Genomic DNA, 142,597 nt, shown 5'->3' with positions numbered 1-142,597 from the left:
CACACACACACTTAAATAAATAACAGTCTCCCACAAGCTGGCCGTGTATTCCTCTCTGCCACTGGAGAGAAAACACAGAGTGCATATTCTCCAGCATGGAAGAGCTACGAAAGACGTCAGCTAGAGCTTAGTAAAGCTGGGCACCAGCACCCATTTTATATGTTCTCAGGATAAGCCCAGTACTTCTGAGCATGTGTAGATTTCACTTCCTCTGGATGCCTTCAGCTATCGGGATTGTCCCCTTGCCACATGACTTTACCTGAACATTGAGGCTACTAGGGAAGACTCTTATACACCTTCCTCTGAACCTCCTTGTCAGCCTGGATTATGGATCTCACTTAAGAATGCCCTTCAAGGTTGTTCCGAAGCACCCCTAAAAAGATCCAGGTTTTGCTATGACAGCCTGCTGCACCTCAGAAGGAAGCATTTATTGTGGCCTAGAGGCATCTCAAGAGAGACTCCGTTATAGGAAGCCAGGTTTGCAGGTTCCAAGCCAGCTGAATTGCAACACACACACACACACACACAAACACACACACCACTAATGGGTGATCTCTTTCCATTGTCAATCTCTCCCATCCCTTCCTTATCATTCCCGCATCAGACTCCTGGAGATTTTTCAATAGCCCTAAGGCTCTGGCGAGCAAAGCCCCAAAGAAATGCTAATCTCTTTTCCCCATCTTATCTCACAGCAGAACAAGTTTTTTTTTCAGAAGCCATTTCCCCCAACACTTTTTAAAGAAAATTCATTCCAGTAGCACCATAGATTAAGATAAAGTCTTCCAGATTGGTGCCATTTAAGAACTGATAACACCCACCCACTATCTAGTCTTTGTTTCGATGTTAAACCACAGAGCCTAGGGCTTGCTGATCAGAATGTCAGCGGTTCGAATCCCTGTGATGGGGTGAGCTCCCATTGCTCGGTCCCAGCTCCTGCCAACCTAGCAGTTCGAAAGCACGTCAAAATGCAAGTAGATAAATAGGAACCGCTACAGCGGGAAGGTAAACGGCGTTTCCGTGTGCTGCTCTGGTTCGCCAGAAGTGGCTTTCTCATGCTGGCCATATGACCTGGAAGCTATACGCCAGCTCCCTCGGCCAATAATGCGAGATGAGCGCGCAACCCCAGAGTCGGTCACGACTGTACCTAATGGTCAGGGGTCCCGTTGTTGTTGTTGTTTAGTCGTTTAGTCGTGTCCGACTCTTCGTGACCCCATGGACCATAGCACGCAAGGCACTCCTGTCTTGCACTGCCTCCCGCAGTGTGATCAAACTCATGTTCGTAGCTTCGAGAACACTGTCCAACCATCTCATCCTCTGTCATCCCCTTCTCCTAGTACCCTCAATCTTTCCCAACATCAGGGTCTTTTCCAGGGAGTCTTCTCTTCTCATGAGGTGGCCAAAGTATTGGAGCCTCAGCTTCACAATCTGTCCTTCCAGTGAGCACTCAGGGCTGATTTCCTTCAGAATGGATAGGTTTGATCTTCTTGCAGTCCATGGGACTCTCAAGAGTCTCCTCCAGCACCATAATTCAAAAGCATGAATTCTTTAGCGATCAGCCTTCTTTATGGTCCAGCTCTCACTTCCATACATCACTACTGGGAAAACCATAGCTTTAACTATACGGACCTTTGTAGGCAAGGTGATGTCTCTGCTTTTTAAGATGTTGTCTAGGTTTGTCATTGCTTTTCTCCCAAGAAGCAGGCATCTTTTAATTTCATGACTGCTGTCATCATCTGCAGTGATCAAGGAACCCAAGAAAGTAAATCTCTCACTGCCTCCATTTCTTCCCCTTCTATTTGCCAGGAGGTGATGGGACCAGTGGCCATGATCTTGGTTTTTTTTTATGTTGAGCTTCAGACCATATTTTGTGCTCTCCTCTTTCACCCTCATTGAAAGGTTATTTAATTCCTCCTCACTTTCTGCCATCAAGGTTGTGTCATCTGCATATCTAAGGTTGTTGATATTTCTTCCGGCAATCTTAATTCCGTCTTGGGATTCACCTAGTCCAGCCTTTCGCATGATGAATTCTGCATATAAATTGAATAAGCAGGGAGACAATATACAACCTTGTCGTACTCCTTTCCCAATTTTGAACCAATCAGTTGTTCCATATCCAGTAGCTTCTTGTCCCACATAGAGATTTATCAGGAGATAGATGAGGTGTTCAGGCACTCCCATTTCTTTAAGAACTTGCCATAGTTTGCTGTGGTCAACACAGTCAAAGGCTTTTGCATAGTCAATGAAGCAGAAGTAGACGTTTTTCTGGAACTCTCTAGCTTTCTCCATAATCCAGCGCATGTTTGCTATTTGGTCTCTGGTTCCTCTGCCCCTTTGAAATCCAGCTTGCACTTCTGGGAGTTCTTGGTCCACATACTGCCTAAGCCTACCTTGTAGAATTTTGAGCATAACCTTGCTAGCGTGTGAAATGAGCGCAATTGTGCGGTAGTTGGAGCATTCTTTGGCACTGCCCTTCTTTGGAATTGGGATGTAGACTGATCTTCTCTAATCCTCTGGCCATTGCTGAGTTTTCCAAACTTGCTGGCATATTGGGTGTAGCACCTTAACAGCATCATCTTTTAAAATTTTAAATAGTTCAGCTGGAATATCATCACTTCCACTGGCCTTGTTATTAGCAGTGCTTTCTAAGGCCCATTTGACTTCACTCTCCAAGATGTCTGGCTCAAGGTCAGCAACCACACTACCTGGGGTGTACGAGACCTCCATATCTTTCTGGTATAATTCCTCTGTGTATTCTTGCCACCTCTTCTTGATGTTTTCTGCTTCTGTTAGGTCCTTACCACTTTTGTCCTTGATTATGGTAATCTTTGTATGAAATGTTCCTTTCATATCTCCAATTTTCTTGAACAGATCTCTGGTTTTCCCCATTCTATTGTTTCCCTCTATTTCTTTGCATTGCTCATTTAAGAAGACCCTCTTGTCTCTTCTTGCTGTATTTTGGAAATCTGCATTCAGTTTCCTGTATCTTTCCCTATCTCCCTTGCATTTTGCTTGCCTCCTCTCCTCCGCTATTTGTAAGGCCTCGTTGGACAGCCATTTTGCTTTCTTGCATTTCCTTTTCCTTGGGATGGTTTTCGTTGCTGCCTCCTGTATAATGTTACGAGCCTCCATCCATAGTTCTTCAGGCATTCTGTCCACCAAATCTAAATCCTTAAACCTGTTCCTCACTTCCACTGTGTATTCATAAGGGATTTGATTTAGATTGTATCTTACTGGCCCAGTGGTTTTTCCTACTTTCTTCAGTTTAAGCTGGAATTTTGCTATAAGAAGCTGATGATCTGAGTTACAGTCAGCTCCAGGTCTTGTTTTTGCTGACTGTATAGAGCTTCTCCATCTTTGGCTGCAGAGAATATAATCAATCTGATTTCGATGCTGCCCATTTGGTGATATCCATGGGTAGAGTCATCTCTTGTGTTGTTGGAAAAGAGTGTTTGTGATGACCAGCTTGTTCTCTTGACAGAACTCTATTAGCCTTTGCCCTGCTTCATTTTGAACTCCAAGGCCAAACTTGCCAGTTGTTCCTTTTATCTCTTGATTCCCTACTTTAGCATTCCAATCCCCTGTAATGAGAAGAACATCCTTCTTTGGTGTCATTTCTAGAAGGTGTTGTAAGTCTTCATAGAATCGGTCAATTTCACTTTCTTCAGCACCGGTAGTTGGGCTCATCTCTGATAAGGAGGGTGAAACTGAGTATAGAGATGAGGTGGAGCAGCTGACAGAGTGGTGCAGAGTCAACAACTTGCTCATAAATACAAAGAAAACTAAGGAGCTTGTGGTGGACTTTAGGAGACAGAAGAACGAGGTCCAGCCACTTTTGATTGACGGAATTTGTGTGGAGAGGGTAACAACGTTTAGATTTCTAGGCATTGAGTTACAGGAGGATCTGTCCTGGAGTGTTAATACAAGGGGGTTTGTGAAGAAGGCGCAGCAGAGACTGTATTTTTTGAGAATTTTAAGGAAAAACCATCTTCCACAAAAGCTGCTGCTTGCCTTCTATCACTGTGCCATACAGAGCGTGCTCATGTACGGTTTATGTGTGTGGTACGGAAGCTGTACTTCCCAGGACAGAGCAGGGCTGTGTAGAATTATTAAAACAGCAGAGAGCATTATTGGCTGCTCATTCACCACCTTAGAACAAATTTACACCACCAGGTGCCATAGAAAAGCACTAGATATATCAAGAGATCCAACGCACCCTGGTCACCATTTCTTTCAGCTCCTGCCATCGGGACGGAGATATAGAACAATGCAGGCAAGAACGAGCCGTCTCAGGAACAGCTTCTTCTCTAGAGCGATTTTGGCCTTAAATGGAAAGCCTGGACTTTGAAGTCATCTTATTTTACTTGTTATTTTGTATTATATTTACTGTTTTTAATTAGGTTTTTGTAATTTTGGATTATGCGGAATGCTTTATCGGAGTGGATGTAGCAACCGAGTAATTTCGTTGTTCCCGCAAGGGGACAATGACAATAAAGATATCTTATCTTATCTTATCTTATCTTATCTTATCTTATCTTATCAACTTGGATTACTGTGATGTTAAAAGGTCTGCCTTGGATTCGTATTGAGATCATTCTGTCATTTTTGAGATTGCATCCCATTACAGCTTTTGCCACTCTTTTGTTGACTATGAGGGCCACTCAATTTCTTCTACGGGATTCTTGCCCACAGTAGTAGATATGATAGTCATCCGAACTTAATTCGCCCATTCCCTTCCATTTTAGTTCACTGATGCCCAAGATGTCAATATTTATTCTTGCCATCTCATTTTTGACCACATCCAGCTTACCATTATCCATGGTTCTTACATTCCAGGTTCCTATGCAATATTTTTCTTTACAGCATCGGACTTTCCTTTCGTTTCCAGGCATATCCGCAACTGAGTGACCTTTCGGCTTTGGCCCAGCCGCTTCATCAGCTCTGAATCTACTTGTACTTGTCCTCCGCTCTTCTTCAGTAGCATGTTGGACGCCTTCCGACCTGAGGGGCTCATCTTCCAGCGTCATAACTTTTATACGCCTGTTGTCTTTGTCCATGGAGTTTTCTTGGCAGGGATACTGGAGTGGCTTGCCAGTTCCTTCTCCAGGTGGATCACGTTTAGTCAAAACTCTCCACTATGACCTGTCCATCTTAGGTGGCCCTGCAAAGCATAGCTCATAGCTTCTCTGAGTTATTCAAGCCCCTTCACCACGACAAGGCATTGATCCATGAAGGGGTCCCTCTACCTTTACCTTTTACCTAACACCCACCCACTGTCTAGTCTTTGTTTCTATGTTAATTTTCAAGCCCAAGTTACAGGTAGGTAGCTGTGTTGGTCTGACGTAGTCGAAACAAAATAAAAAAAAAATCCTTCCAGTAGCACCTTAGAGACCAACTAAGTTTGTCATTGGTATGAGCTTTCATGTGCACGCACACTTCTTCAGATACACTTTTCCCTTGTGGGTTACCCAAGCACCCATATAGAGTCCTTATGTAGGTTCTCTATTGGTAGGAGGAAAATAACAGAGGCCAACCAGAGAATATTGAGAAGCAAAGAACCTAATACGGCTGATCCTTATTAAACTGTTGCGACAGGGTGCTCACACACCCCACGCAGAAGGGAGGAGGAACCCAGAACATTGGTGTACAAGCTCTTATATAGACTTTTGAAATTGCCACCCTATAGCTCAAGACCACCCCCAAAACATCATACACACATCACTGAATGGGTAGTCTACAGCAGAAAACCTGCCTGCCAGGATACCTGGGCATCCTGGCTATGCTTTTGTCATGGTAAATACTCAGTTCCTGAATCCAGTTCAGAAAGGTAAAGGTACCCCTGACCGTTAGGTCCGGTTACAGACGACTCTGGGGTTGCGGCACTCATCTCGCTCTATAGGCCGAGGGAGCCGGCGTTTGTCCGCTGACCAGCATGACTGAGCCGCTTCTGGCAAACCAGAGCAGCGCACAGAAACACCGTTTACCTTCCCGTCAGAGCGGTACCTATTTCCTTGCACTTTGACGTGCTTTTGAACTGCTACCGTAGGTGGACAGGAGGAGCTGCGACCGAACAACGGGAGCTCACTCTGTTGCAGGGATTTGTGAGCAAAGAAACAATGGGGAGGTTTTCCCATTTCCTTCCTCCTTGCAGAGAAATATTTGAGGTCAATTTGGGAGAGTCAAAATGGCTTCAGGATTGTTCTCCTGTACTATTTCAGACACGTGGTTTATATACTTATGTACTGTATGTGTTTGCCTTGTACATTTATGAACATTTATCCTATATAATAATGTCCATGTTGTCCCTGCGTCCAGATGTCCCGTGTGTCCCTGGGGTACTGCGCATGTCCCCCAGAGACACAGGGATTGGACGGAGGGACAACCAGGGACACAGGGATTGGACCCGTGCTCTCGGGACACAGGGAACAGCCAACTGCCGCTCCGCCAACCGCCGCTCCGAAGCCCAGTCTCATGCTGGAGGTGCGCGGTGAGGCGGCGGGGGAGAGAAGCGCTCCCCCCCCCGGCAGCCTTGCCGCACACCTCCGGCATGGGACGGCGCTTCCTCGGGGAACCCGAGGAAGCCGAAGCGGCAGCGGGCGCGGAGGGAGGCCCGCTTTGGCTTGGCAGCGGCGGGAAGAAGGGGAGGAATTCCTCCCCTTTTTCCCGCCGCCGCCAAGCCAGTCCCGGAGCCGAATTGCGGCGCGGCGGGGTTTTTCGCCGTTTGCCTCCTCCTCGAGGGAAGGCAAACGGCGAAAAGCCCCCGCTGCGGACTGGCTTGGCGGTGGCGGGAAGACCCGCCACCGCCAAGCCAGTCCCGGAGCCGAATTGCGGCGCGGCGGGGTTTTTCGCCGTTTGCCTCCCCCAGGGGAAGGCAAACGGCGAAAAGCCCCCGCTGCGGACTGGCTTGGCGGTGGCGGGAACATCCCGCCACCGCCAAGCCAGTCCCGGAGCCGAATTGCGGCGCGGCGGGGTTTTTCGCCGTTTGCCTCCCCCAGGGGAAGGCAAACGGCGAAAAGCCCCCGCTGCGGACTGGCTTGGCGGTGGCGGGAAGACCCGCCACCGCCAAGCCAGTCCCGGAGCCGAATTGCGGCGCGGCGAGGTTTTTCGCCGTTTGCCTCCCCCAGGGGAAGGCAAACGGCGAAAAGCCCCCGCTGCGGACTGGCTTGGCGGTGGCGGGAAGACCCGCCACCGCCAAGCCAGTCCCGGAGCCGAATTGCGGCGCGGCGGGGTTTTTCGCCGTTTGCCTCCCCCTCAGGGGAAGGCAAACGGCGAAAAGCCCCCGCTGCGAACTGGCTTGGTGGTGGCGGGAAGACCCGCCACCGCCAAGCCAGTCCCGGCAGGCCGCTTCCTCTAGCGCCCGTTTTTAAACGGGCTAAAATCCACTAGTTATATATAAAAGACCTCAGAATTCCTATAACAATCTGAAGAAGACTGTGATCTGCTACATTGCTGCCATTACTTACTTATCAGGCACACACACACAGCTCCTCTCTCTTGTTGAGGAGGCCGTTGGGCAAGCAGACGGGGCAAGCGGCACGTGCCACTTAAAGGCATCGCATGGTTTCATGTCATATTAACCAGAGGCCTGCTGTCAAGGCTGGGAGAGTGGCACGGGCCTCTATTGTAACCACACAAAGATTAAACCGATAATGGTTCTCCAGGGGGAGAGGAACAGCTGTCCCTGAACAAGCATTAATGAGCGCTTAGCTTGCAGGAAGGGGGGGGGAGAAGATCCAGATTTTAGCTCGTTCTTCCATTCACTAAAACGAGACCTGCCAGGCGGTCCAACTCCAAAGGGAAGCCTGGGTTCTGCAAAATGAAAAAAGAAACCGTTATCCTTCTGATTTGCTGCTATATTATGACGCACAGTTAAACAGACGGGTGGGGATTCTCGTTGCCCCTAAACAAAGCAATTTTCCCTTTTAGAAAATTCAAAAAACAGCCTGATGCTATCTACGCCTGCTAATATTATATCCAATTGTCATCTCAGACAGTTCTACAAGCTTGCATGGGACTTAGTCAAGACCCCGTTGTTTGGCAGTTTGAACTCTGCTTCATCTACAGGTTTTGGCACCCTAAAATGTTGGATTTTGGTATGCAGTGTGGCTTGTGAATTTGGCTAGAGAGTAGAAGTTACCAAAGAGATGTTGGTAGTAGAAGAAAAATATATAGTTGTGTATTATAAGAAGTACTGTGTACCCAACTTGGATAGAAAAGGCTTCGAGTTCTAAGCTAGCTAACAAAATCATGCTTGCTCATTTGTTCTCAGAGGATAAATCGAAGGTGAGGTCTGGAGGTCTGAGAGAGAAGTGTAAAGAGGAAGTTGTAAACAGGATGCAACTTAAGATGTATCAGTCTAAACATCAAAGAGATTGTGGGGTCAGCACAGAGGTCAAAGGTACAGGGATCGACTCGCTTGCTCCAACTGTTTTAACCACGTGAAGCCTTTTTCTGAAAGCTGAGTTGCACCAAAACTTCCAACACAGAGGGAAATGGGATTCAGGAATTGCCATGCAAAAATGACCCAGAAGCCTTTGCAATATCACAGAGCAGAGGCAGGGAGCCTCAGGCTTGGGGAATGAATGTGGCCTTCCAGGGGTCTCTACATAGCCTTCATGATGACTCTGCCTAGGGCATGCCCCACAACCAGGCTATGCCTTTCAACAGCCCTACTGAGGGTCCTCTTTCTCTGCCTGGAATGTGTCCTGGGGCTGGAACTGAGATAATGCCTCTCACATGGAACTGTAGAGTCGGAAGGTACCCCAAGAGTCATCTAGCCCACCCCCTGTTTCTCTCCTTCAACAGCCATTTGACCAGCAGCAGTAGCTCGTTGGTGCATTATAGTCCAGGCTGAGGTGAACTCCACTTGATAGTTTCTGCATAACAAACCTTTGTTAAAGGCACAAGCACAGTTACTCTGGAGTTTTTCCGTTGTCATTTGGCAACCAGGAGAATTCTGGGCTGTGGGGATAACCTCTTGGCTCAAATGACCTTTCTACTTACAGGTAGGTAGCCGTGTTGGTCTGGATCGAAGTAAAATAAAAAAAATTCCTTCAGTAGCACCTTAAAGACCAACTAAGTTTTTATTTTGGTATGAGCTTTCGTGTGCATGCACACTTCTTCAGATATCTGAAGAAGTGTGCATGCACACGAAAGCTCATACCAAAATAAAAACTTAGTTGGTCTTTAAGGTGCTACTGAAGGAATTTTTTTTATTTGACCTTTCTACTCTCACTCTTCCAACCTGGTCCAGCTCCAAAAATTGCCCTCTGCTCTCAGCACTCTTTTCATGGCTCTGCTTAAAATCTGATTAAAATTCCAGTGTGAAAATCCTTGGAACACAAAGATTTTGAACACTGCTGACCTTAGCAACCAGTTCCAGTTTCAGACCCTTCCAGGTAGGAAGAGACCGCTGCCTGCAACTCTGGAAAGCTGCTGCCAACCAGTGTAGACCAACATAGCTGCCAAGTTATCCCTTTTTTTAAGGGATTTCCCCTTATGCTGAATAGGCTTCCTCGCGAGAAAAGGGAAAACTTGGCAGCTATGTAGACCAATGGTCTGACTTGTCACAATGCAGCTTTCTGTGTTTCGAGTGAAGACAGTAACCAGTAGAAAAAACCCAACACCCAAACTGAAGAAACGTGTGTCCCTCCCATTCCGCTGAAGCCCCTCAGGCCGGCTGGCTTCCTGCAGAGTCGGCACGCGTCCTCCACGCGCCCTCGACGGGGAGCCCAGGCGGCTCAGCCATACGCATCAGAAGCCGCCTGGCGCCTGCCGACCCCCGGACTTGCAAGAATGGCGGGGGATGGGGAGCGCCACAGCCTCTCTCCGTGGCTCCTGGGGTTGTGTTTTTTTTCCTCCGCCTGCCAACGGAATAGAGCTGGGATGGGAAAGGGCCTCCCGTCGGAAGTTGCCGGGGAGAAAGGGCACTTGAGCCAAATGATACGTCTCCTCTCTGCCTTGGCCTTTGTGAGCGCCCCCCCCCCCGTGCGCCTCTTCCCGCGTGGTGTCTGGATGTGAGAAGGATTGCTGGTTTAGGGTGTCAGGTGTGTGTCTTGGGTGTGAGAGAATGAATCCCCCCCAAAGGCAGGAATATGCAAACTTCAGTTGTTTGTTTCTTTGTTGCGTTTATAGCCCACGTGTTTCTTCAAGGACCGTACATGGTTCTCGCCGCTCCTCATTTAATGCCCCCACACACACCCTCCCAAGTTTTCTTAGTGGAATGAGGAACTGGGAACTGCCCGTTTTGTTCGTAAGAGAAGGTGGGGCTGGTAGCTCGGTGGTAGATATTCTGCTTTGCATGTAGTAAACCCCGGGCTCAATCCGCAGCATCTCCAGACAGAGACCCCTAGCGAGGTGACCTGGCTCGGTGTAAGGCAGTTTTCTATGTTCAATAGAAACGCCCATAGCTCAGGAGCAGAGCACACGCTTTGCGTGGGGGAAACAAAAAAGGCCTCAGGCTCCAACAGCATCTTCCAGGGATAGAGCCCGTGCTTGAAACCCCGTGAGCCGCTGCCGGTCAGTGCGGACAATATGGAGCTAGATGGATCCTTGGTCTGCCCGTCTAAGAGATAGGTTGCAGCTGAACGGGAACACTCCTGTTGAATCTAGAAAGGCTTTGTGTGGGGGGGATAACTCACCCCCACCTGAATCATCATCAGCCTGTTACTGAAGCCCCCTCAGCTTGAGAAGCGGATGAAATGAGGGGATAATCTCTGCCCCCTCCTGCTGCAACGGTTCGGAAGGAGGGTTGCAATGGGGGGCTCTGGGCTGTTCTCTTGAGGGGCGGGTCCTAAATGTAACCGGGGACAAAGAGCTTGGATCCAAACACGGGAGAGGGGGCATGGTCCGCTCGGATCCCAGATGGGTCGGGGACGCGACGAGTCTGTTTGAATGGCCCAATCTGTTTGAATGGATCCAAACACGGGGGGCAGGGGGGGGACATGGTCCGCTCGGATCCCAGATGGGTCGGGGACGCGATTTTTGAATGGCCCAATCGCATCCAGCAACTGCCCTGGTGGGGCAAGGGGGAGACGCCAACCCCAGCCCCACAGCTCTCTAATCCACTCCCGAGGGGGGACGTGGGGCGTGAGGGAGGCTTGGCGCGAGCTGGGTCTAGAGTTCAGCACCTCGGAGAGCGCTCACATTACCACCCCCTGAGCACAAAATATATATACCGTAAGATCTCTCACGCACCACACCCTCCCCCACTCTTCCTGGGGCGGGCGAAGCGCGCGGCTTTAGGCTTTGGGGTTGGCCTGCTTGGGGTGAAAAAATGCCGTTGTATGTGGGGGTGGGGAAAATCCGAGCAATGCATGAAATGAGACGGAGGGAGGTGGTGGTGGGGATTAATAGGTGGACCCATTGCTTAGGGGACTTTTGAAAGGAATCAGCCAGCCTCATGAAGGAGGAGAGCTCCATCAACGGCTTTCCGCCCCGCCACCATTAAATGGAGCCTCCAGGTGCAGGCGCAGTCTACAGCGGAACAACACCGGCTGCTGGGGACAAGCAACAAGCGAGAGTTATGAGCTTGTAGAGGGACTGTCATCTGCCTGACCACTGTAGAAATGGGATGCCGACCCAGATGAGCCCTTCTCGGTCCGGCCCAGCAGCGGTTCCCCTCTGCTGAAAGACACGGAGTCTCCCCCCCCCCCCCAAGGATGGAGACAGGCTTTTAACCAGAAATCTGATTTCGTGCCCGGGCGAAGAACATCAGAATAGACCTGCTGGAGCGGGTCAATGGCCCATCTAGTCCAACACCCTCGCGGCTAGTAGCCATAGCTTTATCCATGAATACTGGCCCAATCCTCTTTTGAAAAGCCATCCAAGCTGGTGGCCGCAGCTGCCTCCTGCGGGAGTTTAGCTCTGAGCTTCGGAGGACCGACTTCCTTCCATCTGTCCTGCTCTTTCGCTTTCTCTAAGCTTAACCTACATCACAGGGTTGTCGTGAGGATGAAATCGGGGATGGGGAGAAGAGAACCATACACACAGCTGGCGACAGACTGAATAAAAATGCGATGAATACATAAATGACACAAAAGGAAGCCCCTGTCGCTCTCACCCACTCACTTTCTCTTGTGTAAAAAGCACGTTCCGCTTCTTAGCCTGGGGCAGGATCATTTATCATTTATTTTATGGCATTCCTATCCTACATTTTCCCCCAGACAAGTAGGTTAGGCTGAGAGGCAGTGACTGGCCCAAGGTCACCCAGTGAGCTTCATGGCTGAGTAGGGATTTGAACTCAGGTCTCTCCCAGGTCCCAGTAGTCCAGCACTCTGAGCAGTACACAACACTGTCTCCCTCCCAACTCCGGCCTTTTAAAATAGGCTCTCCTTCCCTTATTTCCAAGGCAACGTATTTCAAGCTTTTGCAACATTCGCTCAAATTCTGAGATTTTTTTAAAAACCACTTTTTGTGAGGAAAGCACTGGTCAATGCAGCTCAGCCCATATCGCCCAGCATATTCCGAAAATAAAACGGGTTGTGGGGTTGTGAAGGCGTTCTGCCCTTGGCAAACGGAATCCGGATTATTTTCTCTAGCCAGAGAGCGGAAATTCCCACGCCTCCTGGCAGGCGCCTAGGTCCGGAGCGCGGGCTGGGTCTTAGCCTCCGGGGAAGCCGCCTGGCGCGTGCCGCTTCCCAGCGCCTCCTGCCCAGGACATGCTCTCCCTCCCTCCCGCCTTCCCTTTCCCCCCGGATTTGGACGCGTGCAAAGGGATTCCTCCACCCGGCGGCGCCTCCCGCTCGGCTTTGTTGTATTGCAGAGCAAAAAGGCTGCTCTCCCAGGCATAGAAGCTCCCGGGGCACACGGACATTTGCACGGACGTCCGCAGAATATCCTTTTTTGCGGGGTGGGGTGGGGTCAACACAAAGTAAAATACTGAAAAGGAAGTGCAGGCTGGTTTCTCAACCCCCAAAAGCTGAGAAGAGCAGAAGACTAGTGGCTCTTATCTGTCACCAGCTAGATACTTGCTTTTTTAGTAATAATAATAATAAGAAGAAGAAACTTGGGAATTTGGGAGTTAGGGTTCATCTACCGTATGTATAGAGATTTGTGGATAAGAAAGCCGTCTATAAATGATCCAAATAAGTCATTACAGAATTAAAAACGAATGGGAGTAGCTAGGATTTTCTTCGCTTTTCCTACCGGTATTTCGTTGGCGGAGCATGATGCAATGCTTAGCATGTTAGGTGAGTCCTGAGTTCAAATCCTGAAGATCACAAAGATCAGATTCTCAGCCTAACCCACCCCTCGGGATAAAACTGCCCCGAGCCTCCATCAACGCGGAGGGTGCTTTAGGGATGCCCTGCCACGAGAAGCTTCCAGTCTGAAATGAGACGGCACCTATGAGGGTAAACGGGTGAGGGGGAGGACGGAGGGATTACTCTGATGGCTTCAAGGTGGGCTTTGAAAAAGAGACCCTTGTCCCAGATGGGTTAATACTCACATTACGGGAAAGCGGAGTGGGTTGTTCTCAGCAGCCTCGATGTCCGCGGCTCCACTGCAAGATCACCTCAGAGGTCTGCAGAGAAAGCTTTGCTCCCTCGATGCCACGCCGGGTCTTGGTGTGCCTGTCCTCTTCTCTCCCCCTCCCCCCACGAAAATCTACCCTAGTACAGAGAAGGATGTTTTTTGGACTCTATAAGGACATAGGAGAGCCTGCTGGATCAGGCCAATGGCCCATCTAGTCCGGCATCCTGTTCAGATGCCCCAAAGGGAAATCCGCAAACAGGATTCGAGCACAAGAGCGCTCTCCCCTCTTGTGGCTTCCCGAAACTGGTACTCAGAAACATTACTGCCTCTGGCCATCAAAGCAGAGCAGAGCTGTCACGGTTTTCAGCCATCGTTAGCGCTCTCCTCCGTGAATTCCTCCAGTCCTCTTTTAAAGCCATCCAAGTTGGTGGCCTTCACTGCCTCCTGTGGGAGGGAGTTCCATAGTTCAACTCCGGGCTACTCAAAGAAGTGCTTTTATTTATCTGTCCTACAGCACTCATCTTCATTGGATGTCCCCGAGATCTAGCCTTATGAGAGAGGGAGACAATTTTTTGTGTCTATTCACTCTCTCCGTGCCATGCGCCCTTTATAAATTTCTCTGACTCCCTTCAGCACCACCAGTCGTCAGGACTGATGGGAGCGGCAGACGTCGAGCAAAATCTGGAGGGTCGTCCTCCCCATCCCTGACTTAGGCTATCCTTTCTCCTCCAATTTCCTTCTCTTTCTGCCAAGGCACCCCATTAATGACTCCTTCTTGAAAGTGCCTTTGGCTGAGGCCAGAGGTGGAAAAAGCCAGCTGCCTGCCACCCTCCAAAGACTCAGATCCTCGACGGGGAGGGAAAAGAGAGCCCCCTCCCCTCTTTTGCAGTTAAAAACGCATAGCCCTCCTGCTCCCAGTTAAACAAAGAACCGAACCTCCCCACCCCCACCCCCAATGCACACCAATAAACCAATCAAAGGGATAGGGGTGTTTGGAGGGGGGAACCTGTATGTGGGAGGTGGGGTGATGGGACATTGTTAGAGTTAAGCCCCCATGCATCCCCCACACACACTCGGCTTGGGAAGCAGCTAGGGGTCTCAGGGGCAGATAATCGCCCACGCACCCCCCAAGCCCTATGGATTTGGAGGAAAACAAAGGGGGCGCATATCCTAATTCTTTACATGGGGGGCGGGGAGTCTAAGTAACGTCGGAAATAAATAGGAGATCTGAAGTCAAGCGGATAATGGGGGTGGGGCTCAGATAGAGGGGGGGTCCGATTCAATCCCCCCCATGGATCAAGGACGCTTCGAGAGTTTTAAAAGCTTAATCCCATGAGGGGAGGGCACGCAGCCCCACCTCCTCCTGTAGGTGAAAAGGGGTAGTGGTGTTGGTGGGGGCGCCGTTGCAGCGGTTGCCAGTTCAGCACTCTGGAGAGCGGCCAGATGCGAGACAGGCGCGTGTCTGGAGCGGAAGAGGCAGCCCATTAACGCCCAAACACCGCGGAGAGCCAGCGAGACTGGAAGTTTCTGGATTTCCAAATTTAAACAGATGTCCTGAGACCCGTTGGCTTGGGGTGGGGGTGGGGGTGGAATGCCAAGCATGAAGAGCACCCCACACCCACCCCAAGCCGAGTGATACCAACGTAAATCTCCTTTGTCATATGGTTTCCTGTTGTCCATAACCACATAAAGCCATATCCTCACAGGGTGGGGGCAGTGGTCCTATGTCCTCGAGAACAAGACCTATTGTACTTAGCCTGACATCTGGGTAAAGATGAACCGGATTAGGCTACACTTTCAATCAGCACCAGTGGAGCAAGTTCGTTGTGACTAACATAACTCTGGTGGGGTTACTTTTGAGATTGCACAACCATAACCCTATGTACACTTGCCTGAGAGTAGGACCCATTGTACTCAGTGAGGCTTGCTATCGAGTAAAGATGCACAGGATCAGGCACACTTCCCAATGACACCAGTGAAAAAGGTTCTTTGTGACTAACGTAACTCCTGTTGCTTTCACTGGGCTGCAGTTGTGGCTAACTTTTGTTGCAAGGTAATTCCTTTTTAATAAAATAAAATAAAATAAAATAAAATAATGGAATATACATTGCAGCAACAAAGAAAAGTGCAAAACCAAATTATATCTGGTGAAAGGTGGAGGAAAAAACAAACAAATAATTAAGAAATGGTGGGCCACAGGCTCAAGTGAGGGTCAGATGCATAGCTGCCAAGTTTTCCCTTTTCTCGCGAGGAAGCCTATTCAGCATAAGGGAAAATCCCTTAAAAAAAGGGATAACTTGGCAGCTATGGTCAGATGCCTTGTCAATCCCAGGTATATAACAGGCAGACCGTCCTGGCCAGGCCAATAATAGATTTGTGGGTTGTTGTTTTTTTAAAAAATTAAAACAGCTCTTTTGTACAGAAATGCTTTCACACAAAAGAGAAGTATTATAAACAAAAGGTTTCCCTTGCAGGTACTAGGCTACTGTTCCATCTAGGCCAGTGTTGTGTTGTAATTGTTGTAATCTGCCCTGGGACCTTAGGATGAAGGGCTGATTATTAATTAGGTGAATGGTATGATTCTATGATTCTTAGCTTATTGTTCTTTGGTCAAGCAGACTGAGCACACACTCATACTAAAACACACATCACTAAGCAAAGGTAAGCAGTAGAAAAAGCACATACAGAAAACTTTTTTTGTTAATAATAACAAAGAAACCCTGTAAAAACAGAGCAAAACATTATTTTAACCCATGTGATCTTCAGATGCTTCTCCACAGCCTGTTTAACAAATTTTGTGGTTCTATAGTTGTGCAATAATAATCAGTACGGACCTTAGAACATATTATGAAGCATCCTGCCTGGTTTGGCTTAAAGAATGGATAACCTTGAGGGACACAGAATTCATAGCTGCCAAGTTTTCCCTTTTCTCGCGAGGAAGCCTATTCAGCATAAGGGAAAATCCCTTTAAAAAAGGGATAACTTGGCAGCTATGACACAGATTTGTTAGACCTTGAAGGATTCAATAATTTTTACGGGTGGCACTCAAGCCTGTGGTATAACAAAGTAAAAGTCCACAAGAAAATAATAATAGTTGTTGTTACTGTTATTGTGATTATCATTATTATTATTATTAGATCCATAGTTAATAATATCAATATCTACACTGCCTGGCAGTGGCTTTCCAGGAATTCAGGTCTGAATAGCTCTCAGCTGTATGACTGGCCACGATAAAACTCTCCAAGCTACCCCGTGAGAGGTCTGAACTGAGCACAGATGCTCAGCTGCAGAGGTGCTTCCCCGAGGAGCTCTCCCAAATGGCCAGGAGGCATCTGGCGGGATTTTGAGTGCAAAAGGGAGTGGCAGATTAAGCGGCTTCCCCGGAGCAGATGGGCTGGGACTCAGCGCGGGGCTGGGGCGTCCCCCGGCGACGCCGTGGCCCAAGGCGGAGCGACGGGGCGGGGCAGGCCGGCTGCAATAAAAGCGGCTCTGGCGGGCGGGGAGTGCTGAGTCTGCCTCCTCCTAGCTCCGCAGTCGCTCGCTGCGCTCTCTCTCTCTCGGCGTCCGCTCCTACAGCCACCTAGCTCCATGCCGCCGCTCAGCTCCGACGCGCCGTCGAGGACTTACGGCCCCAAGATGGGCCCCCCGAAGAGAACTGGGGAGGCCACCCAGCTGAGAAAGGTGAGGGCCTCAAAGGCAGTCCCCGCTCCCCAGCCCAGCCTCCTTCCCCGGGGAGGGATATCCCCTTCTCCTCCTCCTTCCCCATGTGCTCCCGTCCCGTCGGACTGACTGGCTTCTCCTCCCGCAGAGCCTCAAGCCGCTGATGGAGAAGCGCCGCCGAGCGCGCATCAACGACAGCCTTAACCAGCTCAAGACCCTCATCCTGCCTCTCATCGGGAAAGACGTAAGTGGCGCTCAGTCCTGCCTCTCCCTGCAGTGCGGGAAGAACACACACACACACACACACACACACACACACACAGAGAGAGAGAGAGAGAGAGAGAGAGAGAGAGAGAGAGAGAGAGAGAGAGAGAGAGAGAGAGAGAGAGAGAGACTCTGAGCCTCTGCAGAGCGCATTTTGTAGCCCGCCCTTCCAGTCGCGTCCCCGTCTTTCCCCACTTCCGCAACTTATGCCAGGACTAGAAAGCTTCTATAATAAGAGCTTTGCTGGATTGGACCAAAGAGGGCAGGAGTTGCCAACGGGTGCCCTCTAGAAGGTCTCCTGCTTTTTTTTGGACTACAACTCCCATCATCCCTAGCTAGCAGGTCAAGGATGATGAGAACTGTAGTCAAAAAACAGCTGCAGACCCAATTTTGCGAAGCCTTGCTTAGATGCCGTTAGACTTAGGCTGCCATCCTTCATGACCCAGTGGGCATGCCAGGGATCTTCAGGGAGGGAGCTGAAAATAAAACTGCCAATATCCTCATGAAAATCAGTGGTGCAACTGCTTTTCTGCAATGTTCTGCCCCCTTTAGATCACCCCTCCTCAGAAAAAAGGTATTGTGGAGTTGGAGAAGGTTTGGAAAGGGGCAATCAAAATGATCAAGGGGATGGAGCAATTCCCTTATGTGGAAAGGTTGCAGGTTTGGGGACTTCATAGTTTAAGGAACAGGCGAGTGAGAGGCAACAGAATAGAAGTTTTTAGCTTTGTTTTCAATCTGTTTTAGTGTTTAGACTTCTGTATGTTTTAAAGCACAGTTGTAAATTTCTCTTGATTTTGTTTTAACTTTTTGTAAACTGTTTTGAGGGTTTTTGGTTTGTTTGTTTTTACAATATGCAAGGTAGAAATTGTATTACATAGATATAAAATTCTGCATGGCATAGAGTAAGTGGGTAGAGATAAGATTTCTCTCTCTTGTAACTCAAACTCCTGGACATTCAATGAAGCTGAGTGCTGCAAGATTCAGGACAGATGAAAGCAAGTCCTTCTTCCACACAGCACAAAGTTAAACTATGGAACTCAGTCCCACTGGAGGCAGTGAGGGCCAACGACTTTAGCAGAGGATTAGACAGATTCATGGAGGAGGAGGAATGCTATCCATAGCTACTAGCCTGAAATGCTAGTTTCACTGCTGGGAGTCAGTAATGCTTCTGAACACCAGTTGCTGGCAGTGGAAACTGCAGGAGGGGGGGGGGGGAGAGCTCAAATCCTGCTATAGGTTTCTTAGAGGCATCAGGTTGGCCCATGTGAGAATAGGATGCTGGACTAGAGGGGCCTCGGGCCTGATCCAGCAAGCTCTTACTGTGTTCTAGCCATTGCCCATCCTGAGTTCAACAGCATTTAGAGCGCTCCATATTCCACACTGGTGGGCTAGCCAGAGCTCTCACCTGGATTCAGAGGCATATTCCCTCAATAAGTGGAGACCACATTTATTTCCATATCATGTGGCTATCCTTGTATTTAGTTTTGGGGGGGGGGCTGGAAACCTGCAAAACACACACACACACACCATGTTATTGGACTCCCATCAGCTTTAGCCAGCTCAGCCAGTAGTCAGGGATGAAAGGAGTTTGGCATCTAGCAACCTTTGGGGGGTGGAGCACAGGTTCCCATTCTGGTATTTAAGGATTGCACAGAAAAGTACTTCTGTCTGAACCTGCAATCTTTTCATTCTCTCTGTGGCTCCATCCCACCTAATGTCTACCTGTTCCCTCTGCCCCTAGCCTCCATTAGATGGGTGCCCACTCTTTCCTGTCCACATCCAAAGCCCTCTTCTTTGCCCTTTTCTTATCTCTTCACTACTTGGTATCTCTGTGTCCCTTTGCAACATCCTCTGTGCCTTTTCTTGCTTTTGAGACTCCTGACTCAACCCTCTCTTTCCCCTTCCTTTCCAGAGCTCTCGCTATTCCAAACTGGAGAAGGCCGATATCTTAGAGATGACTGTCCAGTTCCTCAGGGAGCTTCCAACCCCTTGCACTTCCATCTCTGGTGAGTGACGTGACATTCACACATGCTGTGAGATATGGCATCACTTGATTTCTTACAACTGAATTACCCAACACAGGGGAGCTGACCGATGAATGTGGGAATAGATCCCAGGTTTTTTTTTTTTAAGTGTTAGAAGAGGCAAGAGATCTAGGAGCCCAGTGCAAGAAACTGGTGCTTAGCATGCCTGGGCCAGTCCCTCACAACACCCCTGTGTGTAAACACTTGAGCAAGGACTGAGCTTGTCTGTACCAGTGAAGGGTGGTTGGCAGAGAAGAGGGGTTGAATGGATCTCCCACACCATACAATTAAAACACACTGATGCCAATTTGAAGAGTCATGGCTTCCCCTAAAGACTCCTGGGAGCTGCAGTTTCTTAAAGGCACTAAGAGCAACAATTCCTAGAATTGCCTTTGAAGAGGAATTGAATGTTAGACCACTCTGAGAGTGGCAGCTATGTGAGGAGGAATAGCAACTCTTAGCACCCTGAACAAACTACAGCTCATAGAATCAAAGAACTGTAAAGTTGGAAGGGCCCCCAAGGGTCATCTAGCCCAATCCCCTGTTGCTGACCTCCGAGTGGGTGCTGTAAGTTCAAGAAAGAATAATGCATGTTGTATTACTTTCTGTGGCTGGCACTGGTACCCAGCTCACAGACACAGAATTGTAGAGCTGGAAGGGACCCTGAGGGCCATTTATAGTCCAACCCCTTGCAAGGCAGGAATGGCAACTAAGGAATCCCTGACAGATGGCATGACAGATTTCTCTCTTTCCCCACCACAGGCTCTGCAGACAGTTTCTGTGATGGCTACCACACCTGCCTGTCCCGCCTTGCCACCCTCCTTCCTAAATACAACCTCCTGAACCGTGAGGCCTGCAGCAACCTCCTTGGGCATCTCCAGCAGGCTTGTGTGCAGCAGGGCTGGCTTCGGGACTGTTCCAGCCCAGCAGACTTGTCCAAAGCGCCAGGCTTGGAGAGTCCCCCGTGCCCACCTAGAAGGGCCCAGGAAGCCCCTTCGCCACAAACAGCACTCTGGAGACCTTGGTAGAGCCACAAAACTTCTCGACTTAAAACGGAGAGCCCTGCGTGCTCCTGTTTCCTCTGTACGGCAGCAGTTCCCAGAAGCGGAGTGGCTGGAGCAGAGCCCTGCGCTGTGAAAGGATTGCCGATGTGCTAAGGAGAGAGATCCGCCCGCAGAAAAGGCTGCTTGCTGTGTCTCAGAATGATGTGCTGCTCTAGCTTTCCAGCCAGCCTCAGCTGGGTATAAATAACACTTGCCTGGTAATTTGGGTGAGATTGGATCGTCCCAAGTCGCTCCTGACCCAGTTGAATGATCTGCTCTCAGATGAAGCTGCCTGCTGTGCCTCTGCATGGCTGCTCCCTGTGTTCTGTTTAGGGAAGGATCACTCGGTGATAGAGCATGTGCTCTGCATGCAGAAGGTTCTAGCTGCTGCCAGTCTTTATAGATGATCCTGAGCTAGGTCCAACTGTGGTTGGATCACACTGGTTGGAACACTTGGCATATGTTCCTATTAGACAATATGGGACCACCTCCTTCCAGTCGGGAGGAGCACCCATGACATGGACTCATGCAGAGACACGTCAGAGGGACTCCTGAGGGCAGATGATTTCTTACTCTGAACAAACTCTGAATGTGTGTGCATGCAACAGAGCAATGGTCTTCCTTTTCGTTCAGAGTCAGGTATCAGTTGCCTGATAACTATAGTTCTCTTTCTGAGGACCATCAAGGGTCTGAGGATACTTCCTGCTCCCTCCCTCCCTCCCTCCCTCCCTCCCTCCCTCCCTCCCTCCCTCTCTCTCTCTCTTTCCAGACATTCTCCTTTCTCCCTCACATAGCCACAATAGGAGGGGGGGATGGAAGGCCAGTAAACCCCCGCGGGTTGTTAAACTGTCTTTTTCTTTCCCCTGGTCTGTGCCTTGCACAAATCTGGCATGGCTTGAGCCAAGGGCCAGACAGCACTTTAAACCTGTATATAATGATGGATTTGATACACAATTAAAAATAAAGAAAGATTCATGTTTGTTTGTTTTTTAAATGCATGTATTGTTCTATCATAAGAATGTAAGGAGAGCCTGCTGGATCAGGCCAGTGGCCCATCTAGTCCAGTATCCTGTTTTTGAAGTGGCCAACAAGGTGCCTGTGGGGAAGGTAGCAAGCAAGATCTCCCCTCCTGCTGTTTCCAGCAACTGGTATTCAGAAACATGGCTGCCTCTGACTCTGGAGGCAGAGCATAGGCAAGTAGCCATTGATATATCCATCCATGAATTTTCGCAATCCACTTTCTCCATGCCACACATAATTTGATAAACGTCTATCATGTCATCTCTCTAGACTAAAAACTCCCAACACTGCAAGGTTTCCTCATATCAATTTGTCAAACGTAGATTCATAATTGTGGGATACATTCATTCATTGACTGCATTTATATCCCACTTTTTTCTCCAAAGAACTCTAGATGACATTCATGGTTCACCCCCCCCCACTCATTATTTAATCCTAACAACAACCCTGGAAGGTAGGTTAGCCCAGGATCACCCATTGAACTTCCTGGCTGAGTGAGGATTTGAACCCAGGTCCTAGTCCAACACTCTAACCAAGTGGATCTCAGACTTTCCCCCCTTGGCCACACTTTCAGAATAAAAATTTGCTTGAGCCACACCAAAAATGTTTATTGATGAGAAATATATTGTGGGGGGCAACTCCTAGCAGTGCTTGGTTTATAACACAGAACAGAACTACTTTATAATATGATCATGGGACATCCAGAAAGTATAAAACAATGCAGCTACATAAAAACATTAATCATTCCCAAAATATAATTATAAATGAACCTCTTACATATGTACCTTAAGTAATAATGTATGTATACCAACTCAATGAGGTGTGAACTTGCTTGTGCCAAGCAATCTCATTTATATTGGGTCTAATTTGAGACAAACTCATCAACGTAAAGAAGCCTTTCCCTTTTCTGATCTTCCATATTTGTCAGAGTTGGAAATCCCTGTTCACAACAATATATTGTGGAGAACTGGAGAATAACAGCCATTGTTCTGCCTCTCGTTTTGAGAATACATCTAGCCCTATTTTGCAAATAAAAAATATTGTATTTAAACTATGCTACGCTACACTGACATGGTTAGGCGTTTCTTTGATTGTCCTTGAATCTTCCTGCCACACTCGCCGTCCTCTCCTGACACACCAGTGTGGCACGCTACACCCTTCAAGAACCACTGCTGTAACCACTACACCAAACTGGCTCTATCTACAACAGGGATAAACTTTGAATGGGGATAAACTTTCAAACCATTGCTGGACAGGTTGCTTAAACACCTGGCTACACCATCTCCCCCTGTATCTGCAAGGGAAGGTTTTTCCCAGAAAGACCAGTCCCTCCTAGTACATTGGATCCACTCCAAAATGGGGAAGGACTGGTGGTAGAGGGGGAGAGAGAATGTGCCCACCCCGCTTTGTGATCAATGTCAGTTTCTGCACTTGGCAGCCACCCCCCTCAACCCAGAGCTTTGCTCTGGTTGCCCAAACATGTCCCAGACACGGCGCCGGTTATCGCCTGGGTTCCTCTGCTCCTGGGGTTTTGCCTGGTCTTGTCCCCAACCTGCAAGCCTGAGGTGCTGTGAAGTGTGTTGCCAGCCACATCTCTACAGTATTTGAGGGTGTGACAGAGGAGACTTGCAAGGGGCTCATTCCCTAGCACCCAATTTCCCAAGCAAGAGACCTGCAATGGCTTCCTCAGTGAGAGTGTCCCTTTGCCCTTATTACAGTCCACCACCTCCTGGGAGAAGTGGCGCTACAGCTTTGTGCCATTTCATTCGAGACATTAAAACAACACAGATTCTTGGAACATAATAACAGACTGCTGGATCAGGCCAGTGGTCCATCTTACTCCAGTATCCTTTTATCCCTGTGGCCATCCAGGTGTCCTGCTGGGAAACCAGCAAGGAGGACTCAAGCACAAGAGCATTCTGCTCACCTGCAGTTCCCTGGCAACTGGTATTCAGAAGCATTTAAATCGCAAGATATTGAAAAAGTGGCAGGCCAAAGGACAGGAGGAAAGCAGTTGTCGTTTTAGAGGAAGGAATGAGCTGAAATAATGGGCTGTGGCGCTGTGCGGCAGTGCAAGGACAGGGAGTTGGGGTAGATGAGTCTTTTGCATCTCTTCCAGTGCTACAATTCTAGGAAAAGTTCTGCATGCAGAAGGCCTCAGGTTCAATCCTCAGCAGAATCTCCGGGTAGGGCTGGGAATATCACGAAAACCTGGAGACCTGCTGCACACAGACCTTGAGACATCTTGGTAGATTCTGTCTCAAGAGCACACAAATTCCTTATCCTGCTGGCACCTCAAAAGTGCTGGATCAGCAGGCAAGTCATGAGATGCGGAAGCAGCTGCCTGGTGACTGACAAGTCTCTGCCCTCGTGGGAGCTCCCTCTCATCAAGACCGCTGTGCCCTGGGGATTGGCCAAAACCAACCACCACCAAAACTCCAGCAGAGGCAGAGAAATGGCAGTCAATTTCCAAGCTGTGAAACAGCAGCCCAAGAACAATGACACTGTGAGGTAGGACCAATTCATGAGGGACAGATCTATTGGCTACTATTAGTATTATTAATTTACCTGCCCTTCCTCCTAAGGTCCTTGGGTGGGTTACAGCATCAAGACACAATATTAAAAACAGTTTTAAACAACCTGCAGCCACAGAAATCAGGTCCTAAAAATATACATCTCAAGTGTCAAAGGCAAGGGTAAAGAGTTGTGTCTGCAACATTTGCTGGAAACTTGTAGTGTAAAGTGCCAGGCAGCTCCGCCACCCCCAGGTACAGTATAATTACTACCAGCCTCAGTTTGCACTGCTGTGATGGCTGGGGCTGATGGGAGTCGTACTCCAAAATGTCTGGAGGGTGCCAGGCTCAGGAACGCTGTTCAAATGTATCTCCACTGCACGAGGGCTAGAAACTTGATTGTTAAGAAATGGAGAAATTAACACAGATGGCCGACGGCATGTAGGGAAGGAACTGAGTCAGACAAATTTCAGAATACATGGTATACCTTCATTACAGATATCCACAAAGAAGCTTCTTCTAGCCATCCTTGGTCAGCTGTGACTAAGTATTCTGGGCTGATATCTACAATGAAAATGCACATCAGTTAAAGAATTCCATATACAACTTTAAACCTGATAGTATTCTACATAATGATATTCTCTTTCCATTCTTATTGTGACAGTTATCCTTTTTTTAAAAAAAAATAACCAACACACACACACACACACACACACACACACACACACCTGGTATAGCAAAAGTGAGAAACTTATAGCTCACCAAATCTTGCTAGATACCAACTACCATTTTTGCTGACCACTCAGCTTGCTGATGGCAGCTGAAGACTGACATCCTCTACAGGACCACTTTGGGATTTCCAGTCAAAATGCAAGATTGCCAGACAGGCATATGAGGGGCTGACACTCATGGAGTTTCTGAATCACTATAGAAGGGACTGTATGAGTTCACTTCTTTAATGTTTTGGTGGGAACTACTAACAAAGGAGATAATCTTATGTACTTTCTTCCTGAACTCCCTCTCTTCTTTCAAACCAGTGATGTGAGCAGATGCACATGCCTGGGTTCTGCTTAGGGCCCAGACTCCATGTTGCAAACTAGTTTTATATTTTGAAACTAAGAAGTATCTTTTACCTTCATACTACTTTGATGTATTTGCTGCCTGCATTGAAATGTAAGTAAACCTTTTGTTTATCTTACTAAAATCTGCAGCTCATTCTTAGCAACGGGGACAAAGAGGTCAGCAGACCACAAATAAACAGGGATAAACAGTGTAATTGCCCGACTCCTCGCTTCCAGTAAGCTGCAAAAGCACATAGGTGTTTTTACTCTGTTAAAGGGGCTTCACAGCCTGGTTACTCTTATATTTCTCTTCCCCCCCCCCCACAGGATAGGAGCTTTAAATTTTAATTTACAGATTCAATCCTGAATTCACCTCCATCAACCACAAGTTCTTTACTCCTGCACCAGATTCTAGAGATGCAGGTTAATGATAAGCCACAAATGGCTTACCATCCGATTGCAGAACATTAACAATGCAATCTTATGCATACCTACTGAGAAGCAAGTCCAGTGGAGTTCAGTGGGATTTAAACCACCTCCCTGAGAGTAAGCCCCACTGAACTCCATGGGATTTACTTCTCAGGGGATATGTATAGAACTATGCTGTAAAAGTCAAGTTTAGCAGGACCTACCAATGCCCAAAGGTGAAAAGTAAAGTTGAAACACCAGTGCAGATCTTATCTTTCTGCTGGGGTGACCCAGTGCTTAGCTCATGAAGTGGAGCAGGGAGCACTTGGTTCAATTGCTTAATTACCAGTTGCTCACATCTTCTAACTTCTACCCTTTCCTGAAAACCTGGGGCTATTGCAAAACTATTTTCCAACCACAGAGAGGGAAGGAACACAAGAACTCATGGATATCCAGTGAAGCTGAATGCTCAAACACTCAGAGAAATAAAAATTCTTCTTCCTGCAGTACATAGTTAAACCACGGAACTCCCTGTTAAACTACAGAACTCCCTCCCACAGGAGGCAGTGATGGCCACCGACTTGGGTGGCTTTTAATGAGGATTAGACAAATTCATGGAGGAGAGAGCTATCAATGACTACTAATCCTGATGGCCATTTTCTACCTCCCCAGATAGGAGCAGTAATGCTTCTGAATGCTGGTTGTCAGAAACCACAGGAGGGTGAAATGCTCTTGTGCTGGGGTCCAGCTTGCAAGCTTCCTACAAGCATCTGGTTAATGTAGCTACTGTGGAAACAGGATGCTGGCTAGATGGACCATTGACCAGATCTAACACTTGCCTTATCTTCCTATGTAAGCAGGAAGGGATGAGTCCTTTGGAAGATGCTCTGCAGAAATACTCATGGTGTGGAGAAAGTGATGGTTTCCTCTCTTTCTTGGAATGCTAGAACTTGGGGTCACTGAATGAAGTTGACTAGCAGGAGGTATTCAGAACAGACAGTAAAAAGTTTGGTCTTCATTCATCATGTGATGCACTGGTGGGATTCACTACCAGACTGGACAGATACATGGAGATGAGGTCTCCATTAGGGAACATCTACTGTATAGCCTTTCAGATGTTCTTGGATGGACTCCAAACCCACTTAGCCAATAGTGAGGGTAAATAGCACCACTATAATTTTGCCAAGTGCAAGACAGGATTATAGAGCTGGTGAACCTTTAAAAGCTGTATAGACTCCAAAAGCCAGTGTAGCGTAGTGGTTAGAGTGTCAGACTAGGACCTGGGAGACCAGGGTTCAAATACCCACTCAGCCATGAAGCCCACTGGGTGACCTTCGCTAGTCACTCACCATAACCTCCAACATCTCTCCAATGAAAATAGGAATGTTCTATTCCATATCCCCCAACATTTCTCCGATGAAAATAGGAATGTTCTATTCCATATCTCCCAACATTTCTCTGATGAAAATAGGGACATCCTAATGAAAAGCGGGATGTTCCGGGATCAAATCAGAAACCGGGATGGCTTCTGTAAATCCGGGACTGTCTCTGGAAAATAGGGACACTTGGCAGGTCTGATGCCCTCTCAGCCTAACCTACTTCATAGAATAGTTGGGAGGATGAACGGGGAGGAGGAGAGCTACACTACTTTGAGCTCCGTGGAGGAAAGATGGGATATAGAACCACAGAACTGTAGAGTTGGAAGGGACCCCAAGGGTCATCTAGGCCAACTCCCTGCAATACAAGAATTACAGCTGAAGGCTCCCTGGCAGATGGCCACCCAACCTCTGCTTAGAAACCTCCAAGGAAGGAAAGGTTTTAAAGCAGGGGTTGGATGGCCATCTCTCCTATAAATGTTATGAGGACGCCATCTCCAACTCCTCGAAAGATTCCATCAGCGGTGTCTCTGAAAATTTTTACGCATCACTTGGGAAGACAGGCGAACTAATATCTGTGTACTGGAAGAAGCAAAGATCACCAGTGTTGAAGCAATGATTCTTCAACATCAACTTCGTTGGACTGGTCATGTTTTGCGGATGCCTGATGATCGTCTTCCAAAGCAACTACTCTATTCCGAACTTAAAAATGGAAAGCGTAATGCTGGTGGTCAACAATAGAGGTTTAAAGACTGTCTCAAGGCAAATCTAAAAAAATGTAGTATAAACACTGACAACTGGGAAACACTGGCCTGCGAGCGCTCCAGTTGGAGAACAGCCTTTACCAAAGGTGTCATGGGCTTTAAAGACACTCGATCTCAGGGTGCAAGGGAGAAGCGTGCCAAGAGGAAGGCACACTTGGCAAATCCACACCGTGATCAACTCCCGCCCGGAAACCAATGTCCCCACTGTGGAAGGATGTGCGGATCCAGAATTGGCTTCCACAGTCACTTACAGACCCATTGTTAAAACCGTGTTTATGGAAGACAATCTTACTCGAATACGAGTGATCGCCAAAGAAGAAGAAGAAGAAGAAAATGTAATGAATGAGTAAATCAAATAAACTCCCATCAGCCCCTGCAGCAGACATGGCCAGGATGTTGGGAGGTTCAGGATGTTGGGAGCTGGGCTACACAGCAACAACTGGCGGGCACCTGCTTGAGGAAGGCCATCCCTGAGGATGCATGCAGCTGCCTCCCTGAGTGCTTTCCTTGATGGGAGAGATTTGCTGGAGGTGTCTGCGGCGCTCAGGCAGAGCTGCCCGGGCATGTTCTGGGGAGACAGGCCACTCAGCCAGCCACCCACAGGGCTCGCAGGGAGCGCGTGTGACTCAGCAGTTTCGCTCGGCAGTTCCAAGGAACCAGGCGAGGCCTCCAGGCCCCCAAGGGATCGGCATCCGACTGGCAAGCCCTGGACTGATTTGAGCACCGTGGGAAAGCAGGAAAGCCTTGCCCCTGCTCGACCCACGTGGCTGGCTGTGCATGCCTGTTTGCCTTGCAGCCCCGGGCAGCCACTGCGCTCTGGGCTGCTTGGGCCAAGGTGTGCCAGAGAAAGCAGCACACTTTAGCCAATCCAGAAGAGATTTGATATTCGGTTGGGAAAGTATCTAAGACCATTAGGAAAGCCAAATTTCACATTGCACTGTGGAGAGGGAGTCCTATGTGTCTGTTACGTATAAGATAAAATCCAGTCAAGCAGCGCAGAATTTCTCAGGGGTCCTCCAAGCCTTTGGCAACATGCACTTTAGGAGTTTTTTTCTTCAGCTGATGCTAAACTCCACATATTTTTACACCAAAGTGGAAGTCACAAGTTCTGTAAAGTTTTGGATTTTGGAGCAACTGAACTTCTGGCAGCCGCCAGTGTCCATGTCTAGAGTTCCTGAGCACTGAAACCCTTCCGCTGATTATCCCACAAATTTAGTAAACAAAGCTGTGGTGAAGCAGGAATGTGATGTTTGGGTGTTTTGGTCATTCTTGACAAACCACTATCCATAATTTGAAAAACAAAACAAAAAACTGTGAGCACACAGTGGAAAACGGTGCCTCTTTTCCCACAGCCCCTCCAACAGTTCTGAGAAGATTGTGATGTCATATAGGCAATTGTGTGGTGCCATCTTTGAAAGATTTTCATAGAACACTCTCTCACTTCTATTGAGAGTGGTCTATATGGTTTAGAATGATGACCACAGCACATACCATTTTAAATCCTTTATTTGTGTGTGCAGGTCCTTCTCCCGTTTAGGTCTAAGGCCCAGCTCCTCATGAGCCAGTTCATGTCGAAGGGTCTCGGCCAACAATCCAGCCAGAGGGCACGATCCAGATCTCCTGCCCTTTCTACTTTTTATTTATTTAATATTTGTAACTTTGCTGACGTGGCAGCTTTCCCTCTGAAAGTTATTGTGGGGGCACACCCACTCCCAGTTCCTTATTTGTTTTTGTCACATGGGGCCATTGCATATGTGCCTGAGCACTCTGCAAACACAACAGCTTTGTTACAGAGTGTGTGTACGTTATGCATCTCAAAGGAGACAGTCCCCTCCTCCATCGCTTGTTCCAAGGTTTAGGAACATATGATATCAATTCTTTTTAAGAATGAAAGAAGAACCTACTGGATCAGCCCAATGACCCATCTAGTCCAACACCCTAAATGCCTCAAAAGGGAAGCCCACAAGCAGGATCTGAGTGCAAGAGCACTCTCCCGACCAGCGATTCCTAGTAACTGGCGTTCAAAAACATTTATTGCGTATGACTGTGGAGTCGTCATGACTAGTAGCAATGGATAGCCTTCTCCTCCTCCATGAACTTGTCTAATACTCTTTTAAAGCCACCCAGTTTGGTGGTCATCCCTGCTTCCAGTGGGAGGGAGTTCCACAGTTTAACTATTATGTACTGCATGAAGAAGTCCTTTCTTTTATCTTCCCTGAATCTTGCAACATTCATCTTCATTCATGGGCATAGTCAGGGGGGTGGGGCGGGGGGGGATACCTTCCCCCCAGATCAAGTGAAACAATAGAGATACTTAACTAACTGACCAATCAGATTGGTTCTGCCCCCAAAGTCCTGACCCCCTAACAAATACGGTACCCTGACTATGTTCGTGTGTGCCACGAGCTCCCTCTGAGAGAGGGAGGAAAAGGTTTCTCTCTCCACTTTTCAGAGCTTTCCGAATGAGCTGTGTGTCTAAGTTCCATACAAACAAGGAACTGGGAACGAGTAAATCGACTGCGCCTTTGTCTCCGCCATGACCTTTCCCCACATCCTCGGTCTTGTCACCTGATGTGCCCGAGGGTAGGAAGGATGTGCCAACCCATGGAAACCTCCACCCATAATAACTGGCATCAGTCGGAGGTGGATCTACCTGGAGGCAGCAGGTCTGACCCCTGGAGCCCGAGAACAGCCTCCTAGGCCTGCAGGCACAGGCAGGCAGTCTCCTAGTTTCGCTCCGGCTGCTGCCTGGAAGCATCGCTATGAATCACCAGGAAGGAGCTGGTGGATGGAGGAGTTTTCTGTAGGAGCTCAAACCGCAACAAGCTAGAGCACATGTCAGCATCTCTCCCCCCCCCCCCCGCCTCCCTCCCTCCCTCCCTCCCGGCACTCAAGAGCTATGCAATCATGCTTCCGAAGAGAAGACGTGGGAAAATTGCAAGGAGCGCCAGGTTTGAGCTGCCTTGGAGCAACAGGTTCCCAGGCCTGGGGAGAGAACAGAGACTATGGTGGTGGCAAGAAAGTCTGGCATGGCTTTTGCTCTCAAGACTCAAGCCAAGATGATAAGCCGCTGCTGTCTGTGGGGTCACAGCGGGACTACGCTCTGGTGCAAAGGCAACGTCAGATGCCAAAGGGGATAGCTGCATTCTTAAGCCTTTAAGAGGTGCACAGAAGAGGGATTTTAGGAGTTCATCCATGACTATTGGCTGTGTTGGCTGAGATTGATAGGAGTCCAACAATATTTGGAGGATGACAGATTACCCAGCCTGACTTGAAGGGTCCTGCTTCTTTTCATGATGCACAAAAGTGTTTCAATTCATAAAATGGCCTTTCTGGCCTGTTCTCTGCTATTTTGGCTTTGATATTCTACCCAGGCCAGAAGCCACCCTTCCCTCTGCCATGCAACCTATAGATGCAAGGAGAGTCTGCTTGCATCAGGCTCACCTAGTCCAGGATCCTACCCTGGATGTAGCAATGGGAAACCCTCAAGCAGCACCTGAGCCCCAAAACACTCCCCCTCCTGTGTTTTCCAGCAACTGGCTTTCATTCAGAAGAATTCCAGATCCCCATTCTCTTAGGTCTGCTTTCTTTCCTAGGTCTCCTTGACTCAAACTCCTTCCCTGGGCAATGGATTGCTGTTGCTCCCTTTAAGAACTCCTTCCCCCAATATATTTTGTCTGTGCAATTAAGCACCTCCTCCGCAGAGTGTTCAGCATCCTGCCTTGGTTTCTGGACCCCATCTGCCTGCTCAGACTAACCTCACCTAGATGTATAAACTATGCGGCGGAATTTGGTTCCCAATTTCCAGTTCCTTATTTGCTTTGTTTTCAAGGCTACTACTCTCAAGCACACTGCCAGCCCCATGGGAAAATTATTTAGGGCATTTTAATCCCATGCTTCAATTAGAAAAGGTTTCCAGGGTACCTTACAAAAATCAGTAATAAGACAATCCTTGCCCTGAGGCTTTCAACCTCAAATACCCAACACACACACACAAAAAGGGAGGAGGAGGAGGAGGGAGTAGAAGGAGTCAAAAAGCAAACCAATGCACAAATTCTCAGTGACAAAGTTATTTCAGGGCCACAGATCGAAATCTCGCCCAATAATTTTATCTTCCTTAGGTGTCTCTGATAGGACGGTATCCAGCTGAGAGTAAAAAATTTTCTTTAATGCATTCAATGAAGACATGAACGTAGTCAGTATATTTGTCAGGGGGTCAGGACTTTGTATGTTTTCAAAAGCAAATCCCATGTGAAGGTAACAAAATGATTGTGTGAATGCAAACAAAAAGAAGAAAGAAAGGATATGTTTTAGGCTGAAATGGATTGTAATGGATTGCTTTGAAGTCATTTCAACACCAGGTTGAGGGGGAAAATTCTGTCCTGTCCTGTATTTTGCAAAAGCAAAGGTGGCAACCCTAGTTGTATCTTGTAGTGTGGTTTCGCTTTTCATGCTGTCATAGTATCTCATGAAATAAAGATTGGGTTATTTGTGGGGCATAGGAATTTGTTCATTTTTTCCCTTCAAAATATAGTCTGGCCCCCCACATGGTTTGAGGGATGGTGGACTGGTCCATGGCTGAAAAAGGTTGCTGACCCCTGCAATAAACTGAAGCTCAATTCAGACAAGACGAAGGCACTGTTAGTGGGCCATTCACTAGACCTGATGGATGGGAGGTTGCCTGCTCTTGATGGGGTTACACTCAGTGGCGGAGGAAGCCACTCGGGCACCCAGAGCAGCAAACATGACATGCACCTGGGGGCGGGGCGTCACTACATAGCGCGCATGTGCGGCGTTGCTATGTATGATGCATGCGCCATATGTAGCAACGCCGCACATGTGTGCTACGTAGCAGTTTGCTGGCGCCACCACTCCAGCGCCGTACGGACAGTGCCGGGATCCTCCACATGTGGCTGCCGCGGCGTGATAACTGCTTGTGCCGCTGCAGTGGGGCGCCGCCTTGTCACCCCTGGAGACGTGGCACCGGGAGCGCCCCCCTTGTGACGCCACTGGTTACACTCCCTCTGAATAAGTGGGTATGTAGGTATTTCTGGAGCCATAATAATAATAATAATAATTTATTTATACCCCACCCATCTGGCTGGGTTTCCCCAGCCACTCTGGATGGCTTCCAACAGAAAAATAAAATACAGTAATCTATTAAACATTAAAAGCCTCCTTGAACAGGGCTGCCTTCAGATGTCTTCTAAAAGTCTGGTAGCTGTTTTTCTCTTTGACATCTGATGGGAGGGCGTTCCACAGGGCGGGTGCCACTACCGAGAAGGCCCTCTGCCTGGTTCCCTGCAACTTGGCTTCTCGCAACGAGGGAACTGCCAGAAGGCCCTCGGTGCTGGACCTCAGTGTCTGGGCATAACGATGGGGGTGGAGACACTGCTTCAGGTATACTGGACAGAGGCCATTTAGGGCTTTAAAGGTCAGCACCAACACTTTGAATTGTGCTTGGAAACGTACTTTCTCCACCACTTTCTCTTGAGGCTCAAGTGGCCTCAGTGGCATGAAGTGACTTCCATCAGTTTCAGCTGGTGGCCCAGCTAAGCCCTATCAGAACAGAGACAGCCTAATTTCTATTGCCTGTGCTCTGATAACCTTTAGGTTATATTACTGCAATGCATGATACGTGGGGCTGCCTTTGAAGGCGGTTTGGAAATCGTAGCCGGCACAGAATTCAGCTGCCAAGTTGTTCCCTAGGGCATGTCAATCTTAGCCCATACATAGCACTAGTCTTGCCTGACTTCTTTGGCTGCCAATAAGTTTCCAGGCCCAATTCAATGTGGTTTTGACCCCTATACTCTTAGGACCTTGATACGGTACCTCAAGGACCAGCTCTCCCCAACCCAAATCCTGCAATTGTCATCTGAAGTCTTCCTTTGGAGGTCCAAGGAGTGGCAGCATTCGTACAGGGACTTTTTAGTGGTGGCTCCCTACTCCTGAAATGCTCTCCCTTGGGAGGCTCATCTGGCACCATCATTACATAGCTTTAGGTGCTACGGAGAAAAAATTTTCTCCCATGCCTTTGGCTTTTAATTAATGACTCAAATAAATACAATATAAATAATTGAGAAACATGAATAATTCGTAATCTTATAAATTATGGTTTATAACCGAACACTCAATATAGCGTTTGAAAAGACAATAAATAATAAAAACACAAAATAATTGTAATGGTGATGATGCCATATGTTATATTAAGCACAGGGCATTAGCCGCCTAATAACGCCCGAGTTTCTTTCATGGGGCACTCTACCCCTGCGTACCTCTATGGCGCCTCCGTCGCTTGGCAACGCTTCTCCTCGCGTGTTCCGTTCGGAGCCGGAAGAAGCTACCGTCGACTTCCCTAGAGACCGCGACCTCTCCCACTTCCCCCTCCTTTCGCTCTTTTGTTGCCGTCACGTGGGTCAGGGAGGTGGTCGTTCGGCGGTTTGAAATGAGGAGAGAGCCTGGCCAATGAGGAGGGAGTGGGGGGCGGGCGGGCGGTGGGCAGGGAAGAGGTGCCGGAGCGGAGAGCCAATGGCGGTGTGGGAAGGCGTGGCCTACTTCGGGAGGCACCGCCCCTTCGTTGCCTTCCCTCTGTCCGCCTGTCAGTCATTGAGTCGGCCGGCCGGTTTTTCTTGCTGCGGTTCCCGTTGTCTCTCCCGCCATCCTTGCTTCCCTCATGCAGCTCGCCAGGGGCCCCGCCAGCGGGGAAGCCGCCGTCGCCTCGCTAATCTCCGGCCCGGCCGCCATCCAGATCAGCAGGTACCGCCGCCAAGAGCCATTGGGCTCGTCCTGTCAGGAAAACGCCGCCTCCCCCCCCGGGGGGGGGCCGGGCTTTGCTGTGGAAGGTGTAGAGAGAATAAAAGGGCGGGTGGGGGAGAGGGCGCCTCTGGGCATGTGCAGAGGGCCTGGGGAAAGGAGGGCTCAATACCACCATTAGACCCCCCCCCACCATTTCTGCCAGATGACACACCATAGATACCTTCTAGTGAGATGCGATATTGGACTGCACCCATCTAAGCCTTAGAGTAGAAGTTTATGAGCCTAAACTGAGCAGGGGGTGCTTAGTACATCTGTTTCTAAACTTCACACACCCCCACCCTTTTTAGTCAATTGACACCACAAATAGGCTTAGTGATATGTTATTTTGGGTCGTATCCAGCTAAGCGTTACTCAGAGTAGAACCGTGGATGTTTATGGGCCTCAATTGGCCCTGTCCCCATTAATTTCAGTGAGCGCACCCCGAGTTGGGCTTATTTTGGATTTGCCCCGTTAAAATGATGTAATACCCTAAAATACCAAAGGAGCTGAAATAGAGCAACACCTCTGCTTGAAAGAGAAGAAATCAGCAGGACCAAAATCAACAGGAACAAGTTGCTTAAGGCCAAGAGCAGGTTCGGGGTTGTGTCCGATGCTAATCCTACTTGGAGCAGACTCATTGACGTTAATGGACATGACTAACTTAGAGTCATTAAATTCAATGGATCTATGCAAAGTGGAACTTTGTTGGCTGCAACCCTCAGTATCACTTCAGCCAGTGAGGCCTTGCAGAGCAGATATGTTGGCGACCAGCTTGAAGAGCATTAAAGGAGAAGGCTATCCATGATGACTAGACATGATTGTTGGGTTTTACCTCCACTGTCTGAAGCAACGTGACTAAATAGCAGCTGCTGGGAATCACAAACTGGGAAAGTATTGCTGTGCAGTCAAGTACTGTTTGTGGGCTTCCTGCTGGCGCAATAGAGTGGCCACTCTGCGAATAGAATATAAGAAGAGCCCGCTGGATCAGGCCAGAGGTGGCCACTTAGTCCACTGTCCTGTTCTCACAGTGGCCAACCAGATGGCTGTGGGAAACTCACAAGCAGGACCCAAGCACAAGAGCACTCTCCCCTCCTTTGGTTTCTAGCAACTGGTATTCAGAAACATTGCTCTGCCTAGACAATCTGGTGATCTGATCCAGTAGGCTCTTCTTAGGTTCTTGTGAGTCTACTACATATGGTGGCTAGATTAAATCATCTGGGCTTGAAGGCAGTGTAGCTCTGAATGCCAACTGCTGGGGATTGTGTGGGGAGGCTGCTGTTAGACTCAAGCTTGTGGGCTTCCCTTTCGAGCATCTGGTTGGCCACTGTGAGACCAGAATACTGGACTCAATGGGCTCTGTTTGGCCTAACCCACATTTCCAACTTATTCTTATGTTTTTATTTCCACCTGACATTACAGCACTACAAGGAAGTTTGGGGAGTCTCTCTGGGAAGGGCACTCCATGGCAGTGGTACTATGCCAGTCAAAGTTCTGCTGCTTTGAGAGTGAACCCACTTAGATTGCTGTTGATATATGTAGTGAGGGGAAGTGGCATTCATATGCTCAAAGGTTGTCTTGTCTTCAAGATGTGGCTGTTCAGAGGGTACGTCCTTATTCATCCACCTTCTCTTGCTATCTATCAGTGTTGGAAGAGGAAAGGATTCATGGAGATCAAATTGAAGTAAATGGAGCAGAAGACTGGTGGCGGGATATAGGGGTTAAGTTGTTGGCATGGTAAAGTCAGTTGTCACTATGAGTGCTGACAATCCCAGATTATTTTTGTGAACATTCAGAAATAGAAAAATATTTTGCCATTACATATATTTAGCATTAGTATGCAATGAATGCTAACGCTTTGCATGGGACTTCCAAGATGCTAGCATATGCCACATTTCAGAATTCACTCTAAAGTGCCAACATTAAAAAATCAGTTCAAAAAGGTTACTATTGTGTAAATTAGGTAAACATCTGAGCCTGATGGGGATTGGCAGGAGAAGAACAGAAAGACAGTGTGGTGTAGTAGTTAGAGTATTGGACTACTAGGACCTGGGAGACCAGGGTTCAGATCCCCACTGAGCCATGATGAAGCTCACTGTAACCTTGGGCCAGTCATATCCTCTCAGCATAACCAGTTGTTGGAAACCACAGGAGGAGAGAATGCCCTTGTGCTTGGGTCCTGCTTGCGGGTTTCCTACATGCGTATGGTTGACCACTGTGAGGAAAGGATGCTGGACTAGATGGACCACTGGCCTGATCTAGCAGGCTTTTTGTAAACTCTAAAGTAGGCATCCCCAAATTTCGGCCCTCCAGATGTTTTGGACTACAATTCCCATCTTCCCTGACCACTTGGTCCTGTTAGCTAGGGATCATGGGAGTTGTAGGCCAAAACATCTGGAGGGCTGCAGTTTGGGGATGCCTGCTCTAAAGAGCCCATGTCTCAGTGCAAGGAGTCTGGCTTGATGTAATGTAGCTTTTGTTCTCCAAATGTGCTGGATGGGAGTTAAGCTAAGACCAAGGTATTGTTTGTGGAGTCTAGGGGAGAGATCTGTTGCCCAATTTATTTCTGGGATTGTTCACACACCAACAGATCAGATGTTTAGGAGCTGCTGTTAGATCCAGCCCTCAGTGGTGGATGCTCAGGTAACTTGTATGGCTTGCAGCCCCTTCTTATTTATTTCAGCTGGTGTGTCAACTGCAGGGAAGGAACTTATCCACAGTCATCCACCTTTTGATAACCTGCAGATCACATTACCGTAATCCACTACCTCTGAAGGCTATCTGGAAGCTTCAGTTGGTTCATAATGCAACAGCAAGGCTGTTGCCTAGTGCTGGTACTGAGACTCACATCTCCTTCGAGAATTGCGCAGTGGATGCTCAAACCGTTTATAGGTCAAATTCAAAAGTGTTGGTTTTATCCTAAAAATCTTTAAATTAAAGAGGCTCCGGGAAGTGGAGGCTTGGTGGACCACCTGCCTAATTACTGGCTCACCATCAGGTGTAGTGGGGGCCAAAAGGACGTGTGTGCGGGGGGAGCTTATGGAGGTTCCTCTCTACAACTCCCTCACCTTATTCGGTTGCCAGGGCCTTTGCTGATGGTTTTCAGCTTACCGGGAAAGATTTTGCTCTTCTTATTTGCTTTTAATGGTTGTGTGTTTTAATGCTGTTTCTGTATTCCCTGTTTTATTTGTGTTAACTTGCGGTTCGGTACCTTTGCTGGAGAATCTTTCATTGAGTGGGGAGGGTTGTTATAGACAATCTAATTAAACAGATAATATAATTATTATTTTATTTGTCTTCCACCCCCACCATCCCCCTGAGCCTCACTTCATATTGGCCACATTCACACCATACGTTTAAAGCACTATGATGCCACTTTAAATAGTTATGCCCCCCCCCAAAAAAAGTTCTGGGAGCTGTAGTTCATTAAGGGTGATGAAAGTTGTTAGGAGCCCCTATTCTCCTCAAAGACCTATGGTTCTCAGTGTGGTTTCACAATCACTCCCTCTTCTCAGGGAACTCACGGAACTATATCTCTCGGAGGGGAATAGGTGTCAGGAAAGGGAGCTCACTATAGGGGAGCTCACTATAGGGTCCTCCTACCGTAACAATTCTCAACATCTTAAAAAAATTCAGGTCTCAGAACTCTTTGGGGGAAGCTATGACTTATTAAAGTGGTATCATAGTGCATGGTGTGAATATAGCCTGGGCATTGCTGCTTGAACAGTGCTTATTGTTGTCACTTAGATGGTAAATATTTTACTCAGTATTTTATGACCTGGAGGCATAAATTGTGTTTGCTCTGGGTGGGGGCTAACCTGTTTCTTCAGGGTTGGGTTAAAGAAACACACACGTTCCTGAGTGTTAATCTACAAATTGATGCTGTGCAGGTTTGTGATGTACTGTAATTTAGTTTCTCTCTACTACCATCCTGAGCTCTCCTGAAAATGGAGAAAGTCAGGCCTGCTGAATTTTCAGTGTGACCGTCAGCTTTTATTGAGCTGCTGTGCCATTAGCAAGATGTGGCGGCTGCAAAGTTACATTTCTCCTACTGGATTCAAACTATGGTCAATTTTTTTGGGGGGGGGGCACTTTATGTATCCTCTCAATGTAATATTTGTGCTCTGATCAATGGAACCTACGGGAAATCACTTAAATGGATCCAGTTTTCGCCTTCCCTTGGTGTCATATTAGCAGTAGGCATATGAGAATAATTACGCTAACCAGGCTGCTGCCACCTGTGAGGTTTTCTAATCTCCTTACTCTCTGGGGTGGAGTTTACACCAAAGGCACTTAAGAGATCTAGGAGAGAAGTTTGCTGCTCTCTCTATATCTTCTCTTCTCAGTTGTGCTGACTTGCTGGGTTTTCACTCAGCTTTGTACATTTGTAGACTAAGTTTAAAATAAGTGCATTGGGAATTGCATTCATAAACACCTCCCTTGGGCTGTTGGCGTTTTAATTTACAGTGGTACCTCAGGTTACAGATGCTTCAGGTTACAGATGCTTCAGGTTACAGACTCTGCTAACCCAGAAATAGTACCTCGGATTAAGAGCTTTGCTTCAGGATGAGAACAGAAATCGCGTGGTGGCAGCGGGAGGCCTCATTAGCTAAAGTGGTACCTCGGGTTAAGAACAGTTTCAGGTTAAGAATGGACATCCAGAACAAACTAAGTTCTTAACCCGAGATACCACTGTATATAGCCTCTGGAAGCTTTATTTCTTTTATTTCTTTATTTTTACTATGGTTTTTTGGTTTTAAATGTACCATTTCCTGACCAAGCCCAGTCCTCTCTACCTCTGGTAAAGGTAAAGGTACCCCTGACCATTAGGTCCAGTTGCGGACAACTCTGGTGTTGTGGCGCTCATCTCACTCTATAGGCCGAGGGAGCCGGCGTTTGTCTGCAGACAGCTTCTGGGTCATGTGTCCAGCATAACTAAGCTGCTTCTGGCAAACCAGAGCAGTGCCGTTTACCTTCCCGCCGGAGTGGTACCTATTTATCTACTTGCACTTTGACGTGCTTTCGAACTGCTAGGTGGGCAGGAGCTGGGACTGAATAATGGGAGCTCACCCCGTTGCGGGGATTCGAACCGCTGACCTTCTGATCGGCAAGTCCTAGGTTCTGTGGTTTAGACCACAGCGCCACCCACGTCCCAAGGGTATCCCTTTACAAATCACTATATTTGCAGTTAAATTCAGCTGTTGGTTTGATGGTAAAATCTGCTTTGACACTGTGGTATTCCAATAAACAGAAACAGAGTGGACAGCTGGGTTTGCACAATCTGGCTTTAAATCCTGACTTTCTCAAGGGCATTGCAGTTACATAGCTTTGTCAAAGCCACTGGCCCAGTTCATAGCCTGACCACTGCAGTACATGTGTTGGTTACCTTGAGGTTGAAATACTGCAATGCATTCTCTGTGGGGCTGCAGAAGTGGCCAGATTGCTGATGGGGGCATCTGGCTGAGAACATGGGACACCATTGTTGAAGCATCAGGCCTGCCTGCCCATCTACTACAGAGCCAGGTTCAAGATCCTTGTTTTAATTGACAAAGCCCTGAACATACTAGGTCCAGGGTACCTCGGGGAGTGCCTGAACCCTTATATCATCTGCAGGAGCATTCTTGGTTGTTCCCCGAGTTGGCAAGGCTTATTTGACAAAAACAAGTAACATTGGTGTCATTGGCCCAGTCTTGTGGCACACTCTGCCCATAGAGATTCAGCAGGCACCTTTAGTTTTAATCTATAAATGTCTTCTGAAAAAATGAGAAAGTGTGAATGCAACGAAGACATATAGAACAGGTATGCATATCAGAGAGAGAGCCAAGATTAGCTGCAGATCCTTGATGACTATAAAGAAAATTCACATTTGCTCCTATGTAATGTGTGGACACTCAGTTATCCATCAGTAAAATGCAAATGATTGTGCCTTTAAAAAATCAAGGTGCTGTGGTCTTTTGACTTTTTGTCTTATCTCTGCACTGGATAGTCCTAAATGCTTGTTGCTTAGGGCACTTCCCAACAATTCTTGTTGTTTTGTCGTGTCTGACTCTTTGTGACCCCATGGACCAGAGCACGCCAGGCACTCCTGTCTTCCACTGCCTCCTGCAGTTTGATCAGACTCATGTTGGTGGCTTCGAGAACACTGTCCAACCATCTCATCCTCTGTCGTCCCCTTCTCCTTGTGCTTTCAATCTTTCCCAACACCAGGATCTTTTCCAGGGAGTCTTCTCTTCTCATTGGAGCCTCAGCTTCAGGATCTGTTCTTCCAGTGAGCACTCAGGGCTGATTTCCTTCAGAATGGATATGCAGTGGTACCTCGCTAGACGAATGCCTCGCGCAGTGAAAAAATCGGAAGACAAAAACGTTTTGCGATTTTTTTTTGCAGGCTCGCAAGAAGACCTTTTCTAGGGCTGTGCCATAGCAAACTTTGCAAGACGAAGCAGGGCAGGGGCACCGCAAGGAGGACCCGCAGGGACATGGCAATTGGCGCCGCCGCACCGAAACGGCAGCTGGCTGCCGAGCAGCAGCAGAACCCCGAGGGAGTGGAGCTCCTTCTTGGCTGGGTGCACGGGAGAGCTGCGCGTGAATGGGAGAAGCCAACCAGACAGCCTGCCTGCGCGCAAACGGGGTGTCTGTCTGGTTGGGCGCGAGGGTCCGGCTGCTGGGGAAGGAGGGAGGGAGCCTCTCGCTGGCCCTCCTCCTGCTTCCCCCTCCCCAGAGCCTTAAAAACCTCCGGAGCAGCCGTGGCGGGTGAGTCGGCGCCTATTTTGTGCTTTTTTTGCCCATAGGAATGCATTAATTAAATTTCAATGCATTCCTATGGGAAACCGCGCTTCGCAAGATGAAATTATCGCAACATGAAACGACTCGTGTTTGATCTTCTTGCAGTCCATGGGACTCTCAAGAGTCTCCTCCAACAATACGTAATGCAATTTAACATTTGCTAACAATAGAAGTTTAGTTTCAGCTGAACACAGGACGCAGAGTGAAAACATCTTAAAGCTGACACAGATTAAATGCCTAGGGCGGGGACGATATGTTTATTCTAATAAAGAGCCAGTGTGGTGTAGTGGTTAGTATGCTGGACTAGGACATGGGAGACCAGGGTTGAAATCCCCACTCAGCCATGAAGCTCGCTGGGTGACCTTGGCCAGTCACTGCCTCTCAGCCTAACCTACCTCATAGGGTTGCTGTGGGAATTAAATTAGGAGGGAGAGAACCATGTAAGCCACCTTGACTGGTGAGTTGATCAAATTCCTTTTTGACTGTTCAAAAACAGATTGGGTGAGTGCAGAAATAGTATTACTCTGCATCCTTCAGTAGGACAAAAAATTGTTGGCTTGGATTTCTTTTTTGTAAAGCAGGGTCTGACCAAGTTGGTTGCGCCGAAGATGTATGTGGGGAAACTGCCTTCATAAAGGTTCAGGTGTGGAATAAGTAGCCAAAAACGAAAACAAACAAACAGGTTGACTCTTCTAATCCTGTGAGCTGTTGTAATTTGTTCTGGAGTCTGCAGAGAAGGTCACCCTGGACAAAGTCCCTCTTGCAGTGTTGTCTGGCAGAAGGTGAGCAGGCTCTGCCCTCTACAGGACATTTTTGGGAAATGTTCAAGAGGTGGAGGCAGGTTGCTGCTTCTTTTTTAAAGGAAGCTGCCTTATGCAGCATGACCATGTCTTGCGTGGGGGTTATGTTTTGGCAATGGAACGTATACAAGAAATGTGTTGACCTGAACTGCCCCTGCACAGCCATCCTTACCTTCCAAGCAAGACTGACTTGCTTACCAGCTGTGGGATGCTCTCATGAGATCTCACAGGACTGCTCAAGTTCCTGCAAGATTTTGTGAGCTCTGTAAGCAAGTCTGAGAGCTTATCAGCTCTTTCTGCACCAGGAAAGCCCTGCTCTAAGGGAGGTTTTAAGTTCTCTACCTTGTCCTTGTGTGCAGTTAAATGGTAGAATTTCAACTGCGCAAGTTTGCAATTTTGCAAGTCAATTGCATGCACGAATGGATCGTCAAACCTTTGGCTCTGCCACTAAACTGCTACAACCGCTTCCCATTTATTTGTTTGCCACAGGGTGCTTGGATTGGTTTTCTGAGCCACTTTTCCATAAAATGTTCTGTCTTCTAGGCAAGTGAGGATTAGTTAATTGTCAAGCTAGGCTGTCTATTCGTTTGTTTCACATTTTTATTTTGGATATGGCCTTTTCAAACAGAAAAAAGTACTGGTTGTGGTGGAACTCATTCAAGTGAACGAGCTCTCGGTCTTCCTCTGCTTTTGCATCTTTACTGTCTTGCTGAATGCTAGGAGCAGATTTCTATATGGTTGGATGTCAGGGTTCTAGAAAGCACAATGCTTGTATTATATTGACAGCTGTTTACGTAGCTTCATGGATTCTTCTCTTCCACTTCTTGCTTTCCCTCCTGTTTCCCAATGGTGGCTTGAAACTCTTTAAAATAGCATTTTAAAAGCAGGATTTATTCCTCATCTCAGATTCTGGATCCTTTCAGGTTTGGGGATGGGTGGATTGGCAAAACCCTTCCTTCTCTGGAAGCTCCCAGACAGAGAGGCTTTGTGGGGAGGCTTTTTTTATTGGGACAAGGGGAAATGGGAAATTTTCCTATATTGCAGGCCAAGGTGGCTCCTGGCAGCCTGATCATGCACACATCAATCTGGAAATTAAGCCGTCCATTTAGTTCAGTGCCACTTGCGCCTTCATCAGTGTGCCTAGGATTGTGGCCTGAGAGAGAATGTTTAGACTTTCATTTAACAGTTTAATGAGCCTGCTTAACTTGAATGTCTCCTTCTCAGACACCTCCCTCCTGCGCCTCCCACATTTCATGACCTAATGCTGATGGTGAACCCAGCAATGAGGTGAAACCCGTGTCCTAGGTGATGACTGATGCATGTGGGTATTTGAAGCCACATAATGAACCCAATAACAACTAATTAATGGTACCAAGCGTCCTTCATTAGATAGATACTTCATTCCTCTGATTTTGTTTGTTCACGGCTCAGCAGTTCTCCCTATTTCTACATTTTTCACTCCACCTCCCCTACTGTAACTTATCACTGGCCAGCCTACATTTCCCCTTAATTCCACCTTCTTCCATATTTTTGGACCCCTTTCTCCATTGTCCCACATTCCGTAACGCTCCTTATAGGAATAGGCACTGTACTTATTACCTGCTACCTAGCAGCATTCCACTTTTCTCTTCAACCTACGTTTTAGTATGTCTTCTTTGGCTCACAGAAGGAGTTGAACTTTACGTCACCATTTTAGAATGCAAGAGCCCTGTAGCGGAATCAGGCAAAAGACCCATCTAGCCCAGCATCCTGTTCTCACAGAGGCCAAACAGATGCCTCATTGAGAAGCTCTCTTTCCACGTGAGATTCCCAGCGGCTAGTGCAGGCTTCCTCAAACTCAGCTCTCCAGATGTTTTGAGACTACAGTTCCCATCATCCCTGACCACTGGTCCTGCTAGCTAGAGATCATGGGAGTTGTAGGCCAAAAACATCTGGTGGGGTGGGCCGGTTTGAGGAAGCCTGGGCTAGTGTTCAGAGGCATACTGCTTCTGGATTGGAGAGAGAACATAGCAGTATTAGAAACTCAGATATATACTGTAATCTAATCACGAAATGGCACATTAAACCCAGGTTACAGTCACCACAATGAAATGTCTAGGCACCATTCCCCTTCAGCGGAATAATAATAATAATAATAATAATAATAATTTTCATTTCTATACTGCTTTACAGTAGCGGTTTACATCACATTAAAACATCACATAAAACAATCCAGAATAAAACTAATTCAAGCTTCCAGGAAAATATTTCAGATGTTTCTGTAAGTGACATTTTGCTTTTCCCAGTCACCAACCTGGCATCCAGAGATCTCCATGTTGTCACAATTGACCCGCGTTAGTCAAAAAAACACACACGCCAGGCACATGGCTAATTTATGACACTGGAACTTAGCCATAGTGGCTAGTAGCCATTGATAGCCTTATCCTCCATGAAGTGAATTCCATTGTATGCTGTGTGAAGATGCACTTTCTTTTGTCTGTCCTGAATCTTCCAACATTCAGCTTCGTTGGATGGCCCTGAGTTCTAGTATTGTGAGAGAGGGAGAAAAACGTTTCTCTTATTCACTTTTTCCACAAGTTTTGTAATTTTATGCACCTCCATCATGTTCTCCTCTTTCTTGGCTTTTATCCAAACTGGAAAGCTCCAAGTGCTGCGACCTTTGATCCATCCTTGTGATCATTCTGGTTGCCCTTTTCCAAACCTTTCCCAGCTCTGCAGCATCCTTTTTGAGGAGAGGTGATTCCACCTCCCATTTTTGTCATTCTATTGTAAGTTACTTGAAAACCTGCTTTAGCAACTGAAGCAATAGGCTAAGTCATCAATGAGAGAGCTGCTGAATGGATCTGATAATAGTACTTTAATTGGTAGTTGGTTTCCAAATAAAGGGAGGTACATTATCCTTCCTCTTGCTAAATAGTTTGCTGTCAAAGATTTATTTCTCCAGAGCTTCTGGTTAGATGTTAGAGCAGCTCCCTGAACCAGGGAGACCAGCCATATGAATTGTCAACCATCTCCTGTTTCCTAGGGGGAGATCAAGTCTCTTTGATGGTTGTGTTTAGAGTCTGTTGTTGTCTGGATTCAGAGGAATTCTTTTTTCATGTATGTTCTTCTGTCAATAGAAGAAGACCAGTTTGTTCTCTAAATTGATGGCTTGTGGCACTGACGGTGTTTGTGTAGGGCATTTCCAAATTTCCAGACAACTATATAAAGAGCAATATAGTTGTGTGTGCAAAAGGAACCGAGACATCACCTGGGCACCACTTCCTGTACCTGAGCGGTCACAACTTTTAGAGCAGCCATGCTGAAGATGTGGCAGGGGGTGGGAGCAAAGCTCTTCCAGCTGAATGCGAATCTCAGGAGGTAAGTGATCAGGTGTGGGTATCCTGCAATTTAAGCTGCCCCAGTATGGGAGTGAGGCTGGGTGCTGTCTTGGGTAGTGGGTTGGCCTTGGGCTGGCCAGTTAGAACTTGCATCTTAGATACACATTCATCAGGTGGCCTTTAGGGAAATATTCACATCTTTTTTGGAATCTGGTATCTAGCCTTGGGAGACCAAGGAACTGAATGGCACTGCCTGCCCTCAGCTTTGTGGGTTGGTGGGTTATAGATCTTGTAGTGTCAGATTTACATATGTAAAATGGAAGAGCCCATCCCACCATGGGGGAGTCTTATATGCAAGTCAGAGGTAGAGATTCCCCTTCTCTCAAAGTCTGAGGCTGGGGAAGTATTCTAGCCTCAAGCTGCCACAAAGAAAAGAGAACTGTAGTTTTTTTAAAGGATGTTGGGAACCGCGGCTCTGTGATGGGTAAACTCTAGTTCCCAGGATTATTTGTGGAAATGATGTCCAGAAAAAAGATGCTGTCAATTGATTGGTCAAATGTTTTTGAATAATAACACAGCTGTATTTGAATCATTACAATTATTAGAACAAGAAAGGCAAAATTTAATCGGTACTTAAGCTAAGTAGGCTTCATTGTTTTACAACTTTTGAAAAAGTAGACCTATTGAAATTAATGGACATGACTAACTTAGATCTATTAATTTATGTGGAACTACTCCTTGTAAAGCTTAGTTGAATACAGTTTGGCAGGATACATTTTTTAATTAAAAAATATTGAACAATGTTGTACACCCAGAGAAACAATAATAATGAAATAATGTGAGTTCAGCGTAAGGAGCGCTTGATAATAAAGTCAAAAGAAAAAAATCAGGAGTGAATGAAATGGACACAAATAAAATTATAAATGGGGTATAAAACACAACTTATACTGTACAATGATGAGGAAAAAAGTCTTGCCTGTTTATAGATATGGTCAAATAAAATCGTATTCTGAAGGAGTTTGCCACCTGTGTGACTGCATTGTCATATATAAATTTAATAAAATAAAGATATATTGATTAAAAATAACCCGCAAGCAGAGGTGAAATCAGAAGAATCAGTGTCTCCCCTAGCCACAGGAAGATTAAATCTCAATATCTCTGAAATAGTGATGAACACAACCTTCTTGAAAAAGCTATCTAGGGTGCAGCAGGAAGCATCTTCCCAGCCCTGAGTGATGACTTATCAAGCTGCTACCAGAAGATATACAGTTTACTGTTTACATATAGGATATGCATTACCTTTATCAAAAATAGGGAAAATACATGGTTTAGGGTCCAGGATCACATTTTTACCTAAAAGTGTACTGAATAATACTTGTTTACAAAATTTATGAAGAAGTCCATCACATGTGCCAGACAGTAAAATCCCATCTCCCCACAGCCCTGCTAGCACAAGGAATGTGAGCCAAACATACTAGGGTAAAATCCTACTGATGGAAGACTTTTTAAAAATCCCCTGACCCCGCCCCCAGTGCTGGTAGAGATGATCTAAAAGGGTGGGTAGACCAGACCTTCATCCATTGAGATACCTCAAATTGTTCCTTAAGATCTGGCTCCCATAACAACTTTACATAGGGTGAAAATTGTAATACAGTGGAACCTCGGTTTATGAACACCTTGGTTTACGAATTTTCGGTTTACGAACGCCGCAGACCCATCTGGAACGGATTAATTCACTTTCCATTACTTTCAATGGGAAAGTTCGCTTCAGTTTATGAACGCTTCAGTTTATAAACAGACTTCCGGAACCAATTACACCCATGCTTCGGGTTAAGTACGCTTCAGATTGAGTACTCTGCGGACCCGTCTGGAACAGATTAATCCACTTTCCATTACTTTCAATGGGAAAGTTCGCTTCAGTTTAGGAACGCTTCAGTTTATGAACAGACTTCCGGAACCAATTGTGTTCATAAACCGAGGTACCACTGTAGTAAAAGTAGGGTGTGATACCATTCCCCCTTGGATGGCCTGCATAAGAAGGAGCTCAAAAGGTGTGTTGTTTTATGAATTGTCCAGTCTGTTGAACCCTTAACCTGTTCAAGCCACTTTCCCAATTGCAAGAGGCATTTTTATGGCATGGGTACCTTTGACCTAGAGAGCAAGTTCTCCAATAAGAAGGGAAGAACTGCACCACTTCTTGATGGCCCTCTTTCAGGCCTCCTCCCTTGCTCCCACTCCTTTTTCATTTGATGGCTGATGGCATGCCAGTTTGGATCATGAAGGGAGGAAAACTCTCTGTCCTTCATTTCTCAGTCTTCCCAGTGGGAGAGCAATCAGCCCCCCACAAACATCTCCTCCTTTTCTTCTTTCTGCTGTACCTGCTCCTAATCATAGAATCTCAAAATTGTAGAGCTGGTGCAGCAATGGTTTCTATTTTTAAGAATATTTTAGTCTCCCCTTCCTCGCCAAGCAATCTGAAGAATGTAGATACTTTAGAATTTAAGGTGAGGGAAGTTCAAGCTTTTACTTACTTGTGGGTGGGAAGTTCTCTTTGTCCTCTTGCTAAAAGTATGCGGACAATTTGTCCCTGCAGAGGACCAAAGTAGGACTTCTGCTAGCTTGATGAAGGCAAAGGTCTGCTTACCTCCCTGCGGCATTTTTCCATGGGTTCATCTCTCAGCACTGTTGCAGTGTTTTAGAAAAACCACCTCTACAGCAGCCTTTTCAAAGCTGGTGCCCTCCGGATGTTTTAGACTACAAACACTTTTCTGGGCGGGGCTGGTGGGAGTTGAAGTCCAAAACATCTGGAGGGGGATACCAACTTGAGTTAAGGCTGCTGTACATGAACACTGTCAGTCATGTACTGACGTCCTTACCTTAGGACTAGTCGCTGGGCTTCTTCCTTCCCCTTTTGTATGAGACCACAGGGTGTCTAGGGTGACTCATTCTGCAACTATGTTGGGGACCAAGGCAGGAAATCCTCTGAAGGGGAGGCAGGGTGTGTGTGTGATAATGCCATGAAAATACCAGTTCAGAGTGCTTTCTAACAGAGATGAGGACTCTCTCTGTCTCCTCCTCGTGATGCAAGGTCGACTTATCTGGTATGACAACCTTCATACTTTTTTTGGTAGATGCTGTGTGGTTGAAATCTGTGGATTGACCCTCTTTTGTGATCAGTTGCTTCTCTGGGTCCCAGGCAGGCAGGCAGGCACAGTGCCAGACAGTAGATATAGGAGAAAGTGGAGCAGTTAGTTGGCTTGCAAGAGTGGCTGGGACTTCAAAAGGAGGAATATGAATCAAGGATTATGCAATGATTGAAAAGGATTTGACTTGAAACCTGTATGTACAAGAAGACAGGTAGTTGGAAAGGGTGAATTGGGGGCTCTAAATACAATTAGGCTGCAATTGCAGCAGGTGGAATGGGGAGTGGGGAATGGCTTTGGGAGCAAATACTTTTGCAAGGGTTTTCCTCTCCCATGGTTGGGGCTGAGGGAGGAGGAAGAGCTACAGAATAGAAGGTGACTGGCCAGACGACAGAGGTGGGAAAATATTTCATATTCCTAGGAGTTGTTGACACCTTTTCAAGCTCCTTGGCAACCTGTTACCTGGATTTTTTCCTGGTTCAGAGACTTCTTCCTGGGAAGAAAATGGTGTGCTTCATCTTGGCTCATTTTGAACATCACTTTAGTGATCTTCCAGACTGTGTGGCTGATTTGCTTGTACATTTCCAGTTTGGCCTGACCATTATTTTCCATGATGTCTGAATCAGAAGAATTATGTTTAGCATGAGCAATTAATTTGCTTCCAAACTATGGCTTGGTAACTGACTTCACATCATGGTTTTGTGGCAAAAATGGTTTACATTTCAATCATGAGATTTAATTTTACAGTTTGCAGCAGCCCCCACCCTTGGCCATTGAGAATATTAGACTGCTATCCTTGAAAGCAGACAGTTGTTGTTAAAAGTGTCCTGCCCCCAAATGCCTTGCTCCATAATTCAGCCCAACATCAGACATGAGAGAGGTTCTGACCTGAGGAGAGACCCAAGGGCCATCATGATAGGCTGCCCTGTAAGAGATGGATTCTGCCCTACAGTTCCCTACAGCCGCTGCTGTATCTTTTGTTCCTGGTTCAGAACCTGTCCTTATCTCATATTTCAAGATGCAGCTTCAACCATTCAGTTTTCTGTTACTTCTTCCTGTTACTCTTGAGAATTTCAGTAATTCAAGGACTACCAGAGCACCTCTGGGGAAACATACCTATGCCTTCTCTTTTTCCATAGCTCAACTGGTGACCCAAATTGGGGAGCAGCAGCTGCTTGGTCCAGTTCTTCCCTGACCTAATCCCTTCCCGCTCCTAAATCTGGCAGGAAGTTAATCCACAATTAGATATTATAGGATTATAGGGTGTCACTCTTGAGGGTGGTCAGTAGTCCAGGTTAGAAATGAGAGGAAGATTGTGTTCGAAACTGGAGTACTAAGTACTGGCAATGACTCCTGCAGCTTGCTGATCCCTGCAGCAGATGCCCTCTGCTGGTCTTTGCACCTGTGAACCTGTCTACACACTTGGGTTACATGTGGAGGTTGACTCTGTTTTGTCCTCCATTGGAATAACAGCCTATTCCTACCTCTTTTTCTTAATGGTGACACAGATCAATCATTAATAACATTATATTCTTCACGACTGTGAGCAGGGCAGTGGGGTGGGGTAAGTGAAGACAAGCTGCAACAATTAATTATAATGTTTTTCACTGCTCCTGCTCAAGCTGCACAGACAAAACATTTTGGTTCCTGAAATTCATTCTGATTGTGCAGATAAAATATAACTGATAGTATTGTACAGGATGTGGTATTAGTGTGTGAAAACAGTCAAGCTCCAATGATACCCAGGCATGCACACCAGATGGTGGAGATGTCAGGCGCCATTCTGGTGCCCAAGCTTCTTCACTTGGTTGCAAGTGGCTGATAGCCAGGTGCAAACTGCACCTGTCCCCTGGCTAATTTCGAACACTGCAATCCAATATCATCTGTAAGGTGCCATGTTGTTGACACATGTTCTGTCTCTTCAGCCTGAGCTAGAGCTGACTGTCTCTTTATCTGCCTCTTTATCCTCTTTTCTCTCTGTAGGATTATGCGTCCTGATGATGCCAACATTGCTGGGAACGTCCATGGAGGGACCATATTAAAAATGATTGAGGAGGCAGGTGCCATAATCAGCACTCGGCACTGCAACTCTCAGTCTGGGGTAAGTACATGTTCAAACAGTGCACATGTTCAAAGAGTGAAGCTGTTTGCTGCCATGATATGCGGAGGAGGCTCTTCTCTCTCTCTCTCTCTCTTTTTAAAATGATATTTATTCATTTTTTCCCATCACCAAACCTGAACATTGTTCTTCATGCTTGTATACATATACTCTTCTCAGTGATGCCTTCAGTGTTAGTAGCAGGCAATTGTGGGATGGGGCAAAAAGCTGCAGGAGCAAAGCCTTGTTGCCTCCCTGCACCTCTGTTGTAGATTCAAGTGCCTGCTCTGCGTGTTGAGGTTCATAATCCTCCTGTCTTCTTTTGTTTTATTTTTCAAACTGTCATATAACAGTTTCCAACTTAATAACGAAGGAAGAGTAAAAAAGATAAGTAAACTAAAACATACATGACATGGGAATACAAATTCCAACTTTAGCAAAAAAAATGGAATAGAAAAGAGACATTTGTCCGCTACCTAACCCAGTGGTTTTCCATGGCACCCTGCGGCACCTTGAATGATGATCATGAGTGCCGTGGTTGGGGGAAGTGCTGTGCAACCATTGCTATGCATCAGGTGAAAGAAAGCAGGCATAAGAAAAAGTCTGGACCCTGCGCTCCTAGGCAGGATTAGGTCCCATGTCACCTGTACGGATTTATTTCCGAGCTAAGCAAGCCTGGGGCAGGGCTGCCAAACATTTTGGCCTTGTTCAAACAGGAGGGACTCAGGAACGAGGCAGCAGGCTTGGAATGTCCCAGAGGAAATGTGGGCTTCAGCTTTCACCGTAGATGCTCTCCCGCCCCCCAAACTTTTGGATCCACACTGGCTGTGCATGCGTGCTGGTGCTGCTTACACACCTGCTGCCAGAGCCCAGTGAAGGTGCAGGGGGGGGGAGGGTCAACAAAAGCAGTGTCCGCGCCCCTTCTTCTTCTTCACCTTTAGTGGGGGAGGGGTGTGGTTGTGAGATAAAGCTGAGGGGGAAAGACATCTGCCTCCCCCACCCACCATCTGACCAAACCTGGGCCCTAATCCATAATAAAAAGGTCTGGTCTTTATTTATGCAAGGGCAGAAACAACAAATCCAGGTTCTGAAATAGACACTGACCTCCTGCTGCCATGACTGGAGAAAAGCCCAAGGGTGGGGTGGGGGGTTGCCTTTCCTCTCTTTCCAAATCTGTCCGTTAAAACTGCTTGGATGACCAGAATTTGTGGATAGTCACCCTATTTTATCAATTTCTTCCTTTTTTAAAAACAAAAACCAAACCCCAAATGTAATCTATGACTGGCCAGTAGGTGGCAGTGATAGATAATTAGAGGGGAATAAAGAGTGGGGGGACTCCACCAAAGTTGGAGATGGGATGCCATTCTACCAAAGAGCACACAGTTGAAAGCATTCTGTGATGCTAATGGTCCCAGACCTCTGACTCCCTCGCCCCTTGCAAAGTGGGTAGCAGGTCTGTAGACTTCAAGAGCAGCCTCATGTTTTTTCCACCCATCTTCCATTTTGGGCTCTTTTCCTCCTTTGCTCCCAGTGGTGTGTGTTGTTTTCCTCCTACCCCACCTGCCTGTGATGTTTTGCTCACTCACTTTGCTTTGCCTGCCCCTCTCAGGAGCGATGCATTGCCGCCCTGGCCCGCGTGGAGCGCACAGACTTCCTTTCCCCCATGTGCATCGGAGATGTAGCTCACGTCAGCGCTGTGATCACCTACACATCCAAGCACTCTGTCGAAGTCCAAGTGCATGTGGAGTCAGAAAACATTCTCACAGGTAAGCAAAACTCCAGCGCCTTTTGGGGTCCCCTGATGAACAAGGGCTAAACCATGTGATGGCGCTTAACTTCTTCGCTTTCTTAAATCTTTCATTTACCAAGATTTTTCTTAAGGGGAAAGGGCAACTGGTGTGTCTATCATTCTTTATAATGAAAGAAATTTCTCTCAAAGTGCATGTTTAACCATGCACAGCTGGCAGTTATACTCCACCCTCAAAACTGGATTTGAACTTAAAGAATTAATTTCTTACCTGTTAGCCGCAGCAGGAATGTGAAAAAGTGGAGATAACCTCCTATCCCATCCGTTAAAAAGTGGCATGATAAAGTACAGGGATTCATTGCGGTGGCTAAGTTAACTAATTACCCGAGAAGTAAGGAAGGCAAATGAAGCCCATGTTATTTTAGGAATTGATGGATGCATTTTGCTTTGCAGTAGGAGGAGGTTGGTCTCGATGGGTTCACAATATTTTGATATATCCAGGGCTGAAGCTTTTTATTCTGATTTGTGAAGCGATTATGATGTATAATAACAACACAGAATAAAGCAATCCACCAGGATACAAGAGACAGAATGCACTGAATTTGATACATTAAGTTGTATATGAGATGAAGAACTTCCATTTGTCTGTATAGACCAGTGTTTCCCAACCTTTTTCTAACCGTGCCCCCCTTCTGACCTTGTTTCCTTCCTGTGGCTCCCCCATGGGCTTAGCCAAGGGAGGGCAGGGGGGCAGCTACCCCCCCTAAGTAAAAGTCAAAACAAATCTGAGGTTCCCCTCCCCTATCAAAAGCCTGCCCCTTAACAAAAATCCTGGCTATGCCCATGCCCTGCCCCCATCCTACTTGTAGAAAGGTAGCTATTTTAATGTTTTGTTTGTAATTAGAACATGTTTTATTTATAATTTATACAAAATACAATTACATAAAATGATAGGAATGAAATATTGTTGAAGCAGAAAAACATGGAGCTGGAAGGGACTCCAAGGGTCATCTTTCTAGTAAAAGGTAAAGGACCCCTGGACGGTTAAGTCCAGTCAAAAGCAACTATGGGGTTGCGACACTCATCTCAGCTTTCCAGGTCATGTGGCCAGCTTGACTAAACCGCTTCTGGTGCAATGGAACACTGTGATGGAAACCAGAACGCATGGAAACACCGTTTACCTTCCTGCTGCAGCAGTACCTATTTATCTACTTGCACTGGTATGCTTTCGAACTGCTAGGTTGACAGGAGCTGAGACAGAGCAACAGGAGCTCACCATCTTTCTAATGCAACCCCCCTGCAATGTAGGAAACTTAGCTAAAGCATCCATAACAGATAACCATTCAACCTCTGCTTAGAAAGCTTCAAGGAAGGAGAGCCCAGAACCTCCTGAGGAAGATCCATCTTCCATGTATTATAAAAATTAAACAACACTTATTTGACCCCAGTTATTTGACACAGATGGGGAAAACCTACAGATAAGAGTCCAAAAGGCGCACAGGGAGTTCTGTATATATGGGAGAATTTTAAAAAGCAAGTGGTCCTCACTGACCTGTTGCAAAAATATCTTGTCATCTGGAGGAGCCCTGGCTGCCTAGATAAAACATTATAGCTCCCCACACCTTTACCTGGGAGTAAAGCCCCCTGAAATCAGTGTGGCTTTCTTCTGTGTAGACACTTCTTTACTAGGTGCAAGTCAGCACTTTCACTTCTCACTTCCCTCTGTGATCTCCTAGCCTTGTGTTGTGGTCCCTCATTTATGCAGTTTTCACCTGTGGCCCCCTTGGAATATCCTTGGGGGCGGCCACGGGGCCATATGGCCCCTGGTTGGGAAACACTGGTATAGACTATATTACTGTGGTTGTATCCTACTAATTTGTATTTGGAATAGACCCTTCTGTCATCTTGCCAAATTTTCTAGCCCCCCCCCCCAATAATATCTCAAAGCCGATCTCATGCAAAGTGAATAAAAATACCCAGTGTTGGGCTAGGACCTGGGAGACCAGGGTTCAAATCCCCTCACTCAGCCATGAAACTTGGTAGGTGCTCTTGGGCAAATCACTGCCTCTCAGCCTAAACTCCCTCCGGGGTTGTTGTGGCTATTAAATGAAGAGGGAAGAACCATGTGTACTACCTTGAGCTCTTTGGAGGAAAAAAGAAGCAATGTAATGCTCATCCTGCCTCTTGCTTGACGCCTCACTCCTTGGCTCACAAATCCAACTTCTTTGGAAGTGGCTGCTTCCCAGCTGCTGCATTCCAAAACTTTCCTTCCCTCCAGGCCTGGCCGAAGTGAAATTGCCGGCGGATGTGCAGTCGAACGCATACTTCATTGCTCACGAGATGGAAACTCTCTGCAGCAAATCTGCAAATTTCCAGCTTTCTTTGCCCTATAAATCTATTTATTTATTCGATTTCTCGCCCACCCTTCACTACAAGCACAATAAAACAAGAAAAGTTTTTAAAACGTGAAAAAAAGTTCCTAAATATTAAAGGAGGTTTTAAACTAAATGCATATTTTAAACCCTTCTCATGGTTTATTCCTGCTTTATTGAACCGAGGATCCCACCCCCACCCCCCATGATTCTCACATACAGTAGGTGTTTTATGCTTATATCATCATGGCATGACCTTTGGCTACTTACAGTAAGACTCGACATTGCAGCACAAATGTTTGAAGAAACGTGTGCCAGGATTCAAAAGTCTGGGGTCTACTTAGGAAACAGGAATGATGACCAAAATGGCCCTCAGCATTTCAGCTCCTTCCCCAGATACCCAGTCTGGCACGAGGTTCCCCATGTGTGGCATTACAAAAGATAGCTCTCTTGGCAACCCTCTTCTCTTCTCATCTCATCTCCTCTCATCCCTTCCTCCCAATATTTGGCCCTGCCTCAAGCTTCTCTTGGAACATCTTCCTGCCAAGAGAATATGGTTTTGACCAACTGGGATGTTGAGACTTTGTCAGTGCAAACGCTGGGTTTTGTAAAAACAAAGCAGGTGCAGAGAAACCAGATGTCTATCCCCATGCTCTTGGCCGGTGTGTGGGAAGATGAAAATGTGTTTCCATGGTTACCGTGCCTTGAAAGAGAATATGCAGATCAAACAGGGAGCCAAAAGTTCATCCCACTCAGTGATAGACACCACTGATCAACTGCGGGCGACTGCGAGGAGTGGCACCAAGCGAGTCCCTGCCTGTGACTTCCTTTTTATAATCTCCCCAAATCCTTGAGGCTGCTTCTAAAGATTAATCTGCATATATCACTGGATGGAGGAGAACTAGGGAGGAGAACTAGGGAGAACCTTCTCTTCCCACAGACGATCACAGTTCAGAGGCCCTGCATGACTGTGGCCAATTGGGCAGCTTTGATGGGAGAGGCCTTTAATAAAATTGGACTCGTGGAATGAAACGCTTGGGCTGCCTTTCATCTCCTCCAAATTGCAATTAAGATTTAAACCAACCCTTTCACCGGTTCCACTGCACAAGGAGATTTTTTTGCAGTGAGGTTTGTGGAAAAAAAACGCTATCTAGAGGAACAAGGGAGCCATCAGGCCTGGGAGTGTGCTGACTTTGATACTTCCCAGAACAGGGACAGAGTTACCGGTAGGAGCCTGCTTGCACCAACGTCTTCCCAAGGATCAGCTTAGCAAACAGCAGCTCCCAGCATTCTTGGGGAAAGCCATGACTGTTTCAAGTGGCATCAAAATGCTTTGAATGTACGGTGCGAATGGGGCTGCAATGGTTGCATGAGATGCCTCATTGCAGTGCATTGCACCTTGAAAATGGATAGGTGGGTCAAAGTGGCACTTGAATTCCAAACGTGTGTTTATGTGACCCTAGTCAGTGCTCTTGTTTTATAGGAAAGATTGTCAAATTGGGGCTCAGCCAAGGGGTGGAAAATGAGCAGCTCTCCAGATACTGGTGGACATCAGCCAGCATGGTCAATGCTCAGGGATTATGGAGTCCTGCAAAAGCTGGAGAGTGGCATGTTCCCTGCCCCTATTTTTTGAAGGGTTAGGGAGGTCGTGCCAAGGACCCTTTTGCTTGTCCTTTGTTTCCCCATTTCAAGTTGGCAGTTAGCAACAGCCGGCGGTGTCTGAAGTGCCCCGGTCCCCTTGCTGGTTCCCAGCAGGCATGGCCCATCCAGCTCAACCAAGCTAAACTGCCAGTGCTGCTCATTTGCCTTATCCCCAATGTCTGGATGCTAATTTCTGTTAGATGCAATTAGGATGGAACAGCTCTGGTACAGGCGGACTGCAGCCGCAGAAGCTTCTGAAAGCAGCAGCCTTGGGAATTGCTGCTCTTTTGATCAGCCCCAGGAAAATGTGCAGATAGCCATCCTGTGTTGTTTGGGGAGGAGTGTGGGAGCCTTGGGTGGGGTGGGGGGGGCATAGGGTTGCTGCTGTGGAATCCAGTCTGTCAGGTTGTTTTGTTGTTGTTGGGTTTAAGCAGTAAATCTTATTCCCAAGAGGAGGTTGTCACATCACAGTGAAAAGCTGTGCACAGAGCCGAAGTATTGCAAATTAGCCCTACTTTCTGCACAAATTCTGTTTTCCTTTTGTAACAGGGAGGGGGAGATGCTGCAGTGAAACACCACCTCCAGAGTACTGGGAGCATTGCCCCTCTGATCTTCGGATGAAAAGAGGCGTGACTTTTTTTCAAGCAGTCGGGCCAGTTTTGAAAGCAATGTACTTGTTTGTACCAGATCAAAATCTGAGTGGACTTTCCCCCCTACAAATTTAGGCCCATAGCCAGAAATCGGGGGCGGGGGGGGCAGGGGAGGGTGTGTGTGGCAGGAACTGAACAGCCATAACATATAGCTCCATAGGGTCAAACAGGTAATGGTCCCTTTTTTTTGAAGCATACTGCCGACACACTTTTCTGAGAGGGTCAGCTCCCCCCTCCTTTTAGAGCGTAAGACAAGCCTGCTGGATTAGGCCAGTGGGCCAACTGCCCCAGCATCCTCTTCTCACAGTGGCCAATCAGATGCCCCAACCAGAAACCCTCAAGTAGGACCTGAGCACAACAGCACTCTCCCTCCTGCAGTTTTCAGTAACTGGTATTCTGGAAGCATGACTGCCTCTGTTAGTGTAGGTAGAGCATAGCCATAATGGCTAGTGGCCTTCTCCTCCTTCTCCTCCATTAGTTTGTCCAATCCACCACCCATGTTGGTGACCATCACTGCCTCCACCTCATCCAGTGCACCAATTGCAAAAAGCCTTATAGGTGTAGCACCATAGAGGCTAACGTGTGTTATGACATAAGTGGGGGCATGGGGTCAGGAATGTAGGTAGTGCTGTCAAATAACACTGAAATGCAGAAAATAACTGTTGGGAGAACTCAATTATGAACGTATGTCAGATATGTACAGTGATAACTCACAACAGCAATAGCCGATGCAATGGAATCATACTCACATTGCAAGTTAATTAACAATGGCACTGATCAGACATGGGACAAAGATAGTTGCCAGAGTTTGAGTGCCATGACAGAAAAGGTCCCCTTGCCAGTAGTTACACTGGATAAAGGCCTCCTGGGCTGATATCACTTGCTTTGTTTTGCTTTCTCATTTCTTCAGGCCAGATGCTTTGATGACTCAGTTATTATTCCATATTTTGCAGTTTTCTGTGGTCTGTTCATTTACAGATATTTTTCCCTCCCTAAAAAGGTGCCAAGCGGGTGACCAACAAGGCAACTCTGTGGTATGTGCCCCTCTCTCTCAACAACGTGAACAAAGTATTGGAAGTGCCTCCTATTCAGGTAAGGGGATGTTCCAAGGGTGATGGTAGAGCTCTATATGAGTCAGGCCTTAGTCCATATTCTGCAAAGAAAATAAACATTGCCCATTTCCATGTTTACATCCACTTGCTTAATCATGTACTGTATTGTACTGTATAATCTGGTTTTGTTGTCTTGATTCACACTGTAGCTGAGGCTCTCCTAGAAAGATGTCCTCTTCTCCCCCCAGACTTCCTTTCAATAAACTTTTTCTAATTCCCTTCTTTGCTCCAACATATTGTGACATACCAGATTTAACACTTGGTCCATGTTGCTCCTGTCCACTCCCATTACCTTAGGGAATTCCTTTCTTGCCATGTCTTCAAAGGGGCAGTGTGTGTCCTCTTAAACAGCTGTATAGAAAAACTCTCTGGCAACTTCCTTTCTCCACTGGTGGCCCAAGGGGACATTTTCTTGCCTCCAGTGGCACTTCATAGCAACATGAAGCAGTGGTGGTGATGTAGCCAGTGGGGCAGAAGTCCTTGTCCCTTCCCCTCTGACTTGGGATGACCAGGTGGCCCTTCTGTTTCTTCTCAGTTTGCAGAGAAGGCGCAGGAGGAGGAAGGGAGAAGGCGCTACGAAGAGCAGAAGCTGGAACGTTTGGAAACAAAGGAGAGGAACGGGGACGTCATCATGCCAGTGATCAACCCAGGTAAGACGGGCAGTCTGAGTTAACGCCGGCTCCAAAGGACATGGTGAGGCTTAGCAGAATCCTTTGCATCTTTACATGCAACTAACTTCGGGGCAGGTATTTTTGTGAGTGAGCAACTGCAACCCATCCCCAAACTACTAACTGATTTCTAAAATGTTATACCTTTCCATGAATCATGCCCAGGTGCAATCTCTAAGGGGAGTGACAAGAAGGCATTCCGTGGGGGGCTTGCCCCACCGCCCCCGGGCGTGGTGGCACGAGCCGCCGCCATCGCACTGCCGCCGCCATGTGCAGCGGATCCTGCGTTCGTGGTTGCAGTGGCGGAGGAGAGATCCCATCTGTGTCTGTACGGCGCTCGAGCGGCTCCTACGGATACCTCGGCTGCAGCCACGAGCAGAGGATCCCGCCGCTGTCTGTATGGTGCTCGAGCAGCTCCCTCGGCAAGCTGCCCCGCGGCGCATGCGCGGTGCCGCTATGTACGGCGCATGCGTGTGCGCCGTACGTACAGCGCAAGCGCAGAACATAGCAGCACCAAACCAGGTGCTGGTTAGCCTTCCTTCGCCCCTGCCCACACCTGAAACATGGGTGGCATCTTTGCTACAGAGGTGGGATATCTGGGATTGTAGTTCAGTGGGTGCTTCCTGAGAGTCAGTTGATTGTGATTTGACAACTTCTTAGCTAGTCACCATGAAAGCTGGATCCGTGTTGCATTTCCTGCTGCAGAGCCTTTCTGATGACAGTGCCAGTTTGTGTGTGAACCTGGATGGGACCTGGCTCAGTCTCTCAATTTGGCTCGCAGAAGCTCGCAGGGACCCAGGCTGAGAATCCCAGGTTGGAGGTCTAGAACTTCCATGCATTGGGACTTTCCCCAGAGGCATGTGCTCCTCTTTACCTACCCCACCATAAAAGACAGACTTCCTTCCTCCTGCTCCAATGAAAGCCCAAAGCCTGTCTTTTGGGGAGTGAAGAGCCCCAACCGGTGCAATGTGCCTGGAGCAAGATGCTTTCGTCTTCCTTCCACCACGAAAACAGTTGGGTTCAAAGCCGGCTATTTTAGTGCTCAGACTGTCTGCACTCGGGTATTTATAGATGACCATGCAGCGGTGTGCATGCAGCCCAGGAACGTGTCATTCTCCCTCTCCCCATCGACTGGAGGAGACTGTTCAGTGGATTTCTTCCCAGACCCGTGAGCGGCAACAGTCATGCCTTCTCTAAAGCTCATGTGATCGAGTGAACTTGCAGAGGTAGGAGCTCCGAAGAGGTGACCTGCAGGACTATTTTTGTCTCTGTGAACAGAGCCCTCCCCACTTCCACACTAGCTTAATTTTAGGTGTCTTTTAGTGCAGGAAGAGCACAGGGGATTTGTGCTGCAGTTGCCTAGCAACCCACCACAAAGGGCTGGGGGGGGGGGAGAGAGCTCCGATCTCTTTTGTCATGTCCAGGAGGCTTTTAAGACGAAAATTTCTACAGAATGGCAGCAAGCTTCCTTTGTTTGGAAGCTTTAGGATGGGGCACAGCTGTCTGTTTCCACAGTGAATAGACTGTATGTTCTACTTAAAGGTCGTTGTCTGCGTTAAGGACATTTGAAGCTTGATGTGCCCCAGACTAAAGGTGTGTTGGGAACTCCCTGCCAAGTGAGGTATCTTTGGACTTGTGCTGGGAGAGAGCCTCATGCAGACACAGCAGAGAGGAATGCAGGTTCTGCCCCTGCAGGTGGGTGGCAGACTGGCACCTCTGGCTATAAACACCAGCAGTGCAAGGCTATCAACCTGCTGCACTTTAGGGTCCAGCTCAAGTCCTGCCTCCATCCATGGATGACAGAGATCCTGGGTTGTTATTATTCATTAAACCTATTAGTAGGTTTGTTTTTTACAACAGTAACAAAGTGACTGAACAACAGTAACAAATGCATTAAAACAAGCACAAAACAAGACAGAGAAAAATCTAAAACTCATTCAAGTTTAAACAGAAGGTACCTGCTGAATCTCTATTGGCAGAGCATTGCACAATACTGTGCCGATGACACTAAGACTGTATTTCTTGTTATCGAGTGAGCCTCACCAACTCGGGGAATGGCCAACGATGCTCCTGCAGATGATATCAGAGCTTGGATATAAAGGTTCAGGCAGCTCCCCAATCCCAGATCCACTACTATCTGTGTTTAGACCAGGCTTTGTAACTGAATCACTCTTAGTCACGCTGATTTATTGTGAGAGGGACAGGGGGAATGCAACTGTGTTACTTCTGCTCAATCTCTCAGGGGCTTTTGCTGCCCTTGGTTGTGAAATCAGCCTGGACCAGCTCAGTGCGATGGGTATTGGAGGCACCGTATTATGATGCTTCTGTTTGTATCTTCAGGGCTGCTGCACTTGTGTGCAAGGGCTGAACAGGCTTTAATAGAAGGTAGCTTTGAGGATGGCTGGACATTGATAGAACCTACATGGTGGGAGGGTGGGGAGCATATGGAAATTGTGCAGAGCTAGTACGGGCGAGGTTTGGAATGGCAGGGGCTTGAAATGATTATTGCTGGGTCTGTGTAATAATTCAAAGTGTTGATATTGTCTTATAAAGCATTAAGCAGCTCTGGATCCCAATACCTCAAGAACTGCCTCTGCCATAGGAACCAACATGGCCCGTGCGATTGTCACCTGAGGCCCTTCTTCATGTGCCCATTGCCAACCCTCCATGGGAGGTTCAGAGGATGGCAACATGAGAGCAGGCCTTTTCGGTGGTGGCTCCCCATTTGTGGAATGCTGTTTCTGGGGAGGTGTGCCTGGTGTCATCATTATATATCTTTAGGTGCCAGGCAAAAGCCTTCATCTATATTTGGCCTTTTAATGAATTTTTTAAAATGAATTTTAAAAATTGATTTTAATGTGTTTGTGTGGGTTTTTGTTTGTTTGTAAGTCTCTGAGCTGCCTTGGGCAAGAAAAAGCAACTCACCAATTCAATGAATGAATGAATGAATGAATAAGGAATAAATAATGGATTAAAACTCCCATGTGCTATTTGTGTGTGTGTGTTTGTGGGCACTCTGGGATCATTTTCAGAGGTGTTGGAATCCCATCCTCCTGGAGGAGACCCCATGCAAGGCAGCATCTGAACTCTACAGTAGCCTTCTGGTGAACTGCTGCCACAGACACTGCTTCTTTCTCTCAGTTTATTTGCCTGGTGGGCAAGGAAGGGCTAGCAAGCAGCAACATACCCCCATATGCAGTGATTCACTCACCAAGCATTTTGTATTCAAATGCCATTGGCTACATGATGTCCAAAAAGAATGAAGTCATTGTGACTTTTTAATTCCCATATGAAATCCGTACTCCTTTTCTGAAAATGTAACCCAGATTCCCTTTAGGTTCAGACACTTAATGTTAGATCGTTTACTGAGCAGGTCATTCTCTGAAGTCTGTCTTGTGGTGGGATGGGGGTTGTTGTGTTTGCTCTTCTCTTCATCTCCTGGCATGCTACTTAATCTGGGTGATCAGGTTAATCTCTGGGAGAGTGAAAGTCTTGGCATGGTTGATTGGTGTGAGATATTGACTGAAGGTTGGGGGTGAGGCTACATGACCTTCATATCCCATTGCGCCTTGTAATCCTGCAGTGAATGCTCACAGCTTACCTTTCTATCTCTCTTGCTCTCCTTGCTTCACAGATAGACAAAGAAAAGGTAAGATTGTTCTGACTAATTAACACTGTTAAGATAGGGAGGCTTCTAAGTGTTGGCTCTCTTATTCTTGGCTGTAAGATTTGTCAAAGGAAATAACTCTCTGCTTGGCACTATGGGGGCAGATCCTCTTAGTGTTTTAAAGTTCATTACAATTTGCTTAAAGCAAATTATATTCTTTAAAAGAAAAAAAATCTTGCCACACAGACCTCTCTGAGGCAAGTTTGCTTGAATGGATTTGGTTTAGAGGAGGCATATAATTAAAAAAAGTTAAGGTTTGCTTGATTTCTTAAACTTTTTAGCATTGAAGGACTGGGCAGGTACTGTGCTAGCCAAGGTGGATCAGATCCGTCCCCCCCTAGGCAGTTGCTGCAAGAGGGGAAAGGATCTGACAGCCAGAGCTCAGCTGAAGGGAGTCCCTTTCCTCTGCTAGTTGGAGAAGAGCAATGGTGCTAAATATTCTGGATGAGAAATGTTTGTTCCTTTGCTTAAAAGCTATATAGCTGGATGAGTAGATGATTTTTAAAAATCCATAAGGTTTCACTGGTCGCAAATAGTGGCTATACATTTGATTTCACCTGTCAGCCGTGTTGGTAAATACACATATTTCAAAACTGCTGCCTCTTCAGGTGGGCTTTCGTAGTCTGTTCTGACCCCTTTAAGGCAGGGGGTCAAACATTGCTGCTTCAAGGCGTCTTCCATTGATATGTGGTGTACACTGGGCATCACACTGCGACCTGTTTCCCAGCATTTCCTTGGAACTGAATTGCAGGGGAAGATTGATCAGAGAGACGCAAGCTGTTTTTCAGGGAAGCTCCTCTGCCATTATTATTCTTACTGCGGATCCTGACACAGTTGCAAAAACTGGTAGCACAACATTCCCCAAGTCTGAATGCACCCTTAATCTGATCCAGCAGATCTCTTCCTCTGTCCTTACACTTCTGTGAACTCTAAAACATTCTTTCTGTGGGGCTGAATTAATTTGGTCTTCTCATGGTCTGTGCTCTTCCTTCCCGTTACAGAGCCATATACCGTTGGCTACAGCCAGTCCAGCTTGATCCACCTGGTGGGACCATCTGACTGCACCATGCATGGATTTGTGCACGGAGGTAAGTTCCCAGTCTGTGTCCAGCATGGCTTTGATGTGCTCTTTTGGTGCCACACTGTGGCTCTGCCAGACGTCCCGTCATTTCCTAGAAAGTCCTGGGTGAACCCTTTGAGGAGGTGCCTGTTGATGCTGGTTTCATTCATTTACTTATATACTGCTTCCTGTTTCAGCAGAAATCTCTAAGCAGTTCCTTGGCATCAACTGCCATGTAACCTTTTCCTTAACTGCACCCAGGCCTATCCATCAAGTTCTGCCTACTCTTCCACACACCCCTTTGTTCTGTTGGACTTCCATTGGAGGCTTTCTAGACAGGAGTTGTATGTTTGTAATGCATGAGGGCCGCAGAGGTCTCCTACACCTGTTTTGGAACTAGTTAGGGGCTTGGGAGGCTTGAATCAGGAACCTCAGGATTCACGGCTAGGGTCTTCTCTGGTAAGCTGGCTAGAACCATACGAATTCAGGCGTCTAGACACACAATTTCAGGTTGTGTAAACATTGGTGCCTGCAATTGCCAGTCTGTGTTACAAAGCCTCTGGGTGAGAGGATGGAATGGTATGTCTTGCTTGCTGTGCTTCAGGTATCTCCTTTTTCAGTTACCAGCTCAGGCAACTGACTTCAGGGATCCTGAATGGGAGAGGGTTCCCCCCCCAATTGGCGGAGGAAGAGGAGTGTGGGGGGAGCGCAGCACAATCCCGGTGGGGTGTCATCGCGGCTACCCTCCTACCCACGCTGGGTGCCACGCCCCTACAGGCAACACGCCACACCCCTGTGGGTGGCGCGCCACGCCCCGGGACACTTGCCAGCCCTGTCCCCACCTGTTCTCCGCCCCCCCCGGAGCCGGAGCATGAAGTTCTGCCACTGCCTCCCCCCCAAGCCCCCAAGTCTGGATTTAGGTTGCTGTCCAGTCCCAAGGAGCCAAAGGAAGATCTCTTTAATAACATTGTATGTCTTGTTTCTTCTCGATGTAGAGTTCTAGTGGCTTCGGTTTTTGGCCTTCTTCCAGTTGCATTGACTGGATGGATCCATTACATTAAGCTGACCGTTCAGTCAAAAACAAAACAAAAAAACCCCAACCATTCTAGGAAATGTGTTGAGAGACTGAATTGCTTCAAATTTCCCAGCAAAATGCAACATCTGTCGGTTTATGCAAAACGCCTCAGTTGGCACAGGCTCGCTTTTCTAGCTGCAGCTCAGCATCTTACTGGTGGCTACATCAGCTCTGCGCAGTTTATTCTACGTGTGCTGACAAATCCTCAACCAACCTCCCCCAACCTGGCATCCTCCAGATGTTTTGAACTACAGTTCCTATCAGCCGTGTGTGTGTGTGTGTGTGTGTGTGTGTGTGTGTGTGTGTGTGTAGAAAGGAGGAAAAAACAGTGCAGCTCAAAGAGAATGGAATGATGTCTTTTTCTCCTTTACTTCTAAAGAGATCAATGGAGGGGTGGATGGCAAAATGGTTTGCTCTTAATAGAGGTTGTAAAACCATAACTGCTGGTATTTTTGATGCTTTGCAACAGCTGCCTCTTTCCTAAAATGCTGCACCTGCAACTTGACTGTTTAGCAAAATTGATTTTCTCTTGAATAAAATGTTGGCAGGCGTGTGCGGGTCTGTTTTGCAGGAACAGTTTTAAGCATATTATGGTAAGGTTGGTTTTTGGCCAAATTAGGCCTAGTTGGAACTTTCTCCTTTAAAAAATTCAAAATTGCCTTGTGCCATTTTCTGTGAAAAACATGGAATTGCTCAAGGCTAGGAAGAGTTTGGGGAATAGAAGGGTGAAATATTGTGGAGCTGTCCCTCCCCCCTGGGCCTGCATGCTGTTCTATTAGCAGGGCTGGGACAAAATAAAAATAAAAAGACCTAACCATGTTGGTCTGTGAGCTATCAGATAGATCTAATAATCCAGATTTGCAGCACTTTAGAGGGCAGATGAGAATATAATGCTGGTTTCAGGCACTGGATAAAAAGATCATCCCCCCCTCCCCTGCCGTCAGCTTCTCTGAAACTGATGCTTCAGTAGTCGTTCTCACTGGGATGCAGTCTGGCTAGCAGTGCACTCTGCATATCTGCTCAGGAGTAAATCCTATTGAGTTCAAGTAGGTACAGTATAGGATTGCAGGCTTCACGCTGCACAGTTCATTGGCTTCCAGCCAGCCATTGTGTGACTTGTGCCTTTCCCAGGCATCCAGATGGAGCAGTTGGGAAGAAAGTAATAATGGGAGCTTTGTCAAGCTCACTGCTTGGTGTTTGGAGTGTTGTTTGCAGTGCCTGTCATTTCAGCGTAGCAGCTTTGGACGTGCAAGATCAAACTTTGAGTATCAGCAGAAATCGCAGCATAATTGGCAGCCAGGAGGGCCTGACTGGCAAAAGACAACAGATGTAGCACAGAGCGTAGCCCTGCCTTGGTGTTCTATTTTTAAAAGGCAATGGAAGTCACGAGATCTAGGAAAGAGCCCACCAAAGCCCCAGGGTGAGAACCTTGTCCTAAAATCCACCGTTGACTCTTAATAGATTCTCGCAAGCAACCGAGGGGGCTGTCTCTGTTAGGGTGGGCTTGGTGTTCATAATAAAGCACCAGGATCCATCCTCAGCCCGAGGAAAGGCCTCAGCCTGTGTCACAGAAGAGCTGTGTCTGAGATTTCTCTGCTGATCAGACTGGTTTCAGTCAACCTTGGTGACCTCCAAATATTTTTGGACTGCTGCTGCACTCATCAGCTCCAACCGCCAAGGGGGCTGTATAGAAATAAGTCAGTAGGGCAGGATCAGTTATGTGTGCAGGTCCGGTCTCCTCATCTGAAAATATATATACAGTATTGTAGATCTGCAGATGGTACAGACACAGGCAGCCGAAGTGATCCTCACAAGATCAGACCCAAGTCTTTGTGACTTCTTAGTTTAGAAGGGGGGGTGACTGGGGGGGGACATGGGGAGATTATATGATATATGGCTGTAGAATTACGCATGATGAGGAACAAGTGTGTTTCATAATACTGGCATTTGGGTGGTGATCCAATGAGGAAGATTGGGGGTAGCTTCAGGTCTGGCCGAAGAAAGCACTTCTCCACACAGCACATGGTGGGTTTTTATTTATTTCCCCCCACCAGTTGTGGTGGTTCTCACTGGCTTTTTGGGTGGGGGAGGGTTAAATTTGTGGATGTAGATGTTTGACACCAGTTAATTCATCGTTTGACAGATTGTGAGCCACTTTGGGCACAGCCTTGTGGAAAAGCAGCTTGCGAATGAATGCTGTCTGAATAAAGCCTCTATGGTCAGAGGTAGTGTACTTCTGTTTCCAGTTGCTTGGAAGAGGGCTGTTTTGCTTGAGTTCCACAGAGGCATTTCATTGTAGAAACCAGGATGGAGGACTAGAGGGTGCCTTTGCTTGGATCCAGCTATGGGGCTCTTCATATGTTCTGACAAAGCTGCAGGAGGAAGACAAAATGGGCAGGTGCTGGCATGGGCTGCAGAAGCAATATGTGGACTGTGCTCTGTTGTTCAGAGGCTGCAGTGCAGGCAGTGCAGGTAGGAAGAGGCTGTGATAGGCTGAACTGTGTCTGGCTTGGGGTCTTCCAGCTGCCCAAGATCCCGCATGTCAGAGGAGGGCTAGCCAAAGTGCTCCCTACAGGTGGTGCTGGACTACAGCTCCCATCATTCCTGACTATTTGCCATTCTGGCTGGGAGGGCACTAGGCTGGCAAAAGGCTGAAGCAGAGTAACCTAGATAGATGTGATGGTAATGCCATTCGTTGGGAGTTTTCTTTTAATCAAAATTTAAATCTCCTGCTTGAATGCAGATGAGGTGGTGCTTCTAGTGGTGCCAGCAAAGAGAAGTGGTTGCTATAGAAACTCTTCATTATGAAGACTCTCATTGGTAATCTAGACCTGTGTAATTAAAACACACTTTGGAGAAGGAGGGGGCTCTCAACTTTAAAATCAGGTCTTGCAAATTAAGTGGAAGCCTTTTGACGGGAGGATTGTGCCGGAGATGGAACTGACTTGCTAAAAAACCCTGTCTCTTGCCTCTAAAAAGAAAGAAAACTATATGTGTGACTTAGAGTAGAATCCTGGTAACACCTTCTCCCATCAAGCTGGCTCAGGAGTAGAATGGCTGATGGATGCTAAGCCCTGGTGACCTCACTGCCCATTCTGTACTTGGGAACCAAAAAGTGGCTGTGAAGACATTTGACACAGAGAACGAGCAATCATGATGCAGGGTTGTCTTTTGTCTTGAGCATATATGAATTCAAGTATCTAAAAAGCACCTTCCCTCTTCCCCAAGGCATTGACTCCCAGTGACCTAATAAACTTTAGAAAAAGACTCTCTGTCCTCCCCACTCTTTCCACCTGTTTACAAACACACACAGAGAGACTTTTTATCCACAAAAGACTCTAGTACGTGTGGTTAGGAAATTCTGACCAAGTGATGCTTCTGAATACCAGATGCTGGTTGCCATCACTGTCTCCTATTTTATGTGCTGCATGAAGAAGTCCTTTCTTTTATCTGGCCTGAATCGCCTGGGCTGGGGTGCAGCATATATGATGGGTGGGCCCTGGCCTCGAAAGCAGGGTTTTTTGCACATACTTTGGAATCACTGCTTGTTGTTTGCAGCCACAAGGCACTAAACCTCTTGATGTGGATGGGCGTGTGCTGCTTTCCACTCTCCCTTTTGCTCTTCTTCCACAGCCCTTCCGCCTCCCCCCCCCACTTAACTCAGCTTAAAATGCACTGATTACAGCTGCTTCCATTCTTCCAGGTTGCTCCCCCAGCATGGCACCCTGGGTGCATTGCAGCACTGATCCACACTGCACGTGCTCCTCTCCTTTTTTTTGCCTCTCACAGTACACCACAGGCTCTCCCCCAGCAGGGGGTAATGGCTTAACTGCTCGCCCTGGCAGTGTTCATCTTATTGTTTTCCCCACAAGGGGTGGTGTGTGTGTGTGCTGTTACTAGCCAAGGCCTTGCTGCCCTCGTGATGCATGCAGGGCCAGCCAGTCCCCAGGGTGGCTTGATTAATTGGCCATCACCGCCTGGTTGGGGGCAGCGGCAGGGCAGGGGAGATGGATGCTTTGTTTCAAGGCCTCCTCTGCAAATCAGGGTTAATGCGATTTCATCTGTCTCTGGCAGGCTAACACTAATAGGGCAGCAAGCAGGCAAGAGGAGAGCTGTGCTCGGGAGACATTGCTTTCCAAGCGACTCAGGAGCAAATCATTCCCTTACATTTTTACCCAGCTTCTTGCAAGCGCAGGCCCAACTCTCGGGTTGGCAAAAGATCTGTTCTAATAAGGGGTCAAGGAGTGGCTCTTCTCTCTGAGTTGAGCTTGGTCGTCCTTCATGGGGTCATGGGCTTCATTTTGCAGCATCTTCAGTTTAAAGGTTGTGAGGTAGCAGAGCTGGGTTCCTGCTGGAGACTTTGGGGAACCAGTCAGAATGAACCAGAATACTGCTTCCATCAGCTGTGCAGTGACAGCTGAGATGGCTGGGGCTGGTGGGAGTTGTCACCCAAAATGGCTTGGTGGGGGCACCAGGTTGGTGAATACTGCCTGGAATAGGCAATGTTAGGCTAGGTGGACTAATGGCCTGGCACAGTATTTGCCAGCTTGCTATGCCTGAAGAGTATCTCAGTCCCAAGAAAGTAGCAGCTGGTTAACCTGTTTAACCTCATGATGCATCTCTTGGGGATGCTGCAGATTAAATCCTGTGGTCCCATCCAGGCAGTGCATGCTCTCTACTACTGAGCTGTAACTCCCTGCCAATTTTTGGACTTTTATCCCACTTCAGGCACCGTGGCTATGTTCTCCATTCTTTGGCATGGAGAAACAAGAGTTGAATTAACTTGGAAAGTGGGCAATATCTGTTGTTTTCCATCCCCATCCTTGCTAGGTACATTTTAGCAGAGAATCGCTTAGTGGTATATTGGTGTGCTGTAGTGTGTGCTGCAACTTTCCCTACTCTATTGGTATATACTTCTCTGTTTCAAAGCAGAAACAAAAAAACTCTGGGCTACTGTCCTATGTGTGTGCCCATGCCCATTTGCATCTTGTATTTAAAAAGAAAACATCCCCAAACCTGGAGTGAGTTGCCTGTCAAATAGACACCCTGTAATTTGGCTGCCATCTATGAAATGACAAATCTCCTCTTCTCCCACCAAACATAAAATTACTGAGAAATGCCTGTGTAATTATTCTTGTTCTCTTTAGGTGATAGCTTGAATGAAGTGGCTGTAAATGTTGGGGAAACGTGGATGCTGATAGAAAGGAAGGGCAAGGTTAAAAACCTTAACATATCCTGCTAAATGAACTTCTTTATAAAATGGGTGAAGGTCTCTGGACAGTTTTGGGTCTGTGGGATGGAAACAGTTTTATGTGATGTTCATTGCTATCCACAGGCAATAAATCTCTGCTCCATTGTTGAAGGGTAAATCCTAAGACACATTTTTGAGAAACTGAAAAATGTGTGGCCTGTACGCTCCATGTTGCAGGTCAAAGCTTGCTATGCACCCCTTGCCTTATTTTTAAATTTTATTTCATCAACTCTGTCCCATGTGGAGTCCCCCTCCCCATCCTAGGTCATAAGAAGAGCCCACCAGATCAGGTCAGTAACCCATCTAATCCAGCATCCTGTTCTCATAGTGGCCAACCAGATGCCTCTGGGAATCCAACTCTCCTCTTCTGCAGTTTACAGCAATTGGTATTCAGAAGCATTGCTTCCTCCAATTGTGGAGGCAGCAATGCTTCTGAATACCAATAGCCATCAACAGCCATGAATTTGTCTAATCCTCCTTTAAAGCCAGGTTTGAGTCCTACTCAAAGCTAGTCTGATAAAAAAATAAATAAATGGTAAAAGCCTAAAGCAGCAGAATGGAGGAAGATGGAACAAAAGTTAATCTACTCCAAAATTATGGTGAAGCAAATGAGCTTATAATATACCAAACATTAATAAAGCTGGAAGCTTGGAAGCTGATCAGAAACCAGCGGAGATCTAATAATATTGAAGTCGGTGTTCCAAAGGGGACAACCCTACCCGTTGCAGACAAAATTGGCCATTTTGTGCCTGCTGACATTACCAAAGGCAGCCTCACACGGTGTAGCTTTGATGTGATCCAAGTGTGACAGTGTGAAGACCTGCTTTTTATAAGAAAGAGCATTGCTGTTGCACAAGCTGAAATTCTGCAAAAGCTTGTCATGCCACAACTACTGACCTGATGTATCAAGGAGCAGAGCTTGGGTCCAGGAGAACTGTAAGCTGCTCGTGGGTGGGTGGGGGCACTCTTGCCCTGTAGGACCACCTGTGTCCCTATAAATCAGGATTTACCAAACTTTTTTCTTATTTGGTTTAAGTCTCAGTTTGTTAGCCCACATCCAATTCATACCACTGTGACACTGGTTCCAGACGTCCTCTCTGAGGTCACATGGAAAGGGGGGGGGAGAGAGAGAGATTGGCACTGTACCAACTGTGCCGCCCCCCGCCGCCGCCGCCGCCGCCAAACATAGCTAAATGCTGGCACAGTTTCATAACAATGAGTGCAAAGATAAGATCATGGTTTGCATTTGAGAATACAGTTCTGATTTTTAAAGCTCTCAGGTGTTATCCCTGGCTGTGTTTTGAGACAGACATAAGCATGGCCCATGTAGTCCAGCCTCTTGTTCTCGCAGTGGCCAAACAGAAGCAGGACCTGAACATGAGAACGCTCTCCCCTCCTTTGGCTTTGAGAAACTGGTGTTCAGAAGCATTATTGCCTCCGGCCATGGAGGCAGAACATAGCCATCCTGACTTAGTAGCCAATGTGGCAGTGAATTCCATAGTTTAACTACTGTATTTGAAGAAGGACTTTCTTTTATCTTCCCCGAATCCTCCAATGTTCAGCTTCCTGGGGTGTCCGCAAGACCCGCCCTGCCGATGATGAGCTTTGCTTAGGACAGATCCCCACATTAAGGAAGAGAGGCAAATGCCACTTAAACGGCTTCCCTATAGTGCATGATTCCCCCATAACATATAGGATCACTTGTCCCTCTCTCCGTGCTGCTACATCAGTGCACTGCACATTTCCATCTTTGCTTCTAGGGAAGCAGCATGATGGGGGAAGTGACGGTCCATGTTTTAGGAAGACAGTACGCTCTTCCTCCTGTTGCTGTTGCTTTAACAGCAGTGCAAGGAAGGAAGTCACGGTTCTAGTGAGCGTGCACTTGCTAGGGTATTTTTAGTAACTATTAGCTTCCCTGTCAGTCGGAGCCACATTGCCTTGCTTCAGGCTGGGGGGGGGGGCTGCATCTCTATGGAATACGCTGAAAGCAAGTAGTAAAAGAAATGGTGTTGCATCTCTCTCTGACTTCCCAACCTGTATGCTGTTTATTTCACAGGCCATGATGCTAGGCAGAGAGAGAGAGAGAGAGAGAGAGAGAGAGAGAGAGAGAGAGACTTGCAAGCCATTTCCCCATGTCAATCTGATTCTGTTGTCCCATTCTAAAAAGCCTGATGTCTACCCACACGGACCAAATGAAGTGGTATGCAGGCAGTCTTTCAGAAAACCAGCATCAGACCAAATGCAATAGATCGGATCAGGAGATTATTTTAATTGATTACAAGGAGCACAAGGCAGCACATATGGTTCTCCCTTTCCCCCATTTTATCCTTACAACAACCCTGTGAGGTAGGTCAGGCAGAGTGAGGCAGAGTGACTGCCCCAAGGCCACCCATTGAGCTTCATGGCTGAGTGCGGTTTTGAACCCCGGTCTCCCAGGTCCTAGTCCAACATTTTTAACTGCTGCGGCTACTGCTGGCTCTCATACAGAAGGAGGCTTTGCTGTCTACAGCTCCCTGTGTCTCCCAGTGGGACACATGCAGGGAGCCTGGGGCCTGCAGTGGGATGGAGAAATGAGGAGGCTTTAGTGGCCCTGTCTCACTCAGTCCTAGTTTGACCCTTTTAACACTATCCCATGCTGGTTTACCCAGCCATCATCTCCTGTGGAGGTGCTCAGGAGCATGGTTGGATGCAGTCCCAGATATACCGTATTTTTCCATGTATAAGACTAGGTTTTTTCCCTTAAAATAATGTCGAATTTTTGGGGGCGTCTTATACATGGGTAGTAAAAAATACACATTTTTTTTTCTTGAATTGTAGTCCCCCAATTCAATTATACATGGATGGAAAAATACGGTGGTTGTCTATTCCTCTGTTGTTTCCAGCTAATGATAAAGAGAGCAGGATGCTTGGAGCATCCCTCTGTTCAAAATGCACTACCCAGAGTGGCTTGCCTGTCACCTAATTTATTATACTTCCAGGACCGAGAGAACCTGGGCAGTCTTCTTTTTTAATCTCTCTCTTTCAAATATAGGTACGCCTGGAATTTTAAAGGCCTGTAAATCTTCAGTGCTGCTGTGAACTTTGCGTTGTGGTTACATTTTCGATTTTGTGCTGCATTAGATTTTCATAGTGTCCTTTTTGTGTACAGCTACTTTTAATTTGTCCCAGAAAACTCTCATTGTGTTGCATATATGTATAAAAAGAACCGTAAGTAAATAATTTATTCCCCACTCTTCAAGATTCGGGGATCAAAGCAGTAGTACCAAAATTTCAAGCAATTCATCTCCCCGTTTGGTTTTGAAAATGTAGTATAAGCACTGATAACTGGGAAACACTGGCCTGCAAGTGCTCCAATTGGAGAACAGGCTTTACTTTGTCTTCATGGAAGACAATCTTACTCAGCTACGAGTGAGAGAAGCTACTTCACAACCTCCCCTCCCAAAGGCCTTTATGCCACTTAAAATTCTTGTCAGAATAGATGTTGACTTGTGCATAAGTCACCGCGGCCCTCCTCTTTCCCCCTCCCCCTCCCCTCCTTTCTTACCTGCTGTGATGAATGCTCCACTTGCCTGTAACACTTGCTGTGCTTTGCCTTAAATTGCTTTGCCTGTTTTTTTTCTGTAGAAGAATGGCTTGGCCTCTTCTTTTATGTTCCTTAAACCTTGTGGGGAAGTGGAAATTGAAGCCTGGAGGAAGAATGCAGGCTTCCTTTTGATCAGAGACCGTTCCAAAGGAGAGTCTGGAGGATAGGAATTCTGTTTCCCCGCAGACCTTAAATTTTCAGTGCATTTTATTGTCCTTCCAAAATCAGCTACATTTTCTCTGAAGATCTTTGGGCCTTGTTAAGCTGCAGTATGTATTGTGCACTTACTTGAAATGTTTGTGTCCTGCCGTTCCAAAAATGGCTGTTGGGCCCAACAAAGAAAAAGGAATTTGAAAATACAGTCTAAATGCTTAAAACATTATTACTTCAAAGAAGAAACAGCAATAAAAGAGCAGAGGTAAACTCAAGAGTTCACTAAGATCACTAGCAACCAAATACCTTCCTTAAAATAGGTCTTCATCCTACAATGGATGACCCTCCAGGAAGGGGCGAGGCAGATCTCTTTGGGATGGGTATTCTAGATTCTGGCTGTGCCCAACCCCCAAAGGCCTCTCTGGTCAATCAGGATTTTGGAACTCTTAAGAGTTGATATTAAGAGAATGTGGTCCTTTAAGGTCTAGCTAGCTGTGGATCTCTGTCTTTAGCTCTCATCCACTTTCTAGAATGCAGATAACAAGCTTCCACAGAAAGGCTTGATAGCACTCACTGGCTGCTGCTCCTCGACAGGAAATTGCTAAAAACTGGAAACAAGCCTCAAACTTGTCTCTCTGTCTGCTTTGTTCGACCGAGCCTGGAGAGCTTTCTTGGCAGAAAAGCTCACAAATGAAAGAAGGCTGCACAAAGGCCTAATTAAACAAGATTTATTCATCAGAATTTGGTTCACATTTGTAGTACTGTATCTGCTGTGAAACGCACCAATCTGTATACTCCCATCTGGTTCACGGATAAAAGTTTGGAGGATCTGCTCTTTGACAAAACACTAACTAATGGCCTGCCGGGCTGAGCCTGCCATGTCATCATGGAATATTTCAATGTTTATGTCATGGTATGACTCCTGGAACGTTGTTATATTCTTTGTTCTTTGGCTTTTCCTGTTTTGTTTTGTTTTAAACAAACATACAAATACAGTACTTTTTTGGGGAAAAGATCCAGCTGCTGGAGGGAAGTTGGGGTGTTTCCTCAGTGGTGTTATTGAGTGCTGAAAACCTTAGCTCGTCATGTGTAGCTAATTCCTAAGATAAGAATTCAAGGCTGCTGGGAAGACATAACCTCTGCTTTTTGAAGCCCTACCAGGGCTGTGTCCATACAGCAGTTGATTCCATTTCCCTGATTTCCCCCAAACTGTTGATTTATGCATTGTATTTGAGCCTTCACGTGGTGTAAAAGCCACTTCTGGAAAACTGATGGAACATAGTGCATGTTTAGCGCTCATTTCCCTGTTGTTTGATTCCAGGAGAGATCTGTTTGCAACCCCCTTAAGCTGGCAAATTGTGGGAGCAAAGTGACAAAATTTGGGGCAGTATACCGGCATACAACTCTTCCTGCTATTTTTGTGGGTGTGGGGATCATGGGGGAACAAAAACATGCCTGTGCGGAAAGCAGGGAGAGATTAGTGACATTTTCTAATGACATTTGTTTTTATGCCACCTGTGCCCACTGGCATGAATAAAATGTAGCACAGCATGCCAGTATAGTGGTCAAATAGCCAGAGTTCCATAACCTGCAATGTGAAGGGAATGTTTAGAAGGGAACTGAAGGAAATTATAATCAGGAAAAGTAAGGCAATATTACCATGTCTGAATGCATCCTTGCTCATGCCTCTAAGCCCAGATATGAAGGAAGCCCCATTCTGGCTTCAGAGGCACGTCATATGCTTCTGAGCCTGCCCCCCCCCCCATCCTGAAGAGTCAGAAACATGTATGCTTTAAAATAACGTGAAAAATGATACACTCAACCTGCTGAATTCTGTGGGCTGTACCAGTTTCTGCACTTCCATAGAGAAGTTGCAGGATTCATTTTCTGCAGCCTGGAAGAATGGCCACCAGGATAGAACAGAGTAATTTCTGCATGCTCCCAAACAGCAGCTTTCCAGTCCTTAAAGAGGAAAAATCTGAAAGGCTTTTTGCAGGTTCTGCTGAAGACTTAGGAGCCGGGGGGGGGATGTGGGGAGCCCAGTGGCTGAGGGTGGGTAAGGGCGATTGGGTAGTTTATTGCCCAGAGTGGCTGGGGCAACCCGGTCAGATGGGGCAGGCTTCCTCCTCTTGTGGCTGCCTCAGTTAATAACTGGTCATTCTCTTTCCTGCAGGTGTTACTATGAAGCTGATGGATGAGGTAGCTGGGATCGTTGCTGCTCGCCATTGCAAGACCAACATAGTCACTGCATCTGTGGACGCCATCAATTTCCATGAAAAGATTAAAAAAGGTAAATTGATGGGGATGGACATAAGCATTTCATTTTTTCCATTGCATTTACACTTTCATGGCCCAAGACACTGGCCTTACTCCCAAGTCGGACGGAGGGTCCAAAGACTTGAGGAAGGAGAGGACCAGATGCCTGAACTGCTGCAGGAGACAGCAAATTGGCTACCCTGCTAGAGATCTCCGCAGGGAAGGAGGAACATAAGGAGGTGCCTTATGCTGAGTTGGACATTGGTGGATCCAGCTCAGTGTTGTATGCACTAACCAGCAATGTATCTCCAGGGGTTTAGGCATGGAGCCCTATCATGAGGTACTGGAGATGGCGAACTGGGCTTTTTGAATGCAAAGCTGATGTTCTACTATGGACAATTCATCCTTCCCCAGTGAAGAGTCCTTGCAGGCAGTGAGGTCTCCTCTGCTCCTGAGAAATAGTTTCACCTCCCAGATTCCCTTGTATCCCTGTAGACCACTGTGACCAGCTAGGGTGTCAGGAGGCATCCCACGCCTGAGGGACTGCATGCTTTCTCCTAGGGGGCAGGACTTCACACGCCCCTTTCTCTGCACTGCCCATGTCAGCCTTGAGTTGGCTCCAGGCAAGCCATACTCCAAGCTCCCTGCTGGTCAGCCAGTCACATCTGGCCTGAAGGTGCTGCCAGCCCACAGGGAGCTCTCTGTGGTCCTGACAACTTGCTGCCCAGCCTGCACTTTTTGCCTATGCCCGGCCTAGAACATCCCTAGCGGAGCACTGCTTCTTCCGCTGGGTTTTTGTTCCAAATACGCTTGCCGTGCAAAGACAAAGGGAAACTGGGTGGAAGGGAGATCTAAATTCTGCTCTGCAGAATCCCACATGATTATTATTATTATTTTATGTATTATATTTATTCATATCCCACCTTTTTCCCAGACCAGGATGCAAGGCAGCTTACGTGTATTTAGATATAGTACAAAAAGCTAAAAGCATATGAAAGATAATCTTTGAAACAACAATTAAACTGCAATAGAATTAAAATAATATGAATATATATTTGAAAATACAGAATGTACATTGCATTGAAATGCAGCAAAGGAAGGTGATCCCAGCATGGATCTTTGAAAGCTGCCACATCTTGTCTCCTAGCAGGGAGGGAGAAATGCCTGGTTTTCCAGCAAGGGCATGGAGTGTCAGTGGCCTTCCAAGCAGGGCTGCATTTCCCACCATACTGAACCAATACTGAAATCTCTGTTATGTGTATAGAGAGAACTTAGAGGTCAGTATATATTTCCCCCCCATCTCTCTGCTGAATCAGGCAGAGAGCCATCCAGTCCAGCTTTTGTTCCTAAGAGGGGTGAGCCTCAGGCAGGATGAGAGCATGATACTGTAGCTTTTTCCTTCTACCTAAATACTAGGTGCTCCAGGCAATGACATGCTGTCACTGAACCATGCAGGGGTGCAGCAGGCAGCCTCCCTTGTGGGCACATCCAGCTGGGTCACAGGAGCCCTCAGCTGTTTCTTTTGATCCACAGTGTGCCCCAGCAAACCGTGTGGGTAGTGTTGAGACCCTTTGAGGAAAACACAAGAAAACATTAGTAGAGTGTGGGAAGGAGCCCCCACTCTTGACTCAGTGATGTTTACCTTTGAGTTGAGAAGCAAGCCCTTCCCTTCTGACTGTCAGTGGCCGTGTTGACTTTTGAGCATGTTCTGTTTCTGAAAGCTTGACTGGATTAAATTAGCTCTCAAAATCTTTATGGGATAGAATGTGGGTCAGAGGTGATTACCCCTGCGTGGAGAGAAACAGCCTCCTGAAAGGCTGACTTTTTCAACTCAGTGTTGGGTCTCTGACTGCAGTGGAAAAATCCCACGAATTTCAGCAGGAGTTCATAGAGTTCCAATTCACCATTGTTCTCTTTGAGCTACCAGCTTTTTCCTGGCAACATTGAGGCTAATCTGAGATCTGTAATGAACACCCCTGACCTACCGCAATAAAACTTTTTTTAAAACAACAACAACAACACACACATATGCACATAACCTTCTCTACATTAAAGCTGGGAGAGAATTTAGTTTGCTCCAAATTTTAAAACTGGCATATCTTAATTCACACTTCCCAAACCTAATATACAGATCAGATTGTAATGATCCTGTAGAGTTTGCTAGACGGATCTCTCCTCAAAAAAACATATCAAAATGCATATGAAAAAGGTGTGTGTTAGGATAAAATACCTTTCAAAGCTTGAAATAAAATACTTCATCGCAATATGTATCTAAATACATATTAAATTTTTTGTGTGTGGATTTCTGTTTTTGTTTTGTTTTTTAGAAAATTGCAGATTAATGTGGAAACAGGGCAGGACAGAATTAGGATTAAGCAATGACAAAATTGACAATTGGCATAGTGATCTGTCCATTCCTGCTTTCTGAAATAGGAAGTGATTAAAATGACCCAGCCTGACTTGCCAGTTTGTGGGGTGCCTTGTTGTCGGTAGGGCTTTTCAGCCTTGCAGGTATTAATCAAGTGCTAGGAAGCCAAACCCTTCCTAAATGGAGATGAGCTTCTTGCCTAGCCAGGCTGCGTGCTCTTCTTTCTCAGGGGTGAACTTGGAAAAAGCAAGCTGCCTTTGCTCCCACCCACACGAGCACAGTAAAGAATAATTGCCGCTTGTCTGTCCCTTTCCCAAGGCAAATTCATACCAGAAGTGACAGCTCACCAGCTGCAAGTCACTGGGGTGGACGCCTTTCACAGCTGACTTTAAAATTACATGAACCCTGGGACTTGCCTCTTTCTCTGTCAATGTTTTTTTTTAAAAAAACAACAACACACAAACGAAATTTATTATCCAAACCGGGCAATTGGCATGGAAGCAACCAGCTGGGCAGGGAGGCAGTATGATTTCACTCCCATCTTCATGTTTTACATCTGTGTTATTTACCTACCACACAATGCAGTTGAGAATGGAGGCATGCAGGATATGTTCCTTTCTTGACATTTTTATTTTAGTGCTTAATCCTCTAGAGATTTTGTTTGTTTGTAGGCGATGTTTATGCTACTATGCTGGAATCAGATAGGCCCCTGTCAAGTCGTAGTTCAAAAGCAAAACAAAAACCAGGAAAAGTATTTCTTTTTGTTTTTGTTGGGGGGACATGTTTGTGTGACAAGGTATTAAGGTTTGCTGTTTACAGTAAAGTTGGCCAGTTATGCAGGGTTTGGAAGTCAATGTTAATTTCAATGTTGATAGATTGCTGATTCATTTGTCCCCTTTTTCATATGGTTGCTGGAGATATGAATTGAAAAAAGCAACACATGGGGACTAAAACCTCAATTAAACCTTAGCTGCTGCTTCAATATAAAGGAGTTGTTTTGTTTAGATGAGCATTTCACTACTTTGAAAACATTTAGATCTTCTCTTCCCCCCTCGCTGACACCTTGATCCAGCAGTGTTGCATTTCCCCCGCTTACATTAATTGGGGTCTAACTGGCCACAATAACCTTCAAAATAGCAAGTTATCTGTTCTAATTTTTGCACTCAGGGGAAAATTGCTGAGCGTTCTAGAATGCGGAATCAGGAGATGACCAACAGTGCTGATCCTGCCTCAGTTGCTAGCACAAAGCCATCCATAGCACACCGAAAACACTGAGTGGTTGCAGAGCAGTTTGGTACATTTATGTGTTAACAAATAAATCTGCCGCCGCCACTGCAAAATTGTTGGGGGTCTTGTGCGGGGGTGGTACAAACCATTTGGGTAGGCCATGGGTTAGCTGCCACTCCCCTACAGAGAATGCAGAGATGTGTGATCTCAGGCCCCAAAGTGGCCCCCAGAATTCTCTTATCAGCCCCTTGGAACTCTCCCCAGGCCACACCCCTCATTGGTCCTGCTCTGCACTCTCCTGACATGCTTTTGCCTGGCTGGAACATGTCCTTGAACTGTGCTAATGCCTCCTGCTTCCGTGGATGGAGGGGTGTGTGTGTTCATGTTCAGACTTCCATGTGACTGGAATGTAGCCTAATGGAGGAAGGTTAAGAGCCACATTGTTTCATCTGGCTTTGCCCAGCAGGGTATTGGATAACTTTGTTTACAGAAAACTCCATGAGAAACACATACACCTGGTGCAACAAACTCTGGCATGACACATTCTGTGACTGAGCCTCCAGCTGTGTTTAATTCCAAATGCGCTCCTTTTGGAGCAGAAGAAGACAATAACATTGCAAGACGGCTTCCACACCTCCCGGGTGTCTTTGCTCCTGCCTTTACCTGTCTCTGGGGTATTTGCTACATAAGAAAGGAAATCATGAACCTGTTAAAATGTTGCCCAAATAGATCTTATGAAGAAGTATTAGACATGCACTGGAGATGAGCTGTCCTTGTGGAGAAATACCAGCAGTTCCCAAATGTTATCAGGCTTGGTGTTAACCAAATAACATCTAATATGTGTGCAGAGAATGCTGTGCTGAGTGTGCCATCTTGTTACAGAGCTGAGAAAGGTTCAGATAAGGGCAACGAGAATTGTCAAGGGATTGTAGCACCTCCTCTATGAGGAAGCGGTTAAGCATTTGATTCTTTTAGTTTGTGGGAGAAGGTTGACATGATGGAGGTGCATAAAATTATGCAATGAGAAGTTGTCTCATAATAAGAATTCAGGATCATATTGTGAAATAAGAACATAAGAAGGGCGTGCTGGATCAAACCAACGGCCAATCTAGCCTAGCATCCTGTTCTCACACTGGCCAACTAGTTGCCCCCAATGGAAACCTGCAAGCGGGATCTGACCACAAGAGCACTCTACCACTGTGTGGCTTTCGCTGTAGAAGCAGAACATAGCCATCATGTCTAGTAGCCATTGATATCCTCCATGAATTTGTCCAACCCTATTTTAAAGGAGATTTGGGCTGTAGATTCAGGACAGACAAAAACAAACTGACTGCCCATTCACACAGTGCAGAAATTTGTACTTCACTGCCATGGGGTGTGCTCATGGGCGTCTTTAAAGAAGGATTAGACCAGGCATCCCCAAACTGCGGCCGTCCAGATGTTTTGGCTTACAACTCCCATGATCCCTAGCTAACAGGACCAGTGGTCGGGGAAGATGGGAATTGTAGTCCGAAACATCTGGAGGGCCAAAGTTTGGAGATGCCTGGATTAGACAAATTAATGGAGGAGGATGTATTATCTGTGATTATTTGCTGCCTGATACTGAATGGCGCCTCCATGTTTTAGAGACAGGGTGCTGCTGAATGGCAGGTCAGCAGTGAAACTAAGGGATGGTGTCCTCAATGCTGCCTAGCGGACTTCAGTGATTTCAGACCTGGCTCCTTCCTTGAATCCAGACATACATCTGGGGGCTCACTTCTTATTTCACTCCCCCACAGTATTTCTGTGGTGCTGGTGTTGTGACCGATCTTAGACCAGGCTGCAACCCAGCTGTGGGTCCCAGGCCCATGAGTTGCTGTGGGACAGCCTGGGGCTCACCAGATGTTTTGGGCTACCACTCCCATCAGCCTTAGCCAGCATAGCTGTATGATGCTGGGGGTGACAGGAGCATGACCCTGCTGACCGAGGCTAATGGGAGTTGTGGTTCCAAACATCTGGAGGGCCCCAGGCTGACTTGGGCCACCCCTCTCAACAGCTGGAATTCTGTATCTGAGGGGGAGGGGGTATCTGGCATTAGCTGTGTTTTTCCTTTTCCAACCAGATGTGTGTCTGGGGAGGGGGAGGACACACACACACACTGTTCTGGAGATCAGTCTTGTTTGCTTTCCATGCTAAGGGATCCGTTTCCTTTCCTTCACATCACAAAGGAGGCTTGAAATTACAGATAATAGCATCTCTTAACAGATGGAACCTGCTGTTTCTCTTTTAAATGTCAAAACTGATTAGGTGCTCTTATTCAATCGCAGAGATGTGGAAAAACCATCCGACTTTACTGTTCCTCATCCATCCCCACCCCCCTGTGTGTGTGTTTTAAGATAGTCATGTGTTCTGGATTGGCTCTTTCCCTCTCTACTCTCTCTCTTCCCCCCCCCCCACACACTCTAACGCTTAAAGTTGCAGAGTAGGCTGTTCCATGCATGAATAAAACAGCAGATTCAGGCTGTTAACCTAAAAAAAAGGGAGGGAGTGCATGGGAGCACAAATCTACAACCCAAGTTTCAGTAATTCAAAAACACGCCTGACATTTGCAGCCCGTCAGGCAAATGCACAGAGGGTGGTGGGGTGTGACAGAAGAACAGGTGCTGAAATGAGCAGCCCAGAGTATTCCTAGATGTGGGCCGGGTCTTTGTGTTTCTTGACTTTCGTGGTGGAAGGAAGTGGGCACCAGCCTACAAATTTGACTTAATATGATTTAATAAAATGCCTCCAGCCAGGATTGGTGTGATGTGCTCAAGGCTGAAATGTGCACCCAGCTGTGTGGTGCACACATGCCTTGGGCTGCATTTAGCTTAGGTATACTCTGAGTAAACCACTTGAAATTAATGGGCTGAGAAGGTCCAACACTGAATACAGCACGTCATGAACCTATTCTGAAAGGTTTTGCCACTGCATGCCTTTTTCCTCCAACGCTGTTCATTTTACAAGACACCCTCTTGTTGTCTCTTCCTGGGGTGGTAAAGAGCGACTGCTTGAGAGAAGTTCCTGTGCCCAAAAGAATCCCCCTGTCAGCTACACACTCTCAGTGGGTTATATAACGTGGGTGTCTCTGGAGGAGCATGTTAGATTGACTCCTGGGGTAACACGCCAGTGCTGTTGCAATGAGTCTTAAAATCAGGAATGGTGTGAACCCAGGAAGCGTCTGTGGGTTCAGGCCAAAGGGGGCTCATGTAGTCTCGCATCCTGTTCTCACAGTGGCCAACCAGATGCCTGCCAGCGGCAGGACTTGAGCACAAGAGTCCTCTCCCCTCCTGTCCTTTCCAGCAATGTATTCAGAAGCATTGCTGTTTCCAACCGTGGAGGGAGAGAATAGCGATCATGGTTAGTTACCATTGATAGCCTTATCCTCCACGAATGTCTCCAGTCCTCTTTTCAAATCATCCAAATTGGTGGCCATCACTGCCTCCTGTGGGAGCGAGTTCCATAGTTTAACTAGGATTTGTATGGTGAAGTTATTTCTTTTATCTGTCCTGAATCTTCCAATATTCAGCTTCACTAGTGGATGTCCACTCATGTTGTGAGATAAGGAGGAAAAATTTCTTTCTATCCCTTCTCTGTGCCATAAACTCTCCCCACTCCTCCTCCTGTAATGCCAGAACCCAGGATCATCCAGGGAAATTGTCTGGCAGCACACAAATCATAGTTTAATTTGCAGAATTCACTTTATTCTGGTGTATAAAGTCCTATACAGCTTGGGACCCAAGATACCTGAAAAATTGTCTTGCCTCTTATATACCGAATTGATCACTATGCTCTGCATATGAGGGCATCCTGCAGATGCTATCTTATCAGAAGCTCTGTTCTGCATAGTGCGGGATTCTAGCATTTAGTGTTGTTGCATGTACCCTTTGGAACTCCCCTCTACTTGAATATTAGACAGGCATCATTTCTGCACCTACCAAAAACCTTCCTCATTCAGCAAGCCTTTTAAGCTGAGATCTTTTCCACTCTGCAGCTGTATCTGAATACCGTTTTTTATCACTTGTTCATTGCCCTGGGCTCCTTTGAGAGGAAGGGTGGGAAATACATTAAAAATAAAAATATAGCCCAGACCCAGACCTCCATAGCCTTCATCAATGTGGTGGCCTTATGCGTCTTCAGAGTATGGAGCCTCCATGTTTAGAGGCAGTCAACCTCTGGGTTCTGGTTGCCAAGCAACAGCAGCAAGAGCAGGATGTTGCTTTCAAGCTCCCTTGTGATCTTTGCAGAGGTATCTGATAGATTACTGTGGGAAGCAGGGTGTCGGGGGTAGATGGGTCTGCCTTAGTGGGCCATGAGTCATCCCTGTATTTGAAAACCTCACTTGAGTGATTGCTTGACATCTATTTGCAAAGTCTAAGCCAGCTTTGGATAATCTGTAGGGCACTTAGATGAACAAATTAAAGCACAGAATGTATAGTTGTGCTGGAAAATGGTACCTTTCTGTTAATTTGCCCCCCACCCCGGCTGCTGCCATGGAATAAATGCAAACTAAAAGTTCACAGTTAATGCATTTTTCCCCTTCATGGATCAATGCCTTGTCGTGGCGAAGGGGCTTGAATAACTCAGAGAAGCTATGAGCTATGCCATGCAGGGCCACCCAAGATGGACAGGTCATAGTGGAGAGTTTTGACTAAACGTGATCCACCTGGAGAAGGAACTGGCAAGCCACTCCAGTATCCCTGCCAAGAAAACTCCATGGACAAAGGCAACAGGCATATAAAAGTTATGACGCTGGAAGATGAGCCCCTCAGGTCGGAAGGCGTCCAACATGCTACTGAGGAAGAGCGGAGGACAACTACAAGTAGATTCAGAGCTGATGAAGCGGCTGGGCCAAAGCCGAAAGGACGCTCAGTTGCGGATATGCCTGGAAGCGAAAGGAAAGTCCAATGCTGTAAAGAAAAATATTGCATAGGAACCTGGAATGTAAGAAGCATGAATGGAGGTAAGCTGGATGTGGTCAAAAATGAGATGACAAGAATAAATATCGACATCCTGGGCATCAGTGAACTAAAATGGAAGGGAATGGGCGAATTCAGTTCGGGTGACTATCATATCTACTACTGTGGGCAAGAATCCTGTAGTAGAAATGGAGTGGCCCTCATAGTCAACAAAAGAGTGGCAAAAGCTGTAATGGGATGCAATCTCAAAAATGACAGAATGATCTCGATACGAATCCAAGGCAGACCTTTTAACATCACAGTAATCCAAGTTTATGCACCAACTACCGGTGCTGAAGAAAGTGAAATTGACCAATTCTATGAAGACCTACAACACCTTCTAGAAATGACACCAAAGAAGGATGTTCTTCTCATTACAGGGGATTGGAATGCTAAAGTAGGGAATCAAGAGATAAAAGGAACAACTGGCAAGTTTGGCCTTGGAGTTCAAAATGAAGCAGGGCAAAGGCTAATAGAGTTCTGTCAAGAGAACAAGCTGGTCATCACAAACACTCTCTTCCAACAACACAAGAGACGACTCTACACATGGATATCACCAAATGGGCAGCATCGAAATCAGATTGATTATATTCTCTGCAGCCAAAGATGGAGAAGCTCTATACAGTCAGCAAAAACAAGACCTGGAGCTGACTGTAACTCAGATCATCAGCTTCTTATAGCAAAATTCCAGCTTAAACTGAAGAAAGTAGGAAAAACCACTGGGCCAGTAAGATACAATCTGAATCAAATCCCTTATGAATACACAGTGGAAGTGAGGAACAGGTTTAAGGATTTAGATTTGGTGGACAGAGTGCCTGAAGAACTATGGATGGAGGCTTGTAACATTATACAGGAGGCAGCAACGAAAACCATCCCAAGGAAAAGGAAATGCAAGAAAGCAAAATGGCTGTCCAACGAGGCCTTACAAATAGCGGAGGAGAGGAGGCAAGCAAAATGCAAGGGAGATAGGGAAAGATACAGGAAACTGAATGCAGATTTCCAAAATACAGCAAGGAGAGACAAGAGGGTCTTCTTAAATGAGCAATGCAAAGAAATAGAGGAAAAGAATAGAATGGGGAAAACCAGAGATCTGTTCAAGAAAATTGGAGATATGAAAGGAACATTTCGTACAAAGATTACCATAATAAAGGACAAAAGTGGTAAGGACCTAACAGAAGCAGAAGACATCAAGAAGAGGTGGCAGGAATACACAGAGGAATTATACCAGAAAGATATGGAGGTCTCGTACACCCCAGGTAGTGTGGTTGCTGACCTTGAGCCAGACATCTTGGAGAGTGAAGTCAAATGGGCCTTAGAAAGCACTGCTAATAACAAGGCCAGTGGAAGTGATGATATCCCAGCTGAACTATTTAAAATTTTAAAAGATGATGCTGTTAAGATGCTACACCCAATATGCCAGCAAGTTTGGAAAACTCAGCAATGGCCAGAGGATTGGAGAAGATCAGTCTACATCCCAATTCCAAAGAAGGGCAGTGCCAAAGAATGCTCCAACTACCGTACAATTGCGCTCATTTCACACGCTAGCAAGGTTATGCTTAAAATTCTACAAGGCAGGCTTAGGCAGTATGTGGACCGAGAACTCCCAGAAGTGCAAGCTGGATTTCGAAAGGGCAGAGGAACCAGAGACCAAATAGCAAACATGCGCTGGATTATGGAGAAAGCTAGAGAGTTCCAGAAAAACGTCTACTTCTGCTTCATTGACTATGCAAAAGCCTTTGACTGTGTCGACCACAGCAAACTTTGGCAAGTTCTTAAAGAAATGGGAGTGCCTGATCACCTCATCTGTCTCCTGAGAAATCTCTATGTGGGACAAGAAGCTACAGTTAGAACTGGATATGGAACAACTGATTGGTTCAAAATTGGGAAAGGAGTACGACAAGGTTGTATATTGTCTCCCTGCTTATTTAACTTATATGCAGAATTCATCATGCGAAAGGCTGGACTAGATGAATCCCAAGCCGGAATTAAGATTGCCGGAAGAAATATCAACAACCTCAGATATGCAGATGACACAACCTTGATGGCAGAAAGCGAGGAGGAATTAAAGAACCTTTTAATGAGGGTGAAAGAGGAGAGTGCAAAATATGGTCTGAAGCTCAACATCAAAAAAACCAAGATCATGGCCACTGGTCCCATCACCTCCTGGCAAATAGAAGGGGAAGAAATGGAGGCAGTGAGAGATTTTACTTTCTTGGGCTCCTTGATCACTGCAGATGGTGACAGCAGTCACGAAATTAAAAGACGCCTGCTTCTTGGGAGAAAAGCAATGACAAACCTAGACAGCATCTTAAAAAGCAGAGACATCACCTTGCCGACAAAGGTCCGTATAGTTAAAGCTATGGTTTTCCCAGTAGTGATGTATGGAAGTGAGAGCTGGACCATAAAGAAGGCTGATCGCTGAAGAATTGATGCTTTTGAATTATGGTGCTGGAGGAGACTCTTGAGAGTCCCATGGACTGCAAGAAGATCAAACCTATCCATTCTTAAGGAAATCAGCCCTGATTGCTCCCTGGAAGGACAGATCGTGAAGCTGAGGCTCCAATACTTTGGCCACCTCATGAGAAGAGAAGAATCCTTGGAAAAGACCCTGATGTTGGGAAAGATTGAGGGCACTAGGAGAAGGGGACGACAGAGGACAAGATGGTTGGACAGTGTTCTCGAAGCTACGAACATGAGTTTGACCAAACTACGGGAGGCAGTGCAAGACAGGAGTGCCTGGCGTGCTATGGTCCATGGGGTCACGAAGAGTCGGACACGACTAAACAACTAAACAACAACAAATGCATTTTTGGCTTCATTTAATTGGTGAAAATGGGTTTATCCCACATTTCCATTTTGCTTGTTTATGTTTTGTTTTTAATGATCAAGGTGACTTATGACACACTTAATATGTGCATCTGAACAAAATAATAGAAGCAAATATTACAGAACAAGAGATTTGTCATGGCAGATACAGTAAATATAAAATCAGGAGGGGTGTGTGTTGGTCCCTAAGATGCTCCAAAAATCTACAGCCAAATGGGACCAAGCTAAATGGGTGAAAATTATGCCACACTTTCAGTAGATATGGGTTTTTGTAACAACAACAACAACAACAACAACAACAACAACAACAACAACAACAACAACAACAACTGTTAAAATTTAATTACTTTTTAATAATTCTCTTTTATGTGTGTTTTTAGATTTTTGCATTTTACCTGTGTTGTTTCAGTCCATGTGAGCCACCTTGAAACGTGGTCTGGGGGGAAAGGCAGGCTCTCTCTCTCTCTCTCTCTCTCTCTCTCTCCACTCTAAAGTTCTCCAAAACTCTTGATCAGGCAAAGCAGCAGCAGCAAAGAGAGAGAGGGTGGGTCTGAAATAGGCTGAATGTTGTAGCCATCAGGTCAGCTTGTAGAGGCTTGGGTTCCCAGGGGGAGACTGCAGGCTGAATCATTCCCCCCACTGCTCCCGTGTACTGTATCCCCAGTACTGTGGGGGATACAAAAGCAATGGATGTTTCCCATTGTGTGTGTGTAAGGGACCATGGTTTACTGGTACATCTGGAACAAGCAAACCACAGTCAAGGCAGTTCTGTGGCCTCTCTGCTTAGAAGATGACGGGTAGGTCTTGTCAGCATGTTTGTGATGTGTTAAGCAGGGTAGGACACTAACCCATGATCATCACTGGGCTGCTGCCACAGCCGAGCTGTGAATTGAACACAGATTCCCCCATATCATACGGTAGAACTGTAGAATTGGGACCCTAGGGTCATCTATCCCCTATCCCTGCAATGCAGGAATCACAGCTAAAGAATCCCTAGCACACAGCTATCCAACCTCTGCTTTAAAAGTTTTAAATGTGCTTCCATGTGAAAGCCCTACAAATATTTGAAGCGGGCTATCGTATCACCTCTCGAAATGAGCTTTGTATCCACTGAACTTTAGCTAACTTTTAAGCGCCCACATGCAGTTTGCAGATTATAATGCTACTTCTGACGTCTTGCTCCATCACCCTCATGTTAATAATTGCTTGGGACTGGCCCATGGATTTGACATCACAATGACATGAAACACATTTGGCATCTCTGACAAGGATCAGTTTTGCAATCTTGCCTGGTTGTGCGGCTCCTGCAGTGTGACAGGCCCTGCCATTTCCCGGTGATGCCCATGAAAAGATGCCCAGAGCTGCTTCTCAGGAATTTGCTGACTCGCTGCCAGCGCTTTCCTTGCCCCAGCACTGGACAAGATCTTTGTCTTTGGAAAAAAAAGAAGTTATAAATAAATAGAAAGCTACCCAAGCTGGAGTTGCCCTCTTACAGCTTGTGTTATTTTATAGTGTTTATAGTGCCTGTAGCTTCTAAGTCAAGCTCTGTTCTACTGGTTTTTATCTAGTACAAATGATGACATCAAACTGGAAATTGAAAAACAAACCTGCTTTAATTGGTAAAAGTTCATCTTGTCATCAGGATCCAAACAACTTGCAGAACTTTTTTGGTGCGGGGGGGGGGGGTGCAGTAAAAAGTACAGCTTTTTTCCACCCTAGATAGCTGCAGACAGTACTCTTAACAGCTTCGAGCTGCCAAACTCCACTTGGCACCTAGCACCCTTCCCTGCTCCCCCAGCTGGCTCATTGCTGGACCTCTTGCACATACCTAAAGTGCTGCTGTGCATGGCACTGACATGACTTCCAAAGTTACTGGTTTTACCCTTGGTAAAAGACTTGCTTTGAACAGACAAATCCTGGTGTGGAGGAGGATTTGCTGCTAGCCACAATGGCTATTCTCTTCCTCCATAGTCAGAGGCGGCAATGCACCTGAATGCTGGTTGATGGAAGCCAAAGAAGGGAAGAGGACTCTTCCATTCAGATGCTGCTTGTGAGTTTCCTAATCGGGCATCTGGTCGGCCACTGTGAAAACAGGATGCTGGACTAGATGGACCCCCTTTGGCGTGATCCAGCAGACTCTTCCGATGTCCTTATAGGACCTAAACATTCAAGAAGCATGGAATTCCTCCTTGGGACCTTGCTATGTAAAGGGGAGCTGCTTGACCTCCATGAACCCACATGAGGTGCCATAAGAGAGACTCCCTGAGCTCATCTTGTGTGATTCCCTGCATCAAAAGTGCTGCTTGGCATTCTGGCCCCTCACCTGCCCTTTCTGCCTTCTGTTGGAGAACCTGGTCGATTTATTGATTTCATAAAATTTATATACTGCGTTGTTAGTAGCGAATAAAAAGAGTGGTTTACAAAAAGAATAAAACAGCTAGATTATTAATAAAGGCAATAACATCTTTTTTAAAAAAATAAAAACTAGCAACAAACTAAAAAGACATCTGCATTCTAAATATCTGGGTAGGCTTGTCTAAACCAAAAAACATTTAGCAGGCACCAAGAAGAGTACAGTGAAACCGCCTGCATGGTGTCAATAGGCTAGGAGTTCCAAAGTACAGGTGCTGCTATGCCAAAAAGATTGATTTCTTACAAAAGCGGAACAGGTGATGCTCCTAAAAATGCCAGTTCTGCAGATTGAAGTGGTCGAGTGAGCATATATAGGGTAAGACCAGGCATCCCCAAACTGCGGCCCTCCAGATGTTTTGGCCTACAACTCCCATGATCCCTAGCTAACAGGACCAGTGGTTGGGGAAGATGGGAATTGTAGTCCAAAACATCTGGAGGGCCAAAGTTTGGGGATGCCTGGGTAAGACAATCTTGCAGGTGTAGACTGGTCCCACGTTATTCAGGGCTTAGTATCCCAATAAAGGTAAAGGGGCCCCTGACCATCAGGCCCAGTCGTGTCCGACTCTGGGGTTGCAGCGCTCATCTCGCTCTATAGGCCGAGGGAGCCGGTGTTTGTCCGCAGACAGCTTCTGGGTCATGTGGCCAGCATGACAAAGCTGCTTCTGGCAAACCAGAGCAGCGCACGGAAACGCCATTTATCTTCCCGCCAGAGCGGTCCCTATTTATCTACTTGCACTTTGATGTGCTTTCGAACTGCTAGGTGGGCAGGAGCTGGGACCGAGCAACGGGAGCTCACCCCGTTGCAGGGATTCGAACCGCCGACCTTCTGATCAGCAAGCTCTAGACTCTGTGGTTTAACCCACAGCGCCACCTGTGTCTTAGTATCCCAACCTTAAACTTGGCCCGGAAGCAAATCTGCAAACGGTGCAGATCTCTGAGCAGAGGTGTGGACAAATCTTTATTTCTGTCAGCAATTGTGCGACAGCATTCTGCACGAACTGCAGCTTCTGGATCTGATGCAAGGGAAGCCCCACATAGAGTCCACTGCAGTAACCCAGTCTTGAAGGTAACCCAGGCATGAACTACTGTGGGCCAAGCTTGATGAACTCCTCTGTGTCTTGCAGGCAGCGTGATCACAATTTCTGGGCGCATGACCTTCACGAGCAATAAGTCCATGGAGATCGAGGTCTTTGTGGATGCTGACCCCTTTGTGGACGAGTCTCAGGAGCGGTATCGGGCTGTCAGTGCATTCTTCACCTATGTGTCCCTAAGCAATGAGGGGAGGCCGCTCCCTGTCCCACAGCTGGTGGTAAGCCTTATGTGTCCCCCCTCCCATCTTTTGGTCCTGCAGAACTTGGCTAGGAGCCCTTCTCTCTCCCCACCCCCCATTTTGGCACATGTTCCTAGATGACTTCAGAGATGTTAAGCATCCTGGGAGACTCTGCACTCGGCTGTTGGTGAGAAGCATTTGAAAGCAAACACAGAACCCTCCTGCTTAGCCGTTTCCAGCTGCATTTCAATGTATTGTTTAAACAAAACACGCAGCATTGTGAACGCCCTCCAGGGTTGTGTTTTCCCTCTCTGCTTCCAGGGTGGAGAGGTCACATGGATTCAAGTTTCTCGTTTGTCAGAGATGATGTGTCTTACGCAGTTGAGCTCTTTATGCAATGTCCCTGGGGCTTTTTTGTGTTCCGTCCAGCAAAATCTTGTTCTCTTAATTCAGCATGGGGGGAAAAAAGAGTGAAGAAGCTGCTTAAATTAGGCTGAAGACACATTTTGTTTTGTTTTTTCAGAGAGCTAAAAGTGGTTTGAAAGAGAGATCTACTGCTCATGATGTGTGTATGGATGGGGGGGGGTCCATCTTGGTTTTGCCCTTGACCAAATGGGCTTGACAGGTTTTTGTGGGGGTTTTTTGTTTGTTTTTGTTTTAAAGCAACCTGCCAAACCTATTTGGCTAGAGAAAGCAGCTGAACAAAAAAGGTGTGTGTGTGTGTGTGTGTGTGTGTGAGAGAGAGAGAGAGAGAGAGAAATCCCCCCTCAAACGATTTTCACATCTCTAAAATTATTTCTCCAGTCCTTTACCATAACTGCATGTTGGTACCTAAGCAAGTGTAGCTTCCCACACCTACTTCTGCCAACCTAATACAATTATGAGGGCAGAAGGGGCATTTCTAGGGAAGGAGGCGTGCATAATCTCTCCTGGGCCCATCAATTCTTCCCAACGGTTGCCGCAGCTCCACCTCTTGACTGCTTTCCCCTCCACTGAGTTTACATCTCTTTCCAGTCAGAGCCTGGCCTAGACAGGGAGGGGGTCATTTTTTTAAAAAGTGGGCTGGCGGAGCATTTGTGGGTGAGAATCGGCTGAGAAAGGGTTAAACATCCTACCCGCTTCTCCACTGGACCACCACCATTTATCCCACTCATACACATGCCTCCTTGCGGAACATACAGGGCTGGCAACCCTGTATATTTTTCTCTGTCCACCCTTAGTGTCTCCAAAGAGTACCCTTAAAACCCATGATGAGAAAACACCTAGCTGTTTCTACAGTGTTTGTCCCATTATTGTCTCTTGAAATATTTTTTAATTATAAGCATTAAGGTAGGATTGATGCATAATTTGGAGCCAAACGGCCTCCAGCTTCTATCGATGTTTGAACATCACCTCTTCCTCTCCCCCCCCCCAAAAAAAAGTCTTCCTGGCTTACTTTTCCTACCAACTATTGTCAGTCCTGCTTCCTTTTATTGCCTATTTTTAGCTGTCTTCACTCAGCCGCTCTTTTGCTGAGAGAGAAACAGCTGAGTGAGAGAGTTGTTCCTCGATTAATATGTTACGCCTTGTTGATTTCCTACGGCACTCAACTCCCCCCCCCCCCAGTGTTTCAAAGCATTTAGTCGATTCGGCTTCGTTTTGCTATCAGAGTAGAGTTTATATAATTTGTTCTTAACATTAAACAAAACACACAGATACAGCACCCCACTTAAATTTCTTGGTGCTAGTAAATGGGGGGGGGCATTCCCCCCCGAATGTGCTTCTTTATTTCTGGAGCTTGTTATTGCCTTCATGGAATTTAAAGTCAGCTCAGCTCCACTTCATGTAACTTTCCATTCTTGTAAGGCTGTTGGCGGGGCCAAGGCTTTGATTTATTTCTTGTGTATTTCATAGAATCGCAGCACTGGAAGGAACCACAAGGGTCGTTTAGCCCAACCCCCTGCAATGCAGGAATCACAGCTAAAGTATCCCTGACAGGTGGCCATCCAACCTCTGTTTAAAATCCTCCAATGAAGGAGAGACCACCTCCTTCCAAGGGAGTCCTTTCCACTGTCAAACAGCTCTTGCCATCAGAGAGTTCTTCCTAATGTTTAGTTGGACTCTCTTGTAATTTGGATCCATTGATTTGGGTCCTACCCTCTAGAGCAGCAGAAAACAGGCCTGCTCCATCTTCCATGTGGCATCCCTTCAGGTATTTGAAGATGGCTATAATATCACCTCTCAGTCTCCACTTCTCCAGGCTAAACATACCTAGCTCCCTCAACTGTTCCTCATCAGGCTTGCTTTCTAGACCCCTGATCATCTTGGTTGGCCTCTCTGCACAACTTCCAGCTTGTCAATATCCCTCTGCAACTGTGGTGCTCAGAAGTGGACACAGGGCTCTAGGTGGGGTATGATCAGGGCAGAGTAGAGCACCAGGCTTTTTTTGATGTATCCTAAAATTTATATATTTATTTGCCATGTTCCAAACCACAGCTTACATCAACAAAAGGAATAACATCTTAAAACGGCCACAACAATTGCATAGCAAGGCAGCTGAAAGTATGTTATCAGCCAGCTGGGAAAGCAATTACCCTGTTTCTCCGAAAATAAGACGTAGCCATAAAATAAGCCGTAGCAGGATTTTTAAGCCTTCAAGGAATATAAGCCATACCCCGAAAATAAGACATAGTAATAGGCACGGCAGCAGTGCCGGCCGCAGCAGCAGGAGGAGGAAAAAAATAAGACATCCCCTGAAAATAAGCTTTAGTGTTTGTTTGTTTGTTTTTGAGGAAAAATAAATATAAGACGGTGTCTTATTTTCAGAGAAACACGGTATTCTCCGTAGGAACCCTAATGGGAGCATTAACACCCCAACATATCTTGCTTCTTCCCCATTAGGGTTCTAGGGGAGCCCCAAGTCACATATTTTGGTCCCTCCAGCACAGAGAAGGCCTGCCTCCTGTCTCTCCAGCTTCTAGCATCAGCCAAACTGAAACACACAACTCCCTGGCTAGCATTGTGTTGTGTTTCCCTAAAGTAACTATTTATTTGTTTATTTATTTACTTATTTATTTAAAAAGTTTACATACTGCTTAAGTACAAACATCTCTGGGCGGTGTACAAAAATCATGACACAGAAAAGGTTAAAAATCAGGTTAAAACTATAAAATCAGACCTCAGTTAAAATGCCTGCTGGAATAAAGTCTTCAGTGAGTCCCAGAAGTTCAGAAGCAAAGGGTGCCTGAGTGACATGGCTAAAACTTTAAGTTATATCCCTGACACCTGCAATAGACCAGCTGGGAAGTTCTCTCTCTCTCTCTCTCTCTGGCCTTGGACAGCTGCTGCCAGAGTGGACAAAGCGGGAGCTGGATGGATGCAATGGAACCTGACTCGGAGGAAGGTGGCTTCACTGTATGTTAATGTTTTCCAGGGTTCTGTTCTGCCTCTGCTCTAAGCCGCTGTATTCCCTCGAGCCAGAATTAAATTTCTGGCAAACAGGCTCTCCACCCCATGCTGAGCAATGCGGAGATGCTAATCTTCTTGGATTGCAGTGTTCCGATTTCCTTGAGCTGATGTGTTTGTCTTTGAGGCTGGTCCGTTGTGCAGTTTCCAGGCGAAGGTCTCTCATCCCAGGCTCCCCGCTGCTGTGGCATCCAGGGGGCACATTGAGGGCCGCCTCGCATTGCCAAACCAAACGGGGCTCCTCCTGCTTGCCGCTCAGTGCTTCTGCAAAGCAGAACTGCCTCAGGCTGCAGAGAATCATAGAATTTTAGAGCTGGAAGGAACCCCAAGGGTCATCTGGCCCAAACTCCCCTAAGCACGGGTAGTTTCCTAAGACTATTTCCCATCACCACCACTTCTAACCAGAGGTTCAGCTGCCCTAACACCTAGTTAATGAGAATCCAGATCTTCCATTGATCTGCTGTGCCCACATACTGCTGGTGGGCCTGATTGAGGGCAGCGAGCCCTGAGAGGCAAATTAAATGTTGAGTCCTAGAATGTAGGTGTCCAAAGGATGACTTCACGGCCTGTGTAGCCAATTCCTTGTCCCTTGGGGCAGGGTTCCAAAGCTACCTTTGGCTAAGAGACTGAGCCCCCTAGTTCAACTCTTGCCTTGCCCATGAGCTCCCTAGAACGCCATGCAAAAGCCCCTCTGGTGTGGATTTCTGCACCCAGCTATTGGCAACTCAGATGCCTCTGGAAAGACCAGGAAGCAGGAAATGAAGGCAACAGCTGTCTCTCCCGCCCTCCGCAGCATCGGATATTCTGTGGCCTCTGAACCCAACAGCCATTTATCGATCTCCCTCTCTAGATTTGTCTGATTCCCTTTAATATTTTAGACTGTTTTGATGTCTAAATTAGCAGCTGTCACCCCGTCTCATGAATAATATTGGCCTATCTTGCTAGGAAATTGTTAGGCAAACTGTGAGGTTATGAAATTTAGCACATCGTCAGTTTCAGTATTAATATGAGTGCCTGTCTGCTGTCTCCACCCACATTCCGCCTTGAGACTGACACAGTGGAGGCTCCCTCCCTTGATCCAACATCAGCCCAACCACCCAGGCCATTCCATTCTCTAGCCCAGGGGTGGGCAAAGTTGTACCCTCCAGATGTTGGAGCTGCCAGAATGTGGGTCTGGCCTAATCCACACTCACAAAGTTGGTTGGCCTGTTAAGAATTTGCCGGTCAGCTATTCCGCAGGCGTGGTTTGAAATCTAAGCTGAACAAACACATCTCTAAACTTGGGAGGGGGGAGGCAAAGTTGGACCTGGGACCTCATGCACCCAACCAGCTCAGCTGCGGAGCCATGCTTCCAGCCCCTAATCCCAAGAGGAAATCTTGAAGGATTCAATGACTGCTTGAAATAGGGAGAGGACAGGCCCAGGTTTGCTAGCTAACTTTGGGTCAGCCCCACTCCTGTCCCCCAGGGTTGTTTGGCTTCAATAGGTATAATCTCAGCAGGAGGCAGTAGTGTTAAATAAAGGAAGGATCCTCTTCCGAATTCCAGGCCTGAGCTTTGAGGCCTGGCACTGATTAACCACAAATTGTGCTGGAGGAATGCTGGCTTGAGTTTACTTCTGCAGGGGATGGTTGGGTGTGTCGGAATTTTAGCTGCAGTTGCTTATGGGGGGTAGTTCCTTTCCTGCCATTTTTCGTCTTAAAATACCGCATGCTCTCTCTAGGTCAGCTCTGGGTCTTCTGGGGGTGGGGAGAGAAACGGCCTCCAGGCAGTTGCAATGCAAGGGGCTGTGGTGACTTTTTTAGTTTGGTCTCCTGTGGTGGGGTGGGGCTTGGCAGGCATGGGGCAAAGCTGGCAGGAATTCTTGAAGCTGTGTGGCCGTTTTGCATTTTAACTGGGTAAATTTCAGCAGGGGGCAGAGGGAGGCGTGCTGCTGCTGAACTGTGCTGTATGAGGCTGGGTTACCAGGAAATCCCAGGTTCAAATGTCACTTGCTGGGTGACCACCCACCCACCTGTAATATTCCGAAACGGGGCTTACCTTCTGATGCTGGGAAGAGTTAATGCAGGCCAAGGTTCATATTAGACACAGTTGCATGGAACTTACTCCAACCTTTGTTGATGGAAAGCAGTCCCAAGAAGCTGCAAATTCCAGGAGGGGGCTGCTGGACCTTTTCCTGCCCCTCCAAGCTCTTGTCACCCGCGCCCCTCCCCCACTTTGCAGGTGCCTATAGCAGTGTTGTTTGTTGAGCCAATTGTGAGCACAGTGACCATAGTACTATTAAATTAAATATCCATGTAAATGGCCAAGTACCAAGACAATCCAGCACAGTCACGTTTGATTTCAAAGAAGTCCTCAGAACGAGGAGATTGGTAGAAAGGAGTGTGTAATGCAAATCAGGAAAGGTACCACAAGCGCAAGCGCAGTGCGGTTAATGGGCAGAGTCAAAGGATCTATTAGAGGCAAGGAGGCTTCCTTCAAAAAGCAGAAGTCTTGTCCAAATGGAGAGAACTTTGGCAAAAGAAGTGCAAGCAGACAGCAAGGGATGCTAAAAAGGGAATTGGGGGCATGTTGCTAAAAGCATTATGTTTAATAACAGCAACAGGAAGTTCTTTAAATACAGTAGTAGCAGGAGACTGTCATCTGTGGAGGTGCTTCAACAGGAGGCTGGGCTGAATGGGCCACTGGGATGTCCCAGCAGGCTCTTCTCATGTTCTTACATCAAGTTGGGGAATTGCTCTTAGGGGAAAGGGGTTAAGCAGCACCACCACCACCAGGGCCCTGCTCTGTATCGCTGCAGGCTTCCATGACAAACGATCCCATCAGCCAGAGCCATGCTGGCTGGGGTGGATGGCAGTTAAGATAACAGTACAGAGTTCAGCTGGAGAGTCTGTAGTGCTGGCTGAATTAACTGTTAAATGTTAGCATTCTAAAACAGTGTGGTCAAGGTCCCCAAAGTGAGTGATTCCTGCAGGTTGGCATGGTTTCCATAATGGGGGAAGGAAATCCTCGGAGAGTCACAGTGTTCCTCACCACCAGGATGGGAGACCCCTCAGAGTGAAAGGGGCAGAGGAGGAAGAGCAATCGGGGTGAAAGGTGGGCAAGTTTGGGAAGGAGGCTTGGGAAAGCCTGGCAGTTGGATCTTACCGAGAGCCAGCGTGGTGTAGTGGTTAGTGTGTCGGCCTAGGACCCAGGAGAGACCAGGGTTCAAATCTGCCGCTCGGCCATGAAGCTCGCTGGGTGACCTTGGGCCAGTTACCACCTCTCAGCCTACCTCACAGGGTTGCCGTGAGGATTAGATGAGCAGGGGGAGAACCACGTGGCACCACCTTGAGCTCCATGGAGGAAAAGGTGGAATATAAATGCAATAAATAAAATAAAATCCCATCTGTTCCAGCTCTGGCTTTGCTGTGGTGGCCAACCAGATACATCTTGGAAGCTCCTGAGTGAAATATATATGTTTTGGGGTGTGGGGGGCAAGGGACTTATCCAGCAATGCAGGGCCAAATATCTTTCCTTCCAGCTGGAAGATATGTGTAACTACTTGGCAGCAGATAAACACAGAGGACTTACTTGGAAGGGAGTGATTCATTACTGCCACCACTCTTCCTGGGGGAATCGTCCTGCCAGGCTGGTGCATAATAACCACTGTGATCCAGAAACATCCCCTGGCTGCCTCCGACTAAACCACCAAGGAGCCTGCCAGCCACCTGGAGTGTGCCTTTTTACAAATGATTAAGTACCTGGGTTCAGCCACAAGTCCTCTGCGTGTAAAACACGTCCCTGCATATGGGATTGCCGCATCAGTTGGCAGGTGTGCCAGGAATGTCCTTGTCTCTGATGTACAATGGAGAATTGGAAAACCAAGGGCTTGCAGAAGCCAAGGCCAGAGCTTGATCCTTTGTCCCTCTTTGGCCCCACCCCTTCAGTCGCCACAGATTCTGTGCAGGCTGAAATATTCCATTGGGGGGAGAGTGTACAAATCAAGCAGATTCTTGTTTTATTGATTTGGAGCACTTGGACCCCCACTCTTCAGCCAAAAAGGCTCCCGGATTGGCTTACATACAGTCAGTTAAAACAAGACAGGCCCTCCCCACTCAGGCTTACAATTTTCAAAAAACACAAGGGAAAATGGACAGGGAGGGAAGCAGGAGGATCACACTTGAGGACAAATTCAGGTCTTTGTATAATGCCCAGCTGGCACAAACCAGATCATAGACCTGTGGAGTTGGAAGGGACCCAAGGAATCTTCTGGTCCAACCCCCTGCAATGCAGGAACCATAGCAAATATGATTGCAGATTAGCATTTTCCTTCTGTCTTGTGTCTACAGTGGTGGACTTGCTGCTGGTCTGAGAGGCAGTGTGATTCAGTGACTAGTGTGTGATGTTTAGGCATGTGAAATGAAGTGGGGTTTGTGGAAGGTAGGGATGTTGTGGAATCTCATCAGAATGGGAAATAGTACCGGAAATTATGTGGATTCAAACAGGAACAGAGTTCAGGCAGGCAAATGTGATTGTGTACTCACTGTTGTCACTTTTTTGCCACTCCCCCCTCCCCAAAATGGCACAAATGATGTGGAATCACGTAGCAATATCACAAATTAAAAAGGTAAAAGGGCCCCTGACCATCAGGTCCAGTCGTGTCCAACTCTGGGGTTGTGGTGCTCATCTCGCTCTATAGGCCGAGGGAGCCGGCGTTTGTCCGCAGACAGCTTCCGGGTCATGTAGCCAGCATGACAAAGCTGCTTCTGGCGAACCAGAGCAGCGCACGGAAACGCGGTTTACCTTCCCGCCGGAGCGGTCCCTATTTATCTACTTGCACTTTGATGTGCTTTCAAACTGCTAGGTGGGCAGGAGCTGGGACCGAGCAACGGGAGCTCACCCCGTTACAGGGATTCAAACCGCCAACCTTCAGCAAGCCCTAGACTCTGTGGTTTAACCCACAGCGCCACCTGCAACTAATCACAAATTAATTGCATGTAAATTTGGCCACAGCAAACAAGCAAAAGAAAAAAAAAGTGTTTGTGTGGAATTCAAGCTGCATCATCATCATTGTCATGAATTTATATGTATGCCGCTTTTCCATGGTGCGACCGTGTTCAAATCAGTTCACAACAACTTGCAGAATAAAATTAACAACATTTCAAGATAATGCATGAACAGCTGCAAAACAGAATACAATTTAAATGAAAAATCATGCTAGTATCAATATGGCAAGCAAACATTTCATGTTAATAAACACCAAAACAAAATAAAATACAATACATCCAAGTAGCAGCAAAAACAATCCTGCCGCCACCCCAGCAGAGGATTGGGGGAAGGCAGGGGCAATAGCTTGCCCCTGGTGGTAGCAAAACAGAAACGACACTCCTTTGCATCCCTCACTGTGGGTGCGTGACCCCCCCCCAAGCCATGGTGAACAGGGGTTTGAGACGGAAAGGAGCAGAGCCTGGAGGCCCCAGGGAGCAACCCCAAGTGAGCAGCTCTGTTGGGATCCAGAAACAAAGGTTGGGAGATGAAATGATCAGATCCCTAGGAACAGCAGGTGCTGATCTGATCTGATCATTTCTGATCTGATCATTTCATCTCCCAACCCTTGTTTCTGGATCCCAAGGGTTGGATCCCAATAGGTAGATCTCTGTCTACCTATCTCAGTATAGTCACTCTAGACCAGGCATCCCCAAACTTCGGCCCTCCAGATGTTTTGGACTACAATTCCCAACTTCCCTGACCACTGGTCCTATTAGCTAGGGATCATGGGAGTTGTAGGCCAAAACATCTAGAGGGCCGCAGTTTGGGGGTGCCTGCTCTGACGGGCAGCAATGGCTCTTGTGGGGTTTCAGGTAGAGAAACCCCAACCTGGTGCTGCTGCTGGGGATTGAATCTGGGACTTCCTGTGCAAAGCAGGTGCTTTACCACTGAGCCACCATCCCTTACTTCTAGCATCTTTCTTTGCTGCTGAAACTACAAGGAGAACCAAAGAGGCACAGGAGACCTACAAGGGGGCTGAAGGGAATGAGAGAGCTCTAAGGATCTGGAGGGCATCCCTTGCTAAACACCTACCTGGAAATGTGCCCTTAACAAGTTCATTTTGAAATGTGGATCCCAGGGTACCCCTTGGTTTCCTGCAGCTGTGGATGAGGACTGATAGATGTTTCCTGTCTGTGCTGATGTCTCTAGGGAAGATCGTCCCCTTAACCTAGCCAGCCAGTGTTAGGATGAGTGGTTGTAAGAATACAATGAGAACCGCTTTTGTCGAAGATTTGAAACACTGAAATAAGTGGCTGGGAAAACCTTGCCTGTCCCTCATATAATAATAAATCATTATTTATACCCTGCCCATCTGGCTGGGTTTCCCCAGCCACTCTGGGTGGCTTCCAACCAAATATTAAAAACAATACAGCATCAAACATTAAAAACTCCATAAACAGGGCTGCCTTCAGTTGTCTTTTAAAAGTAAAACAGTTGCTTATTGCCTTGACATCTGCTGGGAAGGCCCTCGGCGCTAGACCTCAGTGTCCGGGCTGGACGATGGGGGTGGAGACGCTCCTTCAGGTATACAGTGTGTTGGGTTCCAGGGCCAGCTTAATCCAGCCTCGACCGTGCCCACACCTGTTCTGTCTTTGTTCGGCAGGTAGAAACAGAAGACGAGAAGAGGCGTTTTGAGGAGGGGAAAGGCCGCTACCTCCAGACCAAAGCCAAGCGCCAGGCAAAGACCCAGCCGCTCACTCAGCAATGACCAATCTCAGCTGGAGCCCCTTCTGGGAGGAGAGAGCCACCATCAGCACATCCACTCAAAAAATTTCACTTTGGGCATTTCAACAGCAGAACCTGACCGGTAGCACATAGAGCCCCCATGGCACCCCAGAGAAAACCACCATTCTGTCATATCTGTACTTGTCGTAGCTAGTCCAACCGGCACATTAGGAGCCACGCTAGGCAGCCAGGGATGCCCTTGGAAAGGTGGGGTGAGGGGCTTTGGGACAAGGGAGTGGGGGTGGTAATCCTGCTGGGGGGGTTATGGGGCTTCATTATTTTGAAGGCTACTCCACCTAGGAGGGCTGCTGTATGTAACAAGGGTTTTTTGGCGGGGAAGGGGGGGTTTGCCTTGAAAAATCCTGGCCAGCTTCCCCTAGCCTAATGCCTTCCAGATGTCTTGGGCTTCCAAGACTGATGGGACTTGTAGTCCAAAGCATCTGGAGGACACCGGGATTGTGCGGCAGGCTACCCTTGTTACATGCAGACGAACTGAACACCTGGCTGGGACAACACAAGCACTACGTTGTTGCACTTACAGGGGGGGGCTGCTCTCCCCACCCCCCAAAAAGGCATTAGCTTTCTCTCCGAAGAATGATGGGGCCATTAGCACAGTTTTTCCCCCAGGGCCTTGCATCTTTGTTATGCTCTTGTTTCACACCCTTCCCTTCCTCTCAGCAAACACCAAAAGCTGCTTCATGACAGTCACAAGCCTAAAAAACAACTCTGTTCTCTGTATTGTTATCTGGCAGTCTCTCTTCGTCCTGTTCCATTCCTCTTGACTATACATATGTATATGTATATGTATATGTATATGTATATGTATATGTATGCATAATTTATTTAATGACTATTGTGAATAAAGACTCTATGCCTTTATTTCAGTGATGGGTTTCTGTTAAATTGCTTTGGGCAGGTAGAATATGCAGGCGGCTCTCAACTTACACAGGCGGCTACATTCCGGGGATAGTGTGCAAAACCAAAATTCTGTACAGTGGTGCCTCGCTAGACGAATTTAATTTGTTCCACGGGTCTTTTCTTATAACGAAAAATTCGTCTAGGGAATCCCATAGGAATGCATTGAATTTTTCTTGAATTTTTTTTGCCCATAAGAATGCATTAATTGAATTTCAATGCATTCCTATGGGAAACTGCGTTTCGCTAGACGAATTTTTCGTAAAACGAATTCGTCTAGCAAGGCAACCTTTCGTTAAGCAGAAATTTCGTTAAGCAGGGCATTCATTAAGCGAGGCACCACTGTATAGTCAAAACACATGGGGTGCAATGGTGAACAGGATTGCCAAAGTTTTTTTTCCCTGGGCACCCGCCCCCTTTTAATTTTTTTCTTCTTAAATTTGCCAGGCACGTACAAGTTAAATGTGTGCAAATTGCAAGTTACCTGTAGACGTTTGCACCGTAGAAACACAGGAAGCTGCCTTATGCTGAATCAGACCATCAGCCCAACTTGCTCAGTGTTGTCTGCACTGACTGCCAGCAGCTCTCCTGCAGGCAGGAGTCTTTTCTCATAGCAGTATATAAATATTCAAACAAACAAACAGGTAACAGGTAAGTAAGCCAGGAAGCGGAAAGGGAAGACCTGCCACCATTTTGAGTGTGGAATCAGCCTAACTTGGCCAGTGGCAACCAGTTCCAGAGAAACTTGGGCTCCTGCAAGTGGGAGAAAAGGAAAGGAAGTTACAGGCCGTCGTAGCAGTTTCCCATCTTATAAGACCAATGCAGTCAGTGGAAGTGTGCCTCGACCAAGCTAGGAACGAAGTACTTGGAGAAAGAAAGGAAAACTATGGTGGCTATGCTTCTTTCTGTGGTTAAACAGGCTGCTGTTTCCTTGGAGCTACAGGAAATGTGAGTTTTACCAACTGTTATAAGAAAAAACTACTCCTTTGGGGTATCCAAGAGCCTGTATAGAGTCCTTATGCAGGTTCTCTATCGGTAGAAGAAAATAAGAGGCCAACCAGAGAATATTTCCTGATTGGCAGGGGGTTGGACTGGATGGCCCTTGTGGTCTCTTCCAACTCTATGATTCTATATTGAGAAGCAAAGCAGCTTCATTAATTAAACTGTTGCAACAGGGTCCCCCACTCCCCCCACGCAAGGAGGGAGGAGAGGAACCCCAAACAATGGCGTGCAAGCTCTTATATATAGACTTTTGAAATCGCCTCCCCTATAGCTCAAGACCACTCCCCAAAACATCTTACATACATCACAGGGAGGGCAGCCTACAGCAAAAAAACCTGTCTGTCAGAATACCTGATAATGGTCAATCATTGCCATTCTTTTGTTGTAAGGTCCAGTCGTGACCGACTCTGGGGTTGCGCGCTCATCTCGCATTATTGGCCGAGGGAGCCGGCGTATAGCTTCCAGGTCATGTGGCCAGCATGACAAAGCCGCTTCTGGCAAACCAGAGCAGCACATGGAAACGCCGTTTACCTTCCCGCTGTAGCGGTTCCTATTTATCTACTTGCATTTTGACGTGCTTTCAAACTGCTAGGTTGGCAGGTACTAAATACTATTTATCTACTTGCTTAATAGATAGATAGTATTTATCTATTAGATAAATACTATTTATCTAATAGATAAATACTATTTATCTACTTGCGGTTCCTATTTATCTACTTGCATTTCGACATGCTTTCGAACTGCTAGGTTGGCAGGTACTTTTGTGGTACTAAATACTTAGTTCCTGAATCTCTTACCGCAGTGCTCCCCAACCTTTTTATCACCACGGACCAGTCAACGTTTGATAATTTTACTGTGGCCCGCTGAGGGGGGGGGCGTTTATTGTTTATATTTTATTTAGATTGTTTTGATTTAATAATTTTAATTTAATTGTATTTAATGATCCTTAGGCGGCCCGGTACCAATTGATCCACGGACCGCTACCGGTCCGTGGCCCGGGGGTTGAAGACCACTGTCTTACCGTACATGTATCTGATGAAGTGTGCATGCACACAAAAGCTCATACCAAAATAAAAACTTAGTTGGTCTTTAAGGTGCTACTGAAGGAATTTTTTTATTTTGTTTCGACTCAGACCAACACGGCTACCTACCCGTACATATATTGATAGTTTGCTCAGCTTAACAGATCTTGCCAGGCTGTATTTGCAAAGGGAGGTGTAAGCCCCTACAGTCCGAAGACAACTGGAAAGCTTTCCCCATTTCCTTCCTCCTCGCAGAGAAATATTTGAGGTCAATTTGGGAGAGTCAAAATGGCTTCAGGATTGCTCTCCTGTACTGTTTCAGACACTATACTTATGCACGTGTGTTTGCCTTGTACATTTATGAACATTTATTCTATATATATAAGACCTTAGAATTCCTATAATACAACTGAAATCTGCTTAAGTTGGTGGATGCCTAGGAAAGAACCACCAGCCAAGACTAACTGAGAAGGGCTCCATCCTCAGGGAAGGCTGTTTGCCGAGTGTCTCCAAGAGGTGCCATTCTGTCCTTGCTTCCACTTTGGCCCTTGGATGTTTGCACTGCCTCAAAACCAGCAGCCAGGTTCTGAAGTTCCTAGACAATCCCCCTGTTCTCATTCCAGGTGGCTCTGTGCTTCTTATGTTTCCTCTGTGCTGATGGAGAGGTGCTTTGCACATGTTCAGAAGGCCTTTTATTTCCCTAGGCTGCGCAGGCAGTTCCTAGGTCCTGGCAGCATATTTGTTTGCATCTACAATGTAAGCCATTTACCATTTTTTGAGGAGTTCTCTCTCTCTCCCCCACCCACAAAGCAGCGTGGGAGAAGACGGTCCCAGCCCCACTGCTCAGAGCTGGAATTGTCATCAGGGAGCTTGCAATTAAGCAGAGTATAAATAGCCCCGACTCGAGTGGGCAGCGGTGTGGCTTTAGTCATGGAGAGAAGTGACATTTCTAAGTGAAATAGCTGTTTAGTGCTCCCTTTCCCCTTCTCTCGCTCTCCCCACCCCCAATTCCCAGTCGCATGAGTCATAACAAAACCCAGGCAGATAACAGGTGGGAGAAAGGAACCCCCACTCCTCAGTGTTGAGCCTCTGCTGTGTCTCTGTCGTACAGTGTTTAACTGTTACAGGATTCTTTTCTAAGGGCAGCACCCGGCCCTACACCCGTCTATCCTAAAAGAAGGTAAGCTTTGGACTTCTTCCTTAAAATGCAACCTCTATTTCTCAGCTTTGTATGGCCAGATCAAGCCTCTGTGTGAATGCCCAATGGCTAAGATGTGGATTTTGAAAGTAGAAGCAAAGGCAGAACGGTACTTCTTGCAGAGACACAACAGGAAACTTCCCCTGAGGGTAGAATCCTTCAGTGTCAGAGGAGGGGGTGTGTGTGACAGACAGATGGACAGAGACACAAAGAAAGTCATTGGCAAGTGTTTTGCAGTGATGAGGAGGTCCTCTTCCCAATTACCTCTTCTCCCTGTAGATTCTGGATGTCTGTTCCAATCTGTTTTTAATTTATTGTTGATTTTATGCTTTGAATGATTTAAAGCAGGCATACCCAAACTGCGGCCTTCCAGATGTTTTGGCCTACAACTCCCATGATCCCTAGCTAACAGGACCAGTGGTCGGGGAAGATGGGAATTGTAGTCCAAAACATCTGGAGGGCCGAAGTTTGGGGGTGCCTGATTTAAAGAGTCGTTTTAACGGGTTTGTTTTTTTTACTGATAATTGTGTTGTTTTATTCTCTTTGCAAACTGCACTGAAGTCAGCTACTTCCTGATCTACAGGAACCCACGGTCTCTTTTAGAGCAGGTGACCAGGGATGATGGGGGCTGCAGTTCAGCAACAATTGGAAGTTCAAGATTAGCCACCCCTGGGAGCTTTCCTAAGGTAGTTCATCGTCGTCATCATGAGAGCCAGTGTAGTATATAATAATAATAATAATAATAATAATAATAATAATAATAATTTATTATTTATACCCCGCCCATCTGGCTGGGTTTCCCCAGCCACTCACCCCAGTGGTGAGAATGTCAGACTAGGACCTGGGAGAGACCAGGGCTCAAATCCCCACTGGGCCATGAAGCTCGTTGGGTAAACTTGGGCCAGTCACTGTCTCTCAGCCTAACCTGCCTCATAGGGCTGTTATAGGGATTAAATGAGGGGGAGATCTATGTAAGCCATCTTCAGCTGCTTGGAGGAAAAGGTGGAAAATAAATGCAATAAACGATCATTTCTTGGGATGCCACCTTTCCTTGATAAATGGCATTCCAATCCTACTCACAGCCTTCATTTTTATGTTTAAAGTTTGGGGATGGATAATGCTGAATGCCTCCACTTCAATAACATAAGAAGAGTCTTGCTGGATCAGGCCAATGACCCATCTAGTCCAGCATCCTGTTCTCACAGAGCCAACCAGATGCCTATGGGAAACCCACAAGCAGGATCCAAGCACAGAAGTACTCTCCTCGCCTGTGGTTTCTAGCAGCTGGTATTCAGAAGCATCACAGCCTCCCAACAGTGAAGTGCATGACCATCATGGCTAGCAGCCATCAATAGCTCTCTCCTGAGAATTTGTCTAATCCTCTTTTAAAGCTACCCAGTTTTGTGGCCTTCGCTGCATCCTGTGGGAGAGAGTTCCATAGTTCAACCTTTAAACTATGTGAAGGGCTTCCTTTTATCTGTCCTGAATCTCCCAAGCCTCATCTTCATTGGATGCTCATGAGTTCTAGAATTGAGAAAAGGAGAAAAGCTTCTCTTTATCTACTTTTTCCATGCCATGCATCATTCTATAAACTTCCATCATGTTGCCTCTTATTCTCTTTTTGTCCTAAAAAAGAAGTACCACCAAATTCTGCAACCTCTCCTCATATAGGAGTTGCTCTGTTACCTTGGTCATTTTGGTATTATTATTATTATTATTATTATTATTATTATTTGGGGAAAGAAGTGTGTCTTTGGTACCTGGAATATGGTGTTGAGGTGACTTGAACAGGGGTCCCACATTTTTGGCTGACGCAGCAGACGTGTGGCTTCCAAGCCACACGTCTGCTGCGTCAGCCAAAAATTTTTTGGCAGGAAGCTCAACTGGGCTGGGCCCCTTCTTCCCTTTTTCTGTCTTTTTCCTTGAGAGTGCCTGTCCCAGGCAGATGGTCTCACGCCCAGCTTCTTCAAGAGCGCAGCCTCTGCCCTGCGCCTCCCTCGGCTGAACGCCAGCCTAGCAACACGGCCGCATGTCTCCAGCAGCTTAGAGAGGCTCAGCACTGGCTTTTCACTTCCAATTAAACATCAAGATGCATTTTGAAGGATGAGTCAGGGCTGCCCTTCAGGAAAAGGGGGAAGTTTCTGTAACATGAAAGAAATGCGTCTCAGGCTTATGGGCAAAAGCAGGGCTGCCAGGGCAAAACATTCCCTCTTCCCCTGCCAAAAAAGAGGGTGCCTCCCTTGTGTAACTTTTGAGACCGTGAGGCGTAACCTTCTCTGGACTAGAACACCTCGTCCGAACTAAGCAGGTAATGGCTACTCATTCCCCAAATCCATTTTTCGGCCTTGATTCTGGCCTTCTCCTAGCTATGCATCCATGTGGTCAGCAAACTGCAATCTGACCTTCTCCTAGCTATGCATCCATATGTGGTCAACAAACTGCAAGCGACCAGATGGGAAGCAAGTGGAAGGCCAAATCTTGCACCCCTCCTTTGGAAGAGGCAGGGCTCCTGCATCTCTGAGTTTTGCTTGCTCAACCCGTTTTGTGTGAAGAACCACAGCTCAGCACTAGAGCATCTACCCAATGGCTTCTCTAGGTAGGGCCAAGAGAGAGTCCCTGCCTGGAACCCTGGAAAGCAGCTGCCAGTCAGTGTAGGCAGTACTAAGCTAGATGGGTCAATGGGTCTGACTTGGTAAAAAGCAGCTTCCTATGTGTTGGCAGCTGGTGTGCACTGCAAAGTGCTTTTCTGGGAATTCTGCTCAGAGAGCCTCCAGTTTCTGACTAGGCTTGGTGAAGTGTTCAGGTGGGAAGAGTGACTTCCTCTAAGGTCAACTTGGCCATCTCTTGAGTTTGATGCTGGTGGGAGAGGCTGATGGACTGTCGTAAGTAGGTCCAGTCTTGGAGCACAATTAGGACGTCGGGGAGATAATATTTTGCAAGCCCAACCGCCTGGCCAGCCTTTGAGATTTTCCCAGAGGCTCCTGTTTGCATCTGAAATGGAGCCTTTTTTGGTGGCTTCCCGCATCTTGTTGCCCTCTCCACATTGAGGTGTACCCTGCCTCAGGCTTGACACTTTGCAAAGTGATGTGAACAAAGTGCTCCCCTTTCAGGCAGTGTCTAATAATACTTAATGGCTTTGGGAGAAGCTTTTGAAAAGGGTGAGTTTGGGGGTTCTGATACCGTAGTGCTGTTCCGTTTCAGCTGTTGTGACTGGCGTGGATTTGTACAAGGTTTATGTCGCCAACATTGAGTTTTGCGCTTATGGAAGCAGTGAGCCAGCAGGGGTGGGCAATACCCATCCAAGAAGCATTTTTTTCTTAGCAGCTCAGATATCTTCAGAGTGGGCTTCCTCCAAGGTGAGGGCTGCAGTGGGCCTGGAATCTCACCTCTTCCCAACCACACTGCCTTCTCAAGACATGAGCTAAAGGGGCATCACGAAGGATAGGGGGCTTTCCTCATTTTACACCCAGTTCTGCTGGCCAAGGGTCTCGATGAAGCCTCACTGCTGTGGCCTGGGAAAGCACTATGCATATGCTCAGAGGCACACTAGCTCGCCCACGCACCTCGCACCCAAACAAGGAGGCCCAAGCAGAGCAGAGCGGTGCACTCTGCGTATGCTCAGAGGCGCTCACGTACCTCGCCTGCTCCTGAGACTCGAGTTCATCTGAGCAATGCACAGTGGGGCCGTGCGCCTCCTCCTCGCCCGTGGGATGATTCATGGAGGCTGCAGAGTGAGCCTCCTGCGCCTCCCGGTGCGCAATCGCCATCTTCGGCCGGGACTACCGGTGGGAGCTTAGACAGACCGGCTCGGAAGTGCGGCCCCTCCCCGGCTAAAAGAGAACGGAGAAGGGAGGGGAAAGAAGCCATCCCTGGGGTGGAGACACAAACGCAGCCCCCCTCCCCGCGTGTCCAAAGCGCCTTGGCCAGAAGGCCCCCTCTCCACCCCGAGCAACTCCCCACCCGGCCCGATCCTGGACGAGCGCGGAGCAGAGGGGCGGCGAGAGGAGTCTAAGCATGCGCTTGCATGCCCCACCCCCGCCCAGCCCGGGCAGGCGGCGGCGGCGAAGAGCGCGAGCGGCAGGCGACGGCAGAAGGAGCGGCAGCAGCGAAGCGCCCGCTTGCAGACCGGAGCTCTCGCAGGTAAGGCGCCCCGCGTGGAGCGAATCCCCGAGGGCGCGTCACGCTGGCGCGCCAAGATGCTAGGGGGATATGGATTCCGGTGGAGGGGGGGGGAGTTCCTTCAAACCCCCCCACCACCTCGTGGTGTAGGGACGACACCCCCATCCTCCCTGCGGGGACACTCCCTTCCTCCCCCCCCTCGCCTTCCCCGTGGCGCGTAAGGCAGCGCGCTCTTTGGGGGCCGCGGAGGGTGGGGTCTCTCCCCTTTGCAGCCGAAGACGGTGAGGGGGAGCGACCTCCTTTTCAGCCCAGCCATCTAAGCTGCAAGGAATGCGACTCCCCCCTCCCTTTTCCCCTCCTCTCTCAAACCACCGCAAGTTTCTTTCTTCTCCGTCTAGATTTTACAAGGGGTGGGGTGGCGAGGATGAGCAGGCGCGCAAAGGACTAGTCTTTACTGCTAGTTCTCAAGACGAAGCGTTTCTCTTTTGGTTCACCCCTGGGAGGCAGGGCTAGGTGGGCCTTTGGCACGATCCAGCTGCTTCCGGGCTGGTCTTTAGGGTCTTCCCTACACCCCCCCGCCCCCCGTGGACCAGGCCTGCCACAGAGTCCATGCTCTTCTCACTTGCAGTACTCAATGTAAGAAGATGATTACTGTATTATTATTATTATTATTATTATTATTATTATTATTATTATTATTATTATGGCTTTTGTTTGTTTGCAAACGGGTCGATTTGGGATTCTGTAATCCTATTGCATTTTGTTGTAACTCTCCCGTCTTTGATTGAGGCTGCAAAATTGGCATCGTCTACCCCATTTCCCTCCAGCTCTTTCTCACAACCAGCCAGTTCCTCAGCTGACACTGGCTTGGGAAAGGAAGGGTGTGTGGGCCAAAGTAAATCCAGGGAGGGGGCAACTGTGGGGGAGGGAGGGTTACTTACTTGCCCTGATCCTTTGTTAAGACATTTTGCAAAGATGTCTCTGTTAGCATTGCGAGGAATTTCTGGAATTTGCTGGGGGCACCTACTATCAATGTCTGAAAAGTCCCTGAAGCAGCCATAAACTCTTGTAGTTGCATCCTCCAAGAGGATGTTTTGTGTTCACCCAGCGAATGAGGGCTGTGTTACTTGATTGATGAATCAGTTAGTTTAATTAAGAGGGTTCCCAAACTGTGATCCCATATTTAAGAAGAAGCAGCGGCTGTTCTTAGGACCTGGTGGTTCATTCAGAAGATGAGTGGGAAGGGCCAGTATTGACAGGGGGAAGAGTTGCCACTTGAGAGGAGTGGAGAGGATTAGCAGCAAAGTCAATGGGAGGCTAGAATTACGACATTTAATCTTGATTCAATTAATAATCATACATCATCAAGTGCAGCTCATTACAATTGCTACAACAGGCATAAAAACCATTAAGGCCATCAGCAATTTTCAAGTGGACTGTGAGTGGCGGGGGGGGGGGGGAGTTTGGGCACCACTTGTCTAATAGATTGCAAGGTTCTGATTAATTTTATAAAAAAGCACCAGATGCTCATGCGTAATTTTGTAATTCAAGCACTTAGAGACTTTAGATGGTAGATGCCACCTTAGCAATGTAAGAGGAAACCCCCCCCCCCCAGCTTGGTTTGGCCAGAAGCCCATTTAGTCTAGCATCCTGTTCTCACAGTAGTCAATCAAATGCCCTACCGGCATGTCCACAAACTGGACATGAGTGCAACAGTTGCTCTCCCTGCTTACAATACCCAGCCTCTGTTATTCAGAGATGTACTGCCTCCTGGATAACTCAGTTGGTTAGAGGGTGGTGTTGATAATACCAAGATTGCAGGTTTGATCCCCAAATGGGACGGCTGCATCTCCCTGCATTGCAGGGGTTGGACTTGGACGATCCTCGGGGTCCCTTCCCAATCTACCATCCTGTGACAGCAGAGGCAAGCATAGCCATTGCGGCCAGTAGCAATGAATTTGTCGAATCCTCTTCTAAAGCCATCCAAGTTGGTGGCCATCTCTGCACCTTGTTAGAGCGGATTTCTTAAGAGCATAAGACAAACCTTGATGATGAACGGCCCATCTTGTGCAGCATATTCTTGTGCAGTGGCCAACCAGAAGCCTTGCAGTCAGGACCTGAGCTCAGCAGCACTCTGCTCATTCGTGCTTCTGGGCAACTGGTGCTCAGAGATGGACTGCCTCTGAACATGAAGCTTCCATATGGCCACCATGGAGGATGGGAACAGATGAAGAAGCCCCATAGTCAGGCCAATGGCACGTCTAGTTCAGTGTTGTCTACACTGACTGGCAGGAGCCGTGCAGGTTCTACCAGCCCTCCCTGGAGATTGAACCAGGGATATTCTGCATGCAAAGCAGATACTCTGCAACTGACCTTGGTGCTTTGTCTAATAGCCATCAACAGACCCCTCTGTAATGGAAGAGTAGAACTGGTTTCTTCCTCGCCTTCTCTCTTGGAGAGAAAGAAATGCTTCTTCTAAGAGGATGCCAGGCAGGTGTCAGCTAAGAAAAAACAACCAAAGTTTGCATTTTGTGTGAGAAGCCTTGTTCTTACTCATAGACAGAATGGTCCATGGGTTAAAGCACATACAATTCACTGGCTAGGCTTTCTTCTGGATGTTGAAGTCCATGAAATTTCAGGTGTTCTCTGTCGTGCATAGGATGCATTAATTGGTTTCATTTCCTTCATATACCATCCTGACCCTAAAGTCCAGTGCTCAATACTAAAAACGCAATTGATCAGTAGAACACCTAAAAATTGCATTTTTCCTTTAAAAAACAATTCAACAAGGCTACATAGTGAAAGAAATGTTGAATCCCAGATCAATAAAAGTGTGGGGGACAGCTACACTTCCCAGTGGAAGGAATCTCACATATGTATAATATTTAATAATAATAATAATAATAATAATAATAATAATAATAATTTAATTAGGTATCCTGCCCATCTGACTAGGCTGCCTCAGCCACTCTGGGTATGGGTATGTTGGGAGACGGACGGCTGAAATCTCTTTAAAATTCGACACTCTGTGATGGAAGTGCATTTGCACCGGGTGTGTTGTTTAGGGAGGCTGCAGCGAAAAAAAAGGGCAACACTCTCCCATGTCTTGATAGCCTACATAAAAAGCAGCTTGCATCTTTCTTGGTCACGCTCTAGTGTGACCAAGTAAATGGTCTCCGGGATGGTTGCTGTTTAGAGAGGAGCCCCCTTTTAAGATTCCAGGCTGCCTGGTGAGCATGAATTTGGAAGTGCACTCACTCCAGAGGCGACGTGTGGCTGTAAGAAGTGGGTGTCTCCAATGAGTGTGTTCAGCTCCTCCCCCAGGGATGCACCCCTTAATTTTCTTCCCGTGGCACCTTGGGAGGACAGTAAGGTGCTGTGCTCAGGGACAACACAGTGACTTTTCCAGCTGCCAATAAAGACCCCGCAGGCAGTCCTGCCCCACAGGGTTCTAGTATTGCGCAAACCCGCCCTCACTCACCCCGGCAGGCACTTTGGTTCTGAATGAAAAGGAAAAAATAGGCACAGGGATTGCTCTCTTCCAACCCAAACAGCCATTTAATCCCTCAAAAAGAAGGCGGTTGAAGTTGACTTGCTGACACCCACCCACACACCCAAGGACCCTGGTTTGCTTTGGCATTCGCTGTTTGGGCTTTGTTTGTGATTCTCCCACAGCAGAGGATACCCCCACACCTTTTAAAGGAACTGTGTATAAATTTCCTGCCACGAATTGCTTTGAAGGGCTTGCACTAGATGAACCTTGGGGTCCTTTCCAACACTACAGTTCTATGAATATGGCCTCCTTGCTTCTCACTTCCTGCCAGCGGTTCATCTCGGAGTGCCTGGGGCAGGTGGGGCAGTGCATCTAACCTGGCATCATCAACCAGGAGGGGTGAGCAGGTCTCCCTCCCCAAATCTTCTGGAATCTGACTTCCCTTCCCAGGAAGGGTGAACCTTCTGCATGCAAAGCAGATGTTCTGCCACCGAGCTAAAGTCTCCCCCCTAAAAATAAAGTAAGGTCCTCATCCTCAAGGTTTTGAATGAAGTGCTGAATTAAATAGGATCACCGGTCTATCCAGCTCAGTTCAGACTCTGCAGTGTTTCAGGCAGAGAGTCTCTCCCAGCCCTGTCTTGAGATGCCATTGAGGACTTAACCCAGGACCTTCTGCATTCAAGACAGATGCTTTACTAATGAGCTATGGCCCTTCCCCAAAAGCACTCCCCCTGTCTAGTTTTGAGCACTGATTTGTGCACCTATATTACTACTACTCACCTGCCAACCTAGCAGTTCGAAAGCATGTCAAAATGCAAGTAGATAAATAGGAACCGCTACAGCGGGAAGGTAAACGGCGTTTCCGTGCGCTGCTCTGGTTTGCCAGAAACGGCTTTGTCATGCTGGCCACATGACCTGGAAGCTATACGCCGGCTCCCTCGGCCAATAATGCGAGATGAGCGCGCAACCCCAGAGTCGGTCACGACTGGACCTAATGGTCAGGGGTCCCTTTACCTTTACCTTTATTACTACTACTACTACTACTACTACTACAGTCTTATTCTGAAAAAAGAGGCCTCAAGCCAGGTAGAAACTAATCTAGATTATCTGTTTTGGCACAGGTTTTGCCACTGAAGCATCTTGTCCGAAAATGCAGTACCGGGAACTTGCGGAAAATTAATTAGTTAAGCTCAAGCAGTGCTAGTGAGGGCTTTCTTTGTGTGTGTGTGTGGAGATCCCACTGCTGTTTCTTTCAAGCTTCGCTGGTGTTCCTCCCTCTCTTAAGGAGGCATTTATCATCACCCTCGCTGCCCACTCAGCCAGCCCTGCCTCCGGCTGCCCTGTGAGCATCCAAGAGGCAGTGATTTATCAGCGCTGTGTCTTGCAAATTGGTTGCAGCAGGCCACTGTGCCATCTCTCCCCACCACCACACCGCCGCACCCCCCCCCGCAGCAATCTTCCCCAAGGGCCCAGATGTAAAAAAGGCCTTTTACAACTTGGAAGAGCTCTGCTGGATTTGGTGGGGTTCGTTTGTCATTTTCCCTACAGTGCTGCCCTAACCCTTCTTCTTTAACCTTAGAGCTGAGAAAATGCTCTGTGGGTCTCAAAAACCCGCCCTGCGTTTCGTGATTGATTTGTCTGCTTTACTTGCGGCTGCTAATAGAAGGAAATTGAAACTGTCTCCACCTGGGTTTTTCCCTGGTGAGATTATAGAATTGTAGGGTTGGAAGGGACCCTAAAGGACCATCTAGTCCAGCCCCCTGCAATGCAGGAATCGCAGCTGAAGAATCGCTGACAAATGGCCACCCAACCTCTGTTTACAAGCCTCCAAGGAAAGAGACGCCACCACCTCCTGTCCCACTTTCTGGCAGCTCTTACTGTCAGAAAGTTCTTCCTAATGTAAATTGGACAGTGAGATCATGGCCAGGCTAAAATATTTTGCTGCCTGAGGCGGAGCAGCAGGTGTCACTATACACCCATACATGGTGCACAGTATCCCTGAGCATGCGCAGGGTTGACTTTCAGGGCTCATTTCTTTTCAGATCTGTAGGTAGATCAAACATAATATCTATGCTACTATTCCCCCCCAAAAAAAACTCTTCTTCCCATTGGACCACAGATGAGGCAGGAGCTGAATGTTTGCTCTAAAGGGCAGCATATCCTTCAGGTTTATATATCCTTTATCTCCCCTTCCCTCTATTATTATTATTATTATTAGTAGTAGTAGTAGAAGAAGAAGTAGCAGCAGCAGCATTAGTATTATTTTGCTTTGCTTGCAGAGCAGCTGGGTGCCTTACAAACCACTGCCTCTATGTGCTCCGGAGACCTTTTTTTTTAAAAAAAAAGTTTAAATAATATGTACATAATTGACCATTCTTGCCACTAGATTGTGTGTGTGGATTGGGCTCTTTGCCCACCCCCCAGAAATGCATGTTGGCACCCTATAATTCAGAGTCGGCCCTGACAGCACTGCTTCACTCCCCCACCCCTCTGAAAGTAAACCTCTGTTTGCATCTACAGTGGTACCTCGGGTTACAGAGGCTTCAGGTTACAGGCGCTTCAGGTTACAGACTCTGCTGACCCAGAAATAGTACTTCGGATTAAGAACTTTGCTTCAGGATGGGAACAGAAATCACACAGCGGCAGCGGGAGGCCTCATTAGCTAAAGTGGTGCTTCAGGTTAAGAACAGTTTCAGGTTACAAACGGACCTCCAGAACGAATTAAGTTCTTAACCCAAGGTACCACTGTATCTGTATATACAGTGGTACCGCTGGATATGTACTCGATCTGTTCCGGGTTGCCGTTCTCACCCCAAAAAGTACGTATCCGTAGTGGTGCTTCCGCGCATGCGTGAAGCACTGATAGAGCGCTTCTGTGCATGCATGAAGCAAGCAGGAATGCTTCTGCGCATGCGCGTGCTGCAGAACCCAGAAGTAAACACTTCCGGGTCCGCCGCATTCTTAAGCTGAAAATACGCAACCCGCAGCAAACATAACCAGAGGTATGGATGTGTGTGTGTGTGTGCTCATATATATGTATATGTGTGTGCTCATATATATGTATATGTATATGTATATGTGTGTGCTCATATATATGTATATGTATATGTATATGTATATGTATATGTATATGTATGTGCTCATATATATGTATATGTGTGCTCATATATATGTGTGTATGCTCATATATATAAGGTAAAGGTAAATGGACCCCTGACCATTAGGTCCAGTCGTGACCGACTCTGGGGTTGCGCGCTCATCTCGCATTATTGGCCAAGCTCATATATATATATATGAGCATATTTCCTGCCCTTTGGCTTGGTGGGGGTGAGGGGAGCCAGCACCAATGCCATCCATCCCCCCTCCCCCATGCATTGCAGGGGGTGGACTAGATGAGCCTTGGGGTCCCCTCTAAACTCTACAATTGTATGATTCTAAAAGACGTCCCTGTCCAAAGCAGCCACTATCCTGGGCTCTGGAAAGCTGCCTGTCTGCAATTCCCAGGGCTTGTTAAGTCAGGATGGACCCAGAATAGATCACTTATTGACGAGGAGTAAATGCTTTATTTGATTTCTGCTAAAGAGTTGTTTGTGAGGGTAGCAATGGCTCCCTTGATTCGAGTGGATGTGCAACTGGCACAACCGATCTGGTGCAGAAATGGGTGTGTGTGCGTGTGCTGCTGGTTGCTCTTTTGGCACTGCACTCATGTGGCTCCAAGTTTGGTATTTCATAGGTCTCTTGAGGTGGGCAATAATCAGGGAGAATTCTGCCAAAAGGCTCTGTGACTCTGAAGAGTGACGGCATTTGAAATAGTTGCCAGAGCAGAATTCTGCCCAAGACTCCGTTTCCACAGGGAAGGAGAACATAGGGAGAAAAGAAGAGCCTTCTGGAGGCAGGGCAGAGCCATCATGGCTAGTAGAGCCTTATCCTCCAATAATATGTCTAAATCTCTTTTGAAGCCACCTACATCTTAGAGCCCAGGTGGGTTTGTATGGAAGAATATGGTCCTACAGATAGCCTTGACCTAAGACAAAAAGGGCTTTATAACCAGCACTGTTGAATTGTGCCCCGAAACAGTGGTTTCTTCAAGCACTTCAAAATACAGTCCATTCACTTACTTTTTATATTTTGAATTTGAATTTCTATATGGCTAGCCCCCTTGTGGATTTCTTTTTAGATCAGGTAGGAGGGAAATAAATGTTCTGACATGTGAGTGAATGAATGAATGAATGCCAGTGGGTGTGGTGCTTTCTACAGGTCCCTGCCCCCAAGGTCTTTACAGTCTGGAATTCAACACACAGTCGGCAAAAGAGGAAGAAGAGGGAAGCAGAGGCACAAGCAAACTGGGCAAGAGGGTGCATTATTTTGATCGCAGGTGCTTGGGTTACTTGCAGTGGGGAATCAAGGACAGCTTCTGCAAGTTGAAAGGCTGCCAAGAAGCCGCTGTGTTGCTGGGCCAAGAAATTTCAGACCTGCTCCTCAGCTCTTCCTAAGCAGGTCTCTCCATTTTGGATCCTACACCCTGTCTACTAAAACCCACAGAAGTACTGCTACCCTCAGAAGTGGACCTCACTCTTAAATTTCTGTACCATCCTTCATCTGAGCACCACAGGGCAGCTTACAATATAAAAACACGAAAACACATAACATAGTAACAAATAAACACAATAGCCTCACACAGTTTAAAAGGCCATCAATTGTTTAATTAGTCAAAGGCTTGGGAGAAGAGGAATTTTTTCACTTGGTGCCTAATGATATGAAACGAAGGTGACAAGCAAGTCTCCCCTTGGGAGAACATTCCACAAGTGGGGAGCCACTGCAGAAAAGGCCCACTCTCATGTTGCCACAATCCAGGCCTCTCATGGAGGAGGCAGATGAACAAGGTTCTCATGATGATCACAGAGTCCAGGTTGGTTTCTAGGGCAGGCATAGGCAAACTTGGCCCTCCAGATGTTTTGAGGCTACAATTCCCATCACCCCTGACCACTGGTCCTGTTAGCTAGGGAGGATGGGAATTGTAGTCGCCAAACATCTGGAGGGCCGAGTTTGCCTATGCCCACCCTAGAGGAAGAGGTGGTCCTTCAGATATTGCGGTCCTGAGCCATTTAAGGATTTACAGCCAAGTTGCTTCTGTGCTGACTGTCCCCCTGTAGAACAGCCTTTCACAAGCCTGTGGCCCTTCAGATATTTGTGAACTATAACTCCCATCAGCCACAGCCAGCATAGCCCAGTGGTCAGGGATGGTGGTAGTGGTAGTCCAAAATGTCTGGGAAGCACAAGATTGGAGAAGGCTGCTCTAGAAGGAGGAAGCTACTCCAGATGCTAAGCCTTTAGATGCCAGATGCAGCTCTCAAGAGGGTGGAATGTCCTGAAGAACTCTCCAGGCTGGTCTGTAAAAGCTTAGCTGGTGCACCAGGCTGGTGCTGAGGCAACTTGTCTCCTGTATGGTTGCTGGCTGTGGTCCTGAAAGTGTGGTGAAAATATGTGGGCCGATATCTGCTGTGCTGTCCATGGTGCTGAACCTGCCCCAGTCCAGATTAGCACCAGCCTGGTCTTGTTCCCTCTCACCTGAGCCATTGCCTCGCTGGGGTGATGGAATCCCCAATGAATAATAGGATCAGAGCAGACCTGGGAAAGACCCTGGGGAGCTGGTGTTAGCTTGAGAGGGCAGTACTGCACTTTTTAATTCTGGTTGCCTCATCTCAAAAAGGAAATTGGGAGAATTGGAAAAAGGTTCAGAAAAGGGCCATCAAATCCCAAATTTGTGGGCATCCAATGAAGCTGGATGTTGGAAGATTACGGACAGATAGAAGAAATGACTTCTTCATATAGTGCATAGTTCACTGTGGAACTCTCTCCCACAGGATTAGCCAAATCCATGGCTCCTAGCCATTATGGCTCGGCTCTGCCTCCACAGTTGGAAGCAGCAATGCTTTCAAATACCAGTTGCCGGAAACCGCAGGAGGGGAGAGCGCTCTTGCGCTCAGATCCTGCTTCCTGGTTTCCCTTTGGGGCATCTGGTTGGCCAGGATGCTGGGCTAGATGGACCAGGGGCCTGATCCTCCAGGCTCTTCTTATAGGCTAACAGCCTCACTTTGTGCAGAGGAGCTGCCTCTGCTGTGTATGCTTTCCCTAGTAGTGCAGAGCTGCAGTAATGCTACAACTTATTACCTTGTGAACACAGAGCCTCCCAGGAGATTTCAAATGTTGGCACTTTGCCAGCAGCAGGGGCCGACCCCCCCCCCCGCCCCTCGGTCCCTGGAGAGGCCCAATACCATTAGCGGGAATCACTCCTGTGAACCGAAAGAGCCCACCTCCCCTTTCCTGCCCCAGCCAAAACGCTCTGCAAACCTCTCGCCTGGCCTCTCTTGCTCTAATTATTATTTTTTGTAATTGCCAATTCCCCAGTCACAAAAGGCAGCCCCGTACAGTGCCAGCCAGGGTATGAATTATATTTCTGGAGAAGGCGAAAGATCCATTATTCACCAAAGAGGCATAATAATTCCCCGGGTGCTCGCTTGAATGCCGTGCACTTAATCACCCAGGCAAGCTATTTGGGGGCTCGATGAGGCTTTGCCCCCACATGGTGCCTGCGATTCCATTTCAATTACACTAGGTGTGCAGACGTGTTTTGAACACAGAACACAGCGGCGAGGCCAAGGTGCCCAAGAGATGCCTGAGGTTGCTTGCCTGCTTTTTTTTTTAGCTTGCTCTTGAGCAACAGCTGGGTTCTATGCTTCGGGGTTGTGCTTTGGAGGGGAAGGGGAGAGAACCACAAACGTACAGCTGTGCAACCTGTAAGGGACAGTTCCCGAACAAGCTGTTAAAATGAAGGGGGGGCAGAAACGCCACACAATTGAAATTCTGCCAGAGCTTAGAAAAAAATAATAATCGATAAATTCCATTTCCAGTGCTAGACCTTATGTTCAGAACATGTGAACTCTTAATGAGCCCCAGAGGATGTGCAGAGTGCCTATTGCTCACAGCAGTCCTAAGCAGTCCTCGCCAACATACTGAATTGCAGGGCAAGGTGTCCTGCTCCAGGAGTCCCAGAGTCCCAGCAGAAAGGATTTTTAGAGCAGAGAAGGAACAGGCTGTTCAGGGCAGAAGTAGCCAATGGGATGTTGTTGACTCTCAGCGGTCCCAGCATGACCAGTGGTCAGGGATGGTGGGAGTTGGGAGTCCAGCATCGTATGGGAGGAGCAACATACTGCTTACTCCTGCTTGAGGCCTTCTGGTTATAGAATCATAGAATTGTAGAGTTGGAAGGGACCCAAGTGTCATCTAGTCCAACCCCTTGCAATGGAGCAATCACAGCTAACCAGCCCCCTGAAATCATAGCTTCTTATGTTTGCCAGTCCTTAAGAGGACTCGCTAGGAGTGCTGCTTTTGCAGAGGCAGAAACACTGCCATTTCTTGATAATGATGATGTAGTCAACATTCATGATGATTGACCTGTATATTTAGGACCTGGTTGAACATGGTGTTGGTGGGCAAATCTCTCCAAGCTTTGTCCAAAATATTTCTGTTCAAAGCAACCTGGACTTGGGGAGGCAGAATCCTTACGTTGGCATCTTGCATATCCATTTCCCAACTTTCTGTTACTGACCACGGTGATGATGCAAACAATAAAAATTGCTGGGAATCGCAGGAGGTTGATACCATCACCCCTCAGCATCCTTTCATGCTGTGCAGAACCCGTCAACTCCCTGATTTTCCAGGGAACTTGAGACAATAGAACAGCTGGATGACAGCCGGAATGAGGATGGAAAGGAACATGTGGTGAAATGATCGAAGTGATGGAATAGCTCCCCTATGATGAGAAGTTGCAGCATCCAACCAAGCTGAATGGCCCATCTTGTCCAGCATCCTGTTCTCAAAGTGGTCAACCCCATGCCCCAGTGGGAAACCCTCAAGCATGACCCAAGAGCTCTCGCCCGCCCTGTGGCCCCCAGCAGCTGGTGTTCAGGTGTTCAGAAGCATCGCTGCTTCCAGCTGTGGAGGCAGAGAATAGCTGTCATGACTAGTGGCCCTCAATTGCCCTCTCCTCCATGAATTTGCCCGGTCCTCTTTAAAGCCATCTAGGTTGGTGGCCATCACAGCCTCCTGTGGGAGTGAGTTCCACAGTTCCTGTGCCTGCATGAAGAGGTTCTTTCCTTTATCTCTCCTGAATCTTCCAACATTCAGCTGCTTTAAGGTTCAAAAGGATTTTAGCTGTTCGGTTTATCAGCTAATCATTGCCATCTAGAGTAGCTTTTCTGGCTGGGGCTGATTTATTTATTGCATTTAAAGCCCACCTTTTTCTCCAAGGAGCTTGTGGTGTCATACACGGCGCTCCCCCTCTTCAATTCATTCCCACCACCACTCTGCGAGGTAGGCTAGGCTGAGAGGCTGTGACTGTCCCAAGGTCACCCACTGGGCTTCGTGGCCATGTGAAGAAAAGAGTGGGATATAAATGCAATTAATGATATTGGTGATGATGGGAGTGGTGGATTGGGGCAAGGGAGAGTTGTCTTTTCCAGGTAGAGTTGATAGAGTCATAGAATCGGCCGTCGAGTCCAACCCCCTGCAATGAAGGAATCTTTTGCCCGACGTGGGGCTCAAACCCGCAACTCTTGGGGTTAAGAGTCTCGTGCTCTACTAACTGAGCTATACAGACAGTTCGCTTGCAAGGTGTCTATTTAAAGCCTGTGGTTCATAGTCTCTCTCTTTAAACCCCGCCGGGTCTTCGCACCGCCAGCACCACCCACTCTGCAGGGACAGCATAAATAAATACATGGGGTGCCTGCCATTGTAAGTCTTGGCTGCTACTTAAAGGAAGTGTTGCCGGGGCGGGGGGGGGGGGGTGGCGGCGGCTGCATTTTGCACCTGAACTGTATGTAGCCCAAGAAAACTACCCGGGCTATATTTATCTCCTTGGTGTTGGATGGGTTGCCATGGCAGTCAACGAAGAGAGGTGTCAATGGGGGGGGGGGTGTTAGCAAAGGAAGCCTGCTGAATTTCTCCACAGAGATACCCATGCACACACACACCCCACTGCAAGTCTTAGTTATTTTTAGCTAGCTTCTCTCACATCCGGCAGGTAGCCGAATCCTTCCTCTCCCTCATCCTGCTCATCTCTGAGACGGGATGCTCTCCAAAAGTGGGTGTTCCACTGCTAGACTAGATAGTGATGCTGTCCCAAGCATTGCTGCAAGGAAGGGAAATGGATGCCATAAGGAGATAAAAAGAGTGTGCTGGATCAGGCCACTGGTCCATCTAGTGCAGCATCACCAGGTACATATTCTGGGGAAACCCGAGCACAAGAGCACTCTGCCTTCCAGCAACAGGTGTCCAACTGTGGAGGCAGAGCATAGCCATCACATCTAGGGGCTGCCGATAGCCGTCTCCTCCGTGAATATGTCCGATCCTCTTTTAAAGCCATCCAAGTCAGAGGCTGTCGCTGACTCCTGCGGGAGAGAGTTCAGAACCATGAGGACTAGCACCCTACTTTATTTTTAGGGGAGTGGCCATAGCTCAGCAGTAGAGCGTCTGCTTTGCATATTGAATACTCAATCCTTGGCATCCGGCATCATCTCCATGTAGGGTTGGGAGATACTCCCTGCTTTGAACCCCAGTCTGTGTTGACAGTGCTGAGCGAGATGGAGCAGTGGTCTGACGCAGTCTTAAGGCCAGTTCCTAGGAACCCTTTTGAGTTCTGCTGGTGCAGAAATGAGAGCGTTTGAGCCTTGGGACAGTTGCTCAAACAATGAGAGTTTTGCAAGAAAAGGAATGCAGTCAAGGGTTGGGCTCACCGTGTTCAGGGTCAGCTGTGAGGCAGGAGAACTGATAATGGAGTTTGTCCTGAGGGCCAGCATGGTGGATTCCTCCAGGAACAGCGTATGCCTTTTGACCCAGCAGGGTGAGCAGCTGACTGTCTGCAGCAAACGGCCAAGCGCTCCCAGGAGGAAACAGCACCACTCCCTTTTCGCCCCCAGCCTTGCTCCTTGGGAATCGTGCAGAGAAAAAAATGTAAAATAAATAGCAAAAGACATATTTCATTAAGTCTTGCTTAGAGCTGCAGGAAGCTTTGCAGATTAAATATTAAATCTCACCCTGACAGATAATGTCACATCCTGAAGGTCGAAGGAGAATTTTTGCTTTTTCAAAGCAAAAGATGGAAAAGAAGTGGGAAAATGTAAATGTTAGCAAAACAAAAAAACCAGCCTCTTAATTTGGTGTGCATATACTGTGAGGAGGTGGTGATAATCTGCCTTAGAGCCAGTTCTTGACAACCTTTCCCGCTCTCTACTGCTCTGCTCTCAGCATTCTGTCACACTCTAGTGTGACCAAGAAAAGGGTGGAGCTAGGCAGATGAAAGGGGGTGATTGCTGTGTAGAGTGGGGATGGCTGAGTTCTCCATGGGTGGGAACTCAGGCCTGGGGTGGGGGTCGTGAAAGCCGATGTGGTGTAGTGGTTAGAGCATCAGGTTAGGACCTGAGAGAGATCCGGGTTCAAAGCTCAAGTCAACCATGAAGCTCACTGGGTGGCCTTGGGCCAGTCGCTGCCTCTCTCAGCCTCACGTACCTCGCAGGGCTGTTGTGAGGATTAAATGGGGAGGGGGAGAACCATGTGCACCATCCTATAAAGCAGGCTTATATAGGAAAGCTGAAAGCAAGGCCCAAGTGCAAGAGCAACATTCTCCCCTCCCATGGCTTCCAGCAACTGGCATTCAGAAGCATGGCTTCCTCCAGACAGGGAGGCAGAGCATAGCCATTGTGGCTAGTAGCCATTGGCAGCTTTATCCTCCATGAACTTGTCTTATAAAGCCATCCAAGTTGGTGGCCAGGTTGGGACAACTGTTCTGACTCAGCTCTTTAAGAGAGCCCTGCAGGATCAGGCCAGTGGCCCATCTAGTCCAGCATCCTGTTCTCACAATGGCAACCCAGATGCCCCCAATGGGAAACCATCAAGCGGGACAGGAGTGCAACAGCACTCTGCCCACCTGCGATTCCCAGTAACTGCTGTCCAAGCTTTGCTTACTCAGTACGTGTCTTGAAGGGTTAGAATCATAGAGTCAAGGAAATGTAGAGCTGGAGGGGACCCCGAGAGTCATCTAGTCCAACCCCCCGCAACGCTGTTTTACGGGAATGTTCCAGGCTGTTCTCTCACCTGTAGTCTGAACGGTTCAGCCACGTTATTCAGATGCCTCCCTGCAGTGGTCATGGACCCTAACAGGAGTCCAAAATGATGGGCGTTTTGTCTGTTTGGGAGGTGCTTGGGAGCTGATTTGGTGCTCTTCTGAGCATTCCTCCTTGACCACCTTTATTGAAGATCCTCTGGAGCAGAAGTATTTCCTTCCTTCCTTCCTTCCTTCCTTCCTTCCTTCCTTCCTTCCTTCCTTCCTTCCTTCCTTCCTTCCTTCTTTCCTCCTCCTCTGCAGCCAGACAGAATAATAAGTAGACCATTTGAAGGGCCAAGCCAAGATTGGGGATTTGGAAGCGGATCAGGACCAGGTTGCCAAAGCTCAATGGAGGCAGCATCGAGGGTGGAGATTTCAGCAAAATGCTGAAATGCAAAAAGCTGGAATGCTAAGAGAGCAAGCTGTAAAGTGAGCTCAGGAGGAGGGGAGCCCCCAGCAGCCAGCACCCCTTAGTAAACAAGCTTTCCTCATTTCGGCTGCTTCAAAGGTCTTTTTGCTAGCAATGCGTTTGACTTCAGAAGCATGTATTCGAGGACCGTCAGCTGATGAATTGGGCCTTGCACTATGTGCTGGGGGAGTGGGCAGCTATGTGCAAGTGGGTTGACTCAGTGGATTGTGTATTTGGATGCTCCTTGGGGGCCAGGGCCGGGGCAGAGGAGGCTGTCAGGTTGAGCCGGTGCACTTCAGAATTTAGCACTCCACCACTGACTTACACTTACCTAAGCCCCAGGAAGCGAGAACTGGCTCTGGGGCAGAGCATCTTGCTTGGCAAGGCCAAGATCCCTGGTTCGGTTCCCAGCAACTCCCAATAAAAAAGGAGAATAGAGGCTACTGGTGTGGGGGGACTAATGGCTTGGCTCAATATAAGGGCAGCACACTCGATTTCCAGCCACCATGACTCCAAGCATTGTCTAACATGGGGGCAGTGGGCTTTGCATCGTGCCTCAAAAACGTGGGTGCCCACAGTTCAGTAAATCGGAGGTTGCTCCCCAGTTGGGAACATTATATCTGTCTGGTGCTGTTGCTGCTGCTTTATGCTAATCTCAAGAGCCCCCTCTGGGGGTTAAAAGGGGTTTAACATAAGAACATAAAATGAGCCTCCTGGATCAGGCCAATGGCCCATCTAGTCCAGCATCCTGTTCTCACAGCGGCCACACAAATTGACCCCATGGGAAACCCGCAAACAGGACCCGAGCACAAGAGCCCTCTCTCCTCCTGCGGTTTTCCAGCAATTTATATTCAGAGGCATAGATGCCTCCAGCTATGGAGGCAAAGCAATAGCCCTCCTGGCTAGTAGGTAGCTATTGGGAGCCTTCTGCTCCATGAATCTGCCTAATCCTCTTTTGAAGCCATCCTGAGTTGGTGGCCATCACTGCCGTCTGTGGAAGTGAGTTCCACAGTTTAACTATGCATCTGAATACTGGGAACTGCAGGGGGGGGGGAAAGGGTTGTCTGGCCTGGGACCACTGCAAGAACAAGATGGTGGACTAGATGGGCTTAATCCAGCTGGTTCTTCCTATGTTTTGTTCCTCCTCTGTTTGAGCCTTGCAATCCAGCAGGATATAAATTTCACGCAAACCTTTTGCATGCGGCGATATTCTCTTTGTTTCCTGAGCTCTCTCTTGTTTCTCTTCCAGAACCATGAGCCAGAGGACCACCCCGGGCGCTGCTTCCCCATTGGTCCTTGGGTGGGATCCCCCCACTTCCCTGATGCACCCTTGATGGCCCCGGCCCACTTGTAGGATGCATCTCTTCCCCTCCTTCTTCCTGGTACGTCATCCTCACCTGGCCTCGCCAGATGGCCACTCCTCCCTCCGCCATGGATGATGAGCAGACCTTGAACAGGAATGCCGTGGCTTGGCTGGTTTGCTCGGGGCTCTCTGTCCTGGCCAACGGCTGGGGGATCCTCAGTGTGAGCGCCAAGCAGAAGAAATGGAAGCCCCTGGAGTTCCTCATCTGCACGCTGGCCGGGACACACATCCTTAACATTGCCATTCCCATCACCATGTACTCGGTCGTCCAGCTCCGCCGCCAAAACTCTGACTATCAGTGGAGCGAGGGCCTCTGCAAAGTCTTCGTCTCCACCTTCTACACCTTGACGCTGGTCACCTGCTTCTCGGTCACCTCCCTCTCCTACCACCGGATGTGGATGGTCCGCTGGCCAGTGAACTACAGGCAAGTCCTGTCTCTGGATGAGTCCCGCGGTGGTCGCAGAATCATAGAATTGTATAGTGGAGATGAAACCCCCGGCAGTGTAGGAATTACAGCTAGAGAAGGGCTTTCACCATGGAAGGTGCAGCAAGCTTGTCTTCTGCTGCTCCAGAGAGGAGGGCCCAAACCAATGGATTCAAATGACAAGGAAGGAGGTTCTGACTATAAACACTTGGAAGAGCTTTCTGACGGCAAGAGCTGTTCAGCAGTGGAACAGATTACCTTGGAAGGTGGTGGACTCATCTCCACTGGAGGTTTTTAAACATCTGCCGCAAAAATTGTTTCCCAAACTTGGGTCTCCAGCTGCTTTTGGACTACAGCTCCCATCATCCACTGATCCTGCTAGCTAGGGATGATGGGAGTTGTAGTCCATCAACATCTGGAGACCCAAGCTTGGGAAACCTTGTGCCAGAGGTACTTTTGCTGTGATTGCTGCACTCCAGGGGGGTTGGACAAGATGACCCTTGGTGTACCTTCCAATTCTACAATTCTAGGATTGTATGGTTGCCATCGCCAAACAGACCTGGGATGATCTGTTTCACTTTCAACCGAAAGGATACGGAGAATGTGGCTTTGTCCTAAGGGGAGTGTCTTTTTTTCCTCCCCTCTCTAGGTTAAGCAACACCAAGAAGCAAGCGGTCCACACCGTCATGGGTATCTGGATGGTGTCCTTCATCCTCTCCACGCTGCCGGCCGTGGGCTGGCACGACACCACAGAGCGCTTCTACGCCACGGACTGCCGCTTCATCGTCACCGAGATCGGCCTGGGCTTTGGCGTCTGCTTCCTGCTCCTGATCAGCGGCAGCGTGGTCATGGGCGTGGTCTGCGTGGCCATCGCCCTCTTCCAAACTTTCTCCATCCAGGCGGGCAACAACATCGACAAGAACAAATTCAACGTCCCCACCATCGTGGTGGAGGATGCCCAAGGCAAGAGGCGCTCGTCCATTGATGGCTCCGAACCCATTAAGACTTCTTTGCAGATCACCTACCTGATCGCGGGGATCGTTTTCATCTACGACTTCCTCATGGGCTTTCCTATACTGGTGAGTGTGGTTGCAATTGCTGGTGGTACTAAGTTGTCCAGGGTCTCTGCAACCGAAAAAGGGCTTGGAAAGAGCTCTTTCCAAACCGAGTGAAAGGGCAGGAAAATGGCAAATGCAATCCCATGTAAACAAGTGTAAACTGATGCACGTTGAAGCAAAAAACTCTTACCTTTACCTATACGCTCTGAACTGGCGGTGATGGACCAGGCACGAGGCATTGGCGTAGTAAATAGCTGAATGAAAATGTCGACCCAGTGTGCAGTGGCTGTGAAAAAGGCGAATTCCCTGCTACTTAGCATTAGGAAAGGAACTGAAAATAAAGCAGCCAGTATTAATAATGTATACAGTGAATACAGTATACAATTCTCGGTCGCCACCATGTTTGGAATGCTGTGCACAGTTCTGGTTGCCTTGCCTCAAAGAGGAAAAGGTTCAGGAAAGGGCAACCAGAATGATCAAGGAGAAAAGAAATGTAGTTTTTAAAGGTGCTGAGAGTTGTTAGGAGAGTCCCATATCCCCCTCACCTACCTACAATTCCCAGGGTGCTTTAATGATCAATCTCTCATCACAGGGGACTTTGGGAATTGTAGTTCAGTAAGGGGAGTGGGGCTCTCCTCCCAACTCTCAGCAGCCTCAGCAAACTACACTACACAGGATGCTTTGGGGGAAGGCCTGACTGTTTACAGTGGTATGATGCAGGTTTAATATACAGTGCAGATGGGACCACACACACACACACACAGAGAGAGACTTCCAAGTGTTCTTGGTCTCCCAACTGTCATCAATTTTGGCCGTCATCCTTAACTGTCAGGGAAGATGGGAGTTGGCCCCCAACAACATCTGGAAGGCACTAGGTTGGGCAATGTTGAGCAGTGCCCCCAGATGATATTGTCTGACTCCCCCAAGGCCTCCTCTGAGACCTGAAGGGCACCGGACAGAGCAACCTGGTGTGACAGATCAATAGGCTGATGCCCAGAACTAGGCTGACGCCCAGAACTAGGCTGACTTGCAAGCAAGAAATTCCAAAATAGTTACCATACTTCCCCCTCTGCTAGAGAACCCGAGTTTTTCAAACAAAACAGATCCCCTGATGCCAACAAGGGACCTGTGTGTATCCCTCTCTGGAAACCGGGGTACGTTTCAGGCACATCTACCCTAGTTAGCAAGCTGCAGTCACTCCACGGGCATTGCAAGGCCCTTGGATTGCTGGGGCTTTCATTTCCTCCCTTATCTGATAAAGCAAGTCCCGAGGAGCACGCCTGTGTTGCACATGGTTTCTCCACTCCCTTGGAAAACAGCCCGCCTGCCAAGACTGGATTCCAAGCCTCTCACAGTCCGCCTTCCCAGGACCTCCCTGCAGCCCACTGAGACAGCTCTGGCTAAACATAGCCGCTGCTGCTGCCTCGCCATCAGCTGGAAAGCAAGAAAAGGCATCTCGGAGGCTGGACCCCAACGAGGAGAAGCCTTACGTTCCGGTGCCCCATGTCCTGGTTTGTTCTTATTGCTCTGGCATCGCGCCCGATGCCTGCCTGCCGTCCCAAGGGTTTCTAATCAGTTTCCAGAACAATAAGCAACATCTTCCAGCTCTCCCAATTAATCCAGATGAATCGTTTTATTAGAGGATGGTTGCCAGTCAAGGTGCAGGCAGCGAAGCTGTGTGTATGATTCCTGTGGAAATCAGAAGCATGCAAGGAGAATTTGAACAAACAATGGCAGGAAGCAGCTTGTAGCCAAGCACGCAAGTCCTTCCCATGGAGGGTCAGTGGCAGATCAAAGTCCAATGAATCAATATTGAGATAGGCTGATCAGGGCAGAGTTGGTTTTTTCCTTGTGTGGGGCCAGCCAATCATCACTGCAGAATTGAAAGGGGCCCCCAAGGATAGGGAAAAGTCCCCACCTCTCATAACACTAGAACTCGTTGCCGTCCAAAATTCAAGACAGATAAAATAAAGGACTTATTTATGCAGTTAAACTATGGAATTCCCTCCTGCAGGAGGCAATGAGGGCCACCAACTTGGATGGCTTTAAAAGAGAATCGGACAAATTCATGGAAGAGTAGGCTATCACTGGCTACTAGCCAGTGATGGTTCTGCTCTGCCGCCACATTTGGGTGCAACGATCCTTCTGAATACCAGTCGCTGGCAGCTACAGGAGGGCAGAGGGTGTTCTTGTGCTCGGGTCCTGCTTGCTGGTTTCCCACTGGGGCACCTGGTCAGCCAAGGTGGGAACAGGTTGCTGGACTAGGTGGGCCGTTGGCCTGATCCAGCAGGCTCTTTCTCATGTTGTTATGTAAACTCAGTATAGGCAGATGAGTTCCTATCAGCCACTGAGATTCTTTTTCCTTTTGTGTCTGCCAGGATTCCTTTGAATAACCCACTAGGTGGCAGACCTCTGAAGATCAATCCGTAACATACCGGTAGATGGGAGTGAGTTGGAGGCTGGCTAAACAGTGGCTTGCTAAGCGTCCCACCGGGCTATGCCCAGATTTGAAGTGGGGATTCGGGGATCCACAGCATCTTGGCTTCTTAGCCAAGAAGCTACACTCCCTCTCCTTGTTTGGAAAGCAAAGGGAAAGTCATTGACATAAAACAGAGAGAACCCAATGTGTGTCCATTTTATTTCTTTGCTGCCCAAACTGCCCCCCAACTAAGTAACTAGCTGATCTCTCATGCTTTTTTAAAGAGGGTTAAATCTTACAGGATTGACAGAATTTTAGCTGCTGGGGTGGTGGGGCTGGACAGCAACAGAATTTCTTTTCAGATTGCTCATTCCCTGGAGGCCAGGAGGGAGAGGGAAAGGATGTACAGTTTGAGCGAGTGGAAAGAACTCTGTGTTCCTTTGATGTGTGTGTTTGGAAAAGGTGCTGGGCCTCAAGGGAAGAACTGGGGTGGGAGAATCTCTGCTGCAGTTTACACCCTAAAAGACAGAGTGAAATTCAGCAGATCACTCCTCTTTCATCTCTAAAACTCTTACAATTGCGGATGACAGCGCTGTCCACCCTCAAGCAGTCAGCCTGCTCTGAGGTCAGGATGGAGAGAGGGAGGGGAGGCGTCACAGCCAGCTTGGGCTGCCATTGGCTTAGCTGCTCCGATGTCATGGAAGAGCTCTCTTGGCTTGGGCATCACAGTGAAGGGAGCGTTGCTGAGATGTTAACCTTAAGGGGGTCTCTGAGCAAACATTACTAAGTGGAATGTTTGCAGGTTTTGTCTCCGTATCCTGATCTTGGGCTTTCAAAAGAGACTTTGCGAATCAGTTGAGTGGAACAGGGCCTAGCGATGGAAATGGATAGAGGACTCTTCCTGTGTGTAGATGTGATATCTGAGCCATCAAGGGTTTGTCTTAGTCAATGGAGAACAAATCCTGCCTTTTTTAAAGAGTCCTGTTTGGACTGTGGAATCTCTGAGTTTGCTGTTATTAGACTGCTAGGGACTGCTGCCTCTGTTCCCTTGTAACTGGCTCCCATCAGCAGCCTGGCTGCAGCATTCTCGAAAAGCTCCCTTTCCGAAGGCATCCCCACATTGAGCATGTTAAGAGTAGTCCACAGTAGGGTTAGGCCGAGAGAGAGACAGATTAGGCTAAGGTCACCCAGTGAAACTTCCAGTGGGATGGGGATTTGAACCGGGATTCCACACCTCACCCACCCACACCTCTCCAGCAATCTAACCACTATGCAATACTGCCTCCACCCACATGGCTGCACAATTTGCAAACGTATGGCAGCTGCAGCAGGAGGGGGGGTAGGATGTGTCTGATTGGGTAGTGGGGGCTGTTCTTCTTGGAAGCAGCATTCTGTAGCTCTTCCTTCCTCCGTTCCTTTTCTTTTATAAAAATGGAAATGAGGTTCTCCTCCTTCCCACTCGCCCACCCGCAAACCGAAATCCTCCCTCATGTACTTCAAGCCTGATTCACCGCCACGGCTCTGTTCTGCTGAGAGACATTACGCACTCAATTTATAAAGATCAAATTAAGTTAATTTGAATTTGGCTTGCACTGGGGGTGTTAATGAAACATTGATTAACAGTGGGGGAAACCTCTGTTTTCTAGCCCTGATTGATATAAATGTCCTCGTGTTCCGGTTTTGGCTCCCCTCCCATCTACCCTCACTAACCTCACCCCTCTGGCCCCCAATTTAAATTCAAAGATGTTATTAATTGGGTGGCTTTGCATTGGGCAGGCCGAATGTCCGTGCAGCGATTTTGAGTCTCCAAACAGAGCTGAGGCTGGCAAAAAGGAAATCTGCTCCACTAGGGAAAGAAAAGGCTTTTTGCCACTAGACTTCAATGCTAAATGGTGGAGTGAGTCCCTTGCCTTTCAGAATAAATAAAAAATAAAATAATATGAATTTAAATGCCTTCCTTATGCATTGTGTCACCATCACATACCTCTGTCTCAGTTGAGACTGTAAGCTCTTTGGGGCAGGAACCTTTCCCTGGATCTCAGAATTCTGCCCAGGCCACGTCCCCTTACTGACCATGCCCTCTTTGACTGCTTCTGCCTAGCTGGGAAAGGGCCACAGCTCAGTAAGTAGAGCCATCTGCATTGCACGCAGAAGTTCCCAACTTCAATTCCCAGCTCCACAGAAAAAAGTTGGGAGAGAATATCTGCCTGCTGTCTTAGAGGGAACCTGCCAGTCTGTGTAGGCTATGCTGAACAAGATGGACTCAACAGACTCCATGTGTCATTGGTGATGCCTCTTGCTTGTTTGGATGGAGAAGAGAGAGGTTTGCTCCCGTGTAGAAACCTATCTCCTTTTGTACAGCAGGAAGGTACATACCTTTGCACAGGATGCGCCTTCTGTATAAAGGGAAGAGTCGTGTCTCTCCAGGACAGGTGAAAGAAAGTCCTTCTTCATTAAGCTATGCAGCTCACTCCCACAGGCGGCAGGGTTGACCACCCACTTGGATGGCTTTCAAAGAGGATTGGGCAGATTCATGGAGGAGGAGGAGGCGGCTATCCATGACTGCTAGCCATGCTCTGCCTCTATGGTCAGAGGTAGTCATGCTACTGAACACCAGCTGCTGGAAACCACAGGAGGAGAGAGTGCCGCCCTTTTGCTTGGGTCCTGCTTGCTGGTTTCACACAGGCATCTGGTTGGCCACACAGAGAACAACAGGATACTGAACTAGATGGTCCTCCCAAGTTGGCCTGATCCAGCAGAAACCTTCTTATGTTCCTATGCCAATCTGCTCGGTCATCTACTGCCTTCTCTCACGTTTCCTCTTGAAACCGTCACGAGATCCAAGCTGATTTGGAGCTCCACCATCATCTTGCACTCTGCTTAAGATCATAAGAAGAGCCTGCTGGATCAGGCCAATGGCCTGATCCAGTTCAGCCTCCTATTCTCCCAGATGCTCCAAAGGGAAACCAACAGGAGCACCCACCCCACTCCAGTGGTCTCCAGCAACTGGTTTTCAGAAGCGTTGTTGCATCTAACTTAGGAGGCAGAGAATAGTAGCCATCAATAGTCCCTCCATGAATTTGTCTTATTCTCTCTTAAAACCACCACTGCCTCCCTGTGGGAGTGAGGGCTGCAGTTCAGCTATGCGCTGCGTGAAGGACTTTTAAAAAAAACGAACAACCCTATACTTATACCCTTCCTATTTTCTGTGAAACTCAAGTCAGGGTCTGTGAGAGTCCCAAGCAGGCAGGCACCCTGACCAGCTTGAGACCAGCTTAGCTTCCACAATGCAGCTGCATTAGATACCCCACCAGCCAATGTGCCAACTGCCCACCGTGAGAGTCTTGAGGGCCTGTTAGGAGCCCCTACCGACGTCCCTGGTGCCTTGTCCTGCAGGTAGTAAGCTTTGCCAGCTTGAAGTCGGACGTGGCCTACAACTGGATGATCCTCTGTGTCCTCTGGTGCTCAGTCGTCCAGTCCCTCCTGCTCCCGCTTTTCCTCTGGGGTTGTGACCGGTACCGAGCCGATATCAAGTCCGTCTGGGAGAAGTGTGTGGCCGTCATGGCCAATGACGATGTGGGGGAAGGTGAGTGGTGATTTTGGGGGGGGGTGGGAGTCCCCCGAATTCTGGAGGGGGGGTGTTTGGCCAGGCCAGTCCAGTCCTGGGCACTGTGACCTTCCTACATGAATGGAGGACAGCATCTTGGTTGGACCTCAGTCCTCTTCAGTTGCAAGGCTGATGTTTGGGAGTGGTAGGAAATGATGGACAAGACCAGGAAGAAACCAAGGCAGCCAGCAAGCAAATGCCTTCCATGTGCCCCTCCTGGCCCAAGTAAGTTGTAGAATCAGAAGGGGCTTAAAGGGTGAGTTAATCCAGCTCCCTAGAGTGCAGTTATATCTGTCCGCATTCATCCCTGCCCTCCAGCATAGTCTATCTGTTAATGTCCTAGTGAGGATTCAGGTGGAATGCTGACTCTACCTACCCTTCCTTGTATTCCCCATAACGTGTTTTATTTAGGGTGTTTGTGGAATTTCTATATTTCACTTGGGTGTAAAAACCAAGATTTTGCATTTGGGTTTCTGTACTGTATTTGTCTTTTTAATGTTGTTTTATTGTGTTTATTGTTATTTTCATATTGTTGTGTTTATTGTTATTGTGTTTATTGTTATTCTTATATTGTGCTGTTTCTTTTTGTTGTAAAATCAATAAAAATTATTATTAAAAAAAAAAACACCAAGACTTCAGAGCGGTTTACGAAAGGGAAGAAAGCAATAAGAATTACCAGTGAAAACAGTTTTAAAAAGGCAGCCACTACTTAAAACATTCAGAAAAGAACTTAAATCGGCAATTTAAAAAAATGGATCGGAGCGCATGGCAACATCCTACATAGCTGGACAGGCTTGCCTCAACAAAACTATTTAGCAGGTGCCGGAAAGAGTCTGGCGAAGGAGACTGCCTGATATCAATAGGCAGGGAGTTCCAAAGTCCTGCCACACAATGTGAAAGAGGAGAAACTTGCTGCTTACTCCCCACCCAAGGAACCCCCCCTCCCAAAGAAATTAGAGAGGTGGGCTTTGACATCTTGGAGGAGTGGGTCCTGCAGGGCTGCGGCCCCGACCCCTTCACCCAAAGTTCTTAGCAGTGGACCCCACCCCACCCTTTTTAATGCATCTTTCCTTCCTCTGGGACTGCAGAAAACAGCCTGGACGGAGTGATCCATACAGACCTGATGTACGAGCGGCCCTACGATTACAACTTTGCTGGGGACGCCCTGACCTTGGACCACATTGCCAAATATGACCTCTCGGCCCTGGAGAGGGGCCTCCCCCAAGCCTACACTACAAAGCCTCCCCCAGAGGACAAGATGCAGTATCTGCAGGTAAGGGGGGGGAGGAATACAGGTATAGCTGCCTTAAAATACCAAGTCAGATCACACGGCCACCTAGATCAGTAACACCTCCACTAACTGGAGGTCAGTGGCCTGTCCAGTTCTCCGAGTCTCCGGGTTTTCAGACAGGGAATCTTTTCCAGCTTTACTGGGTCCTTCTGAATGGGAAGCAGGTGCTCTAACCACTGAGCTGCAGAGGGGTTTGAGTTGCATCCCAATGAACAGGAGAAGTAAAACTGTAACTGCTTTCTACCAGGGAGGAGAATGGGGAAAATGTAATCATATAATTGTCAAGTTAAGAGGGACTCCCCAAAGGTCATGTAGTCCAACCCGCTGTAATGCAGGGATCACAGCTAATGTAATGGCACTCCTGTGTTCTTTAGCAGTGATGGTGCTGCTCTGCCCCTCCTTGCACCCTACACAAGGCCCATTCCTCCCCTCCGGCTGCTTTTCGCTTTCAGCCGTCTTAAAAAACCATGCGTCCATCTCCAAGTCCCAGTTCCCATCTGCCGAGCTCCTGTCAACTGTGGATGGTGTGAAAAGGAGCTCAGAAGCATTAGAGGTGTCACGTTGCAGCTTACTGCTCGGTCCTGGAGTTAAGTTCCCTTCACCTAATTCAGAGCAAACATGCATAGGATAGGGTTTCCTAGAAACATAGAATTGTAGAGTTGGAAGGTACCACGAGGGTCATCTAGTTGAACCCCAGCAATGCAGGAATCTTGCCCAATGTGGGGCTCGAACCCACAACCCTGAGATTAAGAGTCTCATGCTCTACTGACTGAGAGATGTACAGTTCCCAGAATTCTCTAGTGGGAGGACATGACTGTTTAAAGCGGAATAATTGTTCAAATGAATTGTCTTGCACAGCTCCAAGAACCCTTTCTAAGGCACCTGTCAGAGAAATTGTGGAACAGGGGTGGCTGCCCTGTGGGTGCTCCAGGGCCACATTCACGCCTTCCATATAAAGCGCTATGATACCACTTTAAACAGTCATGGCTTCCCCCGAAGAATTCTGGGAAGGGTAGAGCTGTTAGGAGGTCCCTTCAATTCCTCTCACAGAACTACAATCCCCAGAGTTGTGAAACAACCAAACCCTCTTCACAAGGAGTTGTATCTCTGTGAGGAGAATAGGGGCCTACAAACAACTCTCCGCCCCCTTCCCAGAATTCCTTGGGAGAAGCCATGACTGTTCTAAGTGGTATCACAGTGCTTCAACGGTATGATGTGAATGTGGCCTTTGAGGGCCCTTGACCCCGGCGCAGAGGCGGCAATCACTCTGAAGCTTCTCCGTTCCTCCTCCCGCAGGTCCCCCCCACCCGGCGCTTCTCCCACGACGAAACGGACATTTGGACGACGAGCCAGATCTCAGCCTACCTCCAGCACTGGGGGGCCAGCGGGGACATGGCCGCCAGCCTGGCCCAGCTCCTCCTCCCACGGGGGCACGGCTACGAGCGCCGGAGGAGCAGCAGCAGCCTCCTGTCCTATCAAGAGGAAGGGCAGCACCCACACCGCAGGCGTCGGAAGTCCGCTGAGAGCACCTTGTCCCTCAGGCCCTTCCCTCCGGAAGACTACTACAAGGGCGGTGGCGGCGGCAGCGGGGGGCCTGGAGACTACAGGTTCTTCAGCAAGGAGGAAGGGGTGAACTACTTCATCGACACTAGCCCCTTGCCGAGCCCCAGGAAAGGCCCTCTGCGCTCTGCGTCCGTCTCCCTCATCCCAGACACGTTCCGCCACTGCTCGGCCACCCTCGCCAACTTCCCCTTGACCACTTTCGAGCGGGAACCTCAGGGCTTGCGGCGCCTCTCGGCCCAAGGCCGGGGGTGCTCCCTGGCGGTCCCAGGGCCTTTCCTGGCTCAGGAGGATGCCAAGAACTTCTTCCCTAAAGGCAGCGCTGACGCCCCGTGCCTGGAGCAGATCCGCATCCAGCTGTACGAGGCTCCCGAGGAACGCCCAGCCAGCAGCTGCTGCTCCGAGCCGGAGGGCTTCCGGACAGGCCTCAGCCCCTCCTGGGGGGGCCAGGAGGAGCTCCGGAAGGGCGGAAGCAAGGGCAGCACCAGCAGCTTCCTGAGCACGCCCTCAGCCTCCTCCGGGTACGCCACATACCACTCGGATTCCATGGGTTCAAGCTCCTAGAAGCATAAAGCACCGGAAGCCACTGGCGGGTCCTGTTCAGTTTTCTCTCTTTCTCTCGGGAAAAGTCTCCTCTTCTTCAGAGTCCAGGTTTTTGTTGTTTATTTAAAGAGGACTGGGCACAGCACCAAAGAAACCAAAACTCCAGCCTCTCTTGCGTGTTTTGCAAAAAAGCAGGAGGATGGAGGAGAAGGAGGAGGGCGGCAAGGACGATTTGAGGACCTGGGAGCTGCAGTGGAGCAGCTTAGAGACCCATGTCCCTCTTGGCTGAACCAGACCTCGCCAGCAGGAGGGCGGTGGGGTGCACTTCCCCTCTTCCTTCCTTCCTTCCAGCTGCAGCGGCTAGCTGGGCCCGATCAGGAATTTTCCATTTTTTTAATAATCCCGTGTCCCGCACCTGGTACTTTCTAAGACAATGTAAAGTTATGCATGAGTTTTCTGTATCAAATGACCCCACGATGCGTCCCCTGGATGAGGCTGTTGGCGAAAGCTTCGGGCTTGCAGGCGGGTGGGGTGGGGTGGTGGGGTGTTACCGAATTTCTCAGAGGGGGCTGTTGGCAGGGTGGCAAAGCAGTCTGTGTTTCCCCCATCAGTCCTGGTTCGCGGGACAAGAGCTGTGTGTTTGTGTTCCATTTGTCCATGATACCACTGCACAAGCAAAGGGTTTGAGGCAGGTGCAAAGCTCCGTGCTGATATGCCCCATCCCCTGAGCCGTAGGGTGTTGCAGGATGAGCCCCCTGTGGAATCTAGCCAGGCAGCTGATAGGCAAGGAGAGAGAAGAAACTGTTGGTTAAATGGGCTGCTGGGACTTGGGAGTCCAGCAATATTTGGCTGGAATAAGGGTTTTGTCTATGTTGGCATTTGGGGCTTCCCCCCCCCCTCTGTTCCTGGGACTCAGGCAGCAGCTTCTGACACACACACTTGGCCCACAGGGTGGATATTTCGCCGCCACCACCACCTTTCCAGTGTCAAAGCCCTGCCACCCACAATGGCTTGATTGGCTGCCTCTGTCTGATCTGAAGCAACAGATTGCAGGTAGAAACTCTGCTTTATGATTCTAGGATCATCTAGTCCAACCCCCTGCAATGGGCATTTCTCCAGGGGTGAAAAAGCACGACAGGCACAGGATTAGGGGCCAAAGCTGTAACCCATCCTCCTGTTCTCTCCTGAGCCCCAGGAACACCCAGTGATATTTTTTTAAAAGACAAAATCATGGCATCGCTGCAGTGCCCCTGCTGTGTGGCCTGGAGCACCACTTGCATGCATCATTCAAATTGTAGTGTTGCAGCTGGGGCTACGGTTTTCAGCCTGCTTGATTGGACAATGATGGGAGGGGATCGTCACCTTTCTGGTTTTTCTGTATGTAGGGTGGCATGTCTTTGGTACTGGTGGGGAGGGAATCCTTTCTAGCCATTGGGCTGGATCCTTATCTCCCCATCCCTGATGGGCCAAATTTGACTGGTGGAAGCGGCTGCCCACCTGCAAATCACCTGACTACGCCACTGTGCTTTGAAGGCCCAGTTGGTTGTCGGGACTTCAAAGCGCAGCACGGGGCTGTTTGAAAGCCCCTTTGTAAACAGCCCCATGCTGCTCTTTGAACCTGAAAATCAGCTGGTGGGAAGTGGAAGTTCAGCTGGCCCCAGCAGCAAAAATTAATCACCAAGAGTTCCCTCACAGTTATTTATTTGAAAGCACATTATGTGATGGCAGGGTGGGGAGACTGGGCCTCTCTTTCAGGCTGCTTTGAACCCCTGGCCACTGTCACTTTTTCCAGTTAAGCATGGGGCAAGTGAATGTTATGACCAATAGGGTCAGCACAAAGTTTCCTGCTTGAGTTCCGTCTCGCGTGCACGACTGTGTGTGTGATGTTGTCTTGGTAGCAGGGGAGACGAAAAGGTTTGCTTTAGGGAAATAGATGCCCGGGAAAGGAATGAGGGCAAGTGGAGAAGGGAGGGGAGGGAGGGAGTTAGTATTTGTAGAGTCCTCAACATTTTGGCTTTCAGTTGCACTGTCAAACAGTCTCCTCCCTCTGGGGCAGGAGGTTCTCCCAATGGAGTCACGAGAGAAGCTTCCCTGAGCTAAGATAGAACCAGATTCGGTGCTTGTTTACGTTCAGCTAATGTCTGGATTTGCCACCATTTCAAGTCTAATCTAGTGCAACCCCCTGTGGTGCAGGATCCGCAGCTAGAGAGAATCCATGACAGGTGGCCATCCAACCGCTGCTTAGAAACCTCCAAGGAAGGAGAGTCCACCACCTTCTGAGGTTGTCCATTCCGCTGTCAAACAGCTCTTGCCGTCAGACCGTTCTTCATCAGAATCTCCTTTCTCGTCCTTTGAAGGAGCGTCTCCAACCCCATTCTTCAGCCCGGACACTGAAGTCCAGCTCCGAAGGCCTTCTGCCGGTTCCCTCACTGCGAAAAGTGAAGCTACAGGGAACCAGGTGGAGGCCCTTCTCGGTAGTGGCACCCACCCTGTGGAATGCCCTCCCATCAGATGTCAAGGAAATAAACAACTACATTGGTACCTCTACTTACGAATAACTCTACTTACGAATGTTTCTACTTACAAATGGAGCTCCATCCGCCATCTTGGATGTGGTTTAGATAGAATTTTTTCTACTTATGAATTTTTAGATAGTGTTGCTTCTACTTACGAATTTTTTCTCCCAATGCATTCGTATGGGATTCGACTTACAATTTTTTTGACTTACAAATGTGCGTTCGGAACGCATTAAATTCGTAAGTAGAGGTACCACTGTATCTGACTTTTAGAAGACATCTGAAGGCAGCCCTGGTTTAGGGAGGTTTTTAATGTTTGAAGTTTTATCGCTTTATTATTATTGTTAATAATAATCTGTTGGTAGCCACCCAGAGTGGCTGGGGAAACCCAGCCAGATGGGTGGGGTATAAATTATTATTATTATTATTATTATTATTATTATTATTATTATTACCACCCCATGGTGCGGGCCCTACTCCCTGGAGCAGCAGAAATGGGATCTGTGCCTTTTAGCTGCCGAAGAGCAGGCAGAAATATGAGATGTTCCTTTTCCTCCATCTTCAAAACTTATTTGCACACAGCTTTTGAAATCAACCTGCATTGTCCATGGCTGTTTTCATCCCTTCACTGGGCAGATCTACACCTAGGACACTGCTTTGCGCTGAGACCAAACTGGTTCATCTCACTCAGTACATTGTCCACACTGAGTGGCAGCAATGGTTCTTCCAGGGTTTCAGGCATAGGGGACATTCTCTGCATACTCCCCACTTGGAGATGCTGCCAGGATTGGACCTGGGACCTTCTGCAAGCAGAGCAGAATGAGATGATAGAGTCCAGTGGTGGAGAGCAGGCTGTACCACTTTGTGATGCTGGAAATTGATAATTTCTTTGAGCGTCCCCCCACATCCGAGGCAGATGCTGCCTTGATAACAGAGCTGCAATCCTGTGCTGTGGATGAATGTTCTCATTTCGCTGAAACATGTTGGGTGTTCCTTATTTTTTTCCTGTTGGATTTTTGATTATTTAAGAAAGAACATACACTTCAACAACATGCAAGGAGTGAAGAAATAAAGAAAGACGATGCGACGAAATTGAAATGAAACATAACACACAAAATGCAAATTTGCATCCTTTCGGTCACAATCCCTGAAAAGAATTACTGTATTGGTATTGGGGGTGGGGGTAGCAATGCAGTTCCTATTACATACTGTATAACAATACAAATGTTTGAGAGATACAGGAAGGAACAACGGCTTGCCTGTTTGCCATCATATGGTCCACAACTTGAAAAAGAAAACGATGCACAGTTGATGCATTGGTTCAAGTGCCCCAATCTGTTTTAGGATGGCCACCTGTCTTGGGTGCCACATCTGGAGACAGCTTTCCAAAATGTAGGTTGGCATCATTCATAATTTATTCCCTATAAGAATAAATATGGGGCCTTTGGGAGGATGAGTATTTTCCTCATAGTTCGAGGAAGGGGTTGTTATGCACGCCTATATTTGTAGTGTGGGGGATGTGGAGGATTCAAAAACATCTGGTGGGGTGGTAGTAGTTGCGCTTTGAAATGTGTACTGTTTTCATCATTGTAGAAGATTTATTCCCCTCACCCCATCGTTATGAAATCCACAGAGGGGGTGGGGGATCAGGGCAGGACATCTCAAAAGGCAGGTTCCAGGGCCCAGAAGTGCTTTTCTTCCTTTTATTAGAAAACAACAGCAGCGCCGAAAAAGCATGCTTCTAGTCCTCATGCTTACGGATGCTAACTCGCGTCTGAACCGGTGCAGCAGCAGCAGCGCCTGTGTCAAAAAAGGGTAGCTCAGAGGAGTTGCGATGGTCCCTTACTTCATCTCGAGTGCAGTTTGTTCTCGCACATGCCACGGGATGGGGTGTCTCCCCCCCCCCCATTGTGTGTTCGCAAGGGGAAGAAGGACACCAGTTGCTGAGAAGAGATCAGTCAGTTTGGGTTGTGGCTTCCAGAAAGGGGCTCTTTCGCTGCGTCCACCATTGAATGTCCAAAGGAGGGACTGTTCCATCTCGGGGGGGGGGGGGAGTCCTGAGGAGCAGTAATCATTTGAAGGCTAACTGTGGAGGTTGCACCTTTGGAACAAAACTGCCTCCCCCCACAGGGAAATAGATGTTGGCCAGGAAACCAGCCACGGCTCTCTGTGGTGTGACCAACAAACTTCTTGGTCGCTGTGGCGTGACCAACAGACTTCTGGGGCGCTGTTTTTATTATTATTATTATTATTCCAACCACTTGATATTCCACCTCCCCACAAATATATTATGGATGTTGTGCCTTTTAAGGGTTTGACAATAACGATGCTGGTACTATCTGATGAATATTGATAGTCCAGTTGATGAGCCTATTGGATTTCTTTTTTGCAAAAAGCAGTCAGGTAAGGGGTGGGGTGGGCAAGATGAGATGCTTAACCCTTTTGTCGTACTGTATCTTTTTAACTCTTTGTAGTGTCACAAGGCAATACTTTTCCAAACCTGTTGGGAGGGTCACCGTATCTCAGAAATCAGACCCCACGTTTTTACTGACCTTTTGAGAAATAATACTTTTTTTAAAGAAGAAAAAACCCACCACCTTGGCACCCTTAATAAAGAATACTATAATGGCTGCTAAAATTCATAGACCCAGCCAGGCAATACCTTTCTACTGCTAGAAGACCACAGGGTGGGGGGTGGGGAGTGTTTATTCCAGCGTTGAGGCTTCTCTCGGCCTGCTCCGAAAAAGACTCCCATTTCTGTTTTGTGTTCTGTCCCTTTCTCTTGGTGACGTTCCACGCTGTGCAAAGACAAACTTTCTGATTTGTGTCTGGATTTGTCTCGAAACCAGATTTAAAAAAAAAAAAAGTTTTATTCATCGGTTTTTCCAAACTGTTTGTAGTTTGCTCTTTTTTCCCAAACACTTTTGAGGGTTCCTTTCTCTTAAATTAAAAATGAAAACAAAAAACCGTCTGTTATTTTCTTTGTCTCTAAACCTCATTGGCCTTCTTTTTAGTTACCGGGAAAAAAAAACCCCACCCAGGGGCTATCTTATCTAATCCAACATGGTGCCCTCCAGATGTTTTGGACTACAGCTCCCATCAACTTCAGCGAGCATGAAGTTGCCGTCCAAAATAGCTGGGGCTCATGGGAGTTGTAGTCCAAAAAAGGAACACAGAGAAATACATAGGAAGTGCTTCTTACTGAGTCAGACCATTGGTCCATCTTGCTTAGTACACTCATTGGCAGTGACTCTCCAGGATTTCAGGCAGGGAGTCTCCTAACCCTTCCTGGAGCTGTTGGTTGGGGATTGAACTTAGGATCTTCTGAATGCAAGGCAGAAACTCTTAACACTGAGCTATGGCCCCTCCCCATTCTGGCAGGGGCTGATGGGATTTGTGGTCCAAAACCTTGGGAGGACAGTAGGTTAGTGAATATTGGTCTAATC

The 142,597-nt window shown here is 47.6% G+C and overlaps 3 protein-coding genes across 3 annotated transcripts; all 3 read left to right on the top strand.

Annotated features, from left to right (window-relative positions):
* The first annotated feature begins 17,004 nt into the window (after positions 1-17,004).
* Positions 17,005-21,165, top strand: HES2 (hes family bHLH transcription factor 2). The gene is made up of 4 exons (XM_035120085.2): positions 17,005-17,151; positions 17,279-17,374; positions 19,307-19,400; positions 20,181-21,165. Exons 1-4 carry the CDS (start codon positions 17,059-17,061, stop codon positions 20,444-20,446), a joined length of 549 nt encoding a protein of 182 aa, XP_034975976.1. The 5' UTR covers positions 17,005-17,058; the 3' UTR covers positions 20,447-21,165.
* A 13,010-nt stretch (positions 21,166-34,175) lies between these two features.
* On the top strand, positions 34,176-101,447 carry ACOT7 (acyl-CoA thioesterase 7). Its single transcript, XM_035119371.2, has 9 exons — positions 34,176-34,359; positions 50,425-50,542; positions 52,149-52,305; positions 57,950-58,041; positions 58,597-58,711; positions 63,398-63,484; positions 75,692-75,808; positions 90,708-90,892; positions 100,930-101,447. Exons 1-9 carry the CDS (start codon positions 34,277-34,279, stop codon positions 101,032-101,034), a joined length of 1,059 nt encoding a protein of 352 aa, XP_034975262.1. The 5' UTR covers positions 34,176-34,276; the 3' UTR covers positions 101,035-101,447.
* A 7,383-nt stretch (positions 101,448-108,830) lies between these two features.
* Positions 108,831-142,169, top strand: GPR153 (G protein-coupled receptor 153). Its single transcript, XM_060276127.1, has 6 exons — positions 108,831-109,328; positions 125,620-126,157; positions 126,807-127,240; positions 133,035-133,220; positions 134,330-134,514; positions 135,829-142,169. Exons 2-6 carry the CDS (start codon positions 125,781-125,783, stop codon positions 136,654-136,656), a joined length of 2,010 nt encoding a protein of 669 aa, XP_060132110.1. The 5' UTR covers positions 108,831-109,328; positions 125,620-125,780; the 3' UTR covers positions 136,657-142,169.
* The last annotated feature ends 428 nt before the right edge of the window (positions 142,170-142,597 follow it).

Source organism: Zootoca vivipara, chromosome 6 (assembly GCF_963506605.1).
Source record: "Zootoca vivipara chromosome 6, rZooViv1.1, whole genome shotgun sequence".
Lineage (NCBI taxonomy): Eukaryota > Metazoa > Chordata > Lepidosauria > Squamata > Lacertidae > Zootoca > Zootoca vivipara.
Note: the sequence above shows the minus strand (reverse complement) of the source record. Positions and strands in the feature narration are given on the sequence as shown.

What these genes read in the sequence shown, in the direction of transcription:
- HES2 (XM_035120085.2), top strand. Translation starts at nt 17,059, where the DNA reads ATGCCGCCGCTCAGCTCCGACGCGCCGTCGAGGACTTACGGCCCCAAG. An exon ending in AGGCCACCCAGCTGAGAAAG is followed by an intron (nt 17,152 to 17,278) that starts GTGAGGGCCTCA and finishes CTCCTCCCGCAG; the next exon opens with AGCCTCAAGCCGCTGATGGA. An exon ending in TGCCTCTCATCGGGAAAGAC is followed by an intron (nt 17,375 to 19,306) that starts GTAAGTGGCGCT and finishes CTTCCTTTCCAG; the next exon opens with AGCTCTCGCTATTCCAAACT.
- ACOT7 (XM_035119371.2), top strand. Translation starts at nt 34,277, where the DNA reads ATGCAGCTCGCCAGGGGCCCCGCCAGCGGGGAAGCCGCCGTCGCCTCG. An exon ending in ACTGCAACTCTCAGTCTGGG is followed by an intron (nt 50,543 to 52,148) that starts GTAAGTACATGT and finishes TGCCCCTCTCAG; the next exon opens with GAGCGATGCATTGCCGCCCT. An exon ending in CATGCCAGTGATCAACCCAG is followed by an intron (nt 58,712 to 63,397) that starts GTAAGACGGGCA and finishes TTCCCGTTACAG; the next exon opens with AGCCATATACCGTTGGCTAC.
- GPR153 (XM_060276127.1), top strand. Translation starts at nt 125,781, where the DNA reads ATGGCCACTCCTCCCTCCGCCATGGATGATGAGCAGACCTTGAACAGG. An exon ending in CGCTGGCCAGTGAACTACAG is followed by an intron (nt 126,158 to 126,806) that starts GCAAGTCCTGTC and finishes TCCCCTCTCTAG; the next exon opens with GTTAAGCAACACCAAGAAGC. An exon ending in CAATGACGATGTGGGGGAAG is followed by an intron (nt 133,221 to 134,329) that starts GTGAGTGGTGAT and finishes CTGGGACTGCAG; the next exon opens with AAAACAGCCTGGACGGAGTG.